Here is a 144179-nt window from a genome sequence, read left to right on the forward strand (position 1 = left end):
GCAGTTTTCACCAAATAGATATTTAACTGAACTTTCACTTCAGATGGGGGAGTTTTTGCCCTTAGTTGGTCATTTCCAGAACTGTGGTGGTGACCTCCCAGTCAGGGGGCTCCATCCTTAAGTCAATTTTATGTTCCAGTTGGTGCTGATGTCAATGGCCAGGCAAACTTCACCTCAGGGCACCTGCACTATTAATGAAATTTCCCTTCTGGAATACATTAAGAAACCTATGGCCATAAACCCTAATTTTCCAGTGACCTCAGTAGACGCTGTCAGGAGTTAGCCACACCGATCTTGCCTTCTTGACCGATTTCTTAATCATTCCCTTTAGTTTCCAGTGTTTATTCTCAGGGTTAGTACACCTGTTGCTTTTCTACAAATTACTCAATTATTTATTGGCCTTAAAAGCAATTTTAAGAAAACCCATGACCCTGCTACGTGATTGGTTTGGATTCCACCGTTCATTACTAACTATTCTCCAACACCCTTCTGTTGTGATCCCACTGAGGCCAAGAGATGTGGTCCTTACATCTAGGACAGCCACACATTTGGAGAGACTGGCTCTCTGACTCATTTGGTTATTCAACATATATTTACTGGACACCTAAAGAGTGTTAGAAATTGTGCTGAGAACTAGAACTTAGAGATGGAAGCAAGTAAACCAAAGCAGTCCTTCTCTGGTCTCAAGTAGCACCCAATCTAGAAGTGAAGCAGTATAGAACTTAGGTTGGGTACAAAACCCCAGCTCACCTCAGTAATAAAATCTCACTAGAATTCAATTTCCTTGTCCGTAATATATTGATGACAGCAAGACATACTTCTGAAGGCTGCTTTGAGGAGTCTTGTTAACAGAGTTAACAAGTTCCAAGTGTGTGGGCAATGTTGGGCACACAGTGCATGAAAACAGTTTAGGATTGGTATCTGGTAGAATGACAGCTTCATCATTTACTTCCTTATGAAGGAAGAAATAGAATACTTTTGTCCTATAGACAATAAGTTTCACAGGAAAAATCCAAAGTCCTACCCTAGCCCTGTGGTGCTACTATGGCCCAATACTGAGACTGGGTTGTTTGTAAGGAGCAGAAATTCATTTCTCATAGTCCTGGAGGCTATAAAGGCAGCAGCAGGTTCTATGTCTGGTCAGAATACAGTCTCTGCTTCCAACATGGATCACTGTCCTTTAGCCAGGAGGCACAGAGAGAGAAGGGGTGAACAAGGGCAGTTCCTTCTGTCAGACTTTTTCCAGCGTGCCTAATCTACTCTCATGTCTTAATCACCTCTTGAAGGCCATGCCTCTTCATACTGCTGCTTTAGGGATTAAGATTCAATATGAAATGGAGGAGACAAAAATACAACAGCTCCTTTGACAACTAGAGAGGTAAGAGTGAGGTTGGGAGTTTCAGAGTGAGTAGGTCTGAGGTTGAGGATAGACACAGAGTCAACATGTCAGATCCTTGAACTGTAATTGCTCTTGAGAACTTTCTAGAGTCCTGGATTGACTCAGAGACTGATATCCTTTGTACTGAGCCTGATCACATGCCACTGTCAACTTAGAAACTCATCTTTCTACCTGAAGTATCTCCTTGTTTTAACTTCCTGCCAAAAGCTAGATCCTTTTTTCGCCTCAATAAACCTCTTGCTGTCAAAATGCACAAGTTCAAACACAGGCACATTTGCCAAACTCTCCTGCTGCACTTGGCATTTCATCTCCTCCATGAGTAATCAGACATCGTGCTCCAGCGTCTCAGAAGCACAGCTACAGATGATTATCCACACTGTCATCTTCACATGGAAATGGAGGAGGGGTGCAACTCTCAGAGGCGGAGTCATCTGTCCAGGGCCAACAGTAACAAGCACATATGTGGACTCAAATCACATTTTCAGTGTCAGAGCTCGTAATCTTTACCACCACTGTCGTACTTTAAAAAAAAAAATGGAATAAGAGCAACTAGACTTTCGTGTTTAGAAACAGTAGATGCCACCTAAATTAATACTTTCAGTGCTTTGGGGGTCTTGCTGGAACTCCAAATATTTCTCTCACTATGGGGTCATGGCACCTGACATCCCATTACTCCAGTTCAATTCTTTTAGCTTGGCATTTAAGGATCCAGTACCCATAATCTACTTTCTCATGCTACCATTCAAAAACTCCTTCTGTCGTTGCCAGAGTGATTAGTGTCCCTAGTTCCTTCTTCCCTCCCTATTTGACTTTCCTGCTTTTCTGCCCATGTTCATGCTTTTGTCTCCATTTGGAAAACCCTAATAATGACCAATGATAAATTCTCCACAGGTATCTGCTGAAACAATACATTTCTTTGTACTCAGCATTGGTCTATGCATCTCTTTTTTTACATGCAAATATAATATGCATATTAAGATAAGAAGCATGGGGCTGGGGTTGTGGCTCAGTGGTAGAGTGCTTGCCTAGCATGTGTGAGGCACTGGGTTTGATTCTTAGCACCACATATGAAGGAATGAATAAAATAAAGTCTATCAACATCTAAAAATAAAAATAAAAAAAGATAAGCATTAAGTCCATTTGTTTACTGTAACTGGAATGGAAGGAGGTTTTATCTTACATACTGCACTTTTTTTTTCTCTCCAAATGAGATAGTAGGAAAAGTTGGAGGGGATAATAGATGATGTTTTTACAAAAACTGTAATCAGGGAATTGGTGTTGGGCAGTGACTTTAAAGAGGTGAAATATAACAAGTGACAACCAGGCTTTATACTAAGCCTGTTGTTTTTAAAAAGTGTCTTGCCTTCATATGAATTTATCTCATAAAAGATTCACAATGATCCTTTGAGGTTACTATTCCCACTCCTCTCGCACATATGGAAATTAAGGCTAAGGAAGTTTGAGGTCACACCGCTAATAAATAGAGTGGAGCCAAATTCAAATCTGGGTCTGAGTGAATTAAATATAACACACACACACACACACACACACACACACACACACACACAGCTGAAAGCCAAGCCATGCAGATCCCATCAGGAAGTAAGGACGTCCTATGATTCTCTGAGCAGCCCGGACAGTGAATTGGGGAGAGGCAGGCGGCCCGCGGAGGCCGCGGAGGGGACGAGGCCAGGACTAGTTTGTGCAGGGAGAGCCCGGTGTCCTCCGGGGAGCCGCCCCCAGTCTCCCGGGCTTTCCCTCGCCTGGGGCAGGCGTCGCGGCTCCGCCTGGCCCCGCGCGGCCGCCGTAGAGTCCCTGTTGCCATGGCTCCCGGTTCCCGCCCGACGCGCAGAGAGGTGTCTGGCGGGCGCGGAGCGAGTCCTGGGGGTCCGGGTCGGGCTTCCCGGGCCAGCGACCCCGACAGGCGCCATGGGCCGGAGTAAGCGACCCCTGCTGCCCCTCCCCGCCCTGCGCACCGCGTGCCGGTCCAGCCGCACCGCGCGGCCGGTTCCAGGAGCCCAGGTTCCCATCCTCGAAACCCGCGAGGCGGGAGCGGGGCAGGAGGGTTGACCGGACGCAGGGCCGCGGCCCCGGGAGTTCGGCGTCGGCACCCGGGTCGGGGCCAGCGCCGCCTCGCCAGGCCGCGAGCTCCCCGGCAGGTCCGGGCCCCGGGCAGCAGCCTGCCGACCGTCCAGGGCGCGGACTCCGGAGCCCGGCGTCGGGCCAGCCCTCCGCCCGCGCGGGCGACCTTGAGCAGGGGACTTCCCCTCGGGCCCGTGTCCTCATCCCCGAAATGAAGTAGTAGTTTACAGACACGGTAAATGTGAAGCGTTTTAGGATATTCTGAGTCCACAGGTGATGGGATGAGCAGTTTTTTATATTAGATTGAACCATTGTGATCATCAACAGGTTTTTTGGCCCCACAAATGGCAGTTTTGTGTAGCTCCACCTAATTTATCGCTTGCCATTGTGAAAGTGTGATAATTAATATTCTCTATTCAAGAGACGGTGCTAAATGATGGGGTCTCTGCCCTGGGTTGCTGCAGCCTGGGGTGGGGCGGGGCAGAGAAGGTGAGGGACGAGTCTCTAAATGTCAAGACCAATTCCTAACAGTCCCCAGTAGATATTTCCTTTCAGCGCTGGATCCCCAACTTTGGTTGGTCCCACCTATTTTGTTTGTTTTTTCTTCCTAATCAACAATCCTTTTTTCTTCGTGGATTATCCTTTGCTCTTTCTCTGAATCACCCACTTTCTTTTGTTACACCATTAACTTAGCAGACTTACAGCTCTGCTCCGAGTCACTCATTGAGGATCTGCTGGTGAACAAGACAGGTTGGCCGTCTTGGACCAGGGAGAAGGCAAACTCTCAGATGGAGTGGTTGCAGCCTGCTGGGAGAGGGGTTCCTGAGCCCTGAGAGGCACACAGGGCCCCTGACTCCCAGGTAGGTGGAGGCTTCTCCCAGGAAAAGGAAACAGAGTTGCCTGGAAAGGAAACATTGGAAGCTTGGGAAAGTGAGAACAGGGCCTCTTGATGGCCATTGGGGGAGCCCAGATGAGGAATAGGAAAATTAAAAAAAAAAAAAAAAAAATGGAGGGCTGAGACAGTGGAAGCCCCCAGATAAAGGTAGGTGGGACTCAGGTCACACAGGTTTTGGCGATTATACTGAAAATTTAGAAATCCGCAGGATTTTAAGTTTACAAAAGAGCTGTGGAGAAACCAAAGGGTTTGTTCCTGTACATGACTTAGCCCCGTAGGAGTTCAGGTGGCAGAGATGAGTCTGAACCCAAGTCCTGGCAGCAGGACACATGACAACTCCTCCTATGAGTACCCTCTGTGTGCCAGGTCTGGTTAAGATGTCTCACATGCATTCTCTCAAAGATGCCCTCTGAACCCTGCACTGCACCACACTGCCCCTTGAGGAACCAGGGTAGATGGACAGATTTGAATGGTGGAGAGGGTGGTCCTCTCTGCGGCTGCACTGCAATCCCTCTCACACCTCCCATCTCCCCCATGCTTCCCTATAAATGGCCTCCATCTCATGCTAACACTTCTTCAATTTTCTAGAAGGATTGGGATATACAGCATATGATTTTTCCTTGATTCTTGGTAGTGTGTATCAGTGGAGACAGCTGTACCATAGTTTTAACTAGTTTAAGGTAGTTCAACTAGTTTAACATAGTTTAAGGTTTTAACTGCATATCTGATTCCTTTAGAAGGCAGAGGTTCCCTCAGCTCACCCATGTCTTCCTGGGTGAGCTTTGGTAGGATTTACCCACTTACTGTAAGTTCTTGAGTTTTTTGCATGAAATCATTTACATTATTACTTTATTATCCTCCTAATATCTGTGTAATAGATATGATATCGCTTTTCTCACTCCTAATATTGGCAATTTGTATCCTCTCTCTTTTTACTGATAAGTCTGGATAGAAGTTTACTAATTTTATTTTCTTAAATCTTAATTTTTTTGACTTTTGCCTATTTTTTGGCTTTCCATCTTATTGATTGCTGTTATTTTCTTATTATTTACTTTATTGTGCTTATTCTAGTTTTAATTTGTTCTTTTTCTGGTTTTTAAAGTGGAAGCTGACGTTCGTGATCTTTCCCTTTTCTTACTACAGGTATTTAGTGCTATAAATTTGTAACAGTATCCCATAAATTTTGATAGGCTGTTTTTCTGTTTTTTATTCTGTTCAAAATGCTAATTTTCCTTTTGATTTCCTGATGTCCAGTGTTTTAAAAAAAATTCCTTTCATACATTTCATCTGGATTTTAGGTTATTTTAGGCTGTGAGGGTAAATCCTATCCTATGACTCCATCATATCTGAAGCCTAAATTCTCTGCTGCCCTTACAGTTGTGTCCGGTCTTGCTCCTATGCTTTTTCTGCCCTCTGATTCCAAAATGAAAACCTCATCATATGCTACCATCACAGTTCTCTGGTTTTTATGCTCAGCTTTTAATAGCCAGTTAGCATCTCTTACAATTGTATGTAGCCTCAACCGCCCAGAACCACTGTCCTTTCAAGGGGCCTAATGTTTCCCTCATATTTCTCTAATGTCTGCTGTACCACACTAGTGCATCCCCTCCAACTGCTGTCTCATCTCTTTCACACCAAAGTCTCAATGATTACGTAGCTACCTCAGGCCAGGCACCGTGTTCCACAGTCCATTGGTAATGGTCTCCATGTTGACATTACTGTAGCACGTGATCCAACTCCAGATCCCCATCTGCTTTCATGGACTTCTTTTGATGTCACTTCTTCCAGGATGGAGATTAGCATGCAGGAGTTCTGCGAGGTAGTACTCTTGGGGAAGCTGGGCAGGGTTGCACCTTAAGGAAGGCCTCAGCTAACCAACCCCAGGGGCTCTAAACTCAGAATGGACCTAATTGTCCAACTTATGAGGAAGGGTGGTCTTTGACAACCACACATCATCCAACCATTAAATAGGGCTCTCCTGGAAAAGGATGTGGCCTTGGTGGAGGTGTGTTTCTTCAGCTGAGTTGACTCCTGAAGGGGGACAGCTGAGGGCTAGCTGTTGTGAGATCCCAGCAGCTAGGGGAATGAATCTTTCAGTTTTGAAGGGGAGACTGGGAAGCAGGTGGTATCATTCAAGATAGCCCAGGGTGCCCTCCTCATTTCTTCATGTACCAAAAATTTACTCCCATTTCCTGATTTGGCTAGACTTTACCTCCTTCAACTCTCTCCTGACCTCTCTCCTTTGACTCAATAGCATTCCCCACCCTCCTTGCATGCATGACTCTTTTTGCATGCTTCTGTCATCCCCCATAGCATGTTGTATGTCATAGCCCCTACAGGTATCACTGATCAGGGTATAGTATGGGTATTCATGCTCATGAGGAAGACCCTGAGCTAGTAGGAAAAGATGGAGCAAATACATAATCCTGGTTTTTAAAAGTTTCCATTTAAAATGGTTTAAACAAGTTTAGGTGCTACAAGAGGGAAACTTCACCTATTTGTAACCCCCTTATTTCTATTAAATATCTGTTTCATATGTATATCTGCTATGTCTTTCATGATGTTTGAAAGTTCTGCAAAATACGCTGTACCTATATATTGGTTGATTTTATTCTAATTCAATGAAAAATACTATTCATAAAACATGACACTTCTCAAGAAATGTCAATCTGAGTCTTGTATTTTGCTGTTTGAATTTTTCTAAAATAAGAAAGTGAAGGCAATGTTTCATCTAGTCCTTTGGCACGTTCTTTACCATCAAACAAGTATTGTAATACCATCTCTCTTGAAGTAGTCTTATGATGGCAGACTAATTCTTCCCAAGAATGTTTAAATTCCTAGGATGATCGCACATAAGTACAGTGCTGCATTATGTGGAGTAGGAATTTCTAAAGGTGACAGTGAATGTTTGGTTTAGCTTAATATGTAAAACTGCAAAATGCTTTCCCATTTAAAAGTTTGAAACACTGTAATCTGCATGCACCATGTAGATATTTTGCAAATTTCTTCTTAGGGACTCTGGTTTTTGCACCGATGTTTGCCATTACAGGTGAAGTGGTGCTGGGTAACGACAATTTCCTGAGTGCTGTAAAACCATATGCCACACAGCACTTTGCTTATTATCAAAGAGTTCAGAAAAGGGCCACTGGGAGGTTTCATACCATCGTGGTTCTACCTTCCTCTGTGCGTCTCCACTTTTCAAGTCTTTGCTCACTGTGTGTAATTGCTGCTGCTGGGCAACCTGCCCTCCTCTCCTTTGTGTGTGAACTAGTTATCCATGTTCTGGGATAGCCTCACCCCACCCCTTTAATAATGATTTTTATCATCTTAAATCTCATGGTTAGGAGACGGAGATCAACACAATTCCTTTCTAATATGTGCATGCCTCTGAAAAGGGAAGATTTGATCATTGCATGTGAATGATTAGTTTTACACACACAATAGCATGATTAAAAGAGTTTCTTAAATTTTGAGAGATGTAGCAAGAAATACAGAAGGATATTTGGTACCAGTAGGAACTTTGTCAGCCCTATAAATCTCCAGGGTTGGACAGACTGGGAAAGTCTTAAGAGTGTGGAGCTAGGGAAGCCTGTGATGGATACCTTGAGTGGACCCTAAGAGCCAAGAAGGCTGTGTGGTTGCCCATGTGTCCATTGAAGGTCAGAGACCAGGTGATATTGAGATGCTATCAGAGTTCCCCCAAACACGTTCGACCCAACCATGGATGGCAGCTCTTTTGGAGTTCAAGTGAGGAAGGTTACATCTTCAATATGGATGCCAAACTTAAACCTCAACCAGGATATGGTGCCAGAATATAAGGAAAGCCCATGTGCCAAGTTAGAAATAAAACTGCTAAATAAAGACTATCGTTCTCTCTTGGGAAGTATGCCATCATAGTAACCCAAAAGGCTACATTTAATTTAAGCTTCTCAGTCTCCTTGAAGTTGGCCCTGGGAGAGATGGACCTCTGGTGTACTCCTACTTCTCTTCCCACCCCGGGCTGTATCCAGGCCCATGCTCATGTAAGATGGTGGGTTCTGTAGCTACATGCCATTAGGCACTGGGGGTCTGATAAGTGAGTAACTCCAACATTTCATTAAGATTGTTCAGATAATATTGGTTGTGCCATTTCAAACCCTTAACCCACATTATGAAGAGAACTTTTATGTATAAATTGCAGATAGATAATTCATTTTAAATTCATAGTAACTTTATCATATTCTCAAATTGGTTGTGCCCATTTACTCATCACTTGATTAACTACCAAGTTAGTTGGTAGAACTAACTTGGTGTGTAGTTTTAATACCTTTCAGATTTGGTTTTCAGGAAGTTTTGTTTTTGCTTCTCCCCCTCCCCGCCTTAAATAGAGCAGTATGTGTAAGTTGCCTTACAAACTAGTGGTGGCATTTCAGGGACAGCAGAGTACAGCTAACAGGGGCCCCAGAAAGCCAGGGCTGGTGGGGTTCCCCTTCAGTCTCCTTTGCAGCCAGAGTCCCTTCCCAGGACCAGGTTTGCAGCCATCTCTGCCTGTCAGTGGAGCCAAAGCCTAGAGCAGCTGGAACATTCTGGACTTATGGTATTTTAATCTCGGTACCTCTACAGTGCCCTTGTCTTTTATTTCTAAATAACTGTCACTGTAGCACCCTCTCTCCTACCACCGGAAGTAGCTAAGTACAGCTAACTGCACAGAAATGGTCGAGTTCATACATGTTTTTACATAAAAAAAAATAAAGGCAAACTCCACTTTTAAGGATGTGGTATAGCAGCGGGGCAGCTGCAGGCGCTGTGGAGAACGTGCCTCAGCTAGATGAATCCGTAGCTTCAGGAAGCTGGGGAATCTCAGCAGCCTCTTATTTGCTCAGGTTTGAAGTGGCACAGCAGAGCACTTGAGACCGCAAGGCCTGGCTCTGGACTCACGTTTAACACCTGGCTGGCACTGACTGCCAAGACTCAGATGAGTTACTCAGACTCTGTCCTTCGACTCCTCCTCTGACAAATGTACATAATAACTCCACACACTCATACTTTAATAGATGCCAAGTATTCAGAGTTGTGCCTGGCACCTTACAAATGACAATGAGTCTTCATTGTCACCTAGAATGGGAATGCAATATTCTACCTAGAAAGTGAGGGTTCAACTGTATGGATAACATCTTTTTTCCCCTGGCACTGGGGATTGAACCCAGGGACACTTTACCATGAGTCACATCCCCAGCCTTTTTCATTTTTTAAAATTTTGAGACAGGGTCTTGCTAAGTTGTTAAGTTTTGAGACTGGCCTCAAACTGGCGGTCCTCCTGCCTCATCCTCGGAGTTGCTGGGATTGCAGGTGTGCGCCAGTGCACCCAGCAGTGACATCTTTGATAATACTAGAAAAGCAGGGTTTCTCCGTTGTCTGTGCCTCTTTGATTTGGGTGCATCTTATGCAGATGATCCATGGTTTTATTCGTGGCTCCAGCAGTGGAGCGTGGTGTGGTCCCCAGCCTCTTGGTGCCTTCGTTGTCATATTCCTGACCTTCCTAGTCTGGGAAGCCCCCAGCTGTACATCATTCTTGTTAGGGAGTGGGAACTAACATCTCTGCTCCTACTGCGAACAGCTTTTTATTCCTCCTGAAAGCAAAAGAAGTACTGCTTACTTTATAAGATTGCAACCTAAGACTTGGGTGTTCTTTTCCTTTCCCTTAAGCTGCACTTAAATTAATAAATATTGATTAAATGAATGAGTGAATGACCCCTCCTTATTGAACGATGGGAGATATTCTCCTATTTTCACCCTCTGTCAGCCAGACTGCCTCTGATCTGTCTCAGATGGGTTAGTGGAGCTCATCTGGTCTGACATGGTACCACCGTGAGAGTCCGTAGCAGCATTCTGATAGCCATAAGTTGTCAACTCTGTCTGCATCCACACAGCAAAAGGTACATAGACCCTACACGTGCAAATACAAATAGGATTCTTAAGACACCTCACATCTTCCTCCCTCTGACTCACATCAGGGCATCACAGAAACCCCAGGAGAAGGCATCACTTTTCTGATCTCATTCCTTTTGAAAATCACTTGGGCCTGGCAAATAGACGTTTAACTGCAACGAAAAGTAGTGTGTTAAGAACATAATAACCCGATGACGAACAATGAGGATGGAAATGTAGTATGCAACAAATTTTCTTTCAGTCACAGAAGACCTCATTAGGCGGAATGCTGAACACAATGACTGTGTAATTTTTTCCCTGGAGGAACTCTCCTTGCATCAGCAAGAAATAGAAAAGCTAGAACATATTGACAAATGGTGCCGGGATTTAAAAATTCTCTATCTTCAAAATAACCTCATTGGAAAAATTGGTAAGTTTCAATACTTTGTTCTAATGATGTTTTAACATTTTTGAATGGGAGAATTCTAGAAAATGCAGTATTATTCTCAGAGGAAGCAGTAACTGAAAAAGAACAACATGGGCATTAGGCATAGCCATCTCCCGGGAGGTGTGTGTTGAACATTTCCCTGAACCTTTCCATGTGTACTTTGTCTTGTTGCCTGAAAGAGTCTCCCATTAAGATGCTGGGAGATGAGTTAAATGCAAGGAACACATTAGTTGACCTGATTTTTGAAAAGGAATTTTTTGTCACTCTGGGAAACCAAAAGGATCATGTGGGACTGGATGGGTCCTAGTTAGGTTACCACAGACTGTGATGGCTAGTTCTGCCACATTGTGTGTGTGCAAGGCTGCACTTAGGATTAGGCACAGATGGGGTTCTAGTCTGGGATGAAAATGAGTCAATGCAGGGTTAGGTCTCTGAAAATCAACTAATGGGGCTTTCGGAAGAATGTGGCTTAGACTTACAGCCATGTAGGGTCTCTAATAAGCCCCCAAAATAAACTCATCTGCCCTGTCACGTGCAGGACTGAACAACTGCAAATTTCCCTTATCCACGTGTGCCCTTGATTTATGGCAAGTGGGGGTTGGGACCATGTGCTCTCTGCTGACAAAGATTCCAGAAGTCAGGAAAGAGTATGAGACTGAACGTGCCCGGTTTCTTCTTCCAATTTACGCATCAGATACATTGAACCTTCCCGCACCCCAACGCCCCTAACCTACCCCACAAAAATGAAGTAAGGGGCAGAAAGAAGAGAGGCCTGTGGGTCACCCGAATGGAGGTCTTGCTACGTGGAAAGAGGTTGAGTGTCGGCAATGCTCTTGGTGGTAAAAGGAAGCCAGGCTCTGGCACCAGGTAGACCTGCCTGTGAACCCTGCCTCTGCCACTTATCACTGTGTGAATTGGACAAATCAGGTAGTGAAATAGTTTTGTCATCTATAAAATGACTGATAATAGCCAGCACATGTGAAATGATGTGCTTGGTGCCCGGCTCACCAGGAGCTCCAAAGCTACTGGGCTACTTACTGCTGCTCTCAGGTGGACTTGCCCCAGGGCTTCCCTGGCCAGCTCAGAAGGTGGAGCAGAGGAGGAGGGGTGGAGCTGGAAGAAATGGGCTGGAGCCTATTGAAGCAAAGAAAGTACTCATCCCGGCTCTGCTCCAAGCCCAGAGGTCAGCCTTCAAGTTCATGGTTAACTTTCAGTGGTGACCTGCAGTGTTTCTCAACAGGGTGCATTCTGCAAAGGCTGGAGACAGTTTTCATTTTCAGAGGTTTTGTGTGTGTGTGTGTGTGTGTGTGTCTCGCGTGGAGGGTGTTACTGAAGTCTAGAAGGGGGTGACCAGGGACACTGCTAACCATCATAACCATGCCCAGGGCAGCTCCCCACAAGAAAGAATTCCAGTCCAAGATGTGAGCACTGCTGAGGTCAAAAACCCCTATGGATAATTGAAAACTGGCTCTGGGATTGTAAAAAGCCTAGATTTGCATCATTTTTGGAAGATTTACTAACACTCTATATTTCTTCGGATAATTATTTTTGGCATCTTTTACTTTACCAGAAATTAGAAACTCTGGCACATTGTTCAATTAAAAAGACTTTTACAGAACACCACCAGCTTTTCTGCACGGGCTGTTGAAGATCGGTCCTAATTGTACACATCTAAAAGAGTTCCTGAATTTTAATCTCCACAGCTGGGTCCATCACAATTACTAATTAGTAGCATAGTATTTCATGCCTTTTCAGAGCTGTGAGAAAGCTTAAATTTTTGCTTCCAAAGTATTCTTAAATTAAACACTCTTTTAAATCCTAATAATGGGATTTTCAGTGTGGCTCCACCCATAGGCATATGGGCGCTTATTTAGCAAGTGAAACTACTTCTCTGGGATTCAAATCTTGTGCCTTTGAGGTAGAAGTTGGTGGAAGTTTCTTTCCTAGAGCTCTGCTCCCTACAGGGAGATGCAGATGGGCTGTGGAGGAAGCTCTCCATAGTGTTGATCCAAGTGTGAGCTGAGGACCATCTGCGGTCCCTTTAAAGCGCCAGTACCCGACTTCACAACAGGTTCCCTGTGGGCCTCATAAAGGGGGTTCTGCAAGCTCTTTCCACCTGAGAAGGAAGGGGCCCCTGGAAGTCTGTGGCTCTGCTATGCAGTCGAGTAACTGCTTTCCGACCCCTCTTCCCCCTTCCTGAGGGGGCCTCATCATTTTTCCTAATGGAGTCTTCTTCTTTCCTTCTTCTTCTCCTGACCAACCTGTCCCCTTGGTTCTTGATGAGTTAATTGAGGAATTTCTTCCTGAACAAACCTTATGGTTATTCCTTTCAGGTGACTCTGCAGCAGTTGGAGGGCTGTACATAAGGCAAAGACAAAGGAGGGAGGGACTCCTTCTTGGACAGGTGTTCTAGTGTGGGCCGGCCATTTTAACAAGGATAGCACTGAGTACTTTTGTTCAGGATGCAGACTAGACGTTCCGTCTATCATAATGCTTGGCACGTAGAAACCTCCAAATCTGTTGCCTATTGAATGCTGGGATGTCGCTAGGAAGCTTTTTGTAAACATTCATATTACTTGAATAATTGCAGAGAGAAACTTCATCCACAAATCCTCATTTTAAAACATGAGTAGACTGAGGCCCCAATTGCTGAAGCATCACTCTCAGGTCTAGGGGAACAAATACATGATGTTTTATAAATTTTAAAATGAGCTATTAAAGATGATGAGGGTGATGATTATAAATCATCACGTTGGAGTTTCATAATATCTCTGAGAAATGGGCAGAAAAGACATTATTTAAGTTAGGCTGTCCCAAAGTCATTTTCCTTAGCAGGAATTTCATCTTTCATGTCATCTTAGAAAGAACTCTTCTTTTAAGGCACAGTGTAATTATTTAGTGCCAAGCTCCAGAGTCACATTTCCTGGCTGTAACCTGTAACCTTGGACGAGTGGATTAATTCTCCATACCTCGTTCTCATTTGTATAAAGGAGAGAGTTATTATGAGGATAGATAATATATGCAAACTCTCAGACCCCTCTTCAACATTGAGTGACATGTCACAGGCACTCAACAAGGCCAGCTCTCTCTTCTGATTAGCTGTTTTTAAAAGGCCCCCTTCTACGCTGGTTCCTTAACTTGTTTCTAATCCATGTTTTGTGCGTGTTGGCATTGAGAATTATTAAAAAAGATAGTCCTGTATCAGGATGGTGAGGAAAGCTATTATTTTACAGCAAGACTTTAATAGCCATAATAATAATAATCCATCGAGTTGATCATTTTCATAATAAATTATGTAAAAATGTCTTTTATTTTGAAGGTTAATTATACTTTTTTTATTTCAGAAAATGTTAGCAAACTCAAGAAACTTGAATATTTGAATTTAGCTTTAAACAACATTGAAAAAATTGAAAATTTGGAAGGTAAGAATTTTCTTCTTTTATTCTGAGTTAAATCATTAAATCAAGATTTTAAATTAATGTTCCAGAGTATTACATAAACTATACTATTAAACTGACATCTTATATAAATCTTACATTTGTTAATTCTTGCAAAACTTCAAACAGTATATGAATTCAAACTGGGACTCCACTCCCCTTCCCAACCCAGTGCCGCCTGGAGGGGGTGGAGGGGTGCTCCGGTGAGTAGGGTCTTGCTTTCTGTCACTGGGGTCCTACTGCAAGTACAGTTTTGGAAACTGGTTTCTCCGTGACCTTCCCTTGCTCTTTAGGCATTCAGGCAAGGGGACTGGGCTGTGTAGTGGGATGACCGCAGACTGCCTCGTCTAACCGCTTGCCCGCGGTGGACGTCTGGGGGGCTTTCGGCATTTGGCTGCAGTGAGCATCCTTCTGCATTTCACTTCGTGTTCATGTGCACGTTTCCCCCCACACACACGGATTTTATTTAGAAATGGAATTCCTGGGCTTAAATATGCATATTTTGAAATATATTGCCCAATTTTTCTCCCACAAGAGTATACCGACTTACACCGGTCTTCTGCGCAAGCGCCCACGTCCACCCAACTTCACTAATGCTTTCTACAAATGGAATATTTTTAGGACAAGAATACAGTGTTGCACAGTCACCTTAATGATGCCCATGCTTTTCCTTTCGTGAGACGTCTTTGGTTTTATTGTTCGGATCACATCAACCTTATAGAATGAACTGGAAAATATTTCTTCTATTTTTATTTCATTGATAGAGTTTGTGAAAAATTGGTTTGTGAAAAATCTTGGTACCAAAATTTACATTTGGTAGAATATACTGGAAAACCTTCTTGTCCCAGGTAGAAAGATTTTTTCCTTTCCTTTCCTTTCCTTTCCTTTCCTTTCCTTTCCTTTCCTTTCCTTTCCTTTCCTTTCCTTTCCTTTCCTTTCCTTTTGCCTGCCTGCCTTCCTTCCTTCCTTCCTTCCTTCCTTCCTTCCTTCCTTCCTTCCTTCCTTCTTTCCTCCTTCTCTCCCTCCCTTCCTTTCTATTTCTTGCTCTCTCTCTCTCTCTCTCTCTCTCTCTCTCTCTCTCCCTCTTCTCCCTTTCCCTTTTTGTAGTGCTGGGAATAAACCCATGGTCTTAGGCATGCTAGGAAAGTGCTCTACTACTAAACTTTACCCCCAACCCCTATGTAGAAACAATTCTTTATTTTTTTTTTAATTTTATTTTTACAGACTGCATTTTGATTCATTGTACACAAATGGGGTACCACTTTTCATTTCTATGATTGTACATGATGTAGATTCACCCTGTTTGTATAATCATACATGTACATAGGGTCATGATGTCTGTCTCAGTCCACTCTCTTTCCTTCTCCCACCCCTTCCCCCCTCATTTCCCTCTACACAATCCAAAGTTCCTCCATTCTTTCCTTAACCCCCCTGCTGCATTATGTATCAGCATCCACTTATTAGAGAAAACATTCGGCCTTTGGTTCTTTGGAATTGGCTTATTTCACTTAGTATGATATTCCCAACTCCATCCATTTACCTGCAAATGCCATAATTTTACTCTTCTTTATGAGTGAATAATATTCCATTGTGTATATATACCATTGTGTATATATACCACAGTTTCTTTATCCATTCATCTATTGAAGGGCATCTAGGTTGGTTCCATAATCTAGCTATTGTGAATTGAGCTGCTATAAACATTGATGTGGCTGTGTTACTGTAGTGTGCTAATTTTAGGTCCTTTTGGTATAAACCAAAGAGTGAGATAACTGGGTCAAATGGTATATCCATTTCAAGTTTTCTGAGGAATCTCCATTACTGTTTTCCAGAGTGGCTGCACCAATTTTCAACCCCACCAGCAATGTATGAGGATGCCTTTTCCCTACATCCTTGCCAACACCTATTATTGCTTGTGTTCTTGATAATCGCCATTCTAATTGGGGTGAGAAGAATGTAGAAAGACTGTTGATGACTGATTTAATTTCTTCCTTTTTATAGACCTGCTCAAATATTCTATTTCTTCTTGAGTCTGCTTTGATAGTTTACTTCTTCCTAGGATTTGTCCATGTCGCCTAGGTTATCTTATTCACCATCATAAAATTTTTCTATCTATTTGCTTATATTCCTTTTTATTTCTGTAAGATTAGCTCCCTTTCTGACTCTTGATTTTCAAGTTTGAGTCTTCCCTCTTTTTTCCTTGTCATTATAGCTAGAGGTCAATTTAGTTGATATTTTCAAAGAACAATCTTTTGACTTTGCTAATTTATGTTTTATATTCTCTATTTTTTGTTTTCTCTCTAAGTTTTATTGTTTCTTTTCTACTTTTTGCTTTTATTTTATCTTTATTTATTACTTAAAAGGGAAGGTTAGGTTATTGGCTCGATACTTCTTTTTTTGCTGTGTAGTCATTTGCAACTGTGATTTCCTTTTGAGCACTACTTTCCTTACATACATTAAATTTTGATATGTTGTGTTTTTAATTAATCTCAAAGTATTTTCTGATTTTGTGATTTCTTCTCTGTCACATTGCTTATTTAGAAGTATTGTTTAATTTTCACATGTTTGTGAATTTCCCAAAGTTATTTTCTTTTATTGATTTCTAGTTCCATTCCACCGGGGTCAGATTTAAATTGTCTTAAATTTATTGGGAATTGTTTTATAGCTTAACATTCTGTCTACCTTAGAGGATGTTTCCTGTACACTTGGGAAGAATGTTTATTATGCTTTTCTTGGGTAGAATGTTCTAGTAATGCTTATTAGGGCCAGTTTTTTTTGTTTGTTTATCTTGTTTTTTGTTTTTTGAAAGTGATGTTATACTTGTTCTGTCTACTATTAAAAGCAGGTTATTGAGTTCTCTATTATTGTTTCTCTTTCAGTTCTATCAGTTTTTCCTTCATGTATTTTGGGTCTCTGCCTTTAGGAACATATGCACTCTTTAATTGTTTTATCTTCATGATGAACTGATCTTCTAGTCATTTTAAAATGTCTTTCATTATTGCTAATAATAATCTTTGCCTTAAAGTCTAGTTTGTTTGATATTAGTATAAATTAGTATAACCCCTCCAGCTCTTCTTCTGTTTTCTTTCTTTCTTTTTCTTTTTTTTTTTTTTTTTGGTTACTATTTTCTTGGCATAATCTTTTTACATCCTTTAACATTACAACTATTTGTGTCTTTGAATCTAAAGTATGTCACTTTGGCATTTTGATGTATCATTTTTTTGTTTTTTACCCATCTTATCCATCTTTGCCTTTTAACTGGAAAATTTTATCCACTTACATTTAATTTAATTAGTGATAAGGTAGAAATCATATCTTCATTTTGCTATTTATTTTTTATGCATTTATGTCTGTTTTGTTCTTCTGTTTATTACTGCCTTCACTTTTGTTAGTTTCTAGTATACTGTTTCAATTCCCTTTTTGTTTTTCTTTGACTGTATTGAGTTTTTTCTTAGTAGTGATAATTACGGTTAACGTCTGGATTTAGTTTACGTTAATCTCAACTGAATTTGAATAGTATACAAAACATTGCTTTATGTAGGTGTTTTTCTCCTCATTTATGCTGTTATTGTCACAAATTATATGTTTATATATTATGTCTAGTAACAGATTTATAATTATCTCTTCTATAGTCATTTTTAAAAATAAATTGGGAGAAAAAATAGATACCAAGGAAAAATATTTTATTATCTTTTGTATTTACCTATGTAATTACCATTATTGAGGGCCTTTTTTTTTTTTTTTTTTTTACGGTACTGGGGATTTGAACCCAGGGCAAGCACTCAACCAACTGAGCTATCTCCCCAGCCCTGAGGGTCCTTTTTTTAAGATTTGAATTTGAGGATTTAATGCCAATGGGGGAACATGATGCATCTTTTTTTTTAAAGTTCAGTTGGGAGGAAATTACAAACACCTTTATTTCAATAAATTCAGCTTTTTTCCTGTATCTTAGTTGGGGTGGCTATATCATTGTGCTGATTGATTCTTCTACCTCTGAAAGCTTCTTTAGGATTTATTGACCTTGACCTTGACCTCTTCAAATTTCAGACATAGATTCAGATACCTGACTGTTTTGTTGGTAGATGATGGGGAAGGATTGGAACTTCGGTATTTAAAGTCCTGTTATGTCCCTTCATTTAACTTTTCTTTGACACCAACTACTATTCCACAATGCTTGCCTTGCCCTGTCCACTTTTCCAGAATTCCAGCCCTGTTATGGCCATGGGGCGTGTTTGATGGAGTCCCTGACAGTCTTGCCATCAACCTTCCAGCTCAGGCCCCGATGTCCATTGTTTCAATAGCTCTTGTTCATGAGGTTCTCAAACTTTTGTTGTATGGATCTCCAGAATTTGGAAATGACAGTAGCTTAGATGGGACCATGTTTTTTTGGACTGAACTCTCAAAAATGCCTCCAGCTGGTTGCAATCCATGTCTGCAGTTTCAGGAGACTTAAGAATTCCCCTCTGGTGGCACCTTCAGATAGAATTGACTCTTTAGCAGCTCCTTTATGATGCCAGGGTACCCACTGCTGTGTCTTGGGCCAGGCCACTGAGCAGCCCATCCCAAGCTCCGGCCCAGCCTGGGAGGGCCCTGTCCCCTATGGCTGAGCCAGGCCGGCTCTTACTTTTTTTTCGTATGAATTTGAGTTACTCTCTAGTATGAATTCATTTCAGCTGAAAAATACCCTGTAGAGTTTCTTATAGCATAGATCTGGTTGTGACAAATGCTCAGTTTTTATTTGACCTACACATGTTTTTAGTTTCTTTCATTTATTACTGTCATCATCATCATCATCACCATGTTTTTTGGTACTTGAAATTGAACTCAGGGGCACTTTATTATTGAGCTACATCCCCAGTAATTTTTATTTATTTACTATTTTTTTTTTTTTTTGAGACAGGGTCTCACTAAATTGCTGAGACTGATCGTGAATTTGTGATCCTCCTGTCTCAACCTCCTGAGGTACTTGGTATTACAAGCACCACCATGCCCAGCTCTTTTTTAGTTTTGAAAGATAGTTTTACCAGATACACAATTCTTGACTAGCACTTTCCTCCCTCCCTCCTATTATTTATCTATCTGTCTTTCTATCTCTAATTACCTGATAACTTTCTGTTCTCTGTTTTCTTTGATTTCCCTTAGAATTTATTTTAATAGGGTTTTGATTGTATTATACTGAACTTTCATGTTTTTTAACCTGTATTTCTTATTTAAATTCCTTTGTTTTGTTATTCTTCGGTCTGGGGTATTCCACCAGATTTAAATTTCAGAATAACTAATTCCTGTTCAGTTTTTACAATGGACTCTTTTTATTTTGGCCTTAATTTTTATTCTTCTGAATTCACTCCCGTACTCTGGTTGCTGCTTTTCTGTGAGGTCTGTTGTTACTTTATGGATGAGATAGCTTCAAATGATGATTTCTTTCTAGGTTCTTCTTAGAACTCTTTGTTTTTGACGTCTTCTCTTCCTTTGTGGATTTGTTTTATTTGCGGACTTGAGTTCCGTGGTGTTTTTCTCCTAGTGGCAGCACTTGCTATCTGATTATCATCACAGAGACTGGGGTGTGAGTGGCTGGCGTGGGCTGGTGCCCAGCTCTGTCTGGCCTGGCAGGCTGCAGTCTGAGTGGGTGCAGCAAGCTGACTGGCAGCTTCACTTCAGAGGCAGGACCTGGAGCAGGGGCAGGCAAGCTGCTCTCCCCGCCGACTCCCATCTGGCAATAGCTACAACTGGGAGCACTCGACTTAGGTCATGGTGGGCTTTGTCAATGGCCTGCTAGTGTGCAAAATGGATATTTCAACCAAGACATAAATATGCATCATAAGTTATTTTTAAAATTTTAACCCACAAAACCTAGAAAATTGTCATTATGAAGCTCCCTAGCATCAGTGCAAAATCTGAGATGAATTCTCCTTCCTTCAGCATTTTCTGCTCAAGGAATGGGATCACTGCGCTCTCCCAGCGAACACTACAGCCCTGCCCCGACGTTATCTGTGAACAAAGGGGATGGCAGCATTTACTCTAGATCCGTGTTTTGTGGCAGTGCGATTTTAATCAAAATGTCAGAGAAATAATTCAAAGGTTCTCTGCAGGCCGGATGATCCAGAGCTGGTTCTCACAGGACCCAAGTTTTGTTTTGTGGTGCGATTGCTCATCCACCACTAGAGGGCGGCATCGTCGCTATTCTCCTCTGGAGCGCGCAGGCTGCAGCCTGTGGTCCACCTCCATCCTTTACCTGACAGGTGTTCCTCTGGCGCTCTGCCTTCCAGCTCTAAAAGGAAGCACTGGCTGCAGGGTACTCTAAGATATGTTTGATGTGGCTAGAGAAGGAGGGTGCATTTTATCTGGAGTTAAATATGCGCTTTTTATTTAATTTGAAGCGTCGAGTGGGAGATGGATATCTACACTCAGCCTGCCTGCTTGAGTAAATCTCAGTATGATTTTTAAAACATTCTTTCTTTCTTTTCTTTTTTGGATGCAAAACAAAGTTCGTGTCTTCTATTCTTTTTCCTTGTTCCTTTTTGTTGAGGAGTCACCAGGGTCAAATCAAGGGTCCTGTTTTTGCATCCTTCCTCCCCACTCTCACCTGGAAGGAGGGTTGGGGTTGCTGACAGTGCATGTTCCCCTGTCCCTCCCCCGACCTGGGCCAGTCATCCTGGTTGTTGTCCCCAGGGTCACCTGCTGGATTTCTGCTGGACAGGAGACAGGCTGGGACTAACCTGAAAGCAGGAGCACCTGACTCCAGAGGGCAGGTACCCTCGAGGCTGGCCGGCTGGGTGAGGACCTGTCAGAGGGCACATGTGCTGTCTTATGTATGGGCCAGGCTGGCGGGAGTTAAGATTGATCGCTTCGATGAACATTTGGAGGGTCCTGGGCCCTTCCTCTATAAAATCCAAACTATATGAAATCTTCACCTTGTTGGAGTCATTCAAATATTTCTTTTTTGAAAGAAAAACATTGTTAGACATCATTACCCTATGAACAGGTATGATTGCACGAATGGTGTGAATCTATATGGTGCACAATCATAGAAATGAAAAGAAGTACCCCATTTGTGTACAATGAATCAAAATGTGGTCTGTAAAAATAAAAAAAATTAAAATTAAAAAATAAAAAACATTTTTAAGGTAGCCATCAATCAACCCTTCTCCATCCCCCTCCCTTCCACGCTCTCCAACTTCTGCTAACCACCAGTCATTCTATTTTCAACTTGCATGGGATCAACTCTTTTAGATTTCATGTGAGTGGGATCATGTGGTACTTGTCTTTCTGCGCCTGGCTTGTTTCACTTAGCATGGTGACCTCCAGTCCCACCCATGCTGTTGCAAGTGACAGGCTTTTCCTTTTCTATGGCTGAATAATATTCCACTGTGTGTAAGTACTATGTTTTCTTTATCTGTTCTTTGGTTGGTGGACAACTTGGGTTGTTTCCATTTCTGGGCTATTGTGAATATTGCTGCAGTAGCCACGGAAGTGCCGATGTCTCTCGGACATGCTGATTTCATTCCTTTAGACATAGGCCCAGGAATGGGATTACCGGATTATGTGATAGTTCTAGTTTCAATTTTTTTAGGAACCTCCATACTGTTTCAACACTGGCTATAATAATTTACATTCCTACCAACAGTGTGTGAGAGTTCCTTTTTCTCTACATTCTCACTAGCATGTATTACCTTTTGTCTTTTTTCATTCAAAAAAGTTCTAGCTGCAGTGAGGCAATACCTCAAGTGACTTTGATCTGCATTTCCCTCCTACCTGGTGGTGGTGAGGGTTTTTCCATGTACCCCTTGGCCATTTGGATGTCTTCTTTTGAAAAATGTTTTATTTAGCTCTATTGGCCATTCTTAATCGGACAATTTGACTTTTGCTATTGAGTTGTTTGTGTGCCTTATATGCTTTGGTTCTTAACCCCTGGTGAGAGGTGTGGTTTGCTAGTCTTTCCCCTCATCCTGTAGGCTGTCTCTTCGTTCTCTTGGGTGCTTCCTTTGCTGTGTAAATGGTAGTATGTTCAGCATAGTAAAACAACAGGAGTTTAAAGTCAGGATGCTATATCGTGGTTGAAAAGCAGCCTTTTGGCGATGTCCTCAGCGTCCAAGCCCTGCTCCCCAGGGGTGCCACTCTTAGTTCTGTGTTCCTTCTGCTTCCTGTGTCTACGTAATGTGCTCATATCTCGTGGGTGTCCGTATATCCAAGCACTGAGGTCACGCTGCTCTGCTCTTGACCTTCCAGTTGAGACGTCACCTGCTGGCCTCTGGATGTGGGGGATGTAGATTCCGCTCTCTGCCACCCTCCTCGAGGCCCCCAGTTCCCTCCACCCACCCTCCTCACATTTTCGCCTCACATGCGGGGTGTTGTGATGAGATGCAGGGTCTGTGGGGCTTGTCATGGCTCTGCCCCTGGTTGGGAGGGGACTGCGCTCACTTCCCGCGGGCTCTCGGCCCTGCTCATCTCACCTCCCCCCGCCCCCCTGCAGCTGGTCTGGCCCTCTCTGCCACTGTGAGTTCCAGCCATGTCCTGCCAGACCACGCTCTGCTGGGTGGTGACAGCTGCCTTCACTTATCGACCCAGATTTGTGTTCTGTGTTTTGAGATGATGGTGATGGTGATGATGATGATGATTTGGTAATAAATACTAACACCGGCACAGAGACCCTCAAGTGCACCAATTCAGAAAGACTTTTCAACTGGGCAGATCTGAGTTCAAATCCTAACTCCTCCATTTAGGAGTCGGGAGAACATTGGTCATGTTTTAGTTTGTTTGTGTTAGAGTTCTAATCACCTGTTTCAGTGCCTCAGAGCTTAGAACCTCACCCTCACTGCACGCGTACATACACACATGGAAGTAAATTTGGGGGTCAGGCATTGGGCGGGCAGGGGCCGGTGGTCTCCCTTGATCCCTGGCTGCACTGGAGCACCTGATGTTGGAGAATCTGCTTCTATGCCGGTTTTCCAGTCACTGCCTGGCGCTGCTTCCTGGCCTCTGTCCACACGTGTATTCCGTTCTTTGGTGCTGCCCTCGAGATTCCCAGGGGACTTGGGCTCTCGCATGATGAGCTCAAGGCAGCAGATGTTCCGTGTGGCTCCCGACAGGTCCAGGTAGTGTCGCAGGAGCAGGCCTTCCCAGGAACTCCAGCAGAAGCTGTGAGCTGGGAAATTGTGGCCCATCTGAGAGGCCCCAGGACTTCACTGCAGCCACAGTCCACTGTCAGGCAAGTCACGAGGGTAGGTACAGGGAAGGGGAGACGGTGGGATGCCAGCTCTCCTGGAGGAATGAATGGAGAGCACTAGATGGCGGCCTCTCGGCGCCAGACGCCCACACTCAGCTACCTGACCTAGATGGTCCCCTCCCTCCCTCTCCCCACTTTCCCTTCTCCCTCTCTAGGTGCCAGGACTAAGGATTAAGTACCATGCTGTATGTGAAGAGCTTCATGCAGACTGACCTCTGGATCAGTATATCACCCGTAAAGTTGATAGGCATGGCGTGTGCCCGAGAGCATATCTATGACCTCCGAGGAAACCATGATGACTTTTATCTTAGTTTTCTATCCATTTCATATATTTTCTCCTTTTGTTTATTCATGTGCCAAGTGTCAAATATAGCGGTGTTGCAAATGTTAAACTAGAGTGAGGCGCGCTCTCAATTGCCTCCTGATGGTGCCATTCACTGCGTCTTCCTGGCGCCTTTCCTTTTGCATTGTAGCTGTGACCCGCAGGTGGTGCTGCCTCTCTTCCCACTTTCTTCATATCTGAGGCTTCCCCATGCTCTGATAAAGTTTGATAGCCATCGCTTTCAATGTTCCTCTACTACTTTATTGATTGTATTAGAGGTTTCTTAACCATTGTTCTAATTGGGCATGTAAATTTCTGTTTTTTAATGTGTACTGATTTATTTCTTATCATAAAAGTGTATTTGTCAACACATAACGTACAGCTATCATGGTCACCTGGTGGCACTGAAGGAATCTGACCTACACTGAGTCCTGCCAATTCCATTATTTTCCCTCTGTTGCTCCATTATCTTTGAAGTTGCACTTCCTTTAGTTCTCACCTGAGCAACTAACTAATCTCCCTGTTGATCTGCCCCAGTTACCCATTTATCCTCTCTTTGTGGCTTTCCGCATTCTTCCCTGACTCCCTCTCTTGCTTGCTCCTCCCTTCTTTCTTCCACAAGTGTTTCTAAGGACTAACTATGCCAAGGAGTAAATAAAGTCGCATGCAAAACAATCTCACAGGCTGCAAGGAGCTTGAATTCTAACAGAGGGAGATAGGTCAAACACTCAAGCAAAACAAGAAAAATATCAGATGTGACAAATACTGTACAGAGAATTAAAATGGGATAATGTGTGTGTTAGAGGGTGATTGTCATAAGGAAATGTGGGCAAGTTACTATTGTAAAGTCACTATATCGCCTGTTTTAATTAATGAGTAACTTGTGGAAGATACTTCAACATTGTATGTCTGTCTTATCCCTTATCATGCTTTCACACATAGTTTTATCATTTATTAATGGCTGGTAATGCTGTCATTCCTCTTATATTTTATATTTATTAGATGACATTCCACTTCAAGAAAGAACTTTGCCTTCTCTCCCATTTGCTTATTTACTCATTCATTCATGGTTCCTTTATCAGTGTGGACTCATAGATTCTTGTTTTATTCAATGAATAATGTTACTATCATTTTGTTTGCTGATCAGATTGCCCCAGGCTGGGCCAAAGGACCCCTTTCAAGCAGGCCCCTATGTTTTGAAAGTTCTTATCATTCTCTGAGTTCTTCTTTGCTTCATGGCACGATAGGATGTTTCACTCTTATCTTCTATTTTCCTGCCTTTTTCCATTTCTCTTCTTCTTTACTTCCTATATTCTTGAGTTAGGTAGATTCAGGAGATTATTTCCATATTCCATGCAAAAGGTGATAAGAACCTGAATTAGAATAGAGTGTAGGTAAGAAGATTATAGTGGACAGGAAGCGCATGAGAAGAATTTAGGAGTAAATATCGGTTGGGTTTGGCTGATGACATGAAGGGGTTGAGAGAATAACTTTTCAAGTTCATGACTAGACCTTTGGTGTCAATCTCACATCTGACACAGAAATGGTAATGACGCTAATAGAATTTAGACATAGATAAACTGTACTGAGGACTGGAGAGTGAGAAGAAATGTGGAGAGTTCTGTTTTGAATGTGTTGAATGTGGTGTCTCACAGGCATTCTGAACAGGAATGCGACGTTCAGTTGGGAGGTTGAATATAGAGTCATCACGTGAGAGTCCTCAGAATCTGGGATTAGTTAATCTGGTGACCTTCACTGTCACCATCAGGAAGACAATGAAAGGATATTGGGTCAAGGGTAGAATTAAGAGATGGAGAGGTCCACACAAGAGGTAGAAAAGAAAAGATCACAGTGTAAGGAGAGCAGGAAGTAGTGTCAGTGTTACCAAGACAGTTGAGAGGTTAAAGAGAGAAAATCCATGGTTGTTTTAGTCAGCTTTTTCACTGTTGTGACTAAAAGGGTCTGACTAGCACAATTATAGAGGAGGAAAGGCTTATTTGAGGACTCGAGGTTTCAGAATCTTAGTCCGTATAAGGCCGGCTCCATTCCTTGGGGTTCAAGGTGAGGCTGAACATCATGGTGGCAGAGTGTGCGGAGGGAAGCAGCTCACATTGTGGTGATTAGGCAGCAGAGAGAAAGAGTCTCCACTCTCCAGAAACAAAGTATATACCCCAGACCAATGCCCCAATTCCCACTTCCTCCAGCCACCCTCTGTGGAGTAATATATCCCCATTGGTGCAAAATACAAAACCCTCAAATGATTGGTGGTTCTAGGAGACTAAATGATTGGTGGCTTCAAGGGGTGTGACATGCTGATTGATGCACTGATTGGATAGGTGCTCAATAAAAGAAGAAGAAGCTTCTGCAATAAATGAGTCAGCAGCTACAAGCTTGCCTGTGCTTACCTGGCTCCAGGTGTCTGTGTGGTTACTGACACTGCACCCTTCACCCCCCACTACATGAGCCCCAGTGGTATACCATAACCTCAACTAATCCCATCAGAGATTAATTCATGGATTGGGTTAGGACTTTTATACACCAATTATTTCTCCTCCGAACCTTCCTGCATTGTCTCACATGTGAGCTTTTGGGGGACTCCTCACATCTTAACCATAACAATGGTCGTTCATCCTACATGCAGTGCATTGTTCTAGTAGTTAAATAAGGTCCATTGGTCTTGCATACATCAAGGTCGTTGCTTGCTTTAAGAGGAGAAAATCTTACAGAATGTTGGGATTGAAGCCATGAACAAAGGTTGAGCAATGATTGGGAAGTAAGAACCAGTGACTGTAGGTTCAGGGTGGTTTACAATGTCTATACTGTCTACTTCTGGGTTCTTCCTCACTTCTTGATGCCCTTGTATATTTAATTTTCACTCCTGAAATGCCTACCTCTTTCTTCTTTCTCTATCTTAGATAAACTTGAGGCCATAGACCATAAAATTTTTAAAAATCACTGCACATTGAAGATCTGGCTGAGTAACTTATATAGAGCAGGATCCCAGTATCTCCTATATGGATGGAGGAGTGGATGGATGGATGGATGGATGGATGGATACAGAATGAGACCTATGTCTGGGAGCATAAGGTAGAACTGGTTTATTTGGAGGAGACCAGCTTGGGGTCTGACTAGATAAGAAAACATGAAATCTGGACAAAGGTAGTCAGGTACTAGAGTCAAGAAAGGGTAACAGAGAGGGAAAGCTGTCATTCAGTGAAATCAGTTCCATTATAGGGCTTTCAGAAATGAGGACAACCTTACCAAAGATGACACGGTTGCAGATGACGAGCTAATCTGAATTGAGTTTATACTGGTGACGTGAAGATATCAGGAATCAAAGTTTACTCTTAATTTAAATAACCACAAAATAGTAACAGTAAAAACAACATATTATAATCAGGGAGCATAAAGGAAGGGTGGTATGTGGAAGTTTGAGGAAATAAGTGGAGACAGGTAGAGCTTCGGTGTTTGCCGGGATGGACTTCCTGAGAATTAAAGGCTGTGGAATCGGCCACGTCAGTACCAGGAGCATGAGTCAGTCTCGGGAGAGACAGCCCGACACTGAATCCGGCCGACGGCTGCTGTGCAAACCAGATCTGCTCTCCCCAGTTCACAGTGAGGACTGCAAACTCTCTGCTCGTGCCAACAGCGCTTCCTGCCTCCCTGTAGCTGCGTTGTCAAGGGAGCCGGGTGGTAATCAGAAGAGCGCTCACTGGGTGGCCATGTCATGGCTGGTGTTCCTGAAGCTCTCTACGTGGCAGGGACCATGCCAGGCACTTTACAGGAATCATCTTATTTTAACTTCCTAACAACTCCTGCCAATGGTGTTACCAATACCGTTAGAACTCTGGAGACCAAAGCCTGTAACCTATCCACCCAAATGTCACAGTGGCAAGGATGAGGCAGAGGTAGGACTTAAACTCCTGTCTAATTCCTAACCACCAAGTTCCCCTGGAGGTGAATGAGTGACGGCAGTTAAGTCAAGGTCAAATTTGAATCTGATTCAAGTTTCAGTAGCATCTGGCTGTAAGATGATGGTGACTGGGTCAGATTTACCCTAGGACTTGGTTTCAGCAGCCTGCTCTTTTTCTTTTATTCTTCTGGGCATCGAAACCTTCTCTTCCCCTCCTCAGTTGATACCTTAGGTTCGCTTCTCAGTGGCTTTGGAGCCATTCTCTCCTTTCTGGGTGACTTTGCAAATGTCAGTATTTTGTATTGGCTTTGGGAAATGCCCTTCCTGTTGGGGACGCTTCCCAGCATCATCTTTTTCTTTGGGGGGGTGCCGGGGATCAAACCCAGGGCCTTGTGCTTACAAGGCAAGCACTCTACTGACTGAGCTATCTCCCCAGCCCCCCAGCATCATCTCCTATGATGAAATGTGTCCCATGTACCTGGCAACTCCAAGGAGGACACCTTGGGATGGTATCTCGTGGGGAGATTTGTTCTTATGTAGCGCCTACCCTAGTAGCCACCACCTTGGCTTTCTCCATGTCAGAGAGTGACCAAATCTAAGCAGTCACCAGCTGGGGCCTTGAAGAGGTAAACAGGAAGGGTTGAATATAAGGGGAGATGGAGACAGAAAAGTGAAATAAGACTGTCTTTGAGCTGGTACTTCTGAAAAACCATTTCTTGGTAAGCAACGCAGTTAGTCAGCAGATTTAAAATATTACAGTTCTTACATCTATAATGTGCTATTACATACATTCTAATACCCTGTGATTTTTCCTTTTTCTTATTTCTTCCTTTTCTTTTCTCCACAGGATGTGAAGGGCTGGCAAAACTCGACTTGACTGTGAATTTCATTGGAGAGCTGAGCAGTGTCAAAACCCTGCAGTACAATGTCCACCTGAAGGAGCTGTTCCTCATGGGCAACCCGTGTGCTGACTTCGATGGCTACAGGCCATTCGTGGTGGCCACTCTTCAACAACTAAAGGTTAAGTCATAGTGTAAGAGGCACAGAGAAATGAAAATGAGCAACTCCAGTGATTCCTGATGTATTCACAGCATTGTCAGGGAAAGTGTTGCTGCCAAGGATGGAACATTCCAGAGAGACAAAATGAATTCTTTGACTTCTAAAATTTTCACATTGTTTCAGTAGCTTTCATACATGTTTAGACTTAATCGAAGTATTTCTTGTTAAGTTCAAATCATGATTGCAAAGCACATTCATCACCACTACTAATAATTCATCTCACTACCAGTAGGTTAGTGTTCCAAAGGTAGCTACAGCTATATACTCTTGTATTATGTACTTGAACTACTATGTTTTTATAATTACTTTTTTTGTTATTGACTTTTTTCTGGTGGGGGTTCTGGGGATTGAACTCAGGGCACTCGACCACTGAGCCACATCCCCAGTCCTATTTTGTATTTTATTTAGAGACAGGGTCTCACTGAGTTGCTTAGTGTCTTGATTTTGCTGAGTCTGGCTTTGAACTCACAATCCTCCTGCCTCAGTCTCCGGAGCCCCTGGGATTACTGGCGTATGCCATCACGACCAGCCTGCTGTTGCTTGGGTTGCTGAGCTCCGCACCCAAGTCTCTGGGTCAGGTCTGACACCAGGCACCCTATTTGCATTTTTACTCTCGGGTCATGCTGCCGCTGCTGGTCCAGAGGCCTCATTCCATAACGACTGCCCTATATGTTCATCCAGGAAAACATGCAGAACGCCTTCTTCTGTCCCGTGCCCTCACACCAAGGCAGTGTGGACACTTCTGGCACTAGCCGTGTGGCATTTCCCCACCCTTGGAGCTAGCGTCAGCTCTGCAGCAGTGGACACCAGCTGGGTGTCCAGGTAGATCCTGGATCATTTCCCACAGAGTGAGGGCTTAGGCTAGACTCCCAGACTGCCCCCCTCAGTTTAGGTGTCAGGCACAGGCCAGGTGTTTTTATCTGTGCTTCTGACAGACCAGCTGTAAGTCAGGCTTTCTTGAGTTTGCTGTTTGCTTGAGCAGCTCACAGAGAAATACTTTGTTTACCAAGTTAGTAGAAAGGACATTACAAAGGGCACTGATGAAGAGATCACAGAGTGAGGTGTGTGGGAAGGGCGCGCCTCCCTCCAGGATCCTCCCCATGTTCAGTGACCCGAAAGCCCCCAGCACGCTGTTGTTTGAATGGAGACTTCATCACACAGCACAATGGCTAATGGACTGGGTGGGGAAAACCAGAAAGGCCTGTTTAGTGTCTTCAGCTTTTCTTCCTCAAGGGTAAGGTGTGGGAACCCTCTGGAATGAGGAGTCTTATGACCTACTCTCAGAAAACGTTAGTCAGAGAGCTTCTTTATAGCCAGGTAAAGGCAGGGGACCAGCCTTGGAAGGGAGTTCCAAACAGGAACCAGGGTTGATGACCAAAAATTATACGTTATATCATAATGTTAATATAGTCCCATCATATCCCTAGATTTAATAATTTTGCAACCTAGGAAAAATATCATTTTAAGAGGAAGTATACAACTGAGAATATTAAAGCAGTAGTGTTAATTTCATGTACTTCCAGGAGTCCCTAGCCTCCTTGTGATCCCATGCTGCTGAAAAGAGGGTGCATGGTTGGGTCAGCTTTGTGGTCAGCATCTTCTCACTTCAGAGAGCATTTGTTCCTTAGACTTCTGTGTTTTCTCTGTCGAGAGATTGCTGACTGCTAAGTTAGTGGGACACATTCCTTCTCATGTAACATTTCTTAGGGTAAAAGAATGAGTAATTTAGGCGATTGAATCTAGAATCAAATGCAACCAAGACTGATCATCATTGTACAGTGGCTTCCCAGAAAATGAATGAGGGTCCGCATATCACAGGAGTGGAGCCTGTCCTCTAACTCCTGGACCACTTCTTCGGAAGGACTAAGGAGCTGGAAGACTGTATGGCAGCCACAGGTGACCCTGTGCCAGTGCTGCTGTGTTAGGCTGGCTGTGTGAGACTGTCATCCAGGTGCTGGAAATGGGACCGGGGTAGTGGCAGGTGTCATGTGCACAGCATCTCTGATCCTCGCAACCCATGTAGGAAACAGTGCAGTGCATTCAGAGAGAGAAGTCAGGGCTCAGGGAACTGACGCTCTTTGTTTGCACTGACACATCTGGTAAGTGGGCCAGGTGGAATTTGAACTTGCCTGTGTCTTGTCACTTGCTGCTTCTTTCTGCATGAATTCTCGACCTCTGGATCAAAGCTTTCATTTTAGAAAGACTGCACTCAATCAGTAGCTATAATAGACAGTAGCCATAAGAGCTTCCTGCTGAAAAATGATATTCATAAATGTGTTTACTTGTATTTGAAAATAGGTTGATAAACTTTAGAATCCTAATTGCCATTTCATTGGGACCTTGCAATCTGATTGAGAGGAATTATGTTAATAGATATATTATTTTCCTGGGACTACTCTAACAAAATGCCACAAGCTGGGTAGCTTAAACACCAGAAATTTACTGTCTCATAGCTCTATAGGCCAGCTGTTCAAGGTCAAGGTGGGACAGAGCAGGCTCCATGAGGACTGGGGATCTGTTTCCTGAATTCTTCCTAGTTTCTGAAGATTCGCTGCCAGTCTTTGGCCTTATCTGTCTTGTCAGGTGTGTTACCTTGATCTCCACCTTTGTCTTCACAGTGTCCTCTTGGGTCCCTGTATTTTCACATGGCAGGCTTTTTGTAGATCCAGGCAAGTTGCATTAGGGTCCACACTGCTCCAGTGTGATTGATTAGTCTTCATGAATTATACCTACATGCACTTTACTTCCAAGTAAAGTCCAAAGGTTAGAACTTCACCCAATTCTAACCATAATGACTGGGTAGTGACTGATCTTAGACAGTCACATGAAGAGGTGGGAGGAGAGTCAGCTCCTTCCAAGTGTTCCTTCCCCAGTGTCTGAGCCACTCTGGGTGGGAAGTAGGCACCACAGCCTCGTGGAAAAGAGGTGTGTGAGCAGAAACAGGTCTGCCTCCTCTCCCACTGCTACAAACTGCATCCTCTTTCAACTCGTGTATGGCTGGATAATAATTCTTAGATGGAGGACTTCTCTGAGGACTCAAGGAAGGCTTAATTCTTCTCTTCTTGGCTGCAGCAGTGCACAATCATTATCAGTAAGTGGGGACGCTACCTCTGTGGTGCAGGGATCTTGAGTGAAGAAGCATCAAGAAATACTAAAATGCTCAACTTAAGACTTAATCTCTGTTCATCAGGACTTCTAAAGTCAAAAGTGACTTTGACTCGAAGGAAACTTGGGCCAATTTTAAAGATGACCTAACCAGTCATCAAGCAAATTGAGGTCCCTGGAGTAGGTGTTGGGGCACAGTCCCAAATCTGACATCAGTTCAATATGAGGTCCTTTGTTTCCTGTCTGTAAGGTGTCGGGGAGTCATTTGTCATCATTCTTTAGAAGCAGTCAGATTATTTAAGTCAACAGTTACTTAAACCAAATATAAAGGTAAACTATCAAATAAATACATAAATAAATATATTCAAGATATGGGTAAGAGAATGTCACCTTTCTTCCCAATGGTCATCAAAATCCCAGTTGAAAGAAATTAAATTTTTCTAGAATTTTCCAAATAGTTATAAAATTATACACTTACATATAATACATATTTGTGCTATTTATGTATGTTATTTGCATAATATAATACAAATATGTTAATACTTAAATTTTATGTCTATTATAGGGATTTATTACATTTATATGAGTAATAAAGTTTATTTATTTTGAATTTTTCAAATAATTATATCCTAACCCTAGTTTAAACTAGGTTAATTTAAGTTTATGGATCACAATTATCACCTTGAGGAATAGGATTTATGGGAGGTACTGAGGAGCAAAATTGACCAAATTATATTTATATCATGTGCATGTAAAACTATATAACAACGAATCCCCCAATTATGTATAATTATAATTATAAAAAATAACAATGCAAAAAAGGAACAGGTTTTATTAAATTTGAGTTTAGACTTGTGGCCTCATCCTACATTGAAGGGTGCTAGAAGAAGCCTGTTGTTCTAATGGGGTATTGTCAATTCACGACTTTCCTCAAGTTCTCCATTATGAAACTCTGCTGTAGAAGTGCAGTTTAGAGCCAAAGATTAGAGGAAAACCAGAAAAAATTATACTTTTTACATTAAAGATAGTGAAAATTGTGTAACTGCTTATGTTTTCTATTTTGCTTGGCTGCTGGGTGACTTAGAACCTAATCTCCAGCCCATCTGTAGCAAACACATGTGTTCTTATTTTAAATTATTTTTTACAAATCTGCATATTACAATTTGATTTATAATTAACTTGTCCCAGTAGTTTCTTTATTTTATATTTTACTACATTTTCTGTTTTTTTTTTCCTTTTCCCTTTGAATTTCTTTTGTAATGAATTATCCCAAACTTAGTAGCTTAAAACAGTACAGATTTATCTTACAGTTCTGGAGGTCAGAAGTCTGAAATGACTTTACTGGGCTAAATTTAAGGTGTTGACAAGGCTCTCTCTTTGGAGGTTCAAAAATTCCTTTCTTTGCCTTTTCCATCATCTCAAAGGTCCCTACATTTCTGAGCCTGTGGCCTCTTCCTGAGTTCTCAGAGCCAGCAATGTATCAAGTCCACATCTCTCTCAACTCTGACCCTGACACTCCTGCCTTCTTTTACTTACAAGGACTTGACATCCTCATAAAGATCAGCCTTGTCATCTGAAATCCTTAACTCACTCATGTCTGCAGTCCTTGCCATGTGTGCTGACCTTCACTGAGATGGGAACATGGACTTTTGGGGGAACTGTCATCTGCCTAGCACATCTCTCCCTACCTTACTTCTTTTGTAGGATGAAGTAGATAAATAAATAGGTGTCTTTAAACTGGTAGCTTTGTCTTTTCAGGTTTTAGTTGGTGTCTTATTTTAATATTTTAATTTGCAAGATTATAAAATACCAGATTTAAACATAGACTATAGCAATTAGTATACTCTGTGTCTCATTGTCAAGGGTGGAACATGGGCTCATTTGTATTGAGCTTGAATTTATGAAGATTCAAGGCCCTGCTGTGGAGAGCATTTTGGAAGGGTCCTTGTTTTAGTGTGGAGCTACGATTGGCTTCAGCATTCAAATCTTTAATGTAGTGAGTAGTTATAAATTAACATCAATATTTGGAGAGTTTGGCATTAATTCCCAGTTTTGACAGAAGGCCTATTTATTATTATTTCCAGTAAAGGTGCTTTATATATTGTTAATTGTATGAACTAAACATTGATTTGGACCAGTGTTTCTGATATTTTATATTAATTATTTTGTATTAATTCTCTATCATTATGGTACACTTACTATTTCTAAGTTAAAAATATTCCATTCAAAATCAACTTGAGATTCATTTACACTGCTACTTTTGAATAATTGTGCTGTTTTTGTTGTTGCTGTTTTTTGTTTTTAATTGAAGTGGTTGGATGGTAAACAAATAGAGCGTTCAGAAAGGATCCAGGCATTGCAAAACTATCCAGTAGTTGAGCAGCAAATCAGAGAGCAGGAAAAAGCTTACTGTCTCAGAAGAGCCAAAGAAAAAGAGGAAGCTCAGAGGAAGCTTGAGGAACAACAGGAAAATGAAGACAGGAAGAAGCGGAGTCACCCAGACTTTCTTGGCCATAGGTATAAGGACATCCACACTACTCCGTACGTCAATCACAAGTTTGCTTTCCAGTTAAGTCTTATTAGGAGAGCCAACTGTGTCCTCTTCCCAAGGGGTTCACAGTACCACTTATATAGGGTTAATTTGAAGATAAAGTATGATATAAATTTTGGAGGGGAAAATGTAACATCGCATAGTTCATGATAGTTCTAGGAGACCTTTTTCCCTTAGAGAAAAATGCTTCTTCTAAACTAGCAACTTTAATTTGCATCTAAAATTATCCTCAGAGAAATCTGTATAAAAGATATACAGGAATGATGAATTAACAGGTGTACTTTGATTTATAAAGTAGGAATATTTTAGAAAAGTTAAATGCAAATCACATGATTATAAAGTGAATAATTCTGATTGCATCATAAAACATTCTGTTTTGTGAATTATATAATGAATACACTTTTAATGTGATTAATAACCCTCTAATTGGTCTTTTCTATGAATCTGATTTTTTCATGCTATTTAAGTGAATTGCAACTGTACTCAGTTGATTGGTTTCCATACAGTGAAAGCTTTAAATATTTAGATAACAGAATCTCTTAAAATTGGGAAAATATGATTATATTTCAGAGATAGACAAATGTCTTAAAAGTAATTAAATAGGCATCTATAATTCCACTACCCAGATTCAATAAATGACAATTGTTTGTATGTTTGCTTTACATAGTTTTTAATTAATGTTTTCATTCATTCTAATTTGTTGTACATGACAGTAGAATGCATTTAAGAATAATAAAATGTCATTAAGAGAGTTAGATGTGTGCTGAGAACTTCTGCATCCAGCACTTTCCTTCAGGTGTCTGCCATCTGAAGTTGGTATATGTTTGATACACGTTGAGCCCATCTTTTTCTGGATGGCTTTAAACATGATTGTGCCTCTTTAAACAAGAGCAGTTTGTGTATGAGTGTGTGCATGTTTGGTTTGAATGACATCTTTCTGCAGCTTTGCTTTTCATTCAACATGTTTTTGAGATCTCTGCAGATGAAGACAGGTAAAGTGAAATCATTCATCCTAATTATAGAATAACAAACATTCCATTGGGTGAATAAATTGTAATTTATTACAGAGTAATATTCAAAATATTTAGCAGGCAGTGATTCTCTGGCCGGAGCGGATGAGAATGCACACCGGCTGTGACAGGCTCTGCTAGTGAGCGCCAGCCCAGCAGCCCTGAGCAGCCACCCAACCCCTCTGTGCGGGACCACGTGCCTTGTTTGCCCTGTTCCGTTTTCTCAGTGTTGCGCGCATTTCCTTATGAAGATATCAAAGGTTCTCTGGGACACTGAATAGGGACACTGCTACAAATAAGTTGTGACATCTTTTCAATATGTATTGTCAAATTGCTTTCCAAACTTAAGCTCATCTATCAACAATATAGGAGAGCTCTCATAATATGGGATTTTAAAATGTGGCTAATCAAGTTTGTTATTAAATAGCACCTAATTTTTTTAACCTAATTGGCATTTCTATAATTAGAAATGAGTTTGAATTATCTTCTCATATGTTTGTTATCTATTCAGATTTCCTCCATCCTTGCCCTCTGCTTATATTAAATAAATTGCAAACTTTCTTTAAACCAATTTATAGTTATTTTATGTTCTGGATACAAATTCTTTACACATATCTTCTCCCAGTCTATCACTTGTCCTAATTATAAATGGTTCTATTTTGTAGATTTAAAAAATATTAATGTAGTTAAATTTATTTTTGCCTCATTTTTAATGGGAGTCTCCCTAAGCCCAGGGCCATCTCTGTCTGCCTGGAATGAGCCTTTGTTGATACTGTAGGGTAGGGGGCTCACTGCTCCCTGGACAGGCCTTTGGTCCCTCACCACTTAATTCAGCTGCTCTTCTTTCCCCACTGATGAGACATGTCATCCTCACCAGGTTGTTCCATACATGTGTTCATGGGTCCCTTTCTGGTGTCCCTTGACTGCTGCATGGAAGCATCTCCTCCACTTGATTTCAATTTCTATAAATATATAGTGAATCTTGGTATTTTATAGGAGATACTCTCATTTTTCAAAATGATCTTGGCTAATCTTTGTTCTTTACCCTTCAGCATGACTTTTAGCATCCACTAATTTAAGCATCCCAAAAATCCCTTGTGGAACTTTAACTGAAATTGCCTTAATTTAATTAGGGCAAAGTTGACATCTTCATGGTATTGATTCTTTTCTTGCTGAATTTAGGAATTGTTCTTTGTTTATTTAGATCTTCTACTGATTCCTCACCAAGGTTTTAAATTTTCCATATAAAGGTATTACATCACCTTTCATTAGATTTATTCCTAAGAATCTTGTAGAATAGAATAAAAAACATATAATCAGTTTTTGTTGATGTATAAAGAGTCAAATGGTTTCTGGATACTGATATTGTATTAAGCAGTCTTGTTGACTTTCTTAAAAGATGCAGAAGTTTAGAGAGTAACCTTTTTTCTATGATAAAAAGAAGTAACTACATAGTTTGTAAATAGCAACTTTAAAAAAGTTTTCCAATCCTTCTGCCTTCACTTTGTTATCTTTTTATGGTATTCAGGAAGAACTCCAATATGGGATGAATAGCAGCAGTAAGAAGGGGTGTCAGTATCTCATTCCCAACTTTATAAAGAATGATTTCTATTCCCCATCATCAAGTAAAATGTTTGCTTTGTAGTTTGGTAAAGTTAAGTTTTCTTTATGCAGTACTGGGGTTTGATACCAGGGCCTCCCACACAAGCCTTCTAGCACTGAGCCACATCCACAGTCCACTCTTGTATTTTATTTAATTTTTGAGACAGGGTCTCACTAAGTTATCAGGGCTGTCCTTGAGCCTGCTGTCTTTTTGTCTCCACCCACAGAATAACTGGCATGAAGAGCTTTAATCTTCACATACATTGAATTTTTACAGAACGTTTTTCTTGCATCTACTGAGATAACCATTTTTTCCTGATAAAATGTGTTGAATCACATTAATAGATTTTCAAATATCAAATTATCCCTGAATTTCTAGAATAAACACACTTTGTCCATGATATGTTTATTAATGCATTTCTACATTAATTTTGTTAATACCTTATTAATGCATTTGAGCCTGTGTTCAAAAGTGAGTTTGGGCCTTTTCTCACTTTATTTTTTCCTGGTTGCTTTGCTTTAAGATTATAATAGGAACATAAATTTATTGAGGATCACTTGCAAATCTTGGCTTATAGAGACTCACACAAATTGAAATTCATCCTATCCTTGTATTTTAGGAGAAGCTTGCGGCTGGGCTCCTTGCAGGTGCTGACCTGCTTCCCCTGCAAGCCTGACTGGTCCTTCACCACCTTCGCCCCATCCAGCCCATAGGAACAAAGCCTGAGTGTTCTGGAGGGGCCTCCCTGGACTAGTGTGTCTTTGGCTAGTTGGGGAGGAGCAGCAAGGTGCTCCTCTTCCCAGCATAGAGATACTACGGCTTAAGCATAAAATGGGGAGGTGCACCTTTCACCTCTCATCTCACTGAAGCCTGCTTCCCGCCTGGAGAAGGGAAAAGGTGGGAGCCACAGGATCAGGAAGGAGGGCCTTAGTGGAAACACAGTGTGAGCATTTCTCAGGCCAAGGAGCTGTGACTATCCCATAGGCCAAGGATACATGGTGGAAGGAGCCAGGCTAGAACTGTCTTAAAGGGATGCTGCCCAAGGGGGTGACAGCAGTAGGAAACTGAGAGGTGAATTGCCAGTGGCAGAGGCGAAGGAGTTGTCACAGGAGTTGTCACAGGACCAGGAAGTCTATTGACTGTCTTTGACAGGAAACAATGCTTGGAGGACTCTCCTAGTTTCTCCAAGAACAGCAAAGCTGCTCACAAGGAAGAGCAGTGTCAGGCACTGCCCCAGAGAGGGCAGCAACAGAGAGGTTACAATAGCAGTGGCCTCAGGGAAGAGGCTTGCCGACTTCTCCCATTCATCCTACTAAGCCCCAAACCCTGAAGGCAGGGGACCCCAAAGACCCCAGTGAGATAGGACACGGAGTAAGGAATAGATGGGCAGTGAGGGGTGGAGTAGCCAGGACCAGGTGGAGGATGGGGGTACTAGGAGGGATGTAATCTGAAGCTTTACTTAAACTGTCTACCTTTGGATATCCAAGTGAGATGCCTTTTAACTGACATGAGACTCTCCTTGAAGTTGCAGATAGGACTATGGGATCTGGGAAAAATTGAGAAACTTCTGAGAGCAGGTTTGGAGGCCGTGGTCGAAGGGGATTTTTTCCTTTCAACCCAGATATGCTCAGTCTACTCTATCAGTCAGCTACACACATTATGTGCATTTTGCCTTTGGAGATTTATGTTGCTTAGCTTACGCTTCTGATAGCTTTTCTTAAGTACAGTTATTTTTCTAGTTTTTTTTCCTACTATTATTTTAGTTTGCAAAAGGTGAAAATAAACCAAGTAGTTACTCTCCCGGAAATAGTCACTTAAGTGAGTTTCCAATTATTTCAGTAACAAATTAACTAGACTATCATAGATCCCCTTCACAGATTGTTTTCAATACCATAAAGAATTACAGCTATATAGAAAGCATCTGTTTTCAGTGATTTGTATTATTTTACTTATTATGATATTTTGTTGTATTTTATAATATATAAAGAATCTAAGCATAATTTTATTCTATATTCTGTTTATACTATTTAAATTTCATGTTCCAATGTTTTTGGACAATCCCTTGAAAAAACATCTTAGTTCATCTTAGATTAACTAAGTAAGTTTTTTGTGTTATTTCATTTCAGTAAAATGAACAACAAAATCAATATTTACTAGTACTTACTTTTTGAAATATTTGGTACTAAAAGCTTCAGGTAAATATCAGTTTCTAATAGAGTGTATATTCCAGGAAGAGGTGAGAGACCATACCCAGTGTTCATTGTGGGAATGATGTCACTTTCCCTCCACTAGAATAGACTCATCTGCTGACAGCAGTGTCCTGCTCTGTCTTTACTGGGACTCTGTTTCTAATGCCTGGCACTCAGGAGATCCCCAACAAATATTTCTTGAGCTTGTATTGAATGAATGCTGAATATTTCATGTAATACCCACTCAATGATGTATAGAGACAGCATTTCATTCTCGGACAGTTCATGAAACAGGAATAAAAGAGAGAACAGAGAACCATTACCATATTAAAGTTATGAAATCAGAAGTTAACCCTGAAGAATAAAGCCAGCAGAGGTCACACCACAGAAAATCTCATGTGACCCTCAAGAAAATTTTGGAGGTAGAGGATCATTAAGGGACCTGGAGGTCAAGTGAGCAAGCACTTGGAACAGTGTGGAAGGGTGCCATTGATGACCTGGGCTCAGGGGTCTCCGCGTTTGCCTGTCTCTGAACCCAAGGATACCTGGGTCTCACTACAGTTACTGCAGACACTGATGGGAGATAGAAAGCTGTACTGTTGAACAAGGCCACCCAGGTAGCACATCAGTCAGGACCATGAAGTGCTGTGGAAGTTATGTCTTCACCTTGGCTCAGAGTCTCTGAGACATACTGTCAGTCAAAGGCAAGATGCTGATGAGAAAAAATATGTGTATAAGATATTTAAAGGGGCAGCATTAGGGGTGAAACTCATGGGTCCATTTTTGGTCTTACATGCTTCGTGTTTATTTGACTTTCCTAGCCGATCTTCTTCAGAGAGCGTAGGCCATGTCCAGGCACCAGAAATACAAGAGGAACACAACAAAGAGAAGTTAAATGAAAGTGAAGATGACCTGGAATTCTGGAATAAACCTTCCTTGTTTACTCCAGAATCTAGGTTGGAAACTCTTAGACACGTGGAAAAACAACGAAAAGACCAAGAAAAATTAAGGTATTCATTTATTTCCCTATCACTGAGAGTAGGGCAACACTCCTATGTTATATTTTCACAGTTACACATTATTTTACCCATCAGGTGTTAAGCCTTTGTTAGCTATTGTACATAGATTTTGCTTTTCCTAAACACAGCTTTTCATTGAATTTTATTGGCTTACATTCATTAATATCTAAATACCTTCTTTAGAACGTCATGAATTATGGAATTTCAGGTCAGGTTTTGTTTGTATGTCTTTAGCTTTTGAAACTCTCTACATATATCTATTAAGTATGACCTATGCTAGAAATACTAGTCATCATGGCACAAAGAAAAAGGTTATTTTGTGAGATGAATGAACTCGTTTGAGTTTGTTCTACTAGTTTTCAAAATGAGGAATTAAAATTAGGTCATTAGGTATTTAATTTTTATGATGTAATCTTTCTTGGATATTTAACAGTGTGATTTAACTTTCAATGTGATTTGTCAGAAGTTAAGGTGCTTAAGCTATTATTTTCAGCATACTTTTTTCAAAGATAGGCCCTACCTATGTCATTCCATTTCATGTGATTGCTTAAGTCTAATATGTAAAATATATCACTTATGGGAATACTTGTAATGCATAAGCTTGAGAATATGATCAATTAGTTCTGAAATCTAGTAATCTACATGGCAATGAGATGAATTAGATAAAATATATCCCCCTGTGATTATCAACTAAAAGCAACTAGAAGAACTTAGAAACCTGTACTGCTTTCATAAAAAGTTTTTCATAAGTAAGAAACATAGGAAGCTATAATGATAGAGAATCATATTTTGTATAAATCACTTATTTGTAAAACATGGTGTTTTTTACATGGAGAGGTCACCCATTTCTCTGGGAAGAGCACTGAAATAATATCAGAAAATGTTGGGAACTGGTCCCTTGTTCTCTGTGTGATGTTGGCAGGAACCTTACTTCTCATTTGTTAAGCAGAGCTTATTCTACCTGCTTTACCACCACTGTGTGTTAAGAAAATAAGATGAGTCAATAAATATGAATGTCCTTTGCAGACTTAAGAGTCACTTGAAATGGAATTTGTATGTGTTTATAGAATGCATGCATGTGGTATTTCTAACATATATACCCTAACACACACACGCACGCATGTGCATGCTTGTTTATATGTGCATGTGTGTGTGTGGGGGGGGGTAATTATACAGTATTGAGTTAAAATCAGCAGATTTTTTTTTTCTCTGACATCTAACAGAGCCAGGCTGAGCTAGATGAGGGATGGTCTCTCTGCTTAAGTGTCCTATAGTCTGCCCAATCCATGGGCCCGTGGGACATGGGCCTCTTTGGTTGTTTGGTCATTTGTACCAGCTGGGAGAAAGCAGGGACCAGGCCAGCCTTTCATCCCAATTCAGCTCTTGTCCACAGTGTGTCGGGTGAAGCCAGATATTTCTGGATACCCTTTAATTGTCCTGAGTCATTGAAATAGTAGCTTAATTAGATCTGGAGGCTCAGTTTAAGATGCAGAAGAATGTGAGTGAATTTTTAAATAAAGTTGGCTGAAGCAGAATCTCTATTAAAAGGACAATAGAAATTCAAGGCAAACAATTACCTCCAGTTCCATCATCTCTACAAATTTGTTCATTTCATCTTCTAGATCTTGTCCACATGTGCCTATTTAAGTTTTTAAAAATATTTTCAGTAATGTTTTAAATAAAAATTATGGACTAAATTTGACTTCATGTATTCCATAAATGTTCTCCTTTCTGCTCCTTTTCTTTTCCTCCTATCCTGCAGTTAACAGACTTGGGTCAATGCCACCACGCATTTTTCTCCTTCTATAATTGTGTAAGTTTTCAAGCAAATGTAGGACTTGAGGTCTTAAAAAAACAGTAGACTTATATTTTATGTATTTGTTCTCACTAAATACATCATCAACACTTTCTGGGTTGCTATGTAAAGATAAAAAACATTTTTAATTGCTGTAAGATATTTCATAGTGTGAATGTACCATAGTGGACCCAATCATTCCTCCACGGATAGTGATCCACAACAGTCCTGGGTTTTGCCACTCCAAATAAATGCTGTGAGAAATATCTTTTTACATAGATCCTATGTACTGGTAATTTTTATGTCTGTAGAATAGATTCTACTTGGTGTTTTAAAAATTATACTTTTAACTGAAGCAGAAGCTCTACACACAAATGGAGAATTGACAGTTATCTGGGTAAATCATGCATAAAATAGACTCATTTAAATATTCATGGGCATTTCATCAAAAAGTGTCTTCTTCCCCTATTCAAATTATCTGGCAAATTGTCTTGGTCACATTTTTGCTTTACAGATTTAGATATAACCATAAAAAAAAATCTGGCTTGATTTTTAGTTTCCAGCATAGAATTAAAGGAATTGACTTCATAAGTGAATTGTTGGTGTATTTACATATATCAGATTGATTTTTCTTAAGCTGTTTCACAAAAACATATTAATTGCTTTTATGTTCTCTTTGTTTATTTTCCCCTCCCCATGCCCCTATTCCCATCTACCCCCTATCTTAAGTGAAAAAAAGAAGAAAGTGAAACCAGCGCGGACTTTGATCACCGAAGATGGAAAGGTCCTGAATGTCAACGAGCCCAAGTACGTAAGGGCAGAGTGTACCCTAGGGAGGCGACACCAGTGGGTGGTGACCATCATGGGTTCAGTGACAGCTTTGCTCTGCCGAGAATAAATTGACCACTCTTAATGAGTTTGATGAGTCTAATAATAATGTCATTTTGTGTCTATTTCAAAGCCAAACATCCATTATGTTTTTAAGTACATAATTTTCTTGACATCCAGAAAATGACCTTGCCATGTGGCATCCTAGTTATTTATGTATCCCATGAAACCTTGAACTACATACAATTGTATGCTTGAAAATTGCCACCATGTTGTTACTGTGTTTATGAATTTTTAAATTCTGCCATGAAGAGGCTGGCTGAGAATACTGATAATCTCCTTCACCTCCGTGCTGTACTCTGGAACACTCCCACAAAGCATTAGAAAGCTGGGGACAGGAACCGGAATGAATACCTCAGTGAAGTTCACCACAGAGGGAAAACACTCAAGCCGGGAATCCTCAAGTCTAATCACATCCGGCCTACTCTATCTGGAAGGTGCAAATGAGAAGGCAGGCTGAAAGGTGGAGAGCAGCAGCCTGTGGACCAGCCTCACAACACAGCTGAAAGGTGGAGAGCAGCAAACCTGTGGACCAGCCTCACAACACAGCTGAAAGGTGGAGAGCAGCAGCCTGTGGACCAGCCTCACAACACAGCTGAAAGGTGGAGAGCAGCAGCCTGTGGACCAGCCTCACTTGCTTCCTCTCGGTAGTCCAAGCCTGTTTGCACCCACCACCTACTTTGCCGTTATTACCTGGAGGAAGGCACTGTGTGGAGTCACTCCCAGCCGTCGCTCCTTCTCACGGCAATCCTGGACAGGAGGCAGGGCTTCTTTTTTACTGCTCCTGAACCTGAGCTCAAGATGTGAAGTGGCTCGCCTGAGTTCTCGTAGCTGCTGGGTGGCGAGTCTGCGTGTCCTGCTCACCCAGTTCCAGTGACTGCCAGGCCGCATCTCCACCTCTTCATCCCGCGGTCAGGAGGGCGGGGTGGACTCTCTGCCAGGCACTGCATGCTGTGCAGTGACAGAAGCTGCCTTGGTGGAGCTGAAAAGTCCACGAGAGGACTCTCTCTTCAGCCTGCAGCAGGGCATGAGGGGGACCCAGAGCTCTGTGAACCCTGGTTAGATCACCTCTCTTCTCACCCTGGCCACCCTTCCTGCCCCTGAAACCAGTTCACTTAGGAATAATCTCTGAAGGACTGATGACCACCTCCGGCTGCTACTGCCTGCTTTCCCTTGGTCGCCCTCCTCCTCCCAGACGTTGACATCACTATGTTGATGTAAAATAACAAACATGACTCAGACAGAGTCCTGCTTTCCATCCCACTACCACCCTCCACCCTGTTGTGCTTGGTCTCCCACCCTTCTGCCTCCCAGTAGGGAGCATCCCCCCAGTGGCTGACCTTGGGTTTGTCCTGGATCCTTCTCTTGTCAGGGAACCTCATAAGCTCTTCCTTCAGGGAACCCGGAGTCCAGCTGCTTCTCTTTACCTCATCACTACCACCCTAGAAGAAGCCAAGGCTCCCTCTTGCTTAGACGGTTCCAGAAGCTTCAGTAGTCAGCACGGTTCTGTTCAGGCTCCCACAATCTGTTCTTCTCAGTTGAGTAATGCGGGCAGGCAGGAAAGGGCAACCAGTCCCTTGCTTATGGAAAAGTCCTGGAAAGTGCCATATGACACTTTCCCTAACTGGCGTCAATCACATGAGCACACCTAGGTACAAGGGGGCTGGAAGGTATAGTCTTCATTCTTTAAGCCACTTTCCTGGATAAATCAGGGGTTCTGCTGCAGGAATAAAGGGGGAGCAGAGAGGGAGGATGAGTTGCGACCTCTCTGAAATTGACTTTCAGGGATAGTCTTTTAAGGGAGAGTTTTCAAGTTGGCTGACTGGGGAATTGAGGAATAAGTAAGCACTGTGGAGGGGACAGGACATGAAATGTCTCTGAGATGAGACAAAGAATGCACAGGTCTTCGAGACACGAGAAGTCCTGGACGGCTGGATCTTTGGCAGCAAGGAGAGTGCCCGCCCCAGCAGACCACTGCTGGAAGCCACATCTGCAGTTAACTTTGCTTTTTCCAAACAATTTAGCTTCCATTCCATAATAGTGTCAGATTACATACATTACGGTATGATAAGTGAGGTGCTTCAAAGAAAATTGCCCAAGGAGTTGTGGATAGTGTGTTAACCGCATGGAAGCTCTACTTAGGACTCAGTCTAGGTGCTGTTAAAAGACCTAAGCCTTGAAATCCTACCTGTGTTTCTTCATCTATAAAATAGAGCAACAAATCACTGGCAGCAAAGGAAAGGCCAGTCACGAAAGAAGAAAAAGAGTGACAAGGAATAAGAAGGAAGAGAGAACCCTTTGAAACCGGAGGAATAGAATGTTGGATAAAGGACTTGCAAATCTCCCACTTAAGTCTTCCTAAGTAATTCCAATGCTGTAGATTGCTTCTAACAAACGCAGATGAAATGGGAAAGAAAACTTTAGCCACCAGATGTCTCCGTCTCTGCACCAAAGCTAATTTTTTGTATGTCATTTACCTTAAGAGTCTCACATGTAAACAAATGTAAAATAAGTGATTTATTGACATGTTGTAGGTTTCTGTGAAACTTAAAAATAAATATGGCTATTTTATTGTCCAGCTACCAAAGTAGGTTTGTCATTGGAGAGTTTTATATAATCATTATCAAATTTACTTTTAATTCTCTGGTGGGGTTACCTGTACTGTAGCCTAAAGACATTCCCCAAATGTGTTATTTTTTTAGGCTTGACTTCTCCTTGAAAGATGATGAAAAGCGTAACCAGCTCATCCTGGACCTGGCTGTCTATAGGTACAAACATTTTATTATGCACTTATTTACTGCATTCCCTCTGGTTTGCCTTCTCAGTAGCAGTCTTTTGAGTTCTGAAACATTTGGAAATGGAATTTGGTTTGCCATGTGGTTAAATGAAAAAGTTCATTTTTCAAGACAGAATTTACTATAATTTTTTAAAGCATGAAAATGAAAGGAGAAGTAAATCCACAGCCCATGACTGAACTCTGGAACACACCAGGATCTAAGTGGTTCTCAGAGCTTTGCTGTGCTCCGATGCTGCTACTGTGTGGACCTCTCTGCTCTTAAGACCACCTCTTTACTTTCATGGTCCTCTGTTTCTCCCAAACACTTTGACATATAATAAGCTGCAGGTGGTCAGGCCCCTCCCCTGGGCCCATCTGGAGACTGACGGAAGGTCACCAGGGAGCTTTTGCACCGCCCTCCTGTCTCCTGACTGGTCTCGCCCATGCTTTATTCCCATGGGCAGGTGGGTGGCCAAGGGTCCTTCTTGCCTCTCATCCTCTCTTCTTCCTAAAATGCTGTGCTTTGACCCTCCACCCTCAGCCTGTCACCTTTCCTTGACACAGGTCACACCGCCTCACTTCTTGAGGGTATTAGCTTTGGGTCACTAGGTAGTGACCTAGGTAGTGACCCCTGGTCATCTCAGGGTCCACTCACACACACTGCCTCTGCCTGCGATGCGGTCATCCTCACTGTCCTCATGACATGTGGCCTCCTGTCCTCCCACCTGAAATCAGATGTCACCTTATGGGGAGGACACTACCCACCATCCGACTAAAACAGGCGCTAGCCCTTGCAGCCCTTTCCCCGCCCTGCCCTGCTTTGGGGTTCCTATCTGACAAAGTATAAACACCCTTGTATCTCAGCAGATTTGAGGCCAGGGCAGGAACTTGTTTTTCTGTTCATCTCCAGCACCAAACTATCCAGTGCCTGGCTCCTCAGTGGCCTCCACAAATACGGGAGGAAATGAACAGGGAATGAAGGAGGAGTGAAAGGCGACCGTGGGGGTCAGTGAATGTGGACGCCTGTGGGTGGCGTTAGAGGCCTTTCTCTTTGTGTTGGTGCTTCACGTGCTCAGTTCTATTGAACTTCTCAGTCATCTGGGAGGGAGGAGGAGCTGCTGACCTGGAACTACCCGGGAGGCAGGGTGCATTGTCCTAGGGTGAGTCTCACCAAAGCAAACCGAGACTAGAGAAGCCTCTACATAAACCCTTAGGTCTTTGCTTGCTTAATGGTAGAAAAGTAGATGGAACTTAAACCTCACATTTTCAACTGTTTCAAAGCACAACTCAGGTATTTAGTGTAGGCACAATGTTGTATAACCATTAGCACAGTCTAGCTCTAGAACGTTTTCCTCACCCTTAAAGGAAACCCCTTTATCCTTGAAGAAGTCACTCTTATTTTTTATTTATTTATTTATTTTTACCAGTTCTCTGTGTCTTATATCTGCCTATTCTGTATAGTTTTTATGAATGGAATCATACAACACACAGCATGTGTGTGGGTTTCTTTCACTCACCAAAATGTCTTCAAGGTTTATCCTGTTGCAGCGTGTATCAGAATATCCTTCCTTTTTACAGCTGAATAGTATTCCATTGTGTGGATTAAGCACGCACTACTGTCTATTCACCAGCAGAGGGACAGGCTTTCACCTCTGGTTCTGTGATTGGGGCCATGTCTCCCACTCCCCGTATCCACCGCCCACTTGCTGCCTGTCACCTGTCTTCAATGCTTTTGCAATGCTTCCCAGATTGCTTCATGTCCTCTCTCTCTGCAGCTCTCCACTCAGCCATTCCTCTTGTGTTGCGTTGAATGTTCACCGTTTCATCCTTTGAAGTCTTTTCCACTGGTTTAGGGTTTTCTTCTTTCTTTCTGAGTTTATGGCACATACAGTCCCTTCACTTTTGGCTCTGTTGGCTCCTTGCCTATTCAGAGGTAAAAAAAAAAAATTTTTTTAAAGTTTCCTACACTGGACACTTTCCTCATCCCCACGTCTGTGGGTTTCAGGGCTGGTGTCTTTCTCCTTCTATGTAGTAAACCCCTTCTATTCTCATGACTCTGTCTAATGACTTACATTTAAATTCCTTATTATCTTGACACATGAGAATATACATGAAGTTAAACTCATTCAGTCATGTACACTTCTGGCCATTATTCAATAATTACCTACAAGACACTTAGATATAGTGTGCTGGGCGCAGAGAGATTATAAGCAGAATGTTCTAGATACAGTCAAAACTCCCCTATAGCTGGGAAGGTGGACAGTAAAGGCATCTAGTGAGTCTTACAGAAGAAGAGTGTTCGATGTTGTGTGAAGTCTGTGGCTGGTGGTATGGGGTGGTCAGGGAACCTTGCTGATGTGACCAATGACAACTGAAGTCTGAGAGGCAGCTTGCTCTAAAAAGAACTGGAAGATCTTTTCAGGCAGAGAAGGACCCTGCAGACAGGAACAGATGAACACATTAGGAGACCCTACACATGGAAAAGAACGTATCATCTGTTAAAGTGGAAAACATTACACATTAAGTCGTAAAAGACATGGTCTCTGTTTTTATTTTTATGAAATTGTTTTATTAAATAACATGTAATACTATTTCATTAACTATAGGTGGGCACCATGCACCTACCTTCATGCATTCTTAGAGGGAGGCATGATCGGTATCCTCACTGTACAGATGATAAAACTGAGGCTCTGAGATGTTAGGAACTTAGTCTCAGGTAATGAAGCAGGAAGCCATGAAGTCAATTCCCACAAGTCTGTGTGACTCCAAAGCCTGGGCCTGCAACCCCCATATTGACTTTCCTGCCTTAATGTTGGTGATTTTTTAATCATTGTTGTATTTTCTAATATCTACAATCCATATTTTTAAATATATACAGATAATTATTTGGCTAAACTTATTTCGATGAGCAATGTGAAATGGAAATCTTCCATTTGCTCATGAGACAAGGAAAATATGGCCAACTGATCATGGGGCCACTGTCCTCACTGAAAGCAGATGTCCTTCGAGGGAAGAAGCATGCTTGTCTTCCAGGGGCAATGGTCCCAGCACAGCTGCAGAACAGCTGCGGGTCTGGAGAGTGTCTGAGGAGGCAGGCCTGGCGGCTGAGCCCCGGGCCCAGTGGATTCAGCAGTCCTGTCTATTTGAGTTGTAGGGGCTTAAAATAAAATATTCATGAAAGCACATGGCAAGCTGTTTTTTGCAAACCTCTGGTTTTTCAGGCCTCAGATATTTTTGGGTTAGGGGCAATCAATGCCAAGTGTACTTGTAGGTCTTAAAATGAAATTGCTGATGTATTGAATTTCCTCTGGACTAGGGATTAATTAAAAACTAGTTTTTTAAGACCTGGTTAGCATGGAGATTTTAAATTTTCTTCACTTAAAATGTGTTTAAGTGTGTGAATTTATATTTGTACTTTTTAAAACTTACTGCTTTTGGAAATGATAAGATTGGGCCTGTTTGATTTTGAAGGTATATGGACACTTCTCTCATTGAGGTTGATGTGCAGCCAACTTATGTGCGAGTAATGGTCAAAGGAAAGGTAAGTGGAACCCCAGGACTCTAATGTCTTAAAAGATATGCCTTGAATTAAGCTGCGTTGCCTCAAAAGTTTGCAAACTATTAGCAGAACAGAAAAAACAATCAGAGTGCTTTATTTTTTTATGCCATGGGAATGGTATAAAGTGCCAATGACTGCTGACCATTGCACAGCTTGAGAAAATGTGCAACCCTGCCTCATGTTGGACTTTTTAAAAGCTAATAGCATGGCCATATGTGTGGTGATCCATGCATAAAGTTTAATGGTATACCCATTCTAAATACGATTTCATCGATTTCATTCACAGCAACTCTAATGTTGTCACTTTTTTTAAAAAAAAATCTTTTTAGTCATAGATGGACACAGTACTTTTATTTTATTTATTTATTTTTATGTGGTACTGAGGATCGAGCCCAGTGTCTCACACATGCTAGGTGAGTGCTCTACCACTGAGCCACAACCCCAGCCCTAATGTTATCATGTTTGAAAAAGTATTTTTAGCTGATTCTGAGCATTCACATAGATCAACTTGACTGCATTAAAAAGGAAATATGTTGATGTTTTATCTATAAACTACTTTTTAGTATAAATGGATCCATGAGTGTTCACTGTTTGTGATTGGTGACTGTCCTTTATACATTAAAATAAGTAAAATGGTTCATGCATACCAAGCACACCTTATATTTTCCTAGTAAGTTTAGGCACATTTCTTAATTGAGCAGTGCATCTTGAATTTGTAATGAAAATATCTCTTGAAGTAACTCTCAGGTAACATGCCCTTGTTCCTGATACCTGCTACTTAATTTCAGCCATTTCAGCTTGTCCTTCCTGCAGAAGTCAAACCTGATAGCAGCTCTGCTAAAAGATCACAGACAACGGGACATTTGGTGATCTACATGCCCAAGGTAGGTAACAGCATGTCTGTCCATTTCCAGTCCAGAGACACAGGGCCCTGATGGAACTTGTCCTATCAGGGCTAATGATGACTTCTGCTTGGGTGCTTCATTGAAAGAACCAGAACATCTACTTGGACCAACTCAGTAGGAGGGCAGAGGTCTATGAGGAGGAGGAGCTGAGACTGGGGTGACTAGGGCCCGGGTGGTGCAGCCTTCTGTCACTTCTACAGTTCTTGTCTCTGCCACCTTCTGGGGTCTGTGCAGACCAGTGTCTGGGTGGCAGTTGGGAGGATAAGTCACATGGTTCTTCTAAGGAAAGTAGATGCCACCTAGCATGTCTATTACATGGTGATTGGTACCTTCCCCTAATTAGCTTGAGAGGAGAGATAGGAGACCTGGATCTCTAAAAAGTTTGTTTGATTTCCAAATATTGAGCTTACTAGTTTTGTAACTTTGGAAAAGTTATTAACATGTCTAGGTCTCTATTTCCTAATGTCGTTTTTAAGGAAGAGAATGCATATAACATTCATAGCATGGTTAGCACTCAGGGAATACTGCTCAGGTTATTTCAGTATTGTTTTTATGATATGCACCAGACATTGCTTTAACTAAAACTCTTTTTTTTTTTTTTTTTTGGAAGGGGTTATTGTTGGTGTTACATATGTATTTTCTATATGGCAGTGGGATCAATTTGATTCAATTCAATTTAGCAAGCATTATCAAGGGCCTATGTTGTGTCAGTTTCTGGCCTAAAGATGAATAAGAAACTCTGGGTTTTTAATGATTCTAGTAGGGGAACACGGTTAAAAGCAAATAATTTGCCTCAGTCTGAGAAAAAACAATAATAGAGTCATGTGCTAGAAATAGTAGAGCTGACTCTAATTTGGTGAAGAAGAAATGCAGCACCATGAGTTTGAAGGGCAAGTCGAGGGTGATCGCGGAGGAGAGGAGGGCCATATGGCAAGGAGGCAGGAAGAGGAGGCACAGTGTGTGACTGGGAAGGGGCTCTGCGTGACTGTGGCGGGACACGTGCGAGAGGGCAGGAAGAGAAAGCTGGAAGGCCTGCAGCAGGAAATACACAGGTGACCTTGGACAGAAGCGCCACTCCAGGTGCATCGTGGTGTTGGGGATGTGCTGGAGAAACCAGAGGCACTGCTGGAAAAACCAAGGAGAAAAATGACACAGGTATAAACCGTACTTTTATCCTTTAACATCCAGTGGGTGCAGGCTAGCAGCCAGACTCTGCTCCAGGGTCCGGCAAGGTCCCCATTCTCTAGCATTGGACCGAACACACACAACAAGCAAACAAGCTTATTTCAGGAGGAGAGGAGCGCTAGGCTGAAGACACAGCTGGTGGTGAGGTAGAGCGGAACCACAGAGGGCATGAGACAGTCCCCGTGGACCTCACGAAGGTCAGGAAAGGTCGGGAAAGACTCCTGTGGGAAGCGCTCTTAAACTGAGACCCGGCCCAGGAGTAAAGTTGATGTGCTAAGTAGAAAGAACAGCAAGTACAGGGGCGTGGGTGGTGTAATAGTCGGCTCTGTCTTTCTGTGACTCAAAGACCTGATGAGAACTTAGGGGAAAATATAAACACCAAAGGCACACCCCCCAGTGGCCTGCTTCCTCCAGCCACACCTTTCCTGCCTACAGTTAGCGCCCAGTTTATCTCTATCAGTGGACTGATCCCTGGATTAGGTTGTAGCTCTCAAAGTCTCATCATTTTACCTCTGATCATTCATGCACTGTCTCACACATGAGCCTTTGGGGAACACCGCATATCTAAACTACAACAGGTTGAATGAGGCTACTTGTCCAGGAACAGGGTCGGGGAGGGCAGAATATCTGAAACATAATGACTAAGGAGGAGAGTGAAAGAAAGTGCCAGAAACACAGGCGAAGCAAGCTAGCCCCTACAGAGCCTTCTGGGCCCGGACAAAGAACATGAGTAGTAATCCAAGTGCCAGGGAGAACCACTGGTAGGTTTTAAGTGGAGGAATGAAGATCCGATTTATGTTTTAAAAAGATAATTGCGCCTTCTTTATGAATTAAGAATCAAAGGACAGAAAGAATAGAAGCAGCACAAACAGTGAGATGACTCTGCAGTGGGTGGCCGGTTGGGAGATGATGGCGGGTGGGAAGTAGCGGTGAGTAACAGGATTCAGACTGCTTTCACAGAGTGTCAGGAGATGCAGAGGTCAGGCTGCTCTCCTTAATGGGCATACGCTGGTGCCACTTTCTCAGATGGGAAAGACTGAGGGAGATTTTGGGAAGCAAATTATGGGTTGACAGGGCCATTTTAAATTGGCATCCAGTAAACATCTCGGTCCTTGAGCTCCGTGGAGAGAACAGACCAGGGATATGAAAATGGAGATTATGGGCATATAGATGGTGGTTACAAACATGGGCCTGAAAAAGATCACATCAGGAGGACGTCAAGATGGAGGGGACAGGAGACCCATGTTGGAGCAGGGAGACATTCCTTCCATCTGTGCCTGAGTAGAAAAGAGTCAGCATGTGAAATCATGGATGAGCCATCAGTGAATTAGGAAGACAGGAGAGAAGAAAATGTCTTTTTCTGGGGGATGATTACTAGAGATTGAACCAAGGGCCGCTTAACTACCCTACATCCCCAGCCCTTTTTATTTTCTATTTTGAAACAGGATCTTGTTAAGTAGCTAAGGGCCTACACCTAATAGTTGAGGCTGGTCTTGAATTTCCCATCCTCCTGCCTCGGTCTCCTGAGTTACTGGGATTACAGGTCTGCTCAACTGTGCCCCTCCTGAGAAAAAAAATTGTTTTTTGCAAAGAAGGAGCTACTAAGCTCAGTTAAGAAGCTCATCCCATGGCAAAACCTCTACGATGGCTGTTGAGGGGAAGGAAAGTCAGCTTTACCAAGGATGCCGCACCCTGGAGGGAGGCAGTGTGTGTCCCAGGAGCCCGAGTCAGGCTGTCTGGTGTTTTGAGAGGTGGTATCTCCTGGTGACAGCCTGCTTTTATCTAGAAGACAGGATGGAGAGTGAAGGCCGCGTCCTGGGAACAGAAGTAAAGCAAGGTGGAGAGAGCGTGGCAGCAGGCTGTTACAGAGGGGGAGGCTGAGTCTGAGGACCACACAGAGGAGGTGGCTGTCTTTGGACGGTACAGGCCTCTGCTGTCCTGACCAAAGCCCTTTCAGTGAGGCAGAGACATCAGAACTGTCAAGAAGGGCAGCCAGGAGAACTTGTGGATAAGGAGAAGACAGGAATCCAGGCAACTGCTTTGGGAAACTTTGTTGTGAACGTGAAAGAGTAATTGACCAGAGACTAGAGGGGCTGAAGAGTCCAGGGAAGGTTTTGAGGCTGTAGATGATATAGCTAGAAGAAACATTAAAGAAATAGAATAAAAGACTCTTTGAATGTCAAGTAGAAAATTGGAGATGAGAATATAGGCTGTACCTCCCTGGTGGGTTGGAGTCACGGACTGGTAGGGCTGCTTCTGATGGATGTTAGATTCTTAGACTCTTTGATTTTGATCTTGGAGTTGATTAGCTGAGACAGAATTTGTTTGAAAGTCTGACAGACTTTTCATAGATGAAAACCCTGGAAGAACGTAAGGAAATTAAACTCTAAAAATTAACTTTTCCACATGAAGTATCTGGATTCCTCATCATGGGCTCCGTGAATAGGTTAGGATGTTTTCTGCCGTAAGCTTCAGAAGCCCATATAAAGCTGGCTTTAACCATAAACAAGTCTTATAACAAGAGAGAAGAAGATGAGGAAGCCCCCAGGCAGTCAGGGTCAGCATCTTTCTAAAGTGTCACCTTGCTCTCAGATCAGCTTCCTCCCCGGAGACAAGGGCTAGCAGTAACTTTCTTGTTCTCACCTTGCATGAGACAGAGAGAGAGTCAGAGAAAGAGACACAGGGAGAGCATTCTCTTGCCACTGCAGGTCAAAATTTCCTCTGGACGGAGGTGGCCAGTTAGCTGAAGAGCCCAAGCGGTCTCAACTGGCTTAATCCTGAGGGGTCGAGCCCATCTCTGGTCAAAGGGATGGGACCACTTCAGTGATTTATATCAGTCAGACCTCATCCCATGACGAAGGGCAAGGTCACCTTCGACCAGGTCTCTCAGATTTCAAAGGGGAAGAGTAGAAAAGCCAGTCCAAAGGGGGTTCTGCTGCCAGGAACGAGGAGGAGTGTCTGCCGCAAAGAATATGCACTTGATTGAGCGGCGAGGCTTCTGCAGGGATTTCATAATCCTTCTTTTTTCTGTAGCAAATTTTCTAACAGCAATTATAGGTAATCAATTATGAATTTTTATTTGGAGGCAAAAAATAGCAAATAAAATTTGTCGTCAAGCAATAAAAGTAACAAACAAATCAAGATTCACATTGTCCTGTGTAGCCACGACAAATTAGGGATGCTTCTCTACTGACTAGAGTATCCTAGAGGGAAATCTAAGAGACAACAGACTCACCCCAGCACTTTGATATTGACTTCGTGTGATGTACTGATCAGCAACCATTTGTATTTTGCTTGGAAACTACAGTTCTAACTGTAAAGGCAGAGTAGATGACAACTCTGGTAGCTCTTAAAGGGAAGTCGAGAGAAAGGAACTATGCACCCTTTGCAGGGTGCCACACAGTTAATGAGAAAAATTCTGCTATCACTGCTTATGAGTCTTTTAAATAAACACAACGTTTTGTTTACATTTCCCTTTTTGTTTTTATAGCTAAATTGTTCATGTTAGTTGGAAACTATAGCAAATGACTTATTAAGTAGAAAGCATTATAGAAGTACTTGGTTGAAGATAATTCATATAGAAGGACTAAAATAGTTTTATCGTTTCCTCAAAAATAAACTATGAATAAATGTTTTTTCTTTGAGGTATATATTTGCAAAGATATTAGACCACTATATTAAAGTAACACTGATATATAAGTTATTATTCCTTCAAAAAGGAGTCAATAAATACAGATTTTGGACAATAATTTTTTGTTACAAATTAGATGTTTTTCATTTATGAGTAAGTATATACAGCTCAGAAAACAAAAATTATGTTTAAATCATCAAAAGTTAAAAAACAAAACTTTAACTTCCTTTATAGTTACTACTAAAAATGTATATTGCTGGAAATTAGCATGTTCATAATTTTCCTATTGATTGAAACATTTAAATTACTGAAGTGTAATCTACTGAGCTATTCTGTATGTCTAGACTTACTAATTTATTATGGAGTTGAGTATGGCCTGCTCATAATTACTGAGGCAAACCCTTGAAACATTAAAGACTATTGTAAGAATCAACCTAAGTGTTAGCAAACTGATAAAGAAACTTAGATAGATACATATACCTGTAGACAGCTATAGATACATCTGTACCACAGTAATTGGCAATATATCTGTGTGTGTGTGCACAGGCATATAGACATACATGCACACATACCAAATGAGATCCTGCCATGTGGGATGAGCCTGGAGGACATTTTGGTAAGTGAAATAAGTCAAACACAGAGAGGAAAATACGGCATGATGGTATTTATATGTGGAATCTAAACAAAACAGTGGTTCCCAGAGTCGGAGGTGGAGGGAAAATAAGGAGATGGGGGTCAAGAATGCAGGGCAGCACCCGTGTGCTGAATGAGCCTGCAGATCTAATGTACAATGCGTGGACTATGCTGATAAATTTGTACTCTATTTGGAATTCACACTAAATGAGCAGATTTTAGCTGTCCTGCCACAAAACAAAACAAACGATAACTACGTGAGACGGCGGACATGCTGACTACTTCACTATAACGACCTTTGCACTTTCTGTGTGTATCCCATAACGTCATGCGGTATACCTTAAATATGCACCATAAAATTTATTTTAAAGAGAAGTTGGTGTAACTAGGATGACTTTGACTTCAAATAACAGAAAACCCTGACTCAAAGAGTTTTAAATAATGAAGAACTTACATTAGCTCACTTAGAAAAGAGATTCAGGTTGGCACTCAGACGCCATTTTAGTTCATGCACAGGATATTGTCAACAAAGTAAGTAGAACTTAGTACTTTCAGAAATACTCAGAATAGGTCTTCATAGTTTGTAATATTTGAATACACTAAAGCAATTAACAGAATATGGAATTGGCGCTTGGTGGTCTCCTCCTCGCGATGGTTTTGTGAATGAGCCTGTGACTGGCTGATCTTTTGGTGCCTGTGTGTCAGACTATATCATATTTATTTGTGAATATCCAATGGTGAACTTCATATCCATTTTTCAAGGACACAAAACTTGTCATTGATTCCTCAAAATGCTGCCATTGTTTTTTCTTTATTTAGATACTCTATTCAGCATTTTTTAATGACGTCAAATTGCTATTTTTTTTTCTTTCTTACCATAAAGTGAGTCTGGATCTATGCAGACGGGGTGCTGAGCAATAAGGCAAGTTTCACCAGTGTAGGCCTGTGTCTTGTCACATAGGTCAAGGCTGAAGTTTCTATTGCTGGCATCAGTGGGTGCAGGCAGCTGCGCTCCTCTCCTGAGGCTTCCCCTGGCTCTGAAGCCCTAGGGGTTCCCAGCACAGAGTCTGCAGCAGCCTTTGGTGTGTTCTGGCTTATGTAATATACAAACTTCACGGTCCCAAGCGTGCCCAGACACCTGAAGTCATTTGCTGTCATTTGAGCCCAGCCAGGGCACAGGCCCCAGCATGCCCCTTCCTCGGTCTCCCCCTCCACCATTTACTGGGATTGCTGTCTGGGGCAGATGTGGCCTGCTGGGTAGCTGATGGAGACCCTCTGGCCTTTATAAAGGTGGCACCCAGCATGGAGGGCGAATGCCCGGAGGAATAGGAAACACCATCCAGGTTCCTTTCTCAGTCCTCTCCACCCGTTAGTGAACTTCTAGCTCTGGCAGGTTTATTTATGAGTCTTTGCTTTGAGGATTGGCATCAGAAGAATCTCAGTGACCACTGCCCACAGCCTCTTATTACATTAACCAAATCCACGTGTGAAGAAGCAAAAATCAGTAGGTGCCCTCTACCAACCAAGAATTCCCTGCACTTCTTCCGGTGAGTTAGGAATTCTTTTTTCAGGACAGCCTGATATGGATCAGATTGTCACCTTTCCCATTTCATTCAGAGTTAAGGCCAGCCCTCGTATGCTGCCCCATCAGCTCTCTGACATCACTTTCCTCCTCTTGCTCTCTCAGCATTCCAGCCTCATTGGCTTCCTTGCTATTCCACAAACATGACAAGCACCTGTCTATCGCAGGGCCTTTGCACAGCTCCCCTCTCTGCTGCAATATCCCTCATCTCCCTCTGGTTTCTACTGTCACTCCAGTGAGGCCTTTCCTGAACCCTGTGTTTCAGAAGCACCTGTCCACGCAAGCGCTCCTCATCCCACCTTCCTGAGGCATGTGTCTTCGAAGCTTTCCACCACCTGGCAGTCCAAATATTTAGTCATTCATTTCTCTGTCTGTTTTCTCCAACAAGACTGTTGGTTTCAAGAGAACAGGGATTTTCATTCGTTCTCGACACTGCCTTGTCTGGGGCACCTGGAACACAGCCTGGCAGAGTGGCTGTTCAACAGGTTTTATGAACAAGCGAATAATTAACTGCATTTTGAAATTTAAAAAATGAATCTGCCCTAATTACCAAATATTTCCAGCCCTTTACTGATAATTTTCCATGTGTATTTTTTTAGATTAACTTTATCAAATCTTGTCTCTGAAAAAGACCATGGTAATTTATGTTGCCATGGATTTAGAGACAGTAGAAAGAAATGATGCAGAGTGGACATTGGATCCAGACAACCTGGGTTAAGTCTCAATATTTTTACTCAGCAGCTGTGTGACTTTGGAAAATTATTAATCTCTGTGTTCTTTTGGTTCCTCACCCATTAAACGATAAATCAGGCCTCAAAAGGCTATCTTGCGGATTATGTAAATTTAGGTAAGTAAAACAACTAGGACAGTGGTTAGACATAATGCAGATTGCATTAGTGCTGAACAAAACATTGTTCATTACTATTAATACTGTAAAATAATTAATATCTATTAATATTTGTTAATATTGTTTTATAATTACTTATTAATCCATTTTCTATTGCTGTAACAGAATCCCTGATGCTAGGTAAGTTATAAAGAAAACAGGTTTCTTTGTTTATTTGGTTCAGGGTTCCAGTGTCTGGAAAGTACAAACAATATGGCACCAGCCTCTGGCCATGCCTTGGCTATGTCACAACTTGACAGTTGGCGTCACTTGGTGTGGGACATAACAGGAGATGGTGGGGCGGGGTCATGTAGCAAGGGAGGAAGCAAAGAAGTAGAGAGGGGCCAGGCCAGCTCTTTTATTACAACCTGCTCTTGGGAACTGGGAACACGTCCACCCCAGGAGACCCACCCTGTATTCGTCCCTTCGCCTCCTACTAGGCACCACCTCATCAAGGTGCCACCACCTTTCAGTACCCTTACAGTGGAGACCACACTTGTGGGTTTTGGCCAGGACAACCACATCCAAACCATCCATAGTGGTTCTGAGACTGCACAGGTGTGTATCTGTAATGGGAATGACTGGTGTTGTCGCATTACCCAAGGTGGACCCCAGTAGTGGGTGTCTCCATTAGCACCTTCATATCGTTCCCAGAGGGTGTTGTTTGTTCCAGCTGTTTCCTTTCAATAGCTGCTACACCCTTTCTAGAGTTCGTCCATAGATCCCATGCTTATGCTTTTGGATCCTATTTTGAGTGGGATTTTTCCCCTACATACTTCCTGAGAATTTATGCTTGTCCTTCAGCCTCTAATTTAGATGTGTAGCCAGACTAAGTTATATGCACATAAACAGTCTTATCTTCAGCTGGGACTATGTGGCATATGATCTCACCACAGTCCAACTTAACAAGATTTAACTGAAATTTTGCATTCGCTGAGAGGTCTGTTCACTTGCATCGAGTCATTAAATTAAACTCCCATCTGATTCTCAATTGACAAGTTACAGGAACACTCTAAGAATATGCTTCATGATTTCCTTTGGGTGTTCCTTCAGAATAATTAACTGAGATTAAGGAAGTGGCTGTCTGAACTGAACAGCAAAATGTATTTACAACTTCAGCTGGTGAGCATCTTGCTTGATTCTGTTTATGCCAAACACAGAAGGCGAAGGTCACATTTTAAGGTCAATGAAACAGACCACACTTCAGAAAACAGTCTCAGACTCCTTTCTCCTTGTTATTTGGGCACATGTTTCACAGGACTTTCTCTCTACTCAGGTACATGCGATAGACCCAACAGAAACTCACCTCTCTCTGGCTGCCAAGTTGGTCTACAGTGCTGGTCACTTTCCAGGTCTCCTTGTCCTCTCATGCTTCTGTTCTTTTATTTCTCAATCTCATCTCATTCTTAAAACTCCCACCACTGAAAAAAAAAAAATAGAAGCATCAAAAGATAATGTCCATAAAGTTCCAGCACCATCCCTGCCACCTGCAGGTCTCCCCGCTCGCCCACCTGCTCTCCCTGAACCTGAGAGCCCACTGCCTGTGGTCCACCCAAGCCCCAGAAGCCTGCGGCATCCTATTGTCGCTTGCCTTTGGAGGGGAATTTTTCCCTTTGGGATTCTCTCCTCTCAGCTGCCTCACTGAATCTCACCTCTCTGGATCTTATATTAGAAAACATGCTGAAATATTTCCCCTCTAAAAACCCAAACAGAATAGCATAAAACATCCCCCTCTATTTATTGCCCTAATATAATTCTTTTTGCAAAACTCTTAAAGATGACATTTTTATTTGCTGTTTCAGTTCTTCTCTAAAATCTGTAAAGCTTCCTAACTCTTCTCCTCTGAAATATCTGAGGCTCCAGTCCTCTCCTCATTATTAAATGCTATGCCATCCTTCTTTCTCTTCCTACTGGGGCTATTATGCTCTTTTATACCTTTAGTCCATCCCTCCATTTAAAAATTCTGGTGTTTTAATTAGAGCATTATAGTCGTGCTTAACTTGGGGTTCGTTTTGACACGATCGTACAAGCATTTGCTTTCCAGTCCCCAGGGCTTCCCCTTGCTCATTTCTCCTCTCTCCCCTGTTTCCTTTCCTCTACTGGTCTTCCTTCTATTACCTGCAGATTTTTTTTTTTAATATTGCTTTATAGATGTACACAAGGGTGAAATCCCTTATGGCAATTCATATCTGTATCGGTATGATTTTATCAGTTCCATTTCACTATTCCTCCCTCTTCTCATCTCCCTCCCTACCTCTACTGTACTGAACTCTCTTCTATTTTCATGAGATTCCCCCCAAATTTTTTCAAGTCCTTTTGTTTTCTCTAGTTTCCACATAGGAGAGAAAATACTCAATCCTTGACTTTCAGAGTCTTTTTCCCTTAGTTGACATATAGTTCCATTTATCTACCAGAAAATGCCATAATTTCATTTTTATTTATAGTTCAGTAAAATTTCATTGTGTATATACACCCCATTTTCTTTATGCATTCATCTGTTGACAAGCACCTGGGCTGGTTCCATAACTTGGCTATTGTAAATTGTGCTGCTGTAAACATTGATGTGCCTGTGCCTACATCACTATAGTATGCTGGTTTTAGTTCTTTTGAATAAATACTCAAGAGTTGGATAGTTGGGTCAGATAGTGGTTTTATTCCTAGTTTTTGAGGAACCTCCATACTGCTTTCCAGAGTGGTTATACTAATTTGCAGTCCCACCAGGAATGTATGAGTATACCCTTTCCCCCACATCCTTGCTAGCATTTATTATTGCTTGTATTCTTGATGATTGCCATTTTGACTGGAAATAAAATCTCAATGTAGTTTTGATTTGCATTTCCCTGGTTGCTAGGACTGTTGAACATTTTAAAAATTTATTTGTTGGTTATTTCTTTTTTTGTAAAGTATCCATTTGGTTCTTTTGTCAATTTATTGATTGGGCTATTTTTTTTTTTTTGGTGTTAAGTTTTTTGAATTCTTTATGTATTATGGTTATTAATCCCCTATTGAAGGATCAGTTGGCAAAGATCTTCTATTCTGTAGGCTCTCTCTTCCTACTCTTAATTGTTTTCTTTGCTGTAATGAAGTTTTGTAATTTGAAACTGTTCATTCTTGATTTTATTTCTTGCATTTTAAGCATCATGTTAAGGAAGCTGGTACCTGCTCCACTATATTAGTGTTGAGCCTAGGTTTTGTCCTAGAAGTTGTAAATTTTTTGTCTAATTCCTAGGTCTTTGGTTAATTTTGAGTTGACTTTTGGGCAGGGTAAAAGATGGGCACAAAACATGGATGTTCACTCTTATTACTCCTATTCAACATAGTTCTTGAAACATTAGCCAGAGCAATCAGAGAAAAAAAGGAAACTAAAGGGATACAAATAGAAAAAGAATTTCTCTGTTTGCTGATGGAATGATTATTATATATAGAAGATCTAAAAAACTCCACCAGAAAACTTCTAGAGCTGAAAGACAAATTCAACAAAATAGCAGAATACAAGATCAATATAAATCAATCTCTTTCCTATATTCCAATAATGGATCTGTAGAGAAAGAAGTCAAGAAAACTATCCCATGCATGATAACCTAAAATATAACAAATAAAATAATTGGGAATAAATATAACCAAAGAGGCAAAAGACCTCTACAAAGAAAACTATAAAACACCAAAGAAAAATATTGAAGAAGACTTTAGGAAGATGGAAAGATCACCCATGTTTTTGGATAGGCAGAATTAATATTGTCAAAATGATCACACTACCAAAAGCATCGTGCATTTCAATGCAATCCCTATCAATGACATTCTTTACAGAATACCAACGACATTCTTTACAGAACTAAAAAGGAAAAAAAAGTCCTAAAATTCATTTGGAAGAATAAAAGACCCAGAATAGACAAAGCAATCCTGAGCAAAGGTGATGTTAGAGGCATCACAATTCCATATTTCAAATTATACTACAGAGCTATGGTAACAAAACAGTATGGTATGTCATTGAAACAGATGTGAAAACCAATGGTGTAGAATAGAGCACAGAGTCAAATCTACATAGATACAGTCATCTGACACACAACAAAGGTGCCAAAAACGTATCTCGGAGAAAAGGTTAGTCTTTGTAACAAATGGTGCTGGGAAAACTGTATATCCATATATGAAAAAATGAAACTAGATTCCTATTTTTCACCTTGTGCAAAAAAATCCCTCCATTTTTAATCCCCTTCACTTGAATTTAGATACACCGTCCTCACTGGGATTTTTCCCTGTCACTAGATGCTCCTTTTCACTGTTTATCCTTTACCACTGGATGCTTCTCTGCTGCTTCTTTCTGATATTCAGGTCTCTGAAAATTGGCATCTGCAATCATTCAGTTCTGGGACTGCATATGTTCTCTGTTTCTATTTATACCCTATATAATTTCAAGATATTAAATATCTCCAGATCTCTATCATCTGCAAATTGCCAACTAAGTAGTAAGGAGCAACAGTCAACACCGAGGAGATCTAGGCACACATGAAGATGTGAGTGGGATCCAGTAGAAACCCGGTCAGTGTTTTGGAATCTGGTTATCAGGTGATTACTCTTCCTTCTTTCTTAAGGGTAACCTTATTAGTCTCACACTAAATTGTGAGACACAGAGTATTTCACACTATAAAACACTCTAAATTTGGTTTTCTTAGAACTTGAGATTCTTGAGTGCAGTATTTTATTTGGGGAGTAAGAGAATGCTGATCAGGAAGAAGGGAGAGAAAGACAGCCAATGGAGAGTTCACTATTAAACCAGTTATCCCAGTGGGAAAGTAGGAGATCATGGCAAACACATATTTCAGAACAACTCTACTGAAGGGGCAATGGAACCGAGGTATTCACATGCCAACTGCTGAAATCTTTGGTTGATGAGTGCTCCCTGTCGTGAGATTGCTGCTGCAGGTGGTGGTGGTGGTGGTGTAAACTGAACTGCTACCAGTGTAGAACAAGAAGTCCTTCACTGTTCCAGGAAAGAGGATCCAGCCACCAAGGTTGGGTATTAGTGACTGGAAATCTGCTAGAGGATATGGAAAGGTCAAAGTGTTTCCTAAGAAATCAGAAACTATAAAAGTGATAGAGTATACTTAAAGAGCAACTAAATGAAAAGAAATTCCAGAACTAAAATACAAAATAAATTAATTTTAAGGAGTGAATTTTATAGATTTAACACACCTGAAAAAACCACTAGTGAATTAGAAAACAATTAGAAGATGTTGTCTAGAATGCAGCATAGAGAAATAAAATTTAACAGAAACACTAAAAATATGTAGAATGCAGTAAAAAGGTCTAACACATGTTTAACATAGTTAGTCCCATATGAAGGAGAAAGGGAAAATAAGGCAGAAATAAGGTTGAAACAGATAATGACTTCCTAGATTATTTATACTTGCCTGAGTATCTACTGGCTCCCACTCGCATCTTTGTTTGTGCCTAGTTTATCTTTGTGTGCTGGATGCTCATTTGAAATAAATTATACTCTTTGACTTAGTGTGTAGCTCCATCTTGATAAACCCGCTGGAAGTTAGCTAGGATTTGTGCACAAACTGAAAATGTATTACATACCTGTCTATGAGACACTGTGCTAAACTTTTGAGAGTTGAAAGTAAAATAGTTTTGTCCCCCTTCCCTGAAGAATTTTACCAAATATTCAGAGATAAAATACAACCACAATTACTACCCTTTAGCAAATTTGTTTAATGCTAATTTGTTTAATGTGCTAAACAATGTATACAGTTAATCCTTGCAATAACCATACAACCTAGGGATGTTTATTATCTTTATTTTTTCAATGAGTAGATGGTATTGCAGATGCAGTGGCACATGGCTGTAACCCCAGTGACTCAGGAGGCTAAGGCAAGAGGATCACAGGTTCAATGCCAGTATCAGCAACTTAACAAGACACTGACTCAGAATAAAAAAAAAAAAAAAAAAAAGAACTGGAGATGTAGCTCATTGGTAAAATGCCCTTGGGTTCAATCCCCAGTACAAAAAAAAAAAAAAGAAGAAGAAGAAAAAAGTATTATATCATTAAAAATCATTGGATTTTGGGGGGTGTCACAAGTTGTCTTCTGTCAAAAGTCTAATAAATATGATATTAGACAGATTACTTAATCTCTCAGTCCTATCCTCATACCAGTTAACAGTAAAGACTAACAACATAATTAGCATTTATTGAAGATTTACTGTGCCACGCACCATTGATTACTTTAAGCTTCAATGGAGTAGGTATTAGTATTCCCATTTTGCAGAAGAAACTAAAGTGTTATACTGCTTTTTAGCGTAAGGCATGCAATCCAAATGAAGGGAAACAATGCCTCATAATATCATCATCACCAGATAATATTTGCACCATTAGTAGCTGTATAGTTTAGATGTGAGACAATACAAGAAGATTCAGAGGAGAAATGATTTGGTTGTGAAAGTCTTAACCCAATCAGTAATTAATCCCCTGATAGAGATGAACTGAGTGGTAACTGAAGGCTGGTAGGCTGTGGCTGGAGGAGGTGGGAGTTGGGAGTGTGGCTTTGGACATATATTTGTATCTGGGCAGCAGAGTCTCTCTCTGCTTCCTGACCATCATATGAGCTGCTTCCCTCTGCCACACTCTGCCTCCATGATGATCAGCCTCACCTTGAGCCCTGAGGAATGGAGTCTGCTGTGAACGGATTGAGAATTCTGAAATCATAGGCCTCCAAATAAACTTTTCCTCCTCTACAATTGTCCTGGTCAGGTTTTTCAGTCATAGCAGCAAAAAAAGTTGACTCAAGCAGTTGCTCAAAATAATACAGAGCTCTGCCTCCAGAACTTGGTTCCTAAACTTTTACTTTAAAACAAGGAAGTGCTTTGGGAGCCCTCATGAGTATCACTGTTCTTCATTGATCTTTGAGGTTCTCTCCCCATTTACGAAACTGTCCAGGGTCAGAATGAGACGTGATGAAATTGACCCTTTCTTCTATGATCCCTCATATCACTTTAATTGGACGATACCGGCACAGTTACCCGTGTTGTCGGTGGTGGGACAAGGAAACTCATTTTTTGGAGGGGACTGCATCAAATTTATAGAGAGACCTTTTTCCAAAACCATGGGCTTCCTGTGGGTTGGTAGGTTGACTTTCCTCTTTTCTGGGTTTCCTGGAAGTTAAATGAACACATGTCAACTAAATAAGTGCTTGTCTGACTAAAACTACATTAGATTCAGATGAAGGCCAGGCCTCAGCTACCCAGGTGAGTCTGATCTCACCAGGAACACCCTCCCACACAGTTGGCCTGGGTTCACAGAGGAATCAGTTTCAGGAGCATTGGGAACTCACCGACCTCATGTTGACAGGCGAGGCTCCTAGGGATTAGGGAGAAGGGCTCCTCTGGTTACCGAGAGGCCAGGGATGCTTCCGAGAATGGCAGGCTCAGTGGGCTCTGCCATATCTTGAAATGGATTCATGAACTTCTTATCTTCTGTTGAATTCCTTTCTGCAGCCCCTTGAGTCTGTCGATGGTTTTTAGAAGGAAATAGTAGAGGAGGTGATCCTGGCCCAGATCCCAGTGAGGAGACCACCACAGTCTTTTGCCTCTGCAGAACTACAGCTGCCTCCTAGAGCAGGCTTTGTCCTTTTTCCCACCTTCCTGTAGGGGTGAGTGACAGGCAGGAAATGAGGAGGAAAAGACCAATTCAAGGCCACTGGTGGAATGCCTGTCTCTCTTCTGTCATTTCTGGACCCTGTGCCTTGAGACTGAGAGCCACACCCAGCCTCCCTTGCTCTGGGGGCTTACAAGGCAGCAGGAGAGGCCCTTGCTCTTTTTCTACTTCAGGTCCCTGATTCTTGGGTTTTCTCAAAGCAGTGAGGCTGGAGTATGCCTGAATGGCAGCCTGGATGGCTGCTGCCATCACTGCCTAGTGTGAATGTTGTAGGAGAAGCTGCAGGTCCTGGGCTTGCAGCTGCAGATTCGATGGACAGAAGGGTTAACACTGTTTTGTGGTGCAAAACCATCCCAAACACCAGGGGCTCTTTTCCAAAGAGCTAGCTAGGATCCACCCTGTTTACTACATCTGCATGCAACCTTTCCTCACTCTGAGGTCCAGTTGCCCAGGCAACCAGGAGTGGCAGCTGAGTGGTGTGGCTCTGACTCCTATCACTCTTTCCCTGGTGGATGAGCTCACAGAAATGACTCCACAGTTCTTCCTGCTCCTCTCTTGCCCTCCTCCTCCTTTCTCCTGCTGAAGTCTCATAGCTTCTCTTCAGAATTGGGCTGACTGACAGTGTCTCTCAAATTGGCTCTTTTCACTGCCTCCATTCGGATTCCATTAGCTGGCCTTGACCCTGCCCTTATGTGAGCCTCTTCTGGTCAACACTCCCACTCCTCAGCTCAGTGGAATCTGATCGCTAATGTAGATGAAAAACTAACAACAACAACAACAGAAAGAGCAGAGCACTTCCCAATGAGCACACTCAAATAGAGCAGTTTTTTTTAATTTTATTTTTTATTGGCTCTTCTTAGTCATACATGACAACAGAATCCATTTTGACATAATTATAAAAGTACGTAGAGCAGGTTTTATTGTCTATGTTTCCACATAGTCTGGAGGAGAGGGGACACGCCCTTGAGAGGAACCTGGGGAGAGGAATCATGTGGAAGGGGTCCCCAGATTCAGGGAGGAGATGGTCACGCCTTGCCGAGCTGCAGCATTCCTCAGGTGGAGGAGACAGGTGTAAGACCAGGATGCCTTGTGGTTTCTCAGAACAAACACTCCGCAGCCAGAAGGTTGGCAGGAGCCCTGGGAGACAAGGGTGTTTCCACGCAAGGTTTGGGCAAGCCACGGACCCCAGAGATAAAGCCCGAAGGCGCCCTTGACTCCCTTGACTCCCTTGACTCCCTCGCACTCCCCGCAGAGAACTTGCCAGCAAACCCTCTTGGTTCTGTCTTGGTAGCTCCAGAATCTGGCCAGCTCTTGCCACCTCCCTTGTCACCTGACTGTCTTGGTGACTTCCCCATCTTCCCACCGAGTCTCCCCCTTTCCTCTCCTGCCTGTTGCAATGTATTCTCCATACCCCAGCCTGGGGACCCCTAGGCAGCAGTGAGACCATGTCCTTGTCCCCCTCTGCTCAGATGCTCTGAGAGAGCTTCCTGGTACAGCCAGGGAACAAGCCAGTCTCCTGGGCTCCCTTTGCCCCCTCCTCCTGGCCTGCACCCCTCGCTGCTGCTGGTCTTCAGGCCAGGCACTTGCTCTTCTCTGCAGGAAACTTTGTCCCCTCACCTCCTCCAAGCCCCCCTCGCTGGAATCTCGCTTTCTCAGTAAGGTTTTCCTAGGCCTGCTTAATGCTGCAGCCCCACCTCTCTGTCCACAGCCTCCTTCCTCCATAGCCCTGGAGTGCTGGGTGTGCTTGGTACTTGTTTTCTGTCTACCGGCTCCCTCCCGGAATGGAAGCTCAGGAGGGCAAAGGTTCCTGGGAGTTTTATTCAGCGCCAAATGCTCATGACCTGGGAAATTGCTGGGCCCTTGGCAGAGGCCTTCATGAGTGCTTGCTGAATCAAGGAATGATAAGAATCATCATGAACTTCTTTAAGTGGAGGCCGTTTCCCACGGAGACTCTCTAGCAAGGTGGTAAAAGGATATATCCTTTTCCTTTCAAACATCATTATTATTCCTGATGTTTGTTCTAGCTTAATACAATTTCATTTTCAACTTTGGGCTGCGGTGTGTGGAAGAATCTGCATGGCAGCTCTCAGCCTGATCACACTTCACAAGTGTGAGAGAATTGTGAAGGAGCCAGTGGTAGTTCAATTTTTTTCTACTTTTTTTCCCCCAATCACAGAAATATCTTATGTAACTATCAATATTGATTTTGCATATGACTATCCTTTAGTAGCCCCCTTTAACATTTTCCTCAGAAAACTTGGGTAGCTTTGGAATCTAAGCAGAACTCTTATTCTTCTTACTTTTCTGTTAAGTTTTTCCAAAATTTAAATTTTCTTTGCTGTAATTACTCATTTATTTGAGATGAAATATACTTCAAAAATGTTTGACTAATACAGGTATCTTTATCTGTTCAAAGATTTTAGAATAATATGCCAGTGGTAATTTACATGTTTTCTGATATTATAGATTGTTGACTTTTAAAAATGTAAAAAAAGATCATGTTTTCCTTAAAGAAGTTGTTTGTAATAGGCTCAGTGAATTGTGGGCTGTTCTTTTTTGCGAAACTAGGGATTAAAACCAGGGCCTTGCGGATATTAGGCAAGCCTTCCTCCGCTGAGCTACGTCCCCAACCTACGTGCTTTGCTTAATGTTGTCAATCAGAATCCAGTCAAGAAATAGCAAAATCTGGAGTCAAAATATCAACAATAAATTCTGATACCCCCTTTAATGCCAGGGATAATAGGAAATCTTGTTAATTCTAAGGTTTTCTACTACTAACATACCTTTCAGCTTTCCAGGAGTGAGAACTTTGCTTATTTAAATGTCCGACACCAGTATTATGGATAATTAACTAATATCAACACTAGAAATATGTAATAAGACAAATAATTTACGAATGCTTCTGAAGTTGCTGAAGGGGTTGTTGGAAAATGGTGATCTATGTCAATTGTATGGCTGGACTTTGTTACTGAGCACTATCAATATAGTCTGATTCAACTCTTCCCAACTCCCAAGACTTATGTCAATGTTTTTGATATCTAGAGAACATAGACAGTTTGGAAGTTTACAAAGATAAAATATTTAGGCGTTTTTAGAAATTACTTACAAGCATGGGTGAAGATGTTAACATGTATACTTAAGCAAAATGATAGTGGGGAAAAAGTTTGCTATACTATGCCCATAAATAAATTATATGGGCATTATTAATAACAGACGAGGGTATTGTTAGCATGTTTGGTTGTCACAGAGTAAGATGCTAGAGCACAGTAGTAGGATACTTGTAGATTTGGAAAACCTTCAGGTAACTAATGAATTATTAATTAATCGATTAAATATTTATTAAATTCAACTAAGATTTATTAAGCACCTAGATAAAGGTCTGTGTGAATTAAAGTAGAAGAGCAAAAATGCAGTACGTGTCCCTCAGTCTTTGCTCCTGTCCCCTCCTTATTCCCCAAGACCCAGATTTGCCCTTGCCCAAGTGTACAAGTCCCAGTTTCCAATAGGCTTAGACTCTCGCTAAGTCTATTCACTTCTGCTTAACTTTGAAATTCTGTTGCTGGCTCAGACACTAGTATCATGGTCATGAATTCTTGGATCCATTATGGCTCCCCAAATCCCTTTCCCTTCATTAGACCCAGCACCAGCAGGACCATACCTACACAGAGTTACAATCTGTAGAATTTCCACTTCTCCATTTATGGACAGACAGGAAGAGGCATCTCTGGGTCTTTTCTCTTAACTCTAGTCTATGCCATCCACCCATCCATCCGTCCATTCATCCGTCCATTCATTCGTTCATCATCTAGCTATTCATTCCAGAAATGTGAATGCACACCTATTGTGTGTTAGGCACCTATACTGAGTTCTCAGAAATACAAAGGAAAAGGTAGACTTCCACTGATCTAACCCCTGGTGGAGTTAGCTGAGAGCTGGGAGTCCCACCTGCCTGTTGCCTTTAACTGAAGACCTAGTGGGGGAACTCTCCTTTCTCAGTCCCTGTTACATGCCTTGTCCGGTGTCTCCTGCTGAGACACAGTCCTCTCTCTCTAAAATATTTCTATGGTCTTATGTATATAGTTATTAGCAATGCTTATATAAATAGTTATTAGTAATGCTTTTAGCTAATTGCATTGAATGAAATTTCATTGAAGATCAAAAATGTTATTGTTTTCCAGGGTTGAAATGGTAAAGATGATATAAAAAGAAAATTATATGATTTAGAAAACTCAGATTAAAACATGAAAATAGGAAAATTATGGATAGGGAGAATAAACAAAAACACTTCTCATTCATAATCCTCACATTATATACATTGCAATTTACATTGATAATTAAATATCTTCAAGGAAAATGAATAGATGTGGATGAAAATATGTAATTTACAAAGTATTGCACAAACTAATTGCAAACAAAAGTTAATACAATTACATGGTATAAAAAAACATGAGAAAGGAAACATAAAAACCTGAAAATCTGTAGGAAAGTAACAGATAAAGATTAAAAGAATCAATTATGCCACCCAACTTACAAGAGCACACAAGAAATGGATGAAGAAAATACTAAATAAAGTTGCACAGGTGACTGCAAATACAATTGCAGTATTTATGGAAAAAGTATTATCAGATGATATAATCTAAAGCAAAAAAGCATCAAATGAAACCATGAGAATCATTCTATTGTTACAAAAATAATATAAAATAAAGATCCAACTGCCTTTAATTTAGTAGATTGTTCATTATTTGCATAAGAAGCATAAGATCTTAGAAACACAAGGAAATGTCAACAGAATCACTCTATTAAAAGATTTATGGACAATATCTGACTTTGATAGACATGATCAACAAAAGTATGGTCACTCTAAGAATAATGTAATTAATAGTTATCATTATCTTGTAACCCTTACCAGGAGGTTGAATACCTTCTTATAAAGCATCAATAACTTTAAAAGTTCATAATAAATAAAATACTCTGAAAACCTTATTTTCATTTCCAAAGGAAAAAATTAGAGAAATTATGTTTAATAGTCATTAGAGAAGGCCAATAAATAAAACTGATAAAATCAAAATGTTGTTCTAATCGGATATTAAACCATAAAAGAAATAAAAATGCAATTGCAATTATTTGGAAAATTAAAAATGTAAATATTAGTAAATATATAGGTCTGTGATCAGTTTCAAATTGATTTTCATGTATAACATAAAGCAATTCCCCACATGGATATGCAGGTCAAGCACCAAAAGAGATGTCACCTTCCTCTTTGAAGTACTTTGGCACCTTTGTAAAAAATCAATGACCTTATAAGCAAAGGTCTGCTTTTAGACTTTGTATTTTGTGTCAACGATATATTTATCCTTTTGACAATACTACCCTATGTTGACTATGTAGTTTTATAATGAAGTTTGGAAGTTGTAATTCTTTCAGATTTTTATCAGAATTTTGACTTTTATTTGTATATTTATAAAAATTTAAGAACCAATATTTATCAATTTACATGCAAAGACCTGTTGAGATGATAATTAGAACAGCATTAAATTTGTTGGTTAACCTGGGAACAATTGACATCTTAATATTGTTAAGTTTGCCAGTCTGTGGTCATGGGGTTTCTCTAAATTAAGTGCTTTAAAGTTTATCTCTTGACAGTAGTTTGTAGTTTTAAATGTAGAAGTCATGCCCAACTTTCGCTAAAATGATTCTACGTTATGGTTTTTATTTTATGATTTTTTTGGTCACTATTATAGATAAAATTTCCTTATAAATTTCATTTTTTCCATTATTTACTATTAATATATCCAAATAAAAATGATTTTTGTATATTGACATTATCAAATATTCAGTTAATAGAAATAGTAATTTTTATTACTAGAAGTGGTAATTATAAGTTGTTTAGAATTTCTCATTTTTTAAAAGAAATCACTTAATCTGTGAGTAGAATTTTATTTTTTGCTTTTCAACTTCATTTCTTATTAGCTTAATTCTTATTTAGCTATTCACTGTTGGAAAGCCTGACTCTCAAAGGGTTCGCTTCATTTACTCCCCTGCCTTGCTGGTATCTAGTGTCTGAAAAAGGCTGTTTCCTTCATATTTGCTCAGTGTTTCTGGTGTCTGTGGCAGTAGGTCAAGTCCAGTGTCACTTTTTCATGACCAGATGTCATGTAACTTCATTATTGACGGATGTTTTCTGTGAACATGTTTTGATAGTTCATTGACAGGTTTTCTTTTCTGTTGTTCAGCATTTTATAAATGTTGTTCCATTGTTTCTAAAGAGAAGAAATCAATAATTCATATTTTTGTCCTTGCATTTAAAGTATCATTTCTCTGTGGCTGCTTTAAAGATTTTTTCTTTCTCTTTTGTTTTAATCTATATAGTTCCATTTGTTTTTATACAATGTGGTGTTCTCTGTGTCTTGAACAATTATGTATATGTATTTAAACACATTTGGGGAGTTTGGGGCCATTATTTCTTTAAATATTTGCCTAGCCTCATCTCTTTCCTCCTTTGAGACTCTAGCCTGTATAAGCTCAAGCATTTAAATCTAAGAATCACCTGGAGAAATACAGTTCAATAAAAATGTTTAAAAAGCTAGGTGCCCAGGCCCCTATCTGTACATTGACATTGGTCCTTCAGGCACTGATGATTTACATTTCTAATCCTTTTTCTCCTCCTGTTATTCAGATTGAATAATTTGTATTGAGTTGTCTTCCAATTTACTGACCATTTTAAAACAACTTTTATTCCTTGTGCTGCTCCTTGTTTTGTTCCTTGTGCTGTTAGTTGTACTCAGTGAATTTATTTATTTCAGATATTATACCTTTCAGTTGTAGAATTTCTCAGTGCAAAAAAAAGTACTATTTTGTCTACTAAGATTCCTGATATTTTTATTCATCCTCTAATTCCAACATTTGGATAATTGTATGATCCATTTCTGTTTTTGTTAATGCAAAGTTAGAAACATTTTCCTGTTTCTTCATGTATATATCTAGTAATATTTTATAATACATCTAGGAATACTTTTCTATGCTCTCGACATTTTGGATTGTAAATTGTAGAGATTCCTCTTTATCCATTGAGAAGTTGACTTTTTCTATGGAAGTTAACTTGACTATGCTCACTTTCTAAACTGTCTTCTGTAGCAAGCTGCTACTCAGATCTCTGCTTTGATTTGTTTTCTCCCACCTTCCAGTCTTTGTACAAGTTTTTCTATTGGTAGGAGGCACTTTTCCCCCTTTTCAAATGGCTAATCTTTTCTTTTCTTTCTTTCTTTTCTTTTTTTTTTTTTTTTTTTTTTTGCTCATACGATACTCCTAAGAACCTTCTCTGATCCCCAAAGTGTACTTTTCTGGTCGATGATATTCCCAGATCATCCTGTGCTTAGTTTCTATCATGCATTTATCACACTGCTATAAAACTGTCTGTTGGCTTGTGTTAGTCAGTTTTTTGCTGCTGTGACAAAATACCTGAGAAAAACAACTAAAAGGAAGGCACATTTATTTTGGTTCATGATTTTAGCACATTTTCTCCACTGTAAGGTAGAGGAGCATGAAGGAAAGAGCATGATGAAGCACAGCTGCTCACCACATGGTGGCACGGAAACAGAGGTATAGTTGGGGGAGGGGCTGGGGACAAGATGTAGTCCTTTAAGGGTATGTCCCCCAGGACCTACAACCTTCAACTGGGTCCCACATCCTATAGTTTCTACCACCTCCCAATAATGTCATCAAATTATAAATGCACCAATGGGTTATTAATCCACTGATGAGGTCAAAGCCCTCATGACTGATACTTCCCCAAGTCCCCACCTCTGCATATTACTGCATTGGGGGGAAAACTTTAGACACGTGATCCTCCAGGAATATTCCAGATCCAGACCATAATAGCTTGCTTTCCCTTCCCCTGCACCTAAGTTCCATGAAGCAAGAACCTTGTCTAGTTCAGGGGCAAGTGGAGGTAATCAAAACAAACAAACAAAACACCCAAAGCTTGTTGCTTCAAGTTGATTGGTAAATAAAATAAATGTTTATTTTACAATAAAATTGGGGAATATATTCTATGTGGAAAATATTAAGTCTGTCAACTTATTTTATACTATACACTAAAATAAATTTTGTATGGATTTAATATTTGAAAATTATTTCTTAAAATCAAGTATCTTCATTCTCTGCAGAGAAGCAAGATGTTTCAAAACAGGAAACAATGGCAAAAATCACAGAAAATCAATAATTTTGATTAATACATTAAAAGCTATATTTAAAAACTACCATGGAATAGCTATTGTTTATTTATTTATTTTTTTTTTGGACACAAGAAGCAGGTTTATTTAAGCTACAATGGTCCAGAGGTCTAATGTCTAGAAATCTCTGAACTCTGAGCCTGAAAATCCTTTTTAAAAAGTTTTTTTATTTTTACAGACTGCATTTTGATTCATTATACACAAATGGGGTACATCATTTTGTTTCTATGGTTGTGCATGATGTAGATTCACACCATTTGTGTAATCATACATGTACACAGGGTAATGATGTCTGTCTCATTCCACCATCTTTCATACCCCCACCCTCTCATTTCCCACTACATAATCTAAAGTTTGTCCATTCTTCTCTCACTTCCCACCCTCCCACCTCCATTTTATATCATCATCCACTTACCAGGGAAAACATTTGGCCTTTGGTTTTTGGGGATTGGCCTATTTTACCTAGCATGATATTCTCCAATTCCATTCATTTATCTGCAAGTGCCATAATATTATTATTCTTTATGGCTGAATAATTTTCCATGGTGTATATTTACCACAGTTTCTTTATCCATTCATCTGTTGAAGGCATCTAGGTTGGTTCCACAACCTAGCTATAGTGAGTTGAGCTGCTGTAAACATTGATGTGGTTGCATTACTGATCACTGTAGTATGCTAATTTTAAGTCCTTTGGGTATAAACCGAGGAGTGGGATAACTGGGTCAAAAAGGTGTGTCCATTCCAAGTTTTCTGAGGATTCTCCTCACTGCTTTCCAAAGTGACTTAATCAATTTGCAACTACATCAGCAATGTAAAATTGTGCGTTTCCCCCCACATTCATGACAACATCTATTATTGTTTGTGTTCTTGATAATAGCCATTCTAATTGGAGTAAGATAAAATCTTAGAGTTGTTTTAATTTGTATTTCTGTAATTACTAGAGATGTTGAACCCTTTTTCATACATTTATTAATTGCCTGTATATCTTCTTCTGTAAAGTGTCCAGTTCCTTGGCCCATTTATTGATTGGATTTTTTGTGTTTTTGGTGTAAATTTTTGTAAGTTCTTTATAAATTTTGGAGATAAGTGCTCTGTCTGAAGTGTGTGTGGAAAAGATTTTCTCCCACTCTGTAGGCTCTCTTTTCACATTATTGATTGTATCCTTTGCTAAGAAAAAGCTTTTTAGTTTGAATCATCCCATTTATTGATTCTTGCTTTGATTTCTTGTGCTGTGGGAGTCTTGTTAAGGAAGTCTGATCCTAAGCCAACATGATGAAGATTCAGGCCTACTTTGTCTTCTACTTTGTGCAGGGTCTTTGGTCTAATTTCTAAGTCCTTGATCTATTTTGAGATGAGTTTCGTGCAGGATGAAAGATAGAGGTTTAATTTCATTTTACTGCAGATGGATTTCCAGTTTTCCCAGCACCATTTGTTGAACAGGCTATCTTTTCTCCATTGTATGTTTTTGGCTTCTTTGTCTAGTATGAGAAACTGTATTTCTGTGGATTTATCTCTGTGTCTTCTATTCTGTACCATTGATCTACCTATCTATTTTTGTGCTAATACCATACCATTTTTGTTACTATTGCTCTGTAGTGTAGTTTAATGTCTGGTATTCTGATACCTCCTGCTTCACCTTTCCTGCTCAGGATTGTTTTGACTATTTGCGGTCTCTTATTAGTCCAGATGAAGTTCATGATTGCTTTCTCAATTTCTATGAGAAATGTCATTGGGATTACCCTGTATTTTATCAGACCATAAAGGAATGCAATTAGAAATCAATGATAAAATAAAAAACAAAAACTACTCCTATACTTGGAGACTAAATAATGTGCTATTGAATGATGCTATGAAGACATCAGGGAACAGAAGACATCAAGGAAGAAATAAAAAAATTCTTAGAGGTAAATGAGAACAATGACACAGCATATCAAAATCTCTGGGACACTTTGAAAGCAATACTAAGAGGAAAGTTCATTGCATTGAACTCATACACTAAAAAAATAAAAAGTCAACAGCTAAATTACCTAACATTGTATCTCAAAGCCCTAGAAAAAGAACAGATCAACACCAAAAATAATAGAAGACAGGAAATAATTAAAATCAGAGCTGAAATCAATGAAATTGAAACAAGAGAAACAATTCAAAAAATTGACAAAACAAAAAGTTGATTCTTTGAAAAAGTAAACAAAATTGATAAACCCTTAGCCACACTAACAAAGAGGAGAGAGAAAACTCAAATTACTAGAATTTGTGTTGAAAAAGTAAAGATCATGACAGACACCATTGAAATACATAACATAATTAGAAGCTACTTTGAAAATCTATACTCCAATAAAATAAAAAATATCAAAGACATTGATACATTTTTAGGGATATATGATTCCCCCAAACTGAATCAGGAAGATGTGTACAAATTAAACAGATCAATTTCAAGCACCAAAATAGAAGAAGACATCAAAAGCTTACCAACCAAAATAAGTCAAGGACCAGATGGATTCTCAGCTGAATTCTGAATTAAAGAATAACTAATACCAATACTCCTCAAAGTATTCCAGGAAATAGAAAAGGAAGGAACTCTTCCAAACTCATTCTATTATGCTAGTATCATTCTGATACCAAAACCAGACAAAGATGCATCAAGGAAAGAAAACTTTAGACCAATATCCCTGATGAACATAGATGCAAAAATACGTAACAAAATTCTGGCAAATTGCATACAAAAACATATTAAAAAGATAGTGCACCATGATCAAGTGGGGTTTATCCCAGGGAAGCAAGTTTGGTTCAGCATCCAGAAATCAATAAATGTAATCCATCACATCAATAGACTTAAAGTGAAGAATCATATGATTATGTTAATAGGTGCTGAGATAGTGTTTGATAAAATGCAGCACCCCTTCATGCTCAAAATGCTAGAAAAAATAGGGATAGTAGGAGCATACCTCAATAATGTAAAGGTTATCTATGCGAAGTCCATGGCCAACATCATTCTAAACAGAGAAAAATTGAAAGCATTCCCTCTAAAAACTGGAACAAGGCAGGGATGCCCTCTTTCACCACTTCTATTCAACATTATCCTTGAAGTTCTAGCCAGAGCAATTAGACAGACCAAAGAAATTAAAGGGATACAAATAGGAAAAGAAGGACTCAAGCTGTCACTATTTGCAGATGACATGATTCTATATTTATAGAATCCAAAAAACTCCACTAGAAAACTTCTAGGACTAATAAATGAATTCAGCAAAGTAGGAGGATATAAAATCAATATGCATAAATCTAACGCATTTCTATTCATAAGTGATGAATCCTCTGAAAAAGAAATTAGGAAAACCACTCCATTCACAGTAGCCTCAAAAAAATAAAATACTTGGGAATCCATCTAACAAAAGAGGTGAAAGACCTCTACAATGAAAACTACAGAACACTAAAGAAAGAAATTCAAGAAAGTCTTAGAAGAGGGAAAAATCTCCCGCGTTCTTAGATAGGCAGAATTAATATTTTCAAAATGGTCATTCTACCAAAGGTGCTATACAGATCCAATGCAATTCCAATTAAAATCCTAGTGACATTCCTCATAGTTATTGTTTAGTGATTTACATTGCTGAGGATCTATTATGTGCCCCACACAGGTATTCCTCCCTTGTGGCATTTACATGTTAGTGGAGGTAAAACAGATCATGAACAATAAAAGACATTGATAGACAGCTTTTCAAGTGTATTGACATGGCTGCTGCTAGAAACACACTCACACATACACACACGTGCATGTGCAACCAAATAAGAGATACTACTATTATGTATAAATTACCTCTTCAGAAAACTATTAAAACACTAGTAAAAAGTAGGAAATTATTACAAAAGAAACATAAAAGACAGGAGAAATATTTCTGTTTTATAATAAAATGTTATATTTGTTCCTCAGAAAATCAAAAATTCAAAACTTTGCTTCTTAGTTACTTTTACATAGATATGTGTTTATAAAACAAAATTCAGATGTATTAAGTAGTTTACAAGGCAAGGCAAATTTCCCTTCCATCCCCCTTCCTCAATTATCTTGCTCTTTCTAGAAGCAAACACTGCTGCCAATTTTCTATCAAAAACATTTTCAAAAATTCAGTGCTAGTGAGAGTACAATGAAAGAGTATTCTCATAAACTGCTAGAGGAAATAGGAAAAGATTTAGTCTTTTTGGAAAAAAAATGTCAAAATACCTCAAGCCTTAAAATATACATTATGACTTAAAAATTCTAATTTTGTACTCTTTTCAAAGAAAATAAATAAGACAAATTTATGTGTATAGGTAGACACCACGGTATAATTATGAGAGAATAGAAACAACCTAAATATCCAAAATGCATCCATTACAGAATAGTATGCACATAAAACAGAGTATTACACAATTATTCCTCACCAGTGTGGCTCGAAGGATACAATTCTGAATGTCAATGTGAAATACTTCATCAGTGCAGTGACCATGTTTTTCAGGTTCACCAGAGCATCCCAGTTCCCAGAGCAATTCCAGGACCCTGCAGACATCTCATAAGTATGTTCTATAAATGAATTGCATCTGGAAAAGTCTGGGGCAGGAGATGTTGCTCAGTTACAGTGTACTTGCTGAGCATGCACAACGCTCCAGGTTTGATCCCCAGCATGGCCAAAAAAACCCCTAAACAAACAAAAGAGAAAAACCTGGACACCATGGGATGAGCCAGGACAGATCACAACTTGCCTGATCCTAAGAACCACCCAGAACTTATTACAAAACAAGACTCTCAGGCCACTATCTGTAGATTTTAATTAGAGGATTTGAACTCTATTTTAACAAATACCTCAAGGTTTGAGAAACAGTAACTCAGCAAGCATCTAATGAAAAGTCAGGGACACACTTGGATATTAAAATGAGTATAGGACTTCTACAAGGATTTTTTGGTACAGGAATAAATGAAGGAAGATATTATACAAGTAAGAGGAAATCTGAGAAGCCAAAGAGGGAGAAAATTTGTAAGAGCAGGAAGCCACCACCGCTACTGGGACTGAGAGAGGAGGTGGTATTGACAGAAACCAGGCCCCAGAGTCACCCGGAAGAAATCTTAATGGCAGCAGGCATTTGGGCAGGGTCTAGAGCCACCAGTAGATGCCCGACCACTGGAAAAGTTGCTCAAGCAGACAGGGGTTGTGGGAGAATCTCCTGGAATTGGCCCTTCACCTCCTCCAGTGCTTCCAGGGGCTGGGCCCAGCCAGAAGCCAGATGTCATGGGAAGTGGGATAATGAAGTCTGCAGCATTCCAGGTTCCATCTCCCATGACACAGAGCAGAGCGAAAACAGGGCAAGAGTGGACTTGAGGGTTCACGGGCTCGGACCTGTGTTGTGAGTTAGGACATCACGTTACACAGTTATGAAAATACTGCAGAGGTCTTGACCGAAGAGGGTAAAAGAAACATAGCCACTCCAGGACAATTGTGGGTAATGAATTGTATTTCATGCAAAACACTCCTTCGAAGGATGTATGCGCTCTAAGTGAACTTGAATGCAGAGTCCAAAACCTGCTGCACGTGAGACAGTGGTCAGCTAAGAAATTGGGACATCGTTGTCTGAAGGCAGGATGCAAATGCAAGTATTCTTAGACACAGCATGAAGGCCAGCATGCACAGTTAGCAGCTTTGCGACAGGATCGCGCATCCTTGGTATTTTCAGAGTGGGGTTGGGTGGGGGCAGAAACATGCGTATAATCACATAAAAAGAAAAAAGGTATATTTTTATCTAGTGGGAAAAGAGGACACTTTTTCAAAGCCATCACTCCACTGGACTTAGTATTTTTGTGAACATCACATACCTTGCCTAAGGAAAATAAGGAGTGAGATTAAAGCATTACTCTTGAGCTGAGATGAGTAACTGTGTCACTAAGGAGAGGAAGCACTGCAAAGGTCCCTGCACTCATGCCGACTCCAAGCCACCAGGAAGGATCCACAGATCCGACTGTGGCCCAGGGCTTCAGCCTCATCTCCCGTTGCTCTCTGCCTGACATTCTGTGCTGGGTTTTGTGCACATTTACTTTCCTATCTTCATGTTTGTGTTTTTCCTGGAACATTCTTTACCCACTACATGACCTCCATCTTCTGGACAGTTCCTAGTTATTCTTTAAATTTTTATCACACCTCAGCCTCCTTTGGTCCTGCTTCCTATCCCCTTCCCTGTGCTCAGAACCCTGGCATATGCCCATCAGCCTCAGGTGCTTCCATGTATTTTAATCATTTATATGTTTTTCTCCTTCATGAGATGGTCAGGGATAATTTCATAATCTACCATTGCACATCTATCCCTAAGTCTTACGCTTGGCACATGATAGGTGCTTAGTATTTCATTGAGCAGGTTTAATGGGGGTAAGAGTTAAAACTATGAGAGAAAGTGAAATCTCCAAGAGAAAGATAAATTTATGTAATTTTCATAAATATTGTTATTTAAGAAGCAGACCAAATTCACAGATAAGTTTTAAAAGCCGATTGTTTTATATTTTCTTTCTTGCAAATATTTCTGATTATATTCCATTTTCTTTATTCATTCTTTCTTTTGCTTCACAAGTAACAAATCTTCCCCCTATCAGGGAGTGATTTTTCTATTCTTATTTAATGTTATATAATTAAGTTCAGTTATATGAGATCACTTTTTCAGGGTCAAAATGCTCATATAGGGCTGGGGTTGTGGCTCAGTGGTAGAGCGCTCACCTAGCATGCATGAGGTCCTGGGTTTGATCCTTACCATCACATAAAAATAAAATAAATTATTATGTCCACCTACAACTAAAACAAAATATTTTTAAAAAATGCTCATATATTGGCAATGTCTCTGGTTCAATCTAAAAAATAAGGATTAAGAGCCAAGTCTTGCTCTTGCATCTGCTGCACAGCTCATAGTCTTCATTTCTTAGTATGAGCAACTTGGATAGTTGGAAAAGCAGTATGTGCATTTTATTAAAGACTGTGATCATCTGGGTGCAGGTTGCTTTCTTGGGAGGTAGTGATACCTTGGCCCAGGGCACAACGCAAGAAAAGGCTGGCGGTGGGCTGACAAGAGAGCCTGAGGCTTTTGCATTCTGGAGCGAAGGGAACTCTGTCACTGCCTCCATGTTCACTCCCAACCTCCAGTTGCATGACTCTTTCAGAGTTAAAATCATGCAACATCATTAAAATGTTAATATGTACCTTTGTGCCTGTCCCACAATTGAATTTTCAAGTAGTTGATTACATTTCTCTCTGTGGGTTCAGGAAACCATTAGACTCACATTATCTAATTTATTGGATATATTTTGGTTCTTACAACTTTCCCATTAGTCATCCCTAAATACACTTAGCACCAATGAATAAGGTCGCGTTTGATGTAAATGAGAATTGCTTCCTAGAGAAAGAGCAGCCCAGGACCGCAGGACAGTGGGAAACCTAATGTCAGGAGCTCTGAGCATGTAGCTCAGATGTTGTCAGGAAAGTTTTACCTGTGGTTAACATGAATGTTGGTGTTAAGCATTTCAGTGTTAATACGCTTGTCAATGTTCTTATTTTTTCTTATTGCTGATTCTTTAATTCTCTGCAACTTTTAAACTTAAAAGAATCTTTGAAACTAAATGTGCTGAAAATATCTTTTAAAAATAAGAAACACATTTAGATTCTGGTGCACAGCAAATTCCCTGTGAAGAAAAGTTCCAAATTTGTGACTCTATTTGCATTTCCATAAACACAGAGAATCTTTGTCTGTGCTTATTATGTGACAAATAACAGTGTTAGAAATGGGGTGTTTTAAGACTCTAATTATGCATGTGCTCCCATTCTTGCTGGTGCATTTACAATGTGAGGCAATATAAAACTTGTGATTGGGGTTCAAGTGTTTTTTTTTTCCCCCCAAACTGGTATTTTAATGAATTTTAACCATCACTGGCCTTGTTTAAGGTAACTAAAATATTAAGAGGTAAAAAAGATACACTTGCACCCTGGGAAGCAGATTCTGAGGTGGAAATGAGTTTGCAAAATATTGAGGAGTGCCCAAAGATCAACCCTGCAAAGGGAAGGAAGCCACCAGAATGGGAGAAAGGAGAGGCTGAGCAGCAAGGCAGCCCAGCAGGCCCAGCAACCCTGTGAGCGCTGCTCAGTGTGGCCAAAGGGAGCGTGTGCGTCCTCCCACCTTGGTCAGAGAGACTGGACTACAGCTCCGGGTTCTCGTACTCACGTGGGGCTTCCAGGTCCAGGTGAGTCAAGGAAGGAGATTCAGGTGTTCCAGAGCTGCAAAGACCCTGTGGTCCATGGCCACAGACGAGCAGGGGGGACATGAACATTGTCCTTCAGGCCTGAAGGAAATAGAGAGAGGCCATCACGTGGCAGTGCACCTAGATCTCGGGCTCCCTCTAAGCTTGTGTCTGGCTAGGTAAATATAAGTGAAAATTCATTAAAATTCAACAAAATGACAATTTGTTTCTCATTTGCACTGATCACATTTCCAATGCTCAGCAGCCACAAGACTGTTGTTGTGTTGCACAGCACAGAACATCTTGATCAGAAATATTGGACTATTGGGAAATATTGCAATAAAATAGCAGTGCAGAGAGTCTTGTCAGACTGCCCTGCTGTCCCACACGGCGTGTGGCCATGTCACTCAGAGGGGTTGTGCCTCCCGAGGCTGCCAGCAGGTGCCTGCTCCAGCTGTTCAACCCCAGGGGCCACGCTCTCCTCCCCTGACATGGAGGGGACTCTCCTTCTAGTCTTTCTCCCAAATTCTGTCTTAATTTTTATTTGCATATGTTATTAAGATGGTTTAGTAAACCATAAATGGCATCTGAAAAGTGTTTCCATTTCATAAGGATGGGTCAGGAGATGAGGAAATAGTCATATTCATTCCACTAGTTAAAGAAATGGAAGATAATTGGCTGTTTTCATATTAAAATAGTGTCAATATTTATACCCTGCACATTAACATCCCCTCAAAATCATTGGCCAGCAAAAAAATAATGGAAGATGATAAAAATTATGACAGAGTGCATATATACTTTGGCATATTGCAAAGTATAGCAAATGAAACTGTACAGTTTGCCTACTCCCAAGCCACTGGTGTTTGGTAATGAAATCCTGCTCTGGGTGGCCTTCCGGTGCCTCACCTCTATAAGTTCAGTGCACGTTGCTCTTGGGGCTTGAGTCACACGTTCCTCCACAGCAGCCTCCTACAAGTGTTTGTCATGCTAACTGTACCTCTTTTGAAGTGTTTGCCTGAAGCTCTCCCAGGCCTGAAATTCCATGTCCTTGGTGGCATCCGTTGCTTTTTCTTCCTGGAGGTCTGAGCAAGCCACCCCTGGCCGGCACACACACCCCTGTGAAGCCTGTGGCCTTGTTCTCCCCATGTCTGGTGTTCCAGGCCCAGATTGAAAGGTGGAGCTCAAGCGGCTCTTCCCTTCTGCATGGCACGCAGGCCCTCTCATGAGGCCAGTGGGAAGAGAGAGACACATTGATGGTCTCCTGGCAAGGGAGCACAACCAAATCACAGGGACACGCACACCATGCATTTTTATAAAGCATCTTAGAGATCCTACAACTGCACTCTGCAGAAGTCTGGCTCTCGCCCACTCAGAGGGCACCATCTGGGTGGGTGTCCACAGGAGCCCTCAGTCCACAAGTCTGGGGCTGCCATGCCCACACCAGGATTCGCTCTTCCTTTTCTCCTCCACCATTCATTTCTTAAAGCATGCACGTGACAAACAATGGGCTCAGCTTCCTGGTCACTGACTAGTGGAGCATAACCCAAAATTCCTTCAAGTGAGAAGCAAATCGTCTTGTGTATTCATTTGATGTGGAACCAGCTCAGATAGGCTTAGGGTTGAGGCTAGACCAGGGCTAACCAGTCCCCTTCCACGTGCAGACTGCTGAGTCCAGCCTGCCTAGGCCAGCAGAGGAGCGGGTGGCAGGAGGTCCTCCGTCCCTCATGAAGACAGGCAGAACAGAGGAAGGCTGGCAGGTGGCCTCCACCTTCAGAGCACTGACCCCGCCTGCCAGTGGCCAGTGAATGAGTCCTTCCCCTTCAAAGAGGAATGGTGAAGAAGCCCTCATCTTGGTCGCTGGACCCAGGCAACGTGTCTGCCCTCATGATAGAAGGTCTTATAGGAATGTGGATGGGAGGTCAGCAGGGCTGTGTGTGTGTGTGTGTGTGTGTGTAAATAAACATGTAGCTACCCAGTGTTGGAGGCGTGTGCCTCGCATGTAGCTGGGTCTGATAAGCACTGGCAGGTTCTCCCTCCTCCACACTCGGATATCTGATGAGTGTCTTGGGGAGCATGCTGGCTTTAAGTAATCTGGGCAGGATATTAGCTGAGTGGAATCAATCACTTTTACTTATTGAGACCTCCAGGTGCTGAGCACTGAACTTATTTAAAGAAGCAATAGAAGTACAGAGAGTTTTAGACCCAGGAGGGACCTTTGAGACCACAAAATTCCCTCATCATTTTACCAGGGACCAGGTCCAGGGAGTCAGGATGATGGGGAGTCCAGCTTCCTGCTTCGGTGGCTTCCCGCCACAGCACTGCTCCCTGGGGGTACTGTATGGACAGCATCTAGGCACATCCGTGTCCCCAGTACCCTGAAGTGGTAGCATGCTGGTGGCTCCCAGATAATGTTTGCTAAACTAATTCACCAAATCCCCTGCTTGGCTTTGGCTTGCGTGTGGCTTTGTGACTGTAGTGAACAGATCCAATTTGTGATGTAATCTTCTCTAATACTTTGTATAAAGGCTTTAAAATTTACTCTCGTGGAATATGTAGAAAAAAATGAGAAGGTTTTAGCATCTTTTTAAAAAAACAGAGTGAATATTTTGAAGGTACATCAGGGAGTAACATGCCACTTGTCTTGTGTTGTGCTTTTATTTTAGGTAGAAGAAGTAATCATAGGACGAACATCCAAGCCTGTGAAAGCCACCGCAGACAGCCCCAGAGAGCAATCCAAGGAAAGGTACCATTTCCCTGGCTGTCCCTAGAGTTATTACATGGCACTCTCCCTTGTCATCTGTTGACTAGAATGCAGCTTCTAAGGTGATACAATTATTTAAAGTTTTAAAATGCTTCATACCATGAATGAACATTCATGATTGTCCCCAAATCCTTAGACTCTGAATTTGTAGGCTTTGTGATTCCTAAAACCCAATGGCCACTGACATTGACTGGACATGAGCTTGGTGCCAGACACTGTTCTGTGTGCCCTCCCCATGTCAACGCCTTTACTTCTCAACAGTCTTACCTTTGCTTTACAGAGGGAGACAGAAATCGTGAGCATCCTGGAGGTCATGTAGCCATGACCTGTTGAGACAACTCTGGTGACCCCTGCTTGTACTGCTGTTCTTGTTGCCTCTTTTTTGTGATCCACATATCACCTGAGACTCTACAACTCTGAGGGTTGCATGGGTGTACAGCTCCCGTGACTGCCCGCCTGCTCATCTCCTGTCCGTAGGTCATCTTTGGCCTATATTCAACTCATCTCCCAGCTGGACTCTCTCTCTCAAGAATATTCCACCATTCTTAGTGTTCCCCAAAGCTAGAAAGCCTCTCTGCCTCCCCTCGGCTCCTTAGTGAGGATCCTGTCTCTGCCTCCGGAACGCTTCGGAGCAATGCCAATCTCCCTTGAACATGGCAGCCTGCAAAGCGTTCCACGCGAGGCTCTCCCATTTCTCAATTCTTCTTTAGAATGAGATCCCAGTTCGTTCAACTCTCCTATTTCTTGTGATTTTCAGACTCTTCCCATCCAGATGGTAAAATCTATTTTGAACTGAGGCAAACTATCTTTGTGACACAAATGTATATGCTAGAACTACCATCATAAAAATACCTGAACAAGAGCTATATTTATGTTTTGCATATAAATTAGACACTTGTATATTCAAAGACAACTGTTGAACTGTTGTAGAGATTTTTAAACATGGGATTTATTTGAACGACAGGTATGGAATTGAATTCCTACTGAAAAGTGGGTTGCTGTTTTTAACCAGGGGAATCACTCATATTTTCCAACTTAGTGATTTCCGTTGCAGATACAAGATTCCAGGGCATCATGGCTATGATGAATATTCACAGTGGCAATTAACCCCCAGCACCCTTGACACATGTAAAGAGTCTGAATCTAATTTGTGAGGAATCACAGGGATGGGAAGCCAAATCATTGCAAACAGTTTGGAGCTGGTTTTCAGACCCCTGGAAAACTATCATTACTGCGATTACACTTGAGGATCGAGGATGTCTTAGCACAGTTGTATATGGTTGAATATTCGCAGAGCCCTTTTTTCATTTTCATTACTGAGAAGCGCTTACCTCACAACCACACATTAAACATCTCTGTGAAGGTTGTCTGTGGGGCTCCCTAAATGTTGACACACGCATTGTGCACCTTGTCACTATGTTGTGCCTGTCACCTCTGGCTGGGCAATGCCATTATCCAAATGGCTGCACGCAGGCACTGAGGAGGGCCAGAAAAGGCCTTGGCCCTCTCTTACTAGAGTGGTCTCTTTTTCCTGCTGTGGAGACAGAGTGGATGGAAAGAACACATGCGGCAGGGTCCTGTTCATCAGGACTGGAGGGTAACTTCTGGCAAGCTCTCGGGGTCCCATGGCACTTTAATGCCAAGGAAGATGCACAACTTCCCAAAAAATGAAGGTATTGATTGAGTGATGACCCTGTTACATGGTGCTATATATTATCTTTGATCTTCAAAATAGCACTGCAAGATATATATGCGATTTCTTTCTAATTTAATGAGGTTCAAAGAGGTTGAGCTTGCCCAAGATCAGGCAGTTGGAGAGTGGCAGAACAGGGCTATGCGACCTGGGCTGCCCTCTTACTCTCATCGCGGTGTCTTTTGATGAACATGAAGAGCTTTATTTTACAGTAATCAAAATCGTAATGCTTTCGTGGTTAATGCTTTCTTTGTCTTATTGTAGAAGTCCTGCCCTCCCCTGAGGTCAGAAAGATGGTTTCTTGTGTTATAAGGCTTTATGGTTTTGCCTTTTGTGCTTCTGTGTGATCTGTCAGGAACTGATTTTTGCTTAAAGTATGTCCACTTAATTTTTCCAGTAGGAACACCATCCTGTCCCAGTGTCTCTTGTTAAAATTTATCTCTCTGTGCTGATCACGAAAGCCCTCCGTGTCACAGATCAAGCATCCATGTGTGGGTTTTTCTGGATTGTTCTCTCTGTTCCACTTCCTTAACTTCCACAGCTTTGTGATAAGTCTTTGTAAATGGCGAGAAACGTCTTCTTCCCTTATACATCAAAAGCAAGTTGGCTATCCTTGGCCCTTTGCACTTCCACATAAATTTTAGAATCAACTTGCCAAGTTTCACACAAGAAAGAATTACATTGTCTATTTTGCATTACTACAATGAGAAGACTGAAGCAAGACAACTTTACAAACTTTATTTAGTTCATCGTTTTGAGGTTCAAGGTCAGGATGCTGGCATCAGCTCTGCTCTGGCTGTGTCACACCATGAGGTGAGCACATGTGTGAGGAGGAAGCAATCACATCACCAGACAGGAATCCAGAGAGAGTCAGACAGCAGACTCAGGCTTTTAAAACCACTTGTTCTCCTGAGAACTCGCTCCGGAAGACCAGCATTCCAGTCTGCGTGCACGCCCTAGGGACCGAAGGACTCCCCCACGGGCTGCATTTCATAAAGATTCCTTCAGCTCCCACATTGACACACTGGGACCAGGCTCCCAACCAATGCATGAAAGTAAGGGAACAGACCACATGCACACTCACTCTCTCATACACGTGTGTCTGTGCTTGCATGCTCACACATGCACGCACACGTGTGTAGGGATTTTATTTTGAATTGGAGGTATAAATCAATTTTAGGGTGAACAATTCTTATAGTATTAATATCTGTCTTTTATTTAGTCTTATTTGATGTCACTATAAAATTTTATAATTTGTCTACAAAGGTACCCATGTTTTATTAATTTTAGGTGCATGATTTTTTGATACCTGTATAAATATATTTTATTTTATTTATTGTATATTACTAGTATGTAGACTCACAACTTGCTTTCTTTATTGCTTTGTTTGTTCTGTGAAAAATACACAAAACATCAAACTGGCTGTTTAAGCTAACACTGAAAGTGTAAATTCAGTTACATTTATTTTGACTAAACTGTTGTCTAGCCATCAGTACTATGTAATTAACTTTTATGTTTGATTTTGCATCCAACAACTTTACCCCCTCTTTTTTATTATTATTATTATTATTATTTTTACAGACTGCATTGTTATTCGTTGTACACAAATGGAGTACATCTTTTCGTTTCTATGGTTGTGCATGATGTAGATTCACACCATTCATGTAATCATACATGATGATGTCTGTAATGATGTCTGTCTCATTCCACCATCTTTCATAACCCTGCCCCCTCCTCCTTTTCATTTCCCTCTACCTAATCTAAAGTTCCTTCATTCTTCCCTCACCTCCCACACCCCCACCCCCACCTTTGGATCCCAGTTATCCCACTCCTCAGTTTATACTAATCTCTCTTACTATTTAATTAATTCATCTGAGGGTTCTTTTAGATTTCCTGTATACCCATAAGGATGATCACTTTCCTTCTTCCCAATCATTTTCCCTTTTGTTTCTTTTTCATGCCTTATCACATAGGGAAAGACTCCAAGAATGATGTTAAATACAAAAGCAATTGACAGCATCTTCGTCTTATTGTCAGTCTCTGAGGGAAGCTTTTATCATCATACTTTTAAGTCTAATATAGTTGAAACCTAGTGAATGTGGTTTTATGATCCATGCATTCATTTTCCAGTATCAGAAGTTTTGTTGTTGTTTCTGGTTCCATTCTTGTTGCCTCTCCTTCTTCTCATGCAAAGTGCCCTTTTCTCTGAGATTATTTTTTACTATGAGTTGTAGTTCTCTGGGCAGCCTTCAACCAACCCAGTTCTCCATCCTTTCTCGCTTGTAGTTCTCAAGAACAACTGTGGAATGTCCTGGGAATGCACCGTGTTGAAACAAGGGGAAGCTGCCAGAATAGCCCAGGCCCTGTTCCTGTTCTCTCACCCCAAACCCAATGTCCTTCAGTGCTTTAACCCAGAACATCATGCAGCACCAGGGTATAAAACCAGGGCAGGCTGCACTTCAAGGTCCTTTAGCAATGTTCAACTGGAGCATATACAAATGACAATGACACTTCATCTGCCCCAGATAGCTTTCCTAAATTTTGAGGAACCTGCTTCCAGTGAATCCTGGTCTTCTCTTGTCCCTCTCTTCCTCTCTATAAGTAACAAGATCATTTCATTTAACTTGTGTATGTACATGTCCTGTTTCATTAGACTTGGACAAGTCCATACCTAGTGCATAATGAACCTGCTTCATACGCCATTGCCTTGGAAAATACGCTGGGGGACTTCTCAGAGTCCTGGGAGTTACCTGACTAGGCAGCATTGGCATATGCTTCAGGACAGACCCCTCAGAACACTGCCAGTTTGGAACTACTTCTACCTAAATTCAAGATTGAGGACTTTTAACCTCGAGTAGATGTAAAGTTGCTAGTCTGGTGACAATTCAGCCTTGCACCCCTGAGGCATCTGTCTTCCAAGTCTGTTAGGGAGGTGAGCAGAGGGGTTTACTCCTCATTTGTTCTTAGCACATGAGAACCCCCTTGTTGTGGGGAGGCTGTCCTGCTGGACTGCCCACTGGCATGCTCAGGGCTTTGACCTCTGTCCTCAGATTCCACAGGATCAGCAAGACCAAAGCACAACTTCAAGGGCTCACCGAATGCACTCAGGACTCAGGCGACTTCAGGGCTCTCTACTCTCCTTCTTCCTGCTTTCTCCCAATTCCAGCATTGCAGTTCCTTAGGATCCTACCAGGTCTTTCATGTTCTCAGGACGTTTGCAGTGGGAAGAGGAGTCTTTGCTTCCAATATGCTAGCCCACCATATTACAAGGAAAAAAGTTCTTTCTGTGAGCTCTTGAATCTCTGAAGTGTTTTATACTTATTTTTTGATCTTAGATACTTAGTTTTTTCCTTGCTTCATAATGATAAATCTGTTCATTTGTCTTTCATCTCATCGTACTGGACTCCAGAGGTTCTGTTTCTGACAGGCAAGGTAGTGGGCAAAACCAGTGATGGGCATCTGTCCTTCAGGCCTCTGACATTGAGCAGGGACAGCATGGAAAAAAAAAAAAACCGCAACCCTCTCCCCATTGTTTTGGGGATTGGTATCATTCTAAAGTGCTCCAGGTTTAGATACTCACTGTTTATTATCCCAGAGATTCATGAGCAATTGAAGTTCTCCATTGCAATTAGTCCGTTCTTTGCAACTTCTGAAGTAAGGAGCTGCAGATAACTGTACCCTAAGTTCATTGATTACTACTAACATATGGATTATGGCCCAAGAGATAGATTTGGAAGGGAGATAGTCTATTTTTCCTCAGAGCCAAGGATAGCATTATTATAGGGAAAGACTTTAAGTATTTACTTAAGACAAATATAGCATGGCCTTTTAAAAAAGAGCATAGTAATTTAAAAAGTAGAGCTTTTTAATGTAACTTAACATAGTTCCTTGAAAACAACTACCTACATGTGCATTAGAAAACATTTTCCAAAGTTGAAAGTACCATGTCAGTGTCAGTAATCATTGTTGTTATGTTTATATTATTGTTTGTACAGCTAAATAACTATACTAAAAAACTATAGTTACAAAAATTTAGTCACTACTCTTCCAATTTAAACCATGTAAACATTTACTCTTTAAACCATGTAAACATTTACTCTTTAAACCATGTAAACATTCACCTTGGGTTATGAGGTCCCTGGTTCTCAGACATTCTTTTTCCTATGTTTTTAGACACAGGAAACGTTTGTACCTGACTTTCATCAGTTAGGTTGTTGTGGCTACAGGTAATGGAATATGTAAGATGAATTTTAAAATTTTGGGTGTTCAGTTATCCCAAATAGCATCTGGTCTGGAAGTAGGTGGGTTTGTGGGTGGCTCAGCCCCTGGGCAATCAAGGCCCCACACAGTGGGATTCTTGTGGCCTCTCCTTTCATGCTGCAGATGAATGCCACTGCTTTAGTAGCAGATCCTTTTATCAGCAAGCTCCATGATGGGGAGGGGAGCTCGATGGTAGGCAAAGTTGTGGCCCTTAAAGATGGACCTGTCCTAATACCCAGAGCCTGTGAATAGGTAATCTTATGTGGCCAGGGGAAATGCAGGTGGCAGATAGTATCAGCTGACATGACAACAAGGAGAGTGCCTGGATGAGGCAGTGGCCCAGTGTAGCCACAAGGGTCCTTACCAATGAAAAAGGGGAGGCAGGTGAGCCAGAGTCAGAGTGTCGCAGCATGAGGCAGACTTGATGGCTACTGCTGCTTGGAAGATGGAAGCCAGGAAAGGTGTGAAGCCTCTAGAAGCTAGAAAAGTCCAGGAAGCAGTTGAGCCCTAGAATCTCCAGAAAGGAGGCAAGCATCATAGCACCTCCATTTTAGCCCAGTGAGACCCAAGTTAGACTTCTAACCTATGTGACTATGAGAAAATACATGCACATTGTTTTAAACCATTGAGTTGTGGTAGTTTCTTTGTATCTGTGTTCTGATAAAATTTTATGGGCACTGGAATTTGAATTTCATATTTTTTTTACATGACACAACATATTCCATTTAAAATTTTTCAACTTCTTTTAAATAAAGGACAGTTTTAGTTAAATTTTGTTCTTCTTTTTAATTAACATATTCTTGGTAATTGTACACTCCTGTGGAGTGCATTGTGATATTCAGTCTGTGTGTGCAGCCTGAACAGTCACATTTCCCTGGCCTTGCCATTTCATTATTTGGAGCCTTTGGTGTTCTCTCTTCTAGTTCTTCACAAAATATGCCAGAAGATTGTCAATTAGTCACTCACTGCATGGCAGGACACTAGAACTTATTTCTCCTATCTAAACTATTATAGTCCCAGTTTCCAACCCCCTTAACCCCATTTGCCCTTCCAAACCTCTAGTAATCACTCTTCCACATTCAAATCTATTTCTTTTTAGCTTCCACATAAGAGGACATGTGAAATTTGTGCATCTGACTTATTTTACTTAATATTGTGTCCTCTAGTTCCATCCATTTTGCTGCAAATGACAGGCTTTCATCCTTCTAATGACTGGATAGTAAACCATTGTGTTTATATATCCTGTTTTCTTTATCCATGCATCCATCAATGGACATCTTGGCTGATTTCATACTTTTGTAGTTGTAGTGATTTCTTGAAGCAGTGAGAGAAAACGCACATGGCAGGGAGCAGGATGGCGAATGACCTCCTCACAAGCCCAATTCATAGGCCATGGCTCCTTGTCAGCAGATGTGCATCCCTAAGCACTGGGATGGGGGTGTGTTTTGGTCAGTTTTTTTATTGCTGTGACTAAAAGGCCTGACAAGAACAATTTTAAGGAGGCAGGCTTCAGGGACTCTGACCCAGCTGTACTTTGCCTGGCCTCCCACACTTCCCTTTGAAATCATGGTGGAAGCCTCCATGAACCCCTAACTCCAGCATCCTACATTCCTGAAAAACCAGCCCCTCATGGTTGGTGCCAAAGTTTGACACCATCTCAAGCAATAGCCAAACCTCTTGAGACCATAGCTGCAACAGCCTCTGAGTACCTAGGTAGATGAGCGTGGTGTGGCCTTGCTATTGAAGCAGTGTGCTCCTTGGCCTCTTCTCAAAGCTATTTTTACTTGTACACCCTGGAGTCTAAGATGGGTGTGGTCTTGCCAATTTCTGAGATGCCATCAAGCCATCATTCCTATTGTCTTTGTGAAATGCACTTAGCCTCTCTTTAGTTTCTGAAATCTCTGCAACAAACCCACCTTCCTTAGCACAGGTTTACATGTGATTTTCTGGCCAAATTGCAAGTTTTCCAAATATTTCTGCTTTCTGCTCCTGATTATTATAATAAACTTTACAAAAAGTTGCCAGCAATATCTATGCCACCACCTGAATGCCATGTTGCCTTGAAATTTTCTCCATGAGATTAATTAGTCCATCACCTTTAAATTCAGCCTCATAGAAAGTCTCAGAACCTGGACCAAATGTAGACAAGTTCTTTGCCACAATTTAACATGAATGGCCTCTAGTCCAGTTTCCACCTCCTCCTCTGACATTTCAATGGTCCAGTCTTTACTGTCAGCAGTCCTAGTGGCATTCTAATCTTCTGAGCAATTTCCCACCTGTAACTCTTACAGGTCAGAGAACTGACACAAACAGAGGCAGCACGAAGGCCCCCCTTCATATCCCACATCTGTGGTCATGCCAGAAAGATGTCAGACCTGTTGCTCAGAATAACAGGAATGAGTTTATCAGAAGAGACGGGAAAGGGGAGAAGAGGATGCTCTCAAGACAGAGAGTGCGTCTCTCAGAGAGGGGCGGGCTGGCACACCTCTCCTGCCCTCCCGGTTTTATTGTGGGATTCCTAGGGTAGTTCTGAGAGTCCTGCCCAGTCTGTGTTTTGACTTCTAACTAAGCACAGGAACTGCATGGACTGCCTCCCAGAGAGGACGGTGTGATGGTCTCTGAATTGGAGATTTTAAGGAAATTGGGCCCCTGCTTTTGCTTCAATTTCCTGCCCCCTTAGTCATTTTATCGCCCTTTGAATAAGCTTCAGCAAGCTTAGTTGTTAGGGTCTTGATATACATCTGTCCTTTAAGGCTGCCTGTGGTTTTCAACCCTTTTCATTGTCTTTTCCCTATTCAGCCATTCATGGCTCACTAGCAACCTATCAAAGCCATGGCTCTCTGTCCTTTAAAGTCAGAGGAGTCACTGAGTACCACAGCACTCTGCATCCAGGAAGCAGGTGTGTTCAGGGCTGTCCACACACAGTCATTTATCTGGAGCAGTCGGGTCCCCTTTTCTGCTCAGCCACATCCCTGGGTATCCTTCACAGCACCTTCCGATTCCCCCCTTTCAGCTTTCCAGAGAATGCAAAGCCCATTTCTGATTCCTCCTTTCTCCTATGGAATGCATGGTTTATAGGGCACAGTTTGAGTTTTTAGAATATGCTATTTTATATTCTTTGAATACTTTGTATTTTTCTTCAGCAAGTTCACATGTATTAGTAAAAATACTTACAGGAATTGAAAACTCAGATGCCCAAAGGCCAACCCCGGCTTCTGCTGGCTAGACTGAGTCTGGGAACAGGAGCGTGAAGCTCACGTTAGCTGGACTGTTATTTTCTTCAGATCAGAGATCATTTCTTACATAATTTCATTATTTCTTCAATAGAACAGTAGTAGTTTTAGGATACTCAACACATATTCATGCAATGCAGCTGTATGCTAGGCATACAAGATGAGCAAGAAAATACCTTGCCTCAAGGATGTCAGTCTGCAGGGAGGCAGGCCAATCATGAGACAGCAACATGATACTGCAACAAATTCCGTGTTAGAGCAAGAAGAGGTGCTTCCAGGAACCTTGTCCCTTCACAGATGGATTCCATGGCACCTGCCATAGTGGCACTTAACATATATCTGTTGAATGAGTAAATGAGTGGGATAGTGACTCTAAAATAATTTGGATGAGTATCAAAAATCACTGGGGAGACTTTAAAAAAATGTTTCTCACTGGGCTCAACTCTAGGCCTATTGAAACAATTGCCAGGAAAGTGACCCAGGACTTGTCATCCGCAGTTTCCTCTACGACCATGACTTTGGGAATCACTGGGCGGTGGATGTTCTTCCTGGTTCTGATTCACCTGTGCTATTTGCTGAGAGAACTGGGTAGAGAGAGCAGGAGCAGGTTCTCATGGGAGAGGAGGTTGGTGGGCTGAGGTCTGCCGTGCACCTGACCTGGCAGTCTGAATGCCTCTGCCAAAGTGCGACAGGTTGGGCTGTGGGAGCCAGCGAGGTCTGAAACCTGACCAGCCGCGCTTAGGAGTGAGACCTGGCTGATCCTGGCTGTGTGAGTTGGCCAGCTGGGTCCCTTCAATCACCAAAGCTTCTTGGGTAAGCAGAGCCTCCCAGGCGTCCTCTCCTCCAGCTACCTGTGCACCGGCAGGGCTCCACAGTGCTATTTCTCATGGGTCAGAACCATGCTTCCGCAAGGCTGTGAACTACTAGAAGCAGGACAACCTCTTGTTTTTATCTCTGCGCTACACAGATATCACTAGCTAATATTTGCTGAATAAAGAACTTGATTATAAATGATGTGATACTAATTTCCATTTGCCCTTTTTTTGTTGTAGAAGCAAGCCAGTTGAGAAACTAGAAATAGATCCTAGCAAACATTCCTATCCTGATGTGACTACTATAGTCCAAGAGGGAAAACACAGGCCCAGAAGACTGGGATCCGAACACAAAGTCGTGCCGAGGGAGGAAGAAGCAGACTTCGAAGATAACCCTGAAGTGCCTCCACTGATTTGAAATATCAGGCTGCTGTCTGATTGGCTATGATACGCCAGGCCTCCTTGCTCAGGGCAGAGAGTCAGTGGCCCTGGTTTATGGGGTAAACACAGAACTATTTATCATCATTATTACTTTTGTGTTTTAACTCCTACTTTGTACAGTAGTATTCTTAAACAAGTTTGAAATTAAAATGCATATCTTAAATATGTTATAACTCATCCTTTGTCTATAATCAAGGACTGTCTAGTGAAAAATTGAGTGAAAAGATTGAACTGCTGCATGAAACGTTGATAATAAGTCACAGAAGTGCCTGCTGTTTTATAGATTAAGTCACAGGTAAAAGAGTTGGTTATAAGATTGGTACTTCAACAAACTGGTCAAGCTCAGTAGTTAGAAATATAATTTCAGGCCCAATTAGAACACTTTAAAGCAGTTTTAAACAGTGTTTCACTATTTCTCCTGACACGCCTGCTTTCTCTGGTGGCTCAGTGTGATGGCAAAACATGAGTTCTGACATTAGACACCCTATATTTGGTTCCAGCTGAGTCACTCTGTAAAGACCTTCAACAAGTCCTTCCGATCCTCCAGCCCTAGGGGCTTCATCTGTAACCAGGGGTGGTGATCTTGTCTTGTGGGTTGTTTCAAGATCAGCACTTGGTCTAGTGCCTGTCAGGGCTGGGAGCCCTACTCCTCCTCCTCCTGACCCCTCCTCCCTGCTTCCTTGATACCTTTTCTCCCTTTTCCTCTTTCTTCACTTCTTCCTCCTCATCTGGCCCTTTCTGATCCACTCCCTTCTTACTGGCTGTCTTTCCTTCTTCTCTATCTAACACTATGGACACGAAGCTCATCACACGCCACGGGGGAATCACAATGCAGCAGCAATTAAGTCAGACATCCCCAAATTACCATCCAGTAGGAGCTTCCCGAGCCTTTTGTGAGTGTGCAACTGTGCGCGTGGGATTCCTCAGCACTGTGGCTCGGATACAGTCTGAGGTGTCCTCCCAAAGATGGGTTTGCTGGGAACTTCACCCAGGTGACTGTATTGGAAGGTAGTGGGACCTTTACAGGTGGGGCCTAGTCGGAGGTCCTTAGGTCACTGGAAGTACTGCCCTCAGAAGGGAGTGCTGTCTCCTGGAGTGAGAGTCACAAGAGCTAGGGGTTTTAAAGCCCTGAACCTGACCCCTAGGTCCCTATCTGGCTACCTTTATCAAGATGTTACCCCTTCCTCACACTTGTGCTCCTGTCCTGACGTGATCCCAGCCCGTGTGAGGCCAAACCAATGGGGTTGTCTGATCCTGGACTTTGAGCTTCTAAAACTGTGAGCTAAATAAACCTCTTTTCTTCACAAAGTCAGCCTGCCTCAGGAATTTCCTTATAGTAATGCAAAACCACTACTACAAGGGTAAAAATGTTGCCTCGTAATGATACCATGTCAAGTGGTGATGAGAACTATAAGGAGAGTGAGACAGGGCAAGGCTTTCAGGGTGGAGGGGTTCTTTTTCAAACAGGGCCTCTCTCTCAGAGAAGGGCTTCCACTAGGCTCTGGTAATGACTTATCAGAGAACCAAAATGTATCAGTCGGGAAAAGTGAACCTCTAGAAATAGGATGGGAATGAGGGGTTGGTTACAGGAATGCAGTTTGACACAGATGTGGGAGGAGCTGGAAGTGAGGGTGGAGAACTGGGGAAAGATGCATAGAGTAGGTGACAATCTGGACCTTGCACAGAATTTGAGCTGCTGACACAGGACAGTGTCCGGGGCGCTTTGGGAAGGTCTGTGGCAACTACTCCCTCCACTGAGACTGTGCATGTGTTTAGCTGTTGCCCGTGTGGGTTTGTGGCCAAGCTCCCGGGGGTTGGGCTCGGGACCAGCATAGCTCTTGTTCTGGCAGCTGGTCACACGTCTGTAGCTGGGGACTGGTACGCATAGTTTCCTTCTTACACTACCGACTACATTGTTTTTCTCTCCCCAAACACTTCAGCTGGTGATTGATCCTGGTCAGGGGGCCACCCAACCTTCCTTCCTGCAGTCTATGCCACGGTCAATCCCACCTGTCCTGGGTTACTTGGTTGTCCATGTACGGTCCCCTCGGAACTTGCGAGTACTAAGAAATGCCCAAGAGCCATCTGCTTTTCAGCTCTGTTCCTCCTGTTCTCCCACCACCCTTGTGAGCAGCAGCCATTCCATTTTCCTGTGATGGCCAAGTCACCCAGCCAGTATACTACCTTCTTGTCCTGTTGGCTCACTGGACGTGACTCCACAGGGGCCCAGCGTTGAAGCCAGAAGGCAGCTTGTCGTCTTCTCTGTTGGTGCTCTTCCCTCTGGAACCCATGTCTCCACACCAGTAGGGCCTGTGTTGCAGGAAGGGACATTCAGTTGGTGGCCCTGCACTGCTCCTGCTGATGGCATTAATTTTCAGACAAATGAAGTGCCATCTTCCACATCCAGGCTGGTCAAGCCGCCAGACCACTGCAGTCCTGGCCTGTATTTGATTGCAACAGGAGAGACTCCCAAGAAAAACTGCTGAGGTTTCCCAAAATCTAACCCACGAAGGGTGAGCAAAATGCAAGCGTTGCATCAATCTACCAAATTTGGGAGCAATTTTTTTTGAAGCAGTGGTAACAAGAACAGATTTGGTAGCTGGAAGTGGAATGCTTCCATAAGGAAAACTGAGACAAGTGGTCAAGACTTGGGACCAGGGACTAGTTGAGATGGAACGAACTGGAGGAGGCTCATGTGCTTCGGCACTCCAAAGGTAGAGGTGTTACCTTTTGATGGAGGTCCACCTCCATTTTGGGTTCCTACATTATAACCCAAACTCAGAGGTTCTTCAAAGGGTCCTCTAGGGAAGCTGAAGAGTGCTTCTTGAAGTGGGTAGCTTACAGACTGGTGCTTGACCCCTGCCAGGCACATCATTCTAGAAGGCCAGAGGACGGTGATGAGTGTTCAGCCCTATGGGTGATCATGCAGATGGTGACTGGTGACTGGAATCTTGGTTTCCATCTGCTCTTCCCAAATCCTTCCTGTGAACCCTCCTGCCCCTTTGCCTGTGCTGTTACTTCATTTCTTATTTCCAGAAGGCTGCTGTGCTGGTACCTCCCTTGTCAGCACCACCAGGCAAAGGAGGAGGCTTCAGTCCTCCTCCCTGGGCCTGGCAGAAAGAAAATCTCACCAGGTGTGATGGCCAAACCTCTCCAGCCCATGCATCTTCCCTCTGTTTTCCTCCTGGGCTCCTGAGCTGCTGAGCTGGCCTGTCCTCATCCCTCTCCATTGCGTCCCCACTGTCCCCAGCACAGCTGCTCACAGCTCTGCATTCCGCTTCCAGCTACCACGACAAGCCTGCTGGCAGTGGGACCCCCTGCATGTGAGTGGCCTTCAAAGATCAAGAGGAGGAAATTGACAGTGACCACCAGGGGAGGCTTGAGTGGGCTCAAGACTCCAGGCCTGAGCGTGAGAGCTCCGTCCTCGCTCACGAGATGGCTGCCCCCACTTGACAGCTGGGTGGCAAGGTGCAGCAGTGTGTGTCTGTCACCATCTGCAGTCTGCCACAGCCTGCTGACACCTCTGGATGGAAAGTGCTCCCCCATCTCCAGTGTGTCTGCCACTGTAGCAGATCTTAGCTACGACGAGCTGTTCTCTCAAACACCTTCTCCTCGATGCCTCTTCCTCTTGTTCATCCTGGTGCTTTCCTTGTCACAGAGACAGCTTCTGTTCGCCCATCTACTGGGTCTCCTCATCAGCACACGAGGGATTCTCCTCAGAGAGCTCACTCTCCTGGTTTTTGCTTTTCTGCCAAGGACCCCTGCGAGTGCCCCCTGGTCTTCTTGCTGTGCGCTCTCCCTGAACTCTGGGGTCCACTCTCCTGGCTTCTCTACCAGTAGGTCGCTGATGCCTCTGAATCCTCCACTTCAGGCCTTGGGCTTGTGTGCACAGTTCCCCTCCCTCCTCCTGAATGTCTCACGGTTGGGCATTGTTCACTTGGGAGTCTTCTTTCTAGTGGTTTCCTGCCACCTCACCTTGTCCTGACTCTTGTCTTGCTTTTGTTCTGTGGATCCACTTCCCAGTCATCCAGGGTAGAGGGCGCCATCACTGCAGCTGTGTCCAGCAGTCAGTGGCAATCCTGCCTCACAAAGAACATCTCTGGTCTTCTCCCCATCCATTTCTGCCATCTCCTCTCAATTTCCCAGTGTCAGTTGTGCCTGTGCTACCTGCTCCTTTCCCTCTTCCATATAAATGCCCCCTTTGACTGTCACCTAGGGGAAGAGTCTGAGGATACCAGGCCTGAACCCTGATATGTGCACCACAGCATTTCTGAGACTCAGTGTTGTTGTGTCCACTGACCTGACCTGACCTGTCAGGGACATGCTGAACTGAGGTGGGTGATATGAGGGTTCTGGAGGTCCAGGTGAGCTCTCCTCAGGGTTGGACAGGAGAAAGGTACAGATACCAAGGTCCAGAGAGAGAGAAAGAGAGGAGGCCCTGCTGATGGTGGGCAAGGCAGGACAAACACACAGTCACATGTTCCTTAACAAAAGCATCAATTGTTGGAATCACGATAAACAGTGGAATCCTTTTCAGAGAGAAATGAAGTTCGACATGGGCCATCATCTTGTCTCAGCTGCTCTGGGAGAGTTCACCAGTCCAGTGCTTCAGGGCAGAAGTCACTGACCACAGTGACCCACAAACTACCCCTGCAGAACCAGGGTTTTGAAGGATCATGTCACTCACTGCTCCCTTCCACATCAAAGGAAAGACTTTGAAAGCCTGTTCTGCTTACTGTTGCTACCAATAGACCATTTTGTACTTAGTGAAAAAAAAAAAAAGCAAGAGCATTGTGCTCACAGTTTCTGTAGATCAGAAATAGTGGCAGGAACAATGGGGACAGCTTGTCCCATACATAAAAGAATTTTTTATGTCCTGAGCCTCAGCCTGGAAGACCCAGAAACCAGGGTGACCTGAAGCCTGGAGGCTGGAACCATCTGGAGGTGTCCTCACTCAGACCTTTGTTTGATGCTACTCGTGACCAGAGCTCAGCTGGATTGACAGCCTGAATGCCTACATGCACCCACGAGGGCCGTCCAGACTCCTCCTGAGGAGTTAACTAGTCCCATGTGCCCCCGCTGGGAGAGGGCTCTTGGAAGCCTGTGCCTGGTGTCCTCTGGACACAGCTCCAGGTAGCTTCTCCTTCACCTGGTTTTGCCTTGCATCCTGTTGCTATTATAAGTCATCTGTGTGCTGAGCCCTGTGAGTCCTCCTAGCAAATCATCTAAACTGGAGATGGTCCTGAGGGTCCCCAGCACACTCCTCCATCAAATTCCTCTGCCATCCTTCCCCGCAAGTCTTCCTTCCACCATCCTACCAGTTTCCAGACCTACCCAAATACTCCTGGACAGCAGCAATGAATAGAGCTGAGCCTACATGTATGTTGAAATGCATACTCCCCAACCTAATTTTTATTTACATTTTTCTCTTTCATTACAGTTCACGTGCATTACCATATACCTAAAAATTCTGTGGAATGAAATGGTATAAATATATAGATGGGACCTATTTTATCATAGGCAAGTAAGTTAGAAATTAATAACAAAAGATAACTAACACTATATTTTTGCATCTAAAATGTGGAATACTAAATGATCCTTTTGTTAAAAGTGAAAGAAATGAAATTACTGAGTTTAAACGACAATCAATACATCATATATCAAAATTTGAAAGAAGATGAACTTATAACTTTCTTATAAATAAATATCGAATACTTTAACAGATGAATGAGTGAATCATTAGGGTGTTACAACTGGTTCAAAAGACAATACGAGAATCACTAGCATGTAGGCAATGACGTTGCTCAAGTGATTTCACATTTACAGCTGCAACACAGCCTGACCAGAGGGCAGTGGAGTTGCAGCCGGACACGGTTGCATTGTTACCTGTTTTCTACAACTTCCTCAGTTGTGAAATCAATAGCAGAAGGCAGAGATGACACCCGAGCTGTGTCAGGCAGGCCACCCAGTTACCCAGGGTTGCCCCTTTCAAAGCCCCTCACGACTTTTCTTGACACTTTAAATGCATTTATTTTTGAAAATGCCAAATACTAAACCAAACTTCTAATTCAATTCAGAAAGTTAGAAGAGAAAAAACATGGGCACCCAACTGTAGGGAAGGTAAATCAGTTATAGAAATCAATGCATCAGAAGACAATGATAAGAGGGCGGGCCAAGATGGCGGACTAGAGGGTGGCTGCATTTCACGCTGCTCCAGGACGCAAGATTCAAAGGAGGAGATAGGGAGAGACTTGGGACCAACTCAAAGCCGCCGGGTGAGTCTCTCCCGTTGGGGAGGCGTCCCGGATGGGGCGGTAGCCCCGGAATGCAGGGAATTTGTGAAGTGGAGTTGCTCGGTGAGACGCCCCTCCCCCCGCTGGAGCGGTAAACACGGACAACTGGGATCATCGTAGAGGAGGCGGTTCAGCACAGCGCTTGGACTCAGAGCAACCGCTGGGGCTCCGGGCGGCTGCCTGAGGAGGGGCTGCGTGGCGAGCTGTTTGGATCCAGAGCGAGCACTCCTGAACACCGGGAGGTTGCCTGGAGAAAGAGGAGGAGCGCGGCGGGTTGCTTGACCTAGGAGTGACTGCATCAGAGCTGCGGGCGGTTGCCGGAGGAGGAGCTGCGTGGCGAGCTGTTTGAACTCAGAACAACTGCTCCAGAACACTGGTGGCCTGCCTGGAGGAGGAGAGCGGTGGGACGCTTGGTCTGGGAGTGACTGCATCAGGAACGCAGGTGGTTGCCAGAGGAGGAGGCGAGTGGTGAGTTGATTGGACTAGAGGCGACCGCTCCTGAACACCGGTGGCCTGCTTGGAGGAGGAGCGTGGTGAGTCACTTGGTCTCGGAGCCACCGCTCCTGAACACCCGGGGGGCTACCCCGAGGAGGAGGAGGAGGAACGGGGCGGGTCACTTGGACTTGGAGTGACTGCCTGGGGCTGCGGGTGGTTGGCGGGAGGAGGAGACCCAAAGTGGGTTGTTTGGACTCCTGGTGACTGCGTCGGAGACCGGGCGGCTGTCCGGAGGAGGAGGTGTGTGGCGGGTCTCTGGGTCTCGGAGCTATTGTGCGGGGCTCCAGGTGGTGGCTCAGGGGAGGGGCTGCATAGCCAGGCTATTGGTGCAGAGCAGGGTCCCAGGAGCTAGGTGGCTTCTTGCTGGAGGAGCCGCACAGAGACGCGCCTAGGGGCGGAGCGAAGTTTCCAGGGCGGCGGGCAGATTCTCTGGGAGAGGCAGCCTAAGGAGACTCGCCTGCGAAGGGTGAGGCTCCCAGGCCCAGGACGTAGGTCCGGGCCCCTGGGATCGTTGCAGAGGAAGACAGCCCAGCCCAGGTGGTAGTTGTAGATTGAGGGAAACCTCTAGGAGGGGAACTGACCAGCGAGACCTCCCCACCGGGTGAGTCTTCCCGGCGGGGGGAGGTTTTCCCACAGGGACGGTAAAACCAGAGACACAGGCACAAACAAGCCTTGCCTCAGCCCGCAGTCTAGTTCCCCATTGGATGACCATTGGTCAACAAGTGGAGGCACCTCTGCCCACTAGCAGGGAATATACGCCACCTGAGGGTCACCACCCCTAGAGAGGCAGCTTCTTCGTGGAGCTCTGCATTATCAACCTCCTCCAAGACTGCAGGGTACTGAAGGATAAGAGGGGATATACTAGCAATCTTCAGGGACATTATAAGTTGATAGAGGAAATCTGCAATATCTTAATGACCCACTGATTCCTGAACAATATGAGAAAACAAGGGAAGAAAATGCCCCAAACAAATCTAGATGTTACATCAATAAAATCCAACGACAGCATGGCAGAAGAAATGACAGAAAGGGAGTTCAGAATGTACATAATTAAAATGATTAGGGAAGCAAACGATGAGATGAAAGAGCAAATGCAGGCATTGAACAATTGCACCAATCGACAGTTAACAGAGCAAATTCAGGAAGCAAAAGATCATTTCAATAAAGAGTTAGAAATATTGAAAAAAAACCAAACAGAAATCCTTGAAATGAAGGAAACAATAAACCAAATTAAGAACTCCATAGAAAGCATAACCAATAGGATAGAACAGCTGGAAGACAGAACTTCAGATATTGAAGACAAAATATTTAACCTCGAAAACAAAGTTGAACAAACAGAGAAGATGGTGAGAAATCATGAACAGAATCTGCAAGAACTATGGGATATCATGAAAAGGCCAAATTTGAGAATTATTGGGATTGAGGAAGGCTTAGAGAAACAAACCAAAGGAATGAACAATCTATTTGAAGAAATAATATCAGAAAATTTCCCAAATCTGAAGAATGAAATGGAAAATCAAGTCCAAGAGGCTTATAGGACTCCAAATACACAAAATTACAACAGACCCACACCAAGGCACATTATAATGAAAATACCTAACATACAAAATAAAGACAGAATTTTAAAGGCTATGAGAGAAAAGAACCAAATTACATTCAGGGGGAAGCCAATACAGATATCAGCAGATTTTTCAATCCAGACCCTAAAAGCTAGAAGGGCCTGGAACAACATTTTTCAAGCTCTGAAAGAAAATGGATGCCAACCAAGAATCTTATACCCAGCAAAACTTACCTTCAAATTTGACGATGAAATAAAATCATTCCATGATAAACAAAAACTAAAAGAATTTACAAAAAGAAAGCCAGCATTACAGAACATTCTCAGCAAAATATTTCATGAGGAAGAGACAAAAAACAAAGAAGCAAATCAGCAAAGGGAGGAATTATCCTAAAGGAACTGTCAAATAAAGGAGGAACCAAGATGTGTCAAAAATTTTAAATATGAACCAAATGACTGGGAATACAAATCATATCTCAATAATAACCCTGAATGTTAATGGCCTGAATTCATCAATCAAAAGACATAGACTGGCAGATTGGATTAAAAAGAAAGATCCAACAATATGTTGCCTGCAAGAGACTCACCTCATAGAAAGAGATACCAATAGACTAAAGGTGAAAGGATGCACATGGACTCAGCAAAAAAGCTGGAGTATCCATCCTCATTTCAGATAATGTGGACTTCAAGCCAAAGTTAGTCAGAAGGGATAAAGAAGGACATTTCATACTGCTTAAGGGAAGCATAAATCAGCAAGATATAACAATCATAAACATCTATGCCCCAAACGGTGGCTCATCCATGTATGTTAAACAAATCCTTCTTAATTTTAGAAACCAAATAGACCATAACACAATAATACTAGGTGATTTTAACACGCCTCTTTCACCACTGGACAGATCTTCCAAACAAAAATTGAACAAAGAAACCATAGATCTCAATAACACAATCAATAATTTAGACTTAACAGACATTTATAGAATATACCATCCAACCAAGAGCGAATACACTTTCTTCTCAGCAGCACATGGATCCTTCTCTAAAATAGACCATATATTATGCCACAAAGCTAATGTCAGCAAATACAAGAAGATAGAGACACGACCTTGTATTCTATCAGATCATAATGGATTGAAGTTACAAATTAATGAAAGAGTAAAAAACAGAAACTACTCCAACACCTGCAGATTAAACAATATGCTACTATATGATGAATGGATAACAGAAGATATTAGGAAGGAAATTAAAAAATTCTTAGAGGTAAACGAGAACAAAGAAACATCATATCAAAATCTCTGGGACACTATGAAAGCAGTACTTAGAGGAAGATTTATTTCATGGAGCGCATTTAATAAAAGAAGTAAAACTCAAAAAATAAATGACCTAACACTACAGCTCAAAGCCCTAGAAAAAGAAGAACAGACCAACGCCAAAAGTAGTAGAAGACAGGAAATAGTTAAACTGAGAGCTGAAATCAACGAAATTGAAACAAAAGAAACAATACAAAAAATTGACAAAATAAATAGTTGGTTCTTCGAAAAAATAAACAAAATTGATAAACCTTTAGCCACACTAACAAAGAGAAGACGAGAGAAAACCCAAATCACTAAAATTCGGAATGAACAAGGAAATATCACAACAGACACGACTGAAATACAAAACATAATTAGAAGCTATTTTGAAAATCTATACTCCAACAAAATAGAAAATTTCGAAGACATCAACAGGTTTCTAGAGACATATGAATTGCCTAAACTGAACGAGGAGGACATACACAATTTAAATAGACCAATTTCAAGTAATGAAATAGAAGAAGTCATCAAAAGCCTACCAACAAAGAAAAGTCCAGGACCAGATGGGTTCTCAGCCGAGTTCTACAAAACTTTTAAAGAAGAGCTCATTCCAATACTTCTCAAAGTATTCCAGAAAATAGAAGAGGAGGGAACTCTCCCAAACTCATTCTATGAAGCCAATATTACCCTGATTCCTAAACCAGACAGAGACACATCAAGGAAAGAAAATTTCAGACCAATATCCTTAATGAACATCGACGCAAAAATTCTAAACAAAATTTTAGCAAATCGCATACAAAAACATTAAAAAGATAGTGCACCATGATCAAGTGGGTTTCATCCCAGGGATGCAAGGTTGGTTCAACATCAGGAAATCAATAAATGTAATTCACCATATCAATAGACTTAAAGTCAAGAATCACATGATTATTTCGATAGATGCAGAAAAAGCATTTGATAAAATACAGCACCCCTTCATGCTCAAAACACTAGAAAAAATAGGGATAGTGGGAACATTCCTTAACATTGTAAAGGCCATCTACGCTAAACCCATGGCTAATATCATTCTAAATGGTGAAAAACTGAAAGCATTCCCTCTAAAAACTGGAACAAGGCAGAGATGCCCTCTTTCACCACTTCTATTCAATATCATCCTTGAAACTCTAGCCAGAGCAATTAGACAGACCAAAGAAATTAAAGGGATACGAATAGGAAAAGAAGAACACAAACTATCCCTATTTGCTGATGATATGATGGTATACTTAGAGGAACCAGGAAATTCCACCAGAAAACTTTTAGATCTCATAAGTGAATTCAGTAAAGTAGCGGGATATAAGATCAATGCACATAAATCTAAGGCATTTTTATACATAAGCGACGAATCTTCAGAAAGAGAAATTAGGAAAACTACCCCATTCACAATAGCTTCGAAAAAAATAAGGTATTTGGGAATCAATCTCACAAAAGAGGTGAAAGACCTCTACAATGAGAACTACAGAACACTAAAGAAAGAAATTCAAGAAAACCTTAGAAGATGGAAAGATCTCCCATGTTCTTAGATAGGAAGAATTAATATTGTCAAAATGGCCATACTACCAAAAGTGCTATACAGATTCAATGCAATTCCAATTAAAATCCCAATGATGTACCTTACAGAAACAGAGCAAGCAATTATGAAATTCATCTGGAAGAATAAAAAACCCAGAATAGCTAAAGCAATCCTTGGCGGAAAGAGTGAAGCAGGGGGTATCGCAATACCAGATCTTCAACTCTACTACAAAGCAACAGTAATAAAAACAGCATGGTATTGGTACCAAAATAGAAAGGTGGATCAATGGTACAGAATAGAGGACACGGACACAAACCCAAGTAAATACAATTTTCTCATACTAGACAAAGGTTCCAAAAATATGCAATGGAGAAAAGATAGCCTCTTCAACAAATGGTGCTGGGAGAATTGGAAATCCATATGCAACAGAATGAATCTAAACCCATATCTCTCACCATGCATGAAACTAAACTCAAAATGGATTAAGGATCTCGGAATCAGACCAGAGACCTTGCATCTTATAGAACAAAAAGTAGGTCCAGAGCTTCAACATGTTGGCTTAGGACCAGACTTCCTCAACAGGACTCCCATAGCACAAGAAATAAAAGCAAGAATTAATAACTGGGATAGATTCAAACTAAAAAGCTTTCTCTCAGCAAAGGAAACTATCAGCAATGCGAAGAAAGAGCCTACAGAGTGGGAGAAAATCTTTGCCAATCATACTTCAGATAGAGCGCTAATCTCCAGAATCTATAAAGAACTCAAAAAACTCTACACCAAGAATGCAAATAATCCAACTGACAAATGGGCTAAAGAAATGAATAGACACTTCACAGAAGAAGATATACAAGCAATCAACAAACATATGGAAAAATGTTCAACATCTCTAGTAATAAGAGAAATGCAAATCAAAACCACCCTAAGATTCCATCTCACCCCGATTAGAATGGCAATTATCAAGAATACAAGCAACAACAGGTGTTGGCGAGGATGTGGGGAGAAAGGTACACTCTTACATTGCTGGTGGGGCTGCAAATTAGTGCAGCCACTCTGGAAAGCAGTGTGGAGATTCCTTAGAAAACTTGGAATGGAAACACCATTTGACCCAGCTATCCCACTCCTTGGCCTATACCCAAAGGACTTAAAATCAGCATATTACAGAGATACAGCCACATCAATGTTCATAGCTGCTCAGTTCACAATAGCCAGATTGTGGAACCAACCTAGATGTCCTTCAATTGATGAATGGATAAAGAAAATGTGGTATATATATACAATGGAATATTACTCAGCCATAAAGAACGATAAAATTATGGCATTTGCAGGCAAATGGATGAAACTGGAGAATATCATGCTAAGTGAGATAAGCCAATCTCAAAAAACCAAAGGAAGAATGATATCGCTAATAAGTGGATGATGACACATAATGGGGGGTGGGAAGGGTTAGTGTTGGGGTTGGAGTTGGGTTTAGGGAGGGGGGCAGGAATGGAGGAAGGAAGGACTGTATAGATGGGGGGGAAGGGTGGGAGGGGAGGGGGGGAAGGGAAAAAATGGCAGAATGAATCAAACAACATTACCCTATGTAAATTTATGATTACACAAATGGTATGCCTTTACGCCATGTACAGACAGAGAAACAACATGTATCCCATTTGTTTACAATAAAAAAAAAAAAGAAGACAATGATAAGAGCAGAAAATAGAAAAATCCAGTTAAAAAGCTAATACAATAGATGAAACTCTGGCAAGATTGATCAAAAGAATAGAGAGGGACTGGGGAGATAGCTCAGTTGGTAGAGTGCTTTCCTTGCAAACACAAGGCCCTGGGTTTGATCCCCAGCACCACAAAAAAAAAAAAAAAAAAAGAAGAATAGAGAGATGATACAAATTAGCAAAATAGGATGAAAGGGTGAAAATTACTTTTATAATAGAAATTTAAAAATTTTAATACAATATTAAACTATAAACCAATAATTTGAAATTTCTGGAAAATATAAAATGACAAAATTGACCTTAAAAATATAAAACTTGAACTGACTGATAACTATAGAAAATTTGAAGTTAAGCAAAATCTTCCCTCCTCTACTCCTCTGCCCACCCCCAAATTCCTGAAGCCCTGAAAGTTTATAAGAAATTTTATATGATTTTCAAAAGACAAAATAGCTATATCATACAAGGTAATGTCATAAAGAAAAAAATATTATAAAAATTCTGCTCACTTACTTTTATGACACTTAGAATGATCTTAACAGCCTACCAGGTAAAGACATCCTAACAAAACACAGGGAGCAATTTCATTATGAACATGGATAGAAAAATCTTAAAATGCATTATCAACTAATTTAATACCATTGAGTTAAAATTAACAAATCACTAGCAAGTACGTTTACCTGCAGATTGCAGATAATCTAATAATGGCAACCATGCTAATATATAGGGGAAGAGACGCATCACATCACCATCAAAATGGATCTGAGGTCCATATTTCTGATGTTAAAAGGAAAAAGTAACTCTTAGAACAAGTATTTTTTTAAAACAACTTCTTTAACTTGATAATATTGCCTACTAAGCACCTACAGCAAACACACAATGTCATGAAGATTATTTACATGTGTTTTCTTACATTCAGGTAAATGGTGCTCTCTAGACCTGTTACCACTCACCTTGCTACCATAGATTGTGACCTCCAGAAAAGATAATGCCAAAATCACAGGTATTAGGATCTTCTTTCTTGCAGAATGTGATCGTTTTCATAGAAACCTGAAGAGAGAAAGAAAAGTTGTTCCTAGATATACATTCAGGCACAAAGTCAACATGCAAAACTTAATAACATCCTTCTACATCAGTAATATTGAATTAAAGGTACAGGAGAATATCAGCTGCCATATAGAAACAAAAATTGGCCATTAGAAATAAATGGTATAAAGTTCATAAAGATAAACCTATGAATATAAAAATATTAAGAAAAATGGAGATTCTATTGAAAGAAGTCCTTACACAACGACTTGTATACCATTGTACATGGATGGGTGCTTAAATATTGAAAATGTGTCAAATTTCCAATATTCAGTGTATAAATTTAATCCACCTCTAGAAATTAAAACAAAAAACAAAAAACAGGAGCAGAGGAGAGTGTTTTGTGATTGCAAAGAGAGAGAGGCATCCCTGCCCAATGTCTAGGGAAAAGAGACAGAAGGATGACTGTCCTTCAGAGCACTAGGAGTCAGAGGCACACCCAGAAACAGCTAAGCCTGAAGCAGAATCAAGTGAATAAGTAAGACATGGCATCAAAGTTAAGGCACTATTTCAGTCAGCTTTATCACTGCTGTGACTAAATGACCTGACCAGCACAGTTATAGAGGAGGAAAGGTTTATTTGAGGGCTCACAGTTTCAGAGGTCTTAGTCTGTAGAAGGCTGGCTCCATTCCTTGGGCTCCAGGTGAGGCTGAATATCATGATGTAAGAGTGTGGCAGAGGGAAGCAGCTCGCATCATCAGGAAGCAGAGAGAGAGAGAGGGAGAGAGAAAGAGAGAGAAAGAAAGAGACTCCACTCTACCCCAAAGCCACTCCCCAGTTCCAATCTCCTCCAGCCACACCCTACCACTTCAATTAATTCCATCAGGATTAATTCACTGATTGGGTTAAGACTCTTACAACCCCATCTGAACACTCCTGTATTGTCTCACATGTGAGCTTTTGGGGAACACTTCACATCCAAACTATAACAAACATATATAGTACATTTTTTTAAGTTTTAAAAATGATGGGCTCCCTGAAATACAATTGTTTTGAAGCACAGACATACAGAAGAATAAATGCAAGGAAACTGATTTGAAGGACAGGAACATAACGTAGCAAATTGGATGCCTATTGTGGGGTTGAAGGGGTGGGGAAGTGGGGTGATGGAGAAGGTAAGTAAAAATGCATATATCCATACACCCACAAACCCGATGTGAGAAGCAAGCTGGCAGAGTCTTCTCATGAAGTCAAGATAATGAGGTGGAAGGAGCCAAAGAGGGTGAATCTCCTCAGTACGGCTTAGACCCTAGGAGAGGAAGAAGGTGAGGGAGTCTGTAAATCACAGTGAGTTGTTCTTTTACACTGTTCTTAGAGAACGTGAGAAATCAATCACACAGCTGGACACTAGGGTAGTTAAGATTGGTGGTCTCTCAAAACGCTCTCTGTGAGCACCCTGGTCGCTTACTATGAACAAGCACGGTGTTGGCCTCTGGGGTGAGCCACCCGTCCTGGAGAAGCACCCATTCTTGGGCTGGGAGGAGCAGGGTCTCTGAGACTTGGTCCTGCTTCTTGCAGTTCTCCAGGCCTGGCTGTGTAAATGCGGGAACACTAAGAGGTAGAACCTTCTGCATCCTCTGTAAGAGAACAAGGACAAGCCTCTGGAGATTAGCTCAGGACCTTTTTCAAAGAGCACATCCTTCAGTGCCTGATTCACACAACACTTGAAATAGTCCTTGCAGGAAGGAAACAGAGAGGCAGGTGAGCTATGTCGTCACATTAAGCACATGGGGCAGTAACCTGCCAAAATGCTTTCTGCCTTATGAACTAACTTAAACGGCAAGGTACATAACATACATTCATAAAATCACTTTAATTATACATTTAATAAATGGAACCAAGTGGCAAAGACCACCCTAAGAATAGACATAGATGGGATTACACATTACCACATGATAGGCATATTTAATTTTAAGTAAATTCACTTTATATCTGTAAAAGTTTATGCTCACTGACTTCTTTGCAACTCTCTGGTGTTACACGGCCATTTCCTTTATGAGGGGCCACACTGGTGATGTGCTGACTGTTTAGGACACTTTTTGACTGGAGCAGAGGGCCACCTATTTCTATGCAGTACGTAACTGATAATGGGTCTGCATTTTAAATGGTTTGGAAAAACTTCCAAAGATTATTTCCTGATAAGCAAAAGTTTTAGGGAATTCCAATTCCACTGTCTACAGTTACAATGGAGCACCTGTGGGTGTTCTCATGCTAGGGGTCAGAGTTCAAAACTCAGAACAGATTCCTTGTGGTCACAGAGCCTCGGACACTTGTTATCTGACCCTTTATAGACAAGTGCTTCTACATGTGGATTGGAGAACAGTTTTCCACTGAGAATTTTCCAAAGGAAAGCCCTAAAGTAGGCAATTTCTTTATGGGTTAATGGGCTACAAAAATCACCTTTCAGGTCACTTCCTGGGAACTCCACATCAAAATGCTGCTGCTGGCTGTCAGTCCATCCCCAGCTAAAGCCTCAGGTGACCTCCTACACCCCACAGCCCATGGGCGCAGGCCTTCAGCTCAGTGTGTGCGCAGCACTGAGTGTGTGCTCATGCCACTTTAAAGTCAGCCTTAATCACTTGTCGGTCCTACCTGAGGTGCAGCTCAGGTTTTGCTCCAGCAGGAAACCAGAAATTCATCTGTTCCCTCTTCCTCTCCACTTTCCTTCCAAGAATGGTCCTCCTAAGTTGACGCTGTAGTAATTTGCTCAGCAGGATGGAGACAGGCTTGCTGGTAAGGACAACAGAGGCTGGAAGAGCGGATCCTACCTGCTGCCAACCTGTCTCCCAGTCCTTCCTGAATTCCTTCTGCCTTCTGTCCCCACGCTGTGCTTCTGCCTGACTTTGACAGGTGTGGCCAGTGATCCAGCTATAGTCCTCAGATCATTAAGATAGCTTCAAATTTCTTAGACTCCAGAACCCAGACTGTCTGTCAGACTGCACCTCACACCCAAACGGGGCACAAGGATTTTCTGGAAGATAATTTTCCTATCTTTGCTTTTTGGAAAATATAGTAAATTTACCCCTAATCGCCCCAGAGCAGGACTGTTACACTATTCATCTGTGTCCTGCTGGATTATAAGCAACTTGAGGGCAGGGGTTGGATTTCGGCCATTACGGTATCCCCAGCACTTTGCACAGTGGGAAATATTTGCTAATTGAATTGAAAGAAAGCCCTCTTGTCTCCCCTCAAGAGCACACACAATTCCGTGCCACCTGAAATGGTGCAGGACGGGATGCCCCCTCTGCTCAGTCGTGGATCTAACTTTGAGCTTCTCTCTCTAGTGTTCACGCCGCTTCTCTATTTCAGTCAACACTGTGGAATTCCGCGGTTGCCAGAACCTCGACAAATTGGTGCAGTGTGATGTGTGAAGGCCACTGCGACTCCACAAGGTCACCTCCATCCCCACCCCATCCTTCTGGGCTGCTTCCAAGTCCGTCTCCTGTGTGGCACTGGTGGCAACTTGAGGCAGCCTGGGGCAGGAACATGCCCTGCGTCCTCACACCTGGCTCAGGCAGTCACCCCTACTGCCCGTGTCACTCAGGTCGTGGTGGATGAGAACACAGAGGCGTGGAGAAAACAGGGCTGGACATTGAAACGGGTCCCACCCACCCCAAGAGCCACTCCATTTTACTTCTGCCCACCTGTGCACCAGCCATGGCCTCTGGTCAGGGAGCCTCTGCTCTGGCTGTGGTCATTTCAGAGCTAAACTCCTTGGCTTGCCAGGAGAGGCATGAGGTAAATACAGCTGCACTCCCCGCAGCCAGCCTGCCCCTCAGGGCACAGGAACCGCTGGGCACTGGGCCACATGGTGGACGCCAAGCATCACATTCTGAGACTGCCAGCCACAACTGGAGGAGTCATTGAGTGCTGTCCCCAGTACATGAAGCAGGACGGTGGAGCAGGGAGGAAAGTCGTGCATTCTGGTTAGACGTGCTAAGAAGACAGGAGGGACTCTGAGGGGAGGGACCCAAGTGCCAAAAAGCTGGAAAATCTGTGAGCTTCTCTCCAGACTGAGACTCAGCCACGCTGGATCTGACACACACTGACCCTCAACTCTTAGACTGTGAAGCTCTGCTAAGTCCTTTCACTCAACCTCTGCTTCCTGGTAGGAGCACTGACATGACAGAGATGACAGCCAACGTGACGCTGCTTTTACAGAAGCGTGGACTGGGGCTCAGAGAGGCTGGGACACAGCCCAGCGCCACACCGCTGGGAAGCTGGCCAGCAGTTGCATTTAGACTGAATCCAAGCCCAGGGGCTCCTCTGACACAGTGGCCCGTTCAACTAGGAGCAAAGAGGAGGGCACCCCACCTCGAGAATGTGGAGGCGACTCTGGTGTGTGCCTGTGTTAGCTTTTTCACTGTTGTGACTAGGGAATCTGACCAGAGCAACTGTAGAGGAGAAACAGTTTAGCTGGAGGCTCATGTTTTCAGAGATCTAAGTCCCTGAACAGCCGACTCCATTCCTCAGGGCTCGAGGTGAGGCAGGACATCATGGCAGAAGAGTGTGGCAGAGAGAAGCAGCTCACATTTTGATCAGGAAACAGAGAGACTCCACTCACCAGATACAAATATATGCACCCAAAGCCACGCCACAGTTCCCATCTTCTCCAGCCTCAACCCACTTCAGTTACCCTGTTAATCCATCAGGGATTAAATCAGCGATTGGGTCAAGACTCTCACAACCCAGTCATTTCTCCTCTGAACCTTCTTGCGCTGTCTCACACGTGAGCTTTTGGGGGACACCTCACCTCCAAACCATAACAGTGCCTTACCGCACCCTTCAGCTCCCACTTGAACTTGACCGAGGCTGCCTCAGGCTGACCTTGGAAATCAACAGCATCAATAGGCACATGAGTTAATTGATTGGGATTTATGTCATGTTAGTTTGGATTCATTTAGGGGCATACAACATAGAATAAAAATAAGTGGATGAAAACAGAGCAACATTTACTTTTCCCTCATTGAACGGGAGTCTGGAAGTGAGGAATCCAGGGCTATCATGGAGGTTCCATGGGGTCATTAGGGAACGGGCTTCTAATTTTCAGGTCCTCTATGATTTCTCGTTGAGTGTGACCCAGGACCTGATAGAGTTGCTAGAATGCCAACATCACAGTCATGGACAAAGGAAAACGTGCACGTTCACAGTTGGCTTTCAGGAGCCTTCTTGAAGTTCCTGCACATCTCAACTTCCTTCTCCACTAATTGGTTGAGACTGGCTACACAGCGACTCTGGACTTCAGGACAGGCTAGGGGACGGAGTTGGAGTCTGTTCCGCATGGCAGTCTTCCCAGCTGAAACCAAGACTTGTCACAAAACAAACCTGGCAGACCACACGAGTGCACATGAACCACGGTGGACCACGGTCAGAGGGATTTCTCTGCTGTCTCGTTCAGTGTGTGGCCTCAGGCCAGTCACTAACTTCTCTGAGCTCTGGTGTCCTCCTGTATCAGACAAGTGTAACCTTCCTGTTTACACCGGTGTTGTGAGGGTGAAATGAGTTAATACCCATAACAAGGGGCCTTGCCTGGCTCAGCCATGTTCTCAGCCAAGTTAAACAGAAGTGGCCACCCAGGTCCAGGGGTGACTTCACCTGCACCAGGACGTGGGCTTTCCCCCTGCCAGGTAGACGTCATGGCCCCATTTTACAGAGAAGGAAACTGAGTCCAGGAGTCATCACACAACTGGCGGGGCTGGGATCTGCGTCAGGGTTTTTCCGGTTCACCACCTCATCTGTGCCGCTTTGCTCAAGGGAGGAGGATCCCTGCAGACTTTATGCCTTAGGATCCCAGGATGTTGCGGAAGTTCTGCTTCCTCATGGGATCATTCGTCAGGCCTTGTGTTACAACCTGTGATTTTGAAATTGGTCTCTGCCTCCCAGGAGGAGCACCCGGTCGCCAGCGCTGCTCCTGCTGGTCCTGTGTCAGTCAGGGCCTATCAGCTTTTCTTCTTCCATGACCTGAGAGCAAGACGGTAAGAGTCGATGCCTGCCTCTAATGTCATCTGAAGTTTCAAAACGACACAATTGGGAATATATTTGACTCCAAGTGACTGAAAACTCAGCAGACCCGTTTCATGAAGGGGAGGTCTCTGGGGCCTGGTCAGGCAGGCCAGGGCTGGACTGGCTCTTTCCAAGCTCCTCGCCCCTCATCTTCAGCACCCTCCTTTCATTTTACAGGTAGGAAATGGCTGCTGGTCCTTCAAGCATCACGTGGGGATTTCGGACAGCAAGGACAGTCAGGACAGCACAAACGGCCGAGTGGTCTGCTCACTGCACACCAGGGCCTACGTCGTGGCCAATGTGTGTCCCATTAACCACCACTGCAGGAGGCCTGCCGGGAGCCTGGAGACTCAGTGGCTTTAATGGCCTGGGTTTGCTGACGTTGCTCTATGTCCAGCCTGGCCAGCTGAGCCTGCGCTGGACAGCGGCCCTCCCCCAGCAGGTCCTTGGACTGGAGGTCAGCCAAATCCCTGCACAGGAATGTAACGAGGAGACTCTGATGACCAAAGAATTGCAGATCCATAGACTCCACTTCGAGAATGCTTTTTCTAGTCAGGAAAATTCTCACACTTGACTCTCATTTTTGACGTTTGTACTGTAGGCACATCACATACAGAAATCCAATCCCAAAGTAACCTGCCATGCTGGGAATACTAGACTCTTTATTACAGATGGGAAACTTAGGGTTCATTGAGATTGAGTGACTTCTCCAAATTGTTTAATAAAACAGAGTCTGGATTCAAACTCAGGTCTATCTTATTCAAACCCATGAGCATCTTATTAAATATGTTTATTTTATATATACTGTACCATACAGATTTATAAGAAAAACACATGAAATTCCATCTGTTTGTATAGACAAGTTCATAGCCTTACCTCCGTGGACATATACAGAATCCCAAACTCCTTCCTTATATCAAAACATTGCAGTGACTTATTTTTTTCATTGCAATGTCTCTTTAAATAAACTCTACTATTTTTTTCCCCATTAATTAGCCAGGTTGCTAAGCTGGCACCGTGAGGTGGTGTTAAAGTGTCCCCAGCTTAATAGTGCCTCATCAGCACAGAGGCAGGTGTGCAGTTACCTCCTGGAGGGCTGGCTGGGTGCAGTTAGCACCCTCCGCTGCTGGCTGCGGTCAGGAATGGACACTCAGCAGAAGCAGTAGTGGGTGTGCTGCAGGCTTCAGCCAATCCCGGGGTCAGAGAAGACCAAGCCCTCTGCCCAGCAGTGTTCTTCCCATTCTCTGCTCCTCTGGTGGTGCCACCCTCTGCATCTCAGGCCCCAGCTCCCAGAGGCCAGGCTTCCCGGACTTGCATTCCAGGTTGGACTTGTTCTGTCTCTGGCTGCCCTTTGGGTAGAGTCCACTGCATCTTAGGTAATGAGGCAGACTGGCTGTGAGGTGGGCTAACAGGACAGGGCCCGAGCAACTCCCTGCCCCATGGAAACACCACCTCTGCCTGCAGAGCTCGGTGATGGCGGAGGAGCTGGGGGCAGGTAAGGGGGAGCACGGAAGGAGCCTCCCAGGGGATATTACTCCACGTAGGACTTTCTGTAGCCCAACTGTGTGACCTGGGCTGTGCTGTGGATCACCCCTCAGCATTAACCCCAGGGATGCCCAACGCAGCCAGTCTCTGGTTTTCAAATGTTTCACACGGGTTAAAAATCCCATATGAGATGAAATTTATTCAGCTATTTACAAAATGGAGCAAATTCAAACCAGGGTCCCACAGTCTCATGACCTGGAAACAGTCTTCTCTGGGTCAAAGATGGGGCTCGGATTTAATGGGAGGCTCTGACTGAGGGAGGCGCCATGGTGAATGCAGAGCCCTGGTGGACCGGGGCCCTCCCAGACCGGCACCTGAGCCTCCTGCAGCCATTTGCTTGTTAAAATAGCGTGGTGCTGAGCTGGATAGAGCCCAGAAGCAGGAGCACCCGCTGGGGACACTTGATCTATTACAAAGGAAGGTCTAGAAAGCAACAGGAGAGGCGTGAGCCTGTGTGTGTGCGTGTGCGCGCATTCGTGCACACATGTGTGTTTTCATGCACATGCGTGTATGCTTCATAAATGCTGCTGGACAAGTGCATATCTGAATGCAGAAAAATGGAACTTGGCGCCTACTATACACAAAATCCACACTTAAAACACGGCTCCTAGAACCAAATGTGAAAGGTGACACAGAAATTCTCCCGGAACAGTGCCACCTCATTCCCACTCCCTGAGCAGGTCACCCTTGAGGCACAGTTAGTACTTAACAAGATAAGGATGCTATAAAAGCATGAATAAGGGCAGCTGCTTCCTCTTTTATTTCCATCCATCCATCCAGTGATATCTGTTCTTGTTCTCATGTTGGGAGCTCCCTGGGCAAAGTGTGTGATAAGCTTTGCAGAAAAGCCGTCTTCTCTGTCCCAGGCTGGGTCCACGTGGCAGCCAGGACATGCACACATCCAGGAGTGGACGGCTTCAAGGTCTGTGCTGCAGGCCACTTGTGCCCCTCCAGCTTCCACCAACTTCCCTGTCCCAGAGTCTAGATGCAGGACACAGCCTGTTCACAGATGGCCTGCTCTGGGACAGAGGATTTGCAGAGATTTGCAGAAATATTTGCAGTTATTTTTTCCCCCTGTATGCAGGTGGCAGGTGATCTTTGTGCATGGCTTCATTGGTCAGAATCTGGAAGCACGGAGAATGAATGTATCATTCACCTGGCCCAGGTGTCTGTGACCCCTCTTGGGGGGGAAGGTGACTTGTGCTGTGTGACCTTCTTGAAGGTGAGGCTCCTTCCTGAAGGCCAGCTGTGCACTAGACATGGGGCCGACAGTGCTGAACCCTCATTCTTGAGGAACTGTCCACCAGCTGCTGAAGTCCCCATTTCATAGCTGAACAAAGTGCTGAGTCACATCTCTGGTCCAGGATCACCCAGTGAATGGTCAGAGAAGCAGGATGTGAACCCTGGCCTGGTCACCTCCACAGTGCTGGGCCACACAGGAGGACAGGTAGAGAGAATCTCAGACTTGTAATGCAGACAAGATGTCCAGGGTCTGCCCACACCAAAGGGAGGTGAGACTCCTCACATGCTGAGGAGCCGGGCTGCCCTGGCTGTCTCCCTGTGGCTCATCCTCTGTACGACTTTAGGAGTTCCAGAGAGTGGGTGGGGCAGGTGCTGCTGGCCGGGCTTGCTGAACACCTCACTTCATTAGTTACCCTGGTGCAAGCCATTGCCTGAGCCGAGGGTGTTGGGTAAATGAGGACAAGTCACTTTAATCTCCTGTTTGAGGAGAAATATTGTTAAAAATACAATTTAAAAAGTGTTATTTCATCAATAATGACAATTCACAAGAAACTAGAAAATTAAAGCTCATTAGCACTTCCTTTCCATGCCACATCTGGTTTGGTAAGGCCACTCTAATACTGCAAAACTGATAACACCAGCATTTATTAAGCACCTACTGTGTCTCCTCCATTTTACTCAAGCAAATCTGGATTGAGCACTTGCTGTGTTGGAGGGTAAGGACACAGCAATTAACAAAAAGGAAGGAAGTTTGCATTCTAATGGGATGGAAGACAGATGAACAAAGAACTGGATACACAAGCCAACCGCATGATGTATGAGGTCTAAGTAACAATGAGAAAGAGTCCAGTGGGATAATGGGGTGTTGTGATTTGGATGTGAGGTGTCTCCCAAAAGCTCACATGTGAAACAATGCAAGAAGATTTGGAGGAGAAATGATTGGATCATAACCTTCACCTAATCAGTAGATAAATCGCCGATGGGATTAACTGAGTGGTACCTGAAGGCAGGTGGGGTGTGACTGGAGGAGGGGGTCACTGGGGGTGTGGCTATGGGGTAGATACTTTGCATTTGGAAAGGGCAGACTCTTTCTGCTTTCTTATCACCATGAGAGCTGGTTCCCTCCGCCACACTCATCCACCATGTTATGCTGTCTCACCTCCAGCCCCAGGAATGGAACCAGCCATCTATGGACTAAGACATCTGAAACCGTAAGCCCTCAAATAAGTTCTTCTTCCCTAAAATTGTTCCAGTTGGGTCCTTTAGTCACAACAGTGACAAAGCTAGGACATGGGACAACTTTAAACCCTGTGGCCATGGAGCCTTCCCTTAGAAGGTGGCAATTAAGCAGAGAACTCAGTGTCAGATCCAGAAAGGGCTTCTTAGGGGCGAGGGTTCCAAGTGGATTATAAACTGAGGGATAAATGCCAAGGCCCTCCAGTGAGAATGAACCCGGTTCCTTGAAGGTGAGCAGGGGTCATGTGGCTAGAGAGAAGGAGGCAAGTCAGATAGGGGAGGGGTGGACAAAGGGCGACTGGGCCAGACTGTGGCACTCACAGAGTATCACCAGCTCTTTGCCTTCATCCCAAGTGGAGGAGGGGACAGCGGGGAAGGACCCTGGAGGATGCCACAGAGAAGGTCATTTTGGAAGGGCCCCTCCAGCTGCTCCATAGGGCAGAGGAAAAGGCCAGAGGTTGTGGCAGCAAGCGGAGACATGTTGGCTTGGCCTGGGGGGTATGTCGAAGACCAGGAGAAGGGACTGGATTTCCCATGTATTTTGAGGAGTGACACTCAGGATTTGCAGATGCAGCATGTGTTTCTCTAAAACTTGAGAGAAATCAAGTGTTTGAGAAGCCAGAAGGACGAGTCCTTTGGAGGTCTACAAGGTGGGTGGTGTCCTCATCTGGGGCAGTTGAAGGTCTGGGGTGTGTGTTTCAGATGCCTCTGGGATCTCCAGATTTGCAGATGGAGTCTAGAATTCAGCGGAGAGGACTGGGTGAGAAATACTATTTCAAATCCTTCCCCCTACTCAGAGGAGGGTGTTATTAACCTCCTTGTGCACGAGGGAAACTCAATTACAGAGGTTAAGTGCAACTTTCAGGATCACCCTGTTAATGAGTCAAGATCTACACCCAGTTTGGAAACTGTCTTCGAGTGCTAAATGCATTCCAATTCCACTGCTGAAGGTTTTAGATGTAAAAAGAAAATCCTCATGTGAATCTCCAATTTAAAAAATAAAATTGTAGCTCAGTTCAAATTTTCCTCTAAGCTCAGATCTGGAGCCAGCTGGCCTCCCACTCACTTGAAAAAAAAAATGTAAAATCCCATTTTCAGACAGCCTTTCCTTGGCTTAAAAAGCAGTCACGCTTCACAGTCCACCCAACAGAGACTTGTTTTTGGCAGGACCATCAAGAAATGATGTCATTCTTTGAGGACAGGGAAAGGCCCATGTGCCTTTGATTTCCCCTTCAAAATCCATCATCGCTGGGCTCTTGATACCTGTTGCTGGCAGCAGTCTGAACGATGCAACATTTTTGGAAAGATTATTTTTAAAGCTGCAGTGAGAATATTAAATTTGTTTGTAGGCTATGATCTCGAAGTTCTAAGTCTGATCATTTAACCTTAGCAAATAATCACATAAAAATATCTTCTGTGTCCTATTTATAATACTGGAATCTTCTAAATCATCTAATATCCAGTGGAGAAATGATTAAGTAAATTATAGACATTAAGAATTACTTTTGGAAATAATTTAATGTTACAGAAAAGGGTTCTGTTAGGCTTCAAAGGCAGGATACAGCATTGTATTTTTTTTATAGTCTTTATTTTGCAGTGATTTAAAAAGTCTATTGGTCTTCCTTCTATTTCCTTGCATATATATTTTACTGATTTATTATAATAATATGTAAAAGTGAAATTCATTGTGGTATGTTCATGTATACCTGAGGCGTAATTTGGTCAATGTTATTCCCCTCTTCTTCCCTCCCCCTTGATTCTCATCCTTTACTGATCTGTTTTCTATTTTCATGAGATCCCCCCACATTTTGTTTGGTTTTCAATTCCCTTTTCTCTCTAGGTTCTAAATATGAGAGAAAACACTCAACCCTGGACTTTCTGAGTTGGGTTATTTCACTTCCATGATGTTCTCCAGTTCTACCCATTTACCAGCAAACAGCATCATTTAACTCTTCTCTGTGGTGGAGTAGAACTCCATGGTGTAATATATATCACATGGTCTTTATCTGTTCACCTGTTGATGAGCACCTGGGCTGGTTCCAAAGCTTGTCTATTGTGAATTTGCTGTTGTAAACATTAGAATGCATTGTGGGGAAAAGGAGGAAAAAGGAGGGGAGGGAAAGGAGAAGGACTGGGGAATCAATTTTGGACCAAATTGTTACATGCATAGATGAATATGTCACAATGAGCCCCACTATTACTTATAAATATTGTTATGGTTTGGATGTGAGGTGTCCCCCAAAAGCATATGTGTGAGACAATGAGACAATGGAAGAAAGTTTAGAGGTAAAATGATCAGGTGTTGAGAGCCTTAACCTAGCAATGTGTTAATTTCCTGATGGGGGTAAACTGAGTAGTGACTGCAGGCTGCTAAGGTGTGGCTGGAGGCGGTGGGTCACTGGGGGATGACTTGCGGTGTATGTTTTGTGATCTGAGCCTGGTCTCTGTCTGCTTCCTAGTACCATGCTCCTAGCTGCTTTCCTTCCCCACACTCTTCCACCACGATGTTCTGTCTCACCTCAGGCCCTGGGGAATGGTGTTAGCCATGTATGAACTGAGACCTCTGAAACCATGAGCCCCAAATAAACTTTCCCCTCTCTACAATTATTCTTGTCAGGTCTTTTGATCACAGAATTGAAAATGTTGACTAAAGCAATTACAATGCACTAATCAACAACAAAAAATTGGTAACTAATGGTACACTGAGAGAATGTTACATAAGTAAAAGGGTGCTTTTAGGGATTAGATGGGACCTCACTTTTTTTTTTTCCTAGAATGGAAAACTAAGGGCACAATTGAAAACAGAATATGACAGGAGGTGACCATTCATTCTAACTGGCCCCTTCCCATGGACTTGCTGAGTTGAGGTGTCATTTCAGCAAAACTATTCCTACTACTACCACCCCTGTGCCCCATGTCCAGTAGCACTCCGCACCACATAAGTAGAGTCTTGGGACAGCAGGTAAGACCTTCTCTGGAAATACAGGAAATAAGCAGAAAAGACATGTTCCTCCATTCCCATCCCATCCACATCCATCAGCCATGGAAAGGAGGATGTCTATATAGAGTTTCTCCTCCTTGAAGACCAAGGCAAGAAGGAATAGAAGAATTGCTAATAAAAACTTGTGCCAGTCAGCAAAAAGGAGAAACTGATTCCTCAGAGGAATTCTGTAGGCCACCATATGTGTTGGCTGTCCTTAGATCTCTGGAGAAAGGAGAATGGGTCAGGACAAATTCCATGATAGGAAAATGCCAAGCAGAGAAAGGGGCTCGTGAATTGTAGATTCCCAACACAGACCTAAGCCACAACCTTGTTTGTGCCTGCTTGACTGAAAGCTGAGCTCAGTTGTCAGGGGGAGGGGATACCACAGAATTGTGGTCATCTTTCCAGAGTTCATCTTCTGTGTATAAATTATCTCTTCACATGAAAAAACAGTCATCCTTTCCCAAGACCCAAATACCACAGTGTGACAACCTCAGCTTGGAGTTCAGATGCCCACTATCCAAACTAGCTCTGGTGTTACAGATAAGACTCACTGAACTCATTGAGCATATACTGGGACCACAGCCCAGTTATGCTAGGGCATAGGGATAGGTTGCTGAGAGACTAAAGAAAATACCCAGAGACCACATGCAAGGCATAAATTTTGTTGAAAAATTCTTAAAGAGAAGGTCCAGTGGCAATGGGCTGGACAGATAACATTCCCATCCCTTGGTGTTTCACCAAGTAGTGCCTCTATCCTTTATAATGCTATTCCAGAAAGGCCAGTGGCATTGGCTATACACATAGCACCTCTGTCCCTGCCAGTGAGTGCTTCACCAGAAAATAACACCTCTTTCCTTCATGACCTCTGTCCAGTGGCATCTAGCTGGATGAGTATCACTTATTCTCTCCACAGGGCACTCAATTCCATACCAGTTACCTCAGGGAGAGGTTTTATAAGTTAGATAATAGACCCAGTAACTTCATTAGTTTGTTTAGTTTGCTTTGCTTCCTGTATGATGAGCATTTCAAGGAGTGGTTGTCCTGGTACACAGGCAAGAGAGTGGTTTCTTCAGATAACACTTGTTTGACCTAGTTGCTATGTAGATGAGAAAGAAAGTCAGTGTCCTTCATGATATTATATATCTGGACATTCTACTCCTATTATTTCTTTAACTTGATTAGGTTTTTGGAACCAGAAAGGGGAATTTCAGGACAAGGTGTTTTACTCTTTTGCCTCCTTCCCAAGCTGAAGATCCAAGAGCCAAAGAAACAGGTTAACTTCCCCTCAACCCCAAAATGCAAAGGTGACACAAGCATGAATCACCACAGTAGACAGTTCAGTTCACTAAGGGCCTTTGGGGTGTCAACTGAGTTCGCTCATGGCTCCTCTGTTGTTAGTTTCTACTGGGCTTAGTAGATGCTCATTCTTTGCATGCACATATAATATTTTCCCAAAGATTTAAGTGTATTGTTAGGGTTTGGATATGAGGTATCCCTCAAAAGTCATGTCTGAGATAATGCAAGAAGGTTTAGAGTTGAAATGATTGGGCTATGAGGTTTGACCCAACTAGTGAATTAATCCTCTGATAGAGATTAACTGAATGGTAACTATAGGCAGGGAGGGCACGGGGGTGTGCCTTTGCAGTATATATTTGGTACTTATTGAGCAGACTTCTCTCTCTGCTTTCTGGTGTGATTCTTGAGCTGCTTCCCTCTGTCACACTCTTCCGCCATGATGTTCTGTCTTACCTCAAGCCTTGAGGAATGGAGCTGATTGTCTATGGACTGAGACCTCTGAAACTGTGAGCCCCAAATAAACTTTCCCTCCTCTAATTGTTCTTGTCAGGTCTTTTGTTCACAGCAATGAAAAAGCTGACTCAAACAAACAGTGGCCTCTGCATATCTCTGCAGCTCCTCAAATCTGTAGCTCACTCTCTTCTCTCTTGCATCCAGCCCCACAAACTTCAGCCTCTGGAAGCTCCTACCTTTGATCTCTGGCTCTCACCAGCTCACCAGAACTTTTTTCTGTTTGAACTTCATCTCTCTCTACCACTATAAAAAGATCCTTTAGGTAGAAAACTGGAACAATCATGAGGCTCTTCTTATGCTTCTTCTCTCTCAGGGATCATGGTTATGCAATGCCTATTGTCCACTCTGCTTAGCTTTTCATACCCAATGTATGGAACTCAATATAAAATAACCAGGCTGCTTTAGTCAGCATTTTCACTGCTGTGACCAAAAATACCTGACAAGAACAGTTAGAGGAGAAAAAGCTGATTTAGGGGATCACGGTATCAGAGGTCTCAGTGCATAAGTGGATGACTCCATTTCTCAGGGTCCGAGGTAAGGCAGGACAACATGGCAAAAGGGTGTGGCAGAGGAAAGCAGGTCAGGACATGGCACCAGGAAGCAGAGAGAGGAAGGGCTCCCCTCACCATGGACAAAATACAAACCCCAAAGTCAAGCCCCAAATGACCTACCTCACACCTGACCTGCCTACAGTCACCACCCAGTTAATCCCAAGTGGGGTATTAATGTACTGATTAGATGAAAGTATTAATTACCAATCATTTTACCTCTAAACTTTCTTTTTTTGTCTCACACATGAGCCTTTGGGTGACACCACATATTAAACCATAACATTCCACCCCTAGCCCCCAAAAGCTCATACCCACCTCACAATGAAAAATGTATTTAGTCCATTTCCAAGAGTCCCCTTAGTCTCAACAGTTCAATCATTGCCCAAAAGTCAAAATCCAAAGTCTCCTCTGAGACTCAAGGCAAACTCAGTGTGAGCTCCTGTAAAAATCAAAAGCAATTTACAACTATCCAATACATAAGGGTATAGAGTAAATATTTTCATTCCAAAAGGAATATACAGCAGCATTAAAAGAAGGGATGGGGCCAAAATTCAGTTGGGCAAAAAAGTCCTGTAGTTACATGTTTGGCATCTGGAGCATATGACATTGTGATGTCTCCAAAGGTCTTGTGTAGCTCCACTCCTGTGGACTTGCTGTTTACAGCCCACCTGGCCTCTCTCTTGGTTTATTTCTGCTAGATTTCTATAGCTTTGCTCAGCAGACATCCCATATTTCTGACGTTTCTTAATCTTGAGGGTCTATGCTGCTACTTTGCCTTCCTGCTCACATCACCATATCGGGGTAGCCAGCAGGGACTCTGACCCTGCTACACTTTGTCTGGCCTCCAAGGTCTTCCTTTGAAATCTCAGTGGAAGCCTCCATGGCCACCAAACTCCAGCATCCTGAATTCCTGCAGGACCAGCACCACATGGTTGCTGCCAAGGCTTACCACCATCTTAAGCAGTAGCCAAGCATCCAGGAACCTTGGCTGTAGCAGCCTCCGAGTGCCTGGGTGGCTGAGCATGGTGAATAATCTTCTTAGGCTGCCCTGTGCAAGCAGGGTGCCCCACTAGTCTCTTTTCAAAGGAAGTTTTACTTTTACTCCCTTGAGACTGAGATGGGTATGTTCTTCCGAATTCCTGAGATGCCCTCATGCCATTTTTCCTATTGTTTCTAGGTAAAGTCTTTAGCATTTCTTTATTGACTGCAATGTCTTCAACAACCACACCTTCCTTAGCCAAAGTTCTACTTGGTTTTCTGACCAAACTTTAGTTTTTCAAGTCTTGCAGCTCTGCCTTCTGCTCCTGTTTATCACAATAAATTTGACTGATCGCTTCCAGCAATGTCCATGCACTGCCTTAATACTATGCTGCCTAGAAATTTCTTCTGCCAGATTAAGAAAATTCAACCTTACAGAAAGTCTTATGACCTGGGCAAAATGTAGAAAACTTCTTAGCCAGAATGTTACATGAATGGCCTCTAGTCCAATTTCCAATAGACAATAGAGTCCTCCTTCTCCTCTGAAACTTCGTGAGTCCAGTGGTTACTCTTCACAGTCCTATTGACATTCTGGTCCTCTGAGTTCCCACCAGATTGCCTGCGAAGATCCAAAAGTCTAAGGTTTTTCCAGTTTTCATTGCCGAACTTTCCAAAATTCCTCCCATAAATTCCTAAAGGTCCAAAAGCTTCTGAACCACTGGTCAGATTAGTCACAGCAAGGACCCCACTTCTTGGTACAAATTTCTGTTTAAAGCAGTTTTTTCACTGCTGTGACCAAAGGACCTGACAAGAACAATTAGAAGAAGAAAAGTTTATTTCAAGTTCATGGTTTCAAAGGTCTCAATCCATAGGTGGACAACTCCATTCCTCTGGGTCAGAGAAAAGGCAGGATATCATGGCAGAAGAATAAGGTGGAGGACAGCAGATCAGGACATGGCACCAGGAAGCAGAGAGAGAGGTCCCCTCACCATGGACAAAATATAAACTCCAAAGTCACTCTCCCCCCGAGTGACTCACCTCCTCCAGCCACATACTACCTGCCTACAGTTACCACCCAGTTAATCCATTCATCTGGATTAACACACTGATTAGTTTCAGCTTTTAATTACTGATCATTTTCTCTCTAAACTTTCTTGCTTTGTCTCACACATGAGCCTTTGGGGGACACGTCATGTCTAAACTGTAATACAGACATACGAGAAGACAAGTTGATATAAATGGAAAAGCAAAACAGGCGACTGAAACCGAACCACAGAAAATATGAAAAAGAGTTACTAATTTCAGATTTTAAAATAAATATGCACAATATATTCTAAAAGATAAAAGAAAGGATTCAGAATTTTGTCTGTGAATCAGAAACCATTGAAGAGTTGTATTTTAGAACTAAAAAATGCAGTAACTAAATTTAAAAGCACAATGGATTTTTTAACAGTGAAATAAGCCAAGCTGAGAGAAAAGTTTGTAAATTAAAAGATGTCAAGAATAAGGCAAGAGGAGAGAAAAGTCAGGTAAACACAGAAGAGCCTCACAAGATTATGAGGTCAAGAACAGGGCAAAAACAATATTAAAAGATATAATGGTTGAGAATTCTTTACATCTGACAAAAAATATTAAGAATTTAAGAATCTCCATAACTCCAGGCAGAATAATTAAGAAAAAATTTATAATTAAGCACATATATTAAAATTGCCAAAAATCAAAGAGAGAAATCCCAACCTTAATATAAGTACAGGAAACAACAGAGCAAGATCTGCTCTTTGGAAGAAAGGGTAGGGAGTCAGAGAAGATCGGACCTCACCAGGAATGATCCTTGAATTTGTCCTGAATATGGATCTGAATTTTCTGGTACAAAAGGAACAAAATGCTTCAATGTAGAGAAAATGATAGGTAGAAGATCATTGAACTGAATGCACAGGACATGTGGTTCTGAGTGAACACAGCACAGCCTAATGCTGGACAGACATCTTGGGGACAGATTGTGAGTGACCTTGAAGTCCTTGGGATCTTGAACTTTCTTCTGAAGGTAGTGAGGAACCACATTTTTAACTGAGGGTATGATTTAAGGATGCTGCCACTTATTTTCAAAGATAAGAGGCAAGCAGCAGGGGAAAGGGAGTCAGGTCTTCTTGTACAATATTTATGGAGAGTGCAAAATGATCCTCATCCTTTTCTTCTAAAACCATATAGAGCTCCATACTGGAGGAAGATGGAACACTCATTTGCTCAGAATCTGCTTTGTACCATCTGATAATAAAGACAAGCTTTTCCAATGATAGCAGAGTTATCCTGCATCAGGTGTCCCTGGAGGTTATCACCGCTACTGTCTCACCATCTCACACTCTACCTCTGTCTCTGGACCTTTGGCATGGTCTTCTCTCTCTGAAACAAACCAGCCCTTCTTTTTTGGCCAGTTAACACATATTCATCCTTCAGTTGTCCATTCAAAGATAACTACTTCCATGAGACTTTCCAAGCAAACCCACAGTCTTTTTTCCACATACCTACATTATTTTAAAAATATTTCCAATACAGTGAAGATTTCATTTCATCGCAGTAGTGTATGTACTAGTAATGTTCTGGCACCAATACTAACAGTCCTGCACCAGCCTGCGAACACCTCCTGGCAAGGCCAGCCCTTACCTATCATCTAGCAAAGGATCCAAGCGGCCAGTGCAGTCACAATCCTGCAATTGGTCTTCACGGTGGGGAGAAAATCAGGGGTCAATTGCACATTGACTCTTAAAGCTTTAACCTGAAAGTGATATATCAGTTATACAGCTGCACCCAAATCTACAGGGACAAGGAAATGTGAAACCATCATGTGCCAAGAGAATTGGGAATGTTGGGTGAGTAATACCAGGGATGCACAGCAGTTGATCCTGCAACAAACTAGTGGGATAATGTCATAAGTTTGAAGGATTAGATAATGTGTGTGCAAAGTGCTTTGAAACTGTGAAGTGCTGTGCAAGTATTATTTCTAAGTTATCAGAGAAGCATAATGTTATGGATGTGCAGATAGGGGAAATAGTCACTCCAATGTGAGAGATTAAGGAAAGACTTCATGGAGACAATGGAAGCGGTAAGATAAGCGGAACGTGAACATGTGGCAATAGGGAGCAGGCATTCCAGGAGGAGGGAGCAGCAGAGGCCAAGACAGCACAGTAGAGGGCACGTCGGGAACGGCATGTTAATGGACCTTGAGAAGAATACATCTGCCATGAACATAATCTCTATGGAGAGGCGCTTCCGAAGGCCAGCTGGCAAAGAAAACGCCAACAGTGACAGTTTTAGATTCAAAGGTGCCCCACGTGCAAGAATGCAGATGTGGTGGCTGCACAAGGATGCTGACCCTCAGATCACAGTCGAGCTAGCCATCCGAGAGACCATCGTCCTCTGGAGAGCTCATTATGCAGCACGGCATGTGAGATGCCTCTGCCTCTCCTGCCACCCAGACAGTGCTTCAGGGATGAGATCATCGTCCTCTTGGAAAAAAAAAAAAGAAAAGAAAAAGAAAAATCACCATTTAAACAGCAGAATTGCTCAGCCTCATGCTGTCAGGAAAGCTGTCACCATGGAAAAGAAAAAGAGAAAGTCCCCCAAATTAGCGTTGAATCTCATCCAAGAACTGTCAATATTTTTGGAAGCCCCCAGAGAACAAATGCTTTCTTGAGACTGGCAAGATCTGCAGTGTTGAAAAGAGATCCACTCCAGGATGATTGATGGTGGCCAGGCAGTGCCATATTCAGTGGGTGACATCAAAGACAGGCAGTTGGACGCTTGGGAGGAGAATAAAAATGCCCACGTATGAGCTTATGAGAGTGCAGGGAAACTCAGAGCGGAATACAGATAACAAGCCTGTGTTTGCACTGGTAACCGGGCACCACCGGCTTTTATATTTTGCTGCTCCACAAAACAGAGTCTTCAAATGGGCCTCCCCACATCATCTATGTACAGGTGTCCCATAGGCGTGCTGGTCTTGGTCACTGGCATATCAATAGGAGTCAAAGAACCCTCAAACCAGGTAATACAGGGAGGGTTAGTTAGCAAGAAGGTAAAGGTGTGGGCAAGCTACAGAGGAACCATGAGGATGACTGGGTTATCATCCAGGGCTCAAGGACAGGTGTGATCTTGGGTCAGACAGCTCTGTCACACCCCAAAGAGGCAAATGAATGAAGACTGAAGACTCTATGCTGACCACACTCCCTGCAACTGGCAGCAAGTCCTTCCTAGCAACAGGATCTAAGCAGCATGTCAACAGACCACTCTGTTTGGATCTACTTGTTTGTATACGTCAGGTGTGCTCAATTCCCCAGGGCTCTGGTGGGCTCCTTTCTGACGGGGAAATAAGGACAGGGAAGTTGGTCAGACAAAGGGCTCACTCTCAGCTTCTACCCGGTGGTCACACAGCCTAGATTTCTTCTGCTCATGTTAGCATTGTTAGCTGAGTATCTCCCCTACCTCCAGCCCATCTGCTTTGCCTTAAGGATACCAGACTCTATTAACCATCCCACAGGCCCTGCATGCTGGTCCTCTTGCCTGAGGGTAGCAGCCCTGCTTCTGGGAGGGCGGTCCATGCAGGCCCTGGCCCCCTATTGTTTTAGGTCCTATCATCCCCATTGCTATCTGCACAGTCGTAAGGACCTCTCCTCGTCGGTCCTGACCTACCCATGATGTGGTATTCGATTCCATCGTGCCCACCTGCTGAGGCCTCCCACTCCTCTCTCCACCACTCACCATGACAATGCCAGCATTTCAGCTTTGCCCTGCATGAAGCATCGTTTACTCTTTGTTTCTCGGATCACAAGTTCACTCCATCTCCTGGGGTCTTGGCAAGATATTAAAATCTGTATCTCAGGAAAGTGCACAGTCAATAAATGGCCCCATTTCAGGTTCTGCCCCCTGATCAATCTGCAGAGTCCGCTCCCCTGTGTACACCAGTGGCAGAGGGGAAACAATGGCTGGGTCCAGATCACGTGTTCTCCTTATAAAGGAGCCTCCATACCTCACTGGTTGCCCAGGCTCATTTTATTATATTTAGGGTATTATCAACACTATTGCTACTCCTGTTGAAACCCATGCAACTGAGAAAGTGGTGCAGACTGAACCAAGAGATACCCGGCAAGCACCACTTCGTGGGGGAGGCGGCCAGTCCTGTCAGGGCCATGAGCTGAGCAGGGGAAAGAGCTCTGGGTGTGGCGAGTAGGAGGAGCCCATCTGAGGAAGAGCAGGTGGAACAGCCAGGACAGCGGAGTCGTCTGAGGCCTCCTCCCGCTTAGCCTCGGCTGTTTTCCTTTTTGCTGCACAGAAGTGAACACAGTGCCGGCACAGAGTGGGTTAAGTGCAGAGAAATCCAAAGGAGATTAAGCGTAATTGGATGACTCACATGGAAGCGATTGCTCCCTCCTCTGAATTATCATATTCCTTTTCTGTATCTCTCTGGGTCACCTTTAATTTTAGATTGTTGCTATTTGTGTGCAGGTCTTAATTTCTGTCCTTTCCTAAATTTTAAGGTTTATGAAAGTAGCACCATTACTTCTACTTTTCCCTAAGGACCCAGCACATATTAGGACCTTGAACATATTAGGTGTTCAATGAATCAAGTGAGGAAATGAATACAAGGTAAACAACACTGTTTTACATGGCAGATTTTCTATGGAATATATTTTATTAAATATAAATTTTAAATCAGCATATAAATGTAGGTGGGGGTCTCTAAGAAACTCCGAATATTAATTATTGAAGAGAACAGAAGGTGTTTAGGAAAAGAAAGCTCAGAAAGTGGAAACTTTTCCCCATGGATTATTTCTCATTTATCCATTAATTACCCCAAATTTCTGTTTAATTATTGTTAATGTATCTACTAAAATTATCTAATGATTGACATAATAAGGTAAGATCTCAGCCCTCATGCTGCAAAAACTAGCTAGCTAGCTCTGTCACACTTAGCAGCTAATTTCAGAGGTGAGACTAAGTACCCAGGTCTGTGAATACTGACTTTAAAAATTACCCTGTACTCTCAGGCAACACCCACACTGTGCTTCTCAAGGAACACTAGAGTGCTGGGGCTGGGCGGCGGGTCTTGGGTTCTGGTTTCGCATTTCAGTGTTCGCAAGCCCTGATGGGATGTGAATAGCAGTCCCTGACTTGCAAACGAGCAGAGAGTTCATGAGAGAGGAATTAGAGTAGAGAGGAGAATTAGCGTAGAGCGAAGCTGCCGAGAAGTAGGCCTGGGAGGGACACTGAGGAGTTGGACTTGGGTTTTCTCACAGGCGGGGTGGCCAGGAGGGCAGGATGGAGCACTGATTTCTATTCTTCCACACATGGACCTTTGGTCAGATGGGAGCAAGGGCCATGTTCAAGGTGGCTTGGCCCCAACCCATGGAGACAGACTGTGTGCCATTGGAACACTTGGGGCAGCAGGACACCAAGATGGAGGGCGGAGGCTCCTCCTCTGTCCTCAAGATCCACCTCTGTCCTGCTTTCCTCTCTGGAGACCTACTCTGCACGTCCCCTAAGCACTCAGTTTTATTATGTATAGTTTAGCAAATACTCTCCATGATTGATCCAGCTGTAGGTGTGTTTTTAGATGCAAAACCATTTATTTTATTAGAAACTGTTCTTGAAACCAGTGCGTCTTTCAAAAATTTCCTTTCCTTTAAAGGTGAACATGTCCAGGAAGTAAATTCCACAAAGGTCAATGCACAGGCTGGGCCTTCCCCCTGTTGTCTCTGGCCAGGGTGGGGGAAACAAGGAGATGCGTCATTGTCATTCTCAGATGTGAATACATTTTGCGCCAGTGCTGAGAAATCTAACGAGACTTGAGCATAAACTCCACTTTACTCCCTCTTGCCGCAAGCCACACACAGAGAAATATGCACATGTCCACATGCATGTGTGTGCATCCAGTGGGTGCACGCACACACACACACACACACACACACCCACGCTGCAGACCATGAGGTGGATGTCTCCAGGTCTGCTCTGAGCCCATGTTGACAGGCTGGGCTCTCTCTGTCTTCTCTATACTCTGCAGGGCTCTGCCCTCTCCTACTCCACGTGCCCCTTGTCTCTCGAAGGCACACACATTTCATACACACATTTCATGCCAGCCCAGTTCCATTCCCGGGAGTTAGTACTTGCTTAGCCAGAGACACTTTCTTGATCCAGAATGTGTTTCATGACAACAACAAAAGGAGACACCCATCCCCCACCTTCATTAGCACATGGTTTTGTTGCCTGCAACATTGTCCCTTGGGCTGTGACCATGTCTGAGGATGGACTCAGAAGATTGGGTTGGCATCATGCCTTTTCCACCATTTGGCTGTGAGACCTCTGGAAAATTACTTGACCTCTCTGTACCCCAGGCTCCTCTGCTAGTTCGGGACCACAGTCCCTGCCTCTTTGGGCCTTGACCCATGTGATCATGATGGACGAGTGCGTGGGGAAAGGCCAGGCCAGAGATCCCATCTGACACTGTAACTGGGAGAGCACCCGCCAGGCAGCTCTGCTGACCATGTCCTCAGGTGTCCAGTGGGGCAATGACAGCTGCCCATGATGGAGAACAAAGGATGATGTGGCACTCAAAGGGCACTTCAGTGAGGCCGGTGGCTACGGTGTGCGTGTTGGGGGCAAAAACGTGACCCTCTGAGTCAGACTGCCTGGGGTCCACCTTCCCAGTAGGGCCTGGGGAATTGTTCATGTGCTCAGGCTTCTTCTCGACCCCTCAGAGGCTCCACTTTGATGCCCACCACAGAGAATGACCGCACCCACTCCCAGGGTCAGGCAGAACCCTACCTAGGTGCAAGGAAGGCTTGAGGATGTGCTGGCGGGCCGTGGGTACAGCCCAGGGAGGATACAGCCCTGTATATTGTTCCATTCCAATGACGTAAGGACAAAAGAGGATGAGGACACGGATATTGGGAGACAAGTAGCAGGGTCTCCTCCCTAAGTTCAGGTGACGCCCACCCATTCACAACCACAGGCTCCTTGGAAGCGCAAATCCACACGCAAAGTGCCGGGGATCCCAGAGCAGCCCCCGCTCCCTGGTCACCACGGTCTCTGCGATCCTCACTCTGTCATGAGTTCTACCAAGCCGTGCAGATGGGGGGGTGAGACTCCTCCCTCCACAAACCCACTGGCACCAAGACGGGAGAGGCTAGGAGGGCGGGAGGCTGCATCCCGGCAGGGGTGTGTACACTGTGTGTGTGACACGGTGAGGCCTGGAGCGCCCTGCTGTGGAAAGTCTAACAAGACACCTCAGAAGCATGCCCGAGGCCAAGCAGAGCTGCTCAGGTGACCAGGGAGACCCCGCAGCAGGGCAGCGTGGGCACCGCCCGGGAGCGGTTGCTTTGCACAGGGTTTGGCTTGTGCTAAGAAGTTGCAAGTGGGGACGGGAGAAGCAGGGATTGGCGATGGATTTGGGGAGCAGGCGAGTTGAGCACCCAGGCGTCTCATCAGCTCTGTTCAAGAGTGAGAGGGAAGAGTGCTGGAGAGGTCACTGTCACGCTGCAGCTGGCCTGGGGAAACCTGGATCTCTGTTGGCTGCATCCCTGGCTCCCCTGCTTTACCAGGCTCCTCCTGGTGTGATCATTAGCAGGACTGACTTTACTGGGTCGAGCCTTTGGGTCAGCGCATCTCTGGGGACTGTACTGGCACCTTCCCCAGCACGTGTCCATCTGTCCCCACAGCCTGGCTTCCCTCGCCATCCTTCCTGTTCCTGTTCTCCCTCTCATGAATAAATAAATACATCTGGCTTATTTTCCATACAGAGTGACTTAAATAACCTCTTTTTGCTCTTTGGAGAGCTAAGCCCTTAGTATATCACCTAATTAAAGAATAGTCCTTCTATCTGAGAAATTCCACTTGCACTATTTTTGTTCCATTCCAATAATGTAAGGACAATAACACCCACTGGCAGAGTGGCTGTGAATATAGAGGGTGCTCGGAAAATATCACTTCTCCTCTCTCAACCTGGAAACTATCTAGAGAACTCTCGGTGCTTGCCCAGAACCCCGGCCCCCATCCTGTTTCCAGGAGCCCCCCTCCGATTTCAGGTGCTTCATGCTTTTGCTCCTAGTGGTGGACATGTGTGGCCCTCTGCCCTCAGGCAGCTGGAGAGCAGCAGCAGGAAGCAGGAAGCAGTTGGCTGGTCGGTGTCCCCCGGGAGGTCCTAGGTAAGCATCAACTGACGCAGGAATCTGAAAACCGGGCTTCCTCAGCTGAGGTGGGACAGACTCTCTGGGGCACCCCTTATATCCAGAGTTTCCTGCAGGATGGGACTGGAGGCAGCCTGGGATGGCAACCTGTCTGGCCCCTTCCCTGTCTGCTTCCTCTGCTCCCTTACCGGGTTCTCCTGGGAACACCAACTCGAAGGTCTGCGTCAGGTGGAAAAGGTGCTTCTCAGGAAGTGGCCTCCTTGTGCATAGAGGGAGGCCAGAAGAGATGGTGGCAGAGGTCCAAGGGGTGGGAGGTGGGGACCTGAGCAGATAGTGCTGGAGGTGGAGAGGTGGGGGAGGGCACAGGAATAGTCACAGAATCCCCAGAGCAGGGTGACCGACTGCAGGGCACAGGTGATGGAGAGGGGGCACGGAGGGGCCGAGGAGGGCCCTGTTGGCCTGGGACACAGAACACAGCTGAGTCCAGCAGCAAGGAGGAGGGGGCGGGGCAAAGGTGAGGCTGGGTGTGAGCATGCCGTGCTGGGGACAGCCAGGTGGGAACCTTGCCAAGGTGACATGGGAGGGGAAGCTCAGGTGCTAAGTGAATGCTATTGAAGTAGGAAAGAAGACCCAGGGATGGGAAGCAGGAGGCCGCAGCGGGAGAAAAGAAAAACCAGGCAGACACCAAACACAACCCCAGTCGCCCAGGGGCATTCTTCCCAGTGACTCCTGACCCCTTTGGATAGGTGGAGACCCATTCCTTCAGGACAGCTTTCTCCCAAAGTGTCCTCTTTAACCCTAACATTGTCACCTCCTCTGCCTAGCTCGTAATTTTTTTCCTGTTGCCTCTTTACTCCTCCGAGTATCATCTAGGACACCTCCCAATCCAGAGTCTCGCCTCCCAGGGCCACAGCGATGGTCCCTGAGGCCATTGCTCTGCACGGGCCTCTGCACACAGGATGTGCTTGGTAAATGTCACTGCTTACCCATCCACCAACTCTGCGGGAGAGGTGGCCAGGCGGGAGAGGTGACCAGGCGGGAGAAGTGGCCAGGCGGGAGAGGTGACCAGGCGGGAGAGGTGGCCAGGCGGGAGAGGTGGCCAGGCGGGAGAGGTGGCCAGGCGGGAGAGGTGGCACTGCTCCATAAGCCATGTGCTTTGGATGTACTCAGACCTTGGTCCACGGGGGACTGTCCAGAGCTGCAGGCACTGGAGCTTCCCGCACTCAACTCACCTCAGAGACGACCTGCGCCCCACCTCCTTGTCCTGCTTTGTCTGCTACTGAAGCCCATCCCAGGGGCCTCCCCTGGAGTCCACCAAGCCTCATGTCCCTCTGCCTCTGCTTTCTGCAGGTCGCCTTCCATGTGGCTTCCCCACCGTTATGAACCGGAGGACAGTCCCGCCACAACGACAGCATGGGCTCAGGCTCAAGAGGACCCTCCACCCTACATGGGGCAACTCCAAGTCTCCTCCTGGGAATGAGAACTAACTTACTGGGCAGTAATGGCAGGTTGTCACTCTTGTGACCACAAGACCTCTCCCTCCTTTCCCTGCCCCCTGGACATTAACAGCCTAATCCTAGTCCCTGGAACACATCGACACTGTGTATTTCAACCCTATAAACTAAATCTGATCATGAATTCTAAAATGAGTCAGCTCTGGAGAGCAGAATTACCAGAGTGCTTCACTGATGCCAACTCTTATTCTTGTTTTTGCTGCCTTTACTGTCGCTAAGTGTCCAGACAGACGGGGAAAGTAAGAATTGAGACCAATGCGAGAGTCGTTCAGGAAGAGGAAGCATCCGCAGAAGCTTCAGGAGGTGAGAACCGGCATGGAGTGGCCACAGAGTGCGGGGCACCACATGGCAGCTCGTGAGGCTCACAGCTCTTGGGAGGGCAGTTGCTGTACTCTGTCACAGAGGTGAGGAAATGTCAGTCAAACCCTGGAGCGGGGAATGCCGGCCAATGGGAGCAGGATTGTCCCAAGCCCACGCGGCCAGCTCAAGGCCGAGCGAGGATGCAAGCGTCCTGAGTCAGACCAGTGCTCATGATGCCATGGCAGAGGGAGATCCCCAAGCTGGGCGAGACCCAGGAGCTGCAAGCTTACACGACAGGGCTCTGACGAAGCACTGCTTTCACAGAGTGGTCAAATGTGGCTAAAGGTGGGTCCAAGTGAACCCCCGAGTTAATCATAGTTCAGTGTAGTAGAAAAAATGCTGACATGAAAACCACCACTCTAAAGGGGCCCATTACTGAGGACTTGGACAAGCAACCTCAAGATGCTCTTATCAACGTTCTTGCTCCTATGATCCTATTTACATAAAACCACTGACACAGCAACTCACAGATGCAGGTGCTCAGGGGTGGCGCCCAGTAAATTTCTACCTGGCACATGACTGTTTGGGGGGTAAAAATCCCAGGACTCTTCCTTGCACTAGATGACTGCATTCTGGTCAAGGAGACCTAATCAGATATGCTGTATGCAACATTAAAGAATGGTCCCTAGAGGAAAGAGAATGTGCACCCTTTTGACCCTCCTTTTTCTTTCCTTTTTAATTTTTTTTTAAATTTTTTATTTTATTTGTTCTAATTAGTTGTGCATGACCATAGGATGCATTTGTACATTTTGATGGGTCATACATAAATGGACTCTAATCTCTCATTTCTCTGATTATACATATTATAGGATCACATAGGTCAGGCAGTTGTACATGAGGTAATAATGTCTGCTTCACTCTACTATCATTCCTTCCCCCACATCCCTTCCCCTCCCTTCTCCCTCCTCTACCTAATATAAAGTAATTTCATTCTCCCGCCACCCCGTCTTATTGTGAATTAGTTTCAGCATATCAGAGAAAACATTCAGCCCTTGGTTTATTGGGTTTGGCTTATTTCACTTAGCATGATATTCTCTAATTTCATCCATTTACCAGCAAGTGCCAGAATTTCATTCTCTTCAAAGCTGAGTAATAGTCCATTGTATATGTATTTCACATTATCTTTATCCATTCAGCTGTTGAAGGGCATCTAGGTTGGTTCCATAGTTTAGCTATTGTGAACTGAGAGGCTATAAACAATGATGTGGCTGTGTCACTGTAGGATGTTGATTTTAAGTCCTTTGGGTATAAACCAAGGAGTGGGATAACTGGGGTAAATGGTGGTTCCATTCCAAGTTTTCTGAGGAATCTCCCTACTGCTTTCTTTCCCTCCCTTTTCTGTTGGAAGATGGATATATAGTAGCGCTTGGGCAGCCAGTATGAACCACGAGGCAGCATAACAAGAAAGGCGGGGCTACAGGACAAAAGGAACTTGGTTCTCAGGTGATTATGGATTTGCCATAAGCCCTGACAGCCCGCCACTGAGAAGCCCTCCTTTAGACCTCATTTAAGTGAAAGTTAATAAACTTCAGTCTTACTTATACAAGTATCCTACCATTATGTGCAGCCAAATACAACCCTAGGGAGATGATGAATGGAGGTGTGTATTTGTGGGTGTTGTTGGATTTTGTATGTGGATATGCATAATGAAAATAAGTAGATATTTTCCTTCCATGGGTGTGCGGAGATTTTCATGACATAATTTACAGTGAAAATGTAAGTTGTGGAAGAATGGGTATGATTCTAGTTTTCTAAAGAATAGACAAGCCTTCTATGTTTTCATTTATTTGTGTGAATTATGAGAAAGATGTGCTAATATTGGTTACCTCAGGAGACAGGATAGAGGTGGGAGACAGGGAAGATAATTATCTTTGCCTTTGTAAATCTTAGTAATCTATCATTTCAATTGTTGCAATAAATGTACACACATACATACTTTGGAATTTAAGAAAAGAACTTTAAAAAGAAGACTAGAGTAATGAAGACTAGGGTGAAGATTAGAATCTGAGGATTTAATTTAATTAAGTTGTTATTCACCCAACATGACTTTGCTGATGAAATATGGGTTTGGTAAAATACTGGGTGTCAGGAGGAAATGCAGGGAGTTCAGAGCAGAGATCTCCCTAGGAAAGATGCATCTAGACAGAGTGAGCCTGTGGGGTGCAGCAGGCGGATGCCCAAGGAAAGACCAGGCTCGGAAAGAGTCTGTCTTCATGGGGTTCTAAGACTTCTCTGATCAATTTTTATTTACAAGAAAATTCATGTGGTCATTCTTATAGACCATGTTGACAATTGTGACAATGACATTTTTGAGTTTCTATTCCTGTCTCTTATTTTCCATAACATGTCTGATGGAACAATTAGCCCCCTGATCGAAAGGAAAATCCTCCAGGGCCTGGGCAGTGCCTTCTCACGTTGGTGTCTCAGAGCCTACATGGTGAGTGGTAAGCTGAATGGTGGGAGAGGGGCTGAATGGGTGTACATGGTATGTCCCATCCGGGAAGATTACAGCGCGTTCCACAGAGGAGGGAGCCGGGCTGAGCTGAAGGGAGGCGGGTACAGGCAAGCCTGAGGCACGCTCTTGGAGCTACAATCTGTGCTTGATGTGGGAACAGTGTGGGAATGGAAGACCAGTCCACCAGGGTTTCGAATACAGTATCAGAGTTAAATCTGCACTACATGTCTCTTTGACAGTGTGTTTTGCATCCAAGACAATGCTGGCAATATTTTGAAAACTATTGTTAACATTAAATTAGAGTTCCAGCATGCCCAGCTGGAAAGCAACGTGTTTCTTGGAAATGCTGCACATCACCTCAGAAAGAGCTTCACCAAAGTGAACGACTTCAGAATTGGAGGTAACGTGAGGACCTTTTCATGCATCCTCCCACGGTAAAGGTGAGGAAGCCGAGGACTGGCAGGGGTCAAGGTCTGTGTGACATAGTTTTATAAATGCAGTCTTGACCAGTTGTGAGGCTGCTGCCAAAAGTCAGTCAACTCCCCTTCCTAGGGACCCACTGAGTCCATATCCTCAACCATCTTCTTTACAGTCTCTCCTGCTTGGAGCTGTGATGCTCCCTCCCGTCACCCCAGGGCCAGGTGCTGGAGAGCCAGGGCAGCCTGATGCCCCAGAGCCTGCAGCAATTATCCGAACTCGCCCGTCTGGAGCCTCCTTGACCTGCTTCACCTGCTCCTTCCCAAGGAAACCAGTCCTGCAGTTTCTCTTCCTCCTGCCCTACCCCAGTGCCACACTGCTCCCTCATGTGGCCCTGCACAGCCAGCTGCATTCTCCCCAAAGGCTGATCGTTTTTGTAAAACACTGTGATATTCTTTTCTGTTTTTTTCCATTGACCTGCACCTGGCCTCACCATACCACCCCCAGGTTAGATGGTTAAAACAGTGCACTGGTGACCTCAGGCCAGGACTTAGTCTCTGGTGTAGACAAACGGAGTCAGAATGCAGGTCACCTGCACTTGCAGTCGGAAGATCCTTCTGCCATTTTAAGAGGCAAGTTATATTATTTCACCCTTAAAAATATGATCAAAAGCTCTGCAGCAGGTGTGTGCTCTTCTCCCTAGATGTCATTGATGTCCAGGGTAAGAAAATGAACACGTTCTCTAACACGATTTTGGAATTCTGTTGCAGGTCTAGGCTGCTGCCTGTTCCTTCCAGATCTTCAGAGGTGCTGAAGGCCCGAGTTATTGTTTTCATGAGTTGTCTCCTCCTGCAGGCTGCTCGGCCACAGGTTATGCTTCACTGTAGTTGATGTCTAAAGTTCAGGACTTGGCAAGGGACACTTGAGTGGCCTGTTCAAATAGATTGGAAAAAACAAGTCTTAATGTCGGGGACAGATATGTGGACCATGGACCTGCTAGACAACTTCTTTTCAGGGAGCGTGACTTCCCCATGTTTTAACAATCTCTTTCTTAGTGATAAATTAAATTGCACACACAAATCTCATTGTAATTAATAGCTTGTTTACCTCCTTTCTTTCTTTTGTGGAATGATGTTATCTTTCAGCTCAATACTTAAAAATCCAAGAATGGGTCCAGAAGAGTCTTAGTCTGTTTAAGCTGCAATAGCAAAATACCAGAAACTGGGGTGGTTTATAAGCCAAAGAAATTTATTTCTCAGAGTTCTGGAGACTGGGAAGTCCAAGATCCAGGAACAGGTGACGTGCTGTCTGGAGGGCTCATTTCTTCTCCTGCTGCAGGATGGCACCTTCTCACTGTGTCAAGACGGCCCTTTGGGGCCTCTGTTGTAAGGGCGCTCACCTCACTCTGGGGGTCTCTGCCCTCATGACCTCAGTCACCTCCCCTTAATACCTTCACCTTGAGGGGCAGGTTTCACTCACTGAACTGGGGCTGGGGAAGCGCAGCCAGCATTCAGACCATGGCAGGAAGGGTTTCTTGTGTCAATTGTGAAAACTCTAGTTCTCAACCTTCTCAAGAATGAAAAGTCCCATTTTAGGTCACAAAATTTTACAAATCCCTGTGATAATGTGAGTTGTATTTTTAGTATCCATCGATTGCAAACTCGTGTTACTACAAATTTGCAATCTTTTCCACTAAATTTCTATCTTATGAATCGCAACAGCATTTATGACACTTGACGATAGGTTCTGAGAGAGATGCGGGGAGGACAGAGGCTGCCAGGTGGGAAGACCTGCAGTTCTTTAACAACCTTCCCTCTCTGCTGACACCTGCCAGGTAGTTCTGGTGTCGGCTCGTATGTTCCTGGTGTCGGGAAGCTCACTGGTCCATATAGAAGCCTGTGGTGCTTTGAGCTTCTCTTCCTAAACTCAAGTTTCTTCCTAATGTTGAGTTGGAATTGTTTCTCTCTGAAATCTCGAGGTTTCCACCCCAGGATTCCCCTGAGGATAATCAAAAGCCCCTTCCACCTGACAGTCATACAGGTGACATTCATACAGTCTACGTCCACTGAGGGTCAGGTGAAAGCAGGTGCTGGAGAGGCTTCTGTGAGGGAAGTGTGGGGGCATAAAACCCCAGGGGTTCAAAACCAAGAGGGTTTTGCTGTGAATCCATCTTTGGAAAAGCCAGAGTGTCACCATCAGGGTTGGTGGAATAAGTTAGGAGCCCAAACATTAAGGACCAGAGATGGCAACTCCAGAGCTGATCAGGTCGCAGGGACTCCAGGGGATATGAGATGATCATGACACAGAATACATGACCCAGTGCCAAGGCAGATGCAGGTAAACCCTTGAACTAACATCTGGATGGAGCTGGAGGAAGCACTGACAAGGAATCCCCGCACCTGGAAGAACTCTGTCCTAGATGACCTCCTCTGGCAGGCTCCAGCTGTCCCTGTTCTCACTCAGACATCTCATTTGTATATATCCGCACACACCTAGGGTCTGGCTTCCGACTCCCGTAGCTGTGAGTGGAGAATCAAGGGGACACATCCTGCCCTGGGAAGTCCCTTCCTTCCTCCCACTCTGCCTCTGAGTCCCCAGACTCCCCATTCACTAATTCCCGGGAAGTTTTCAGATCTGTCATCTTCCAGGTTTCTCTATTCTAAACGCATTCCCTGTGGCCAAAGCATGGTGTTGGGAACTCAACCATGAATCCATGTTTGGATGGGACCATGCAGAATAAATGGGACCATCCCTCAGTTTCTCCCTTTCTAGTTGCCCACATCTAGTACACAAGCCACACACTCCTCAGGGGCTGACACCCAGCACCCCGAATAGGCAGTTCAGCACACTGGCTAAGACCAAGGACCTTGGATTCAGAACTACTTGACCTTGATACATGGCTCCTACTCTCCGTGACTGCAAAGGTCTTCCAGTCTCTCCACATTCCCAAATATGCATCTGAAGAACAGAGACTATCAATCTGAATTTTGGTGGAGGCTTGTGAGTAGATTCCTCTGGTTTTCTCCTGTTCAAACATCCTTATATTTATTCAACTATTCCACAAATGTCCTTTTGATGTCTCCTCTGTGCCAGGTTCTGTCAGGATGGTGACGATGCCCTGACCTAATGAAACCGACATTTTACCCTGGTTTAGAGCTGGAAGGTCCCCAGAGTCCCGTGTGTTCAGAGGTGGGGTTTGGGGAAGTGACCGGATCAAAAGGACCTGATTTCAGTGGTGGACTGACCCACTGGTGACTGGGAGGCTTTGAGAGGCAGAGCCTGTTTGAGGACGTGGGTCGCTGAGGGCATCCCTGGCTTGGTTTATCCTCTCCCTAGTCTTTCCCCACCCTCTCTGCTTCCTGCATGTCTGAGAAGAAGTTTCCCTCCTCCCACGCCCTTCCACCATGCTGTTCTGCCTCACCTCAGGTCTGATCAATGGAGCTGGCTGGCCGTGGAGTGAGACCATGATCCTCTTCCAAGTTGTCTACACCAGGTATTTTGGTCACAGTGACAAAAACCTGACTAAACCCCTCCTGTGATGGAAACAGAGAGTGGAGTCTAGGTGACCCAGTAAGTAATACAATTTCAGGCTGTGATAGGTGCCACGTAGGAATATTACAGAGGCAGAAGAAAGGAAACACAAGGATGCCGTTTTAGCTAAGAGAGTTGAAGAAGCCTCCAAGCAACAGGTGCCTGAGTGAGAAAAGAGTGAGTTACAGACAGGAGAGAAACTTCCATCTCCACCAGCCTCGTCAGTGCAGAAACACTGTCCTGTGTAACAGGAAGTTGGTTCTGACATGCTACCCTCGTCCCAGGGCTACGACAATGCTGTGGTCACTCCCCAACAAGTTGACATGGAGAGGAGGAAGAAGACTGGCTTTTCCAGAGAAGGGGCAGAGGAAACCATGTCCCAGAGGCCCCACAAAGACTTCCTTCCCATGTCTCTGTTCCTAGAATTAGGTCAGACATTTGTTGCTGAATGAGGCCCTGACAGGGAGGACACATATAAATGGCCGGAATGACCTGCTAGAGGCGCCACCAGTCGTGACTGCATTGCGTACATTGATTGTCACGTGGCAGAATTCCTCTCAGCACCTTACAGACAGGTATAGTCGGTCCTCAAATTAAAATTCCTGGGAGGAGTCATGAAGACTACTTTTGAGTACACATTTACACATCCACTTTCCACACACACAGGCGCCGTCCCTTCTATGCCCCTCAGGGCCTGGGTGATCTGGGGTGATTACTTAACTTCTTGATCTTGACGTTAATGGAAGTAATTGTGCCAGCCTCACAGGACTCTTGTGAGATGGAGCTGGACATTTAATCCCGTGACCATGTAGAGAAGCGCTCCAGTCGGCTCCTCCCAGGGCGGGCAGCTGGGGACGTCGAGGGAGGCGCCCAGGCCTCTGGGTCAGGTGGGGGCGCCTTGCTCCTGACACCGCTTCCGTAGTATCTGTCACCCACATACGGACCGTCTGGTCACGTGGGCTTCTCTACCATTCTCAGTTCTCTGCGGTTGGTAAGACATCACTCGTCATTCTAGCCAGAAAAGGGGGGAAGTCGATAATTTGTGGGATTCACAGAGATTTTTTTTTGCTAATGCAA

The 144179-nt window shown here is 43.1% G+C and overlaps 1 protein-coding gene and 1 pseudogene across 2 annotated transcripts; one reads left to right on the plus strand and one right to left on the minus strand.

Annotated features, from left to right (window-relative positions):
* The first annotated feature begins 3210 nt into the window (after positions 1-3210).
* Positions 3211-96614, plus strand: Dnaaf11 (dynein axonemal assembly factor 11). 2 transcript variants are annotated; one of them, XM_047522936.1, is made up of 12 exons: positions 3211-3338; positions 10546-10713; positions 14076-14153; positions 28474-28646; positions 34102-34331; positions 39965-40153; positions 42687-42764; positions 45548-45613; positions 49093-49162; positions 49969-50064; positions 84781-84860; positions 95117-96614. In XM_047522936.1, exons 1-12 carry the CDS (start codon positions 3329-3331, stop codon positions 95292-95294), a joined length of 1416 nt encoding a protein of 471 aa, XP_047378892.1. In that variant the 5' UTR covers positions 3211-3328; the 3' UTR covers positions 95295-96614. The 2 variants fall into 2 exon arrangements, with proteins under 2 accessions (XP_047378892.1, XP_047378902.1); XM_047522946.1 differs by having other exon boundaries at positions 34102-34307.
* On the minus strand, positions 18130-23329 carry LOC124987584 (COMM domain-containing protein 1-like; annotated as a pseudogene).
* Positions 96615-144179: the final 47565 nt, after the last annotated feature.

The sequence above is a fragment of the Sciurus carolinensis genome, chromosome 1 (assembly GCF_902686445.1).
Source record: "Sciurus carolinensis chromosome 1, mSciCar1.2, whole genome shotgun sequence".
NCBI lineage: Eukaryota > Metazoa > Chordata > Mammalia > Rodentia > Sciuridae > Sciurus > Sciurus carolinensis.

Bases quoted from the DNA above. Each gene is read 5' to 3' on its own strand.
- Dnaaf11 (XM_047522936.1), top strand. The intron at 40,154-42,686 runs GTATTCATTTAT...CCCTATCTTAAG, and splicing joins AAAGACCAAGAAAAATTAAG to TGAAAAAAAGAAGAAAGTGA. The intron at 84,861-95,116 runs GTACCATTTCCC...TTTTTGTTGTAG, and splicing joins AGAGAGCAATCCAAGGAAAG to AAGCAAGCCAGTTGAGAAAC.